The following is a 144,179-nucleotide window of genomic DNA, read 5'->3' on the forward strand; positions in this document are numbered from 1 at the left end:
CATTCCCTGTCCCCTTACCTTTGCTTTATATTTCCGCGCGTGAATAAACCCAGTGTTCTTCGGCTGGCACGACTGTCTCGTTCACTACGGGAGGGGCGTTGCCTCCGCCCGTCAACCATCGTAACGATTTGACTGCTTGTGGTGATCGTGCCTATTGCTGCAAGACTATATTCTGACCTTGATTGGGTGTTTGTGCCACCTGAGAGGCTGAATTTGTCGAGCAAGCACCAGAGGGGTCTCAAATGCATAATTTTCGAAATTAATCTGTAAGGTCCAATTATCATTTCAATTTCGCAACAGCATTATCACGAGCCAATGAAACACTTCCTATACACGGCTCATAGCTGCGTCGACGCTGAGAACTTGCGGTACATACTGTGATACAGCTCTAGGCAGTATCTGTGGTTTCTGCTTACTAAATGCAGCCTACATTATCCTTACCTTGTCAGATAAAGTATGTTCTGTACCGCAAAATAGAGCAGTACAGTGGGACATGCCAGTGCTGAGCGACGGCATCCAACTATTGGCTCAACGCCTGGCGGCACACGTATAAAACAGTCGTCTTGATGTCATGCTTTCCACACTTATTCAAACTCTGTAATTTGTGATTGACGAATGTTGAATTGAAAAAAAAAACTGCCTTTTAGTCAATATTCGCGACCTCTACACAGAAATCTAAAGGCCCTTTGCCGATAAAAAATTTCAGCGGCATTACCGAGTAGTAATCGCTTTGTGTTCACATCGGCTCAGCACAGAGAGACCGTAACACGAACATGTACCTTGCGTTTCCGGCACTCCAGAAATCATGGAATTCTCCAAAACACTCACTGCTAGGTTGGCATTCACACACGCAAATCGGCCTGCGTGATCCAGTATTTCGACTCGTCCGAGCGCACAAACACATGCAATCCTCGTGCGAAATACCGGAAGAAAAACAAACGCATGGAATGCTGCGATGATCCGCATGAATGGATGGATGCTATAAGCATCTCCTTTGAAATGGGGTGGTGGGTTGTGCCTCCAAGCGCTTGTTCAACTCTCTATTGGATGGATGGATGGATGGATGGATGTTATGAGCGTCCTCTTTGGAACGGGGCGGGGGGTTGCGCCACCAAGCTCTTGATTTTATACTGCCTAATGTCGTACCTAGATTAAACAATAAAAAAAAGAAAAAAAAAAACACTATGAACTACCCCACCCAAATTCTCTGATCCCCTATTTCGAATTGTGCTTTTGTACGTCTCTGTTTTTTGTCGTTTCCCTACTTTTCTTCCACGAATCCTCTAATCGCCTCTTACTAATCTAATCGCCTATTGCGGATATGTTAACTTTTCCACTGCTCTCGCTGAACCCAAGTGCTTCAAGGAGGCCAGTGGCGCCTAAATCGACCGCTGGGTAGACGTCTTCACATTCTAATAAAACATGCTCCATAATCTCCCTAGCTTTACCGCAGCAAGCACATGCTTCTTCTTCCATCTTATATCTCGCTTTATAGGTGCGTGGAGGAGGAGGAGGAGGAGGAAGAGGAGGAGGAAAAAACTTTATTCTTGTCCTGTACAAGGTGTTGCCACCCGCCTGGCTAGTCCCATGTTGGGACCGGGAGGTCAAGCCTCCTAGCCCTATCACGGGCGTACTGGACAGCCAGGACTTGAGGGATATGATCTGGAGATCTGATCATTCCTAAAAACCGATTCCGGGAAATGCCAGGGCCGAGCGACCCACACTCCCAGAGCATATGTTCAAGCGTGCATATCTCCTTTTTTCATGCTTTGCATATAATATTCATGTCTGCAATGTCGTACCATTCCTTTATTTGTGCAGGTGAATAATAAGACTGTTTGTAATTGCCTAAGTGTAACTGCTTGTGCTCTGTTTAGTCTATAGTGAGGGGGTGGAAACTCCCTCCTTCCCATGTAGTAATGTTTTGTAATTTCGTTGTATGTAATGAGGGTATCTCTCTGTAAGTTCTCCAATCCAGCAGAATCAAAACCATATGTAGAAGCGGCCCGGTCTGTAAGGTTGCGGGCGACGCTGTTGGCCGATTCATTTGGATTGACAGGAATACCATCAAGTGAACCAAGGTGCGCCGGGAACCAATAAATGAAACGCGTAACATTTGTTTACCTTTTGTTAATTATTTTCGCAGCCTGTGGGGCAATTTTTCCTCTATTGAAAGCTCTAATAGCTGTTTTCGAGTCGCTATAAATTTCTGTAAATCTATCGTCTGTTAGTGCCAATGCAATGGCTACTTGTTCAGCGACTTCAGGTTTGCTAGTGTAGACCGTGGCGCAGTTGGTGCAATTGCCCTGATGATCCACTACTGCCGCCGCGAACTTAGTTCGATCGTTGTAAGCAGCCGAATCAACAAAGCAGGCTCCTCTGCCCCCTTTATCAATTTTCTTGATTAACGCCCTGGCTCGCGCAACTCTCCTGTTGATGTTATGTTTTGGGTGCATATTCCTGGGTAGCGGTGCGACAATTATGTTGTCTGCGAATTCTTGATTAACTGTAGTGTACTGTGCTGGATCCGTAATCGGGTTGATCATAATCTTGTCCAGGATTGATCTTCCCGTACTGGTTGTAGATAGTCTCGCTATTTGTGATGTTTCTTGAGCCTCCGCGATCTCCATGGTCGTGTTGTGTATTCCTAACTTGAGCAATTTTGCAGTGCTGGTTCGAATTGGGAGCCCCAATGCGCTTTTAACAACTTTCTTGATCGCTGAGTCAAGCTTCTTGAGTTGAACCTGCGTCCAGTTGTACATGGCAGCGGCGTATGAAATATGACAGAGCACGAAAGAGTTGATTAACCTGATGAGGTTATCTTCTTTCATGCCCTTGTGTCTTCCTGCCAGGCGTCTGATCATCCTGCACGCGTTATCCGTTTTAAGGGTGATTTTCTTGACCTCCGTATGGTTTCCACCGTTTGCGTCAATGAAAAAGCCTAGTACCCTGATCACGTTGACTCTGGGTATATTTGCACCATTTTCTGTATGTAGGTGTATATTGCTTTCCGATAGAGGTTTCCAGCCCTTAGGCCTGCCCCCTTTTTCACGTCTATAAAGTAGCAACTCCGATTTATGTGGGGAGCGAGCACGTGAGTCCAGTGGGTCTCAGGTATTCTTCCACCGTCTTGATCGCTTCAGTCAGTGCGTCCTGTATCTGCCCTTCACTGCCACCAGCACACCATACAGTCAGATCATCAGCATAAATGGTATGGTCAATGCCCTTAATGTTGCCCAGCTTTCTGGACAGACCAATCATGCACAGGTTGAAAAGGACGGGAGAGATCACCGATCCTTGGGGGGTTCCTCGATCTCCGAGCTGAACCACTTCCGAGTTTGTGTCTCCGACCTTTATCATCGCCGTGCGTGCTTCAAGAAAGGATTTGATGTATTTAAACATCCTCAACCCGAGTCCAATGTCTTCTATTGTTTTGAGGATGTACTCATGCTTGATGCTGTCAAACGCTTTTTCCAAGTCTAATCCCAGTATGGCCTTAGTATTTCTGGAATATCCGTCGAGTATGTGGTGTTTAATTTTCTTCATGGCATCCTGCGTGGAAAGTGCGGACCTAAAACCCAGCATGTTGTGGATGTATATATTATTATCCTCTAAGTGGTCCTTTAGCCTGTTAAGGATTGCGTGTTCAGCGACCTTCCCCACGCATGATGTAAGTGATATTGGCCTTACGTTGTCCAAGCTTGGAGGTTTACCCGGTTTCGGTATTAGTATAACTTGTGAGGTTTTCCATTCTTCTGGCACTTCGCCTGAGATCCATGCTTCATTGATGAAGTCTGTCAGCGATTCAATTGACGGCTCATCGAGATTGCTAAGTGATCTTTTTGTTACTCCATCAGGACCAGGGGCTGACTTTCGATTTAGTTCACTTAACACCCTCCGGATTTCGGATTTGCTGAAGGGTTGGTCGAGTTCAGGTTGAGCGGCTTCCCTGTATTCTGATTGAAGTGGCTGGTCCTGCTCATTTCTAACTGGTAGGTATTTGTCAATTAGTTGTTTGGTTACTGTTTCGATGGGCTGATCCTTAAGGGCTATGTGTATAGCTCGGGCAAGGCTGTGTCTCTGTTTGGATTTAGTGCCTTTTTCATCCAGCAGATGCTTGATCAAGTTCCACGCCTTGCCGTTCCTTATTTGACTCACAAAACTCGTCCCACTGTTGCTGGCAGAGGGTGTTACAGTATTGTTCGATTTGTTTATTAAGTTCTGCGATTCTTTTTCTCAGTCCACGATTTAGTCCTTGGGCCCGCCACCTTCGGGTTATGGCTTCCTTGGCTTCTATTAAGTGGGCAAGTTTCGAGTCCATTGCCTCTACATTAGTGTCTGCAACAATTCTTTTAGACGCTGTTTTAATGTCCCTTCTGATGCCCTCACACCAGCCTCTGAGATTGAGTTTGGTGGTTTCTTTTCCGCTTTGGGCTCTTAACTTACGAAAAAGGTCCCAATCTACGACCTCGAATTCTCGAGTTCGGCCTTTCTCTACTTCCAGTTTGACTTCTATTACGTAATGATCGCTGCCAAAATTCATATTTGTGTTAGTCCATGAAACATGCTCTGTGTTCTTAATGAACGTAAGGTCAGGTGTGGTGTCTCTGCAGGCAGAATTGCCAACCCTTGTAGGATGTGCCTTATCCGTGATTAAGACCAGGTCTAGCTCATCCGCGTGGTTCCACAGATTCCTGCCCTTGGCATTCGTCGTAACGTAGCCCCATAGCTCGTGGGCTGCATTGAAGTCTCCTAATATAATCAGAGGTCTACTTCCAGCTAGATTAGTAGCCTTTTCGAATAATCTCTTGAAGTGTTGTTTCTGGTGTTTCGGATTGCTGTAGATGTTGAGTACGAATAAGCTATTGTTCCTTTGATTTTTGTGTGAAGTTGGTACTACAACCTCAACCATGAGGTACTCTAGGTTTTTGTCTACGATGCCTAATTCATGTGGGATGTGTGTAAGCTGCTTATTTACAAGCATGTACAGGCCCCTACCGAAGGTTTGACACTCTATGGCTCTGTATCCAGTGAGTGTGACATATCCATATCCTGTCTCTTGAAGTGCGATTATATCCGGTTTAGACTGAAGTGACCTAAGGTATTGCTGGATGATGTTACGTTTGTTATTGTACCCCCCGCAATTCCACTGCCATATTCGAAATTCCTTCTTATTATGAGCCATATTGTATATTCATCTCCCCCACCTGGGGAGTTAGTGTAGCTCTGAGGAATGACGACCCGCATTGTTCCCTTACGTCCATTGACATAGTCATCATTTCCAGGGTTTTGATTCTTTCGCCAAAAGCCTTCAGTCCCTCCTTAGGGTCATTCAGTGCCGTCTGTATTTGGCCTACATTCATTGTTAACTGTGAGACACTGTCCATAAGCATCTGCATGTTGTCTTTGAAAGACGCCAGCGCTTGTTTGACTTCCTCCATCTGTGTTTCAGTGTTCTTGAGCTTACTTTCAACAGCCCTACGCTTGGCTGACATGGGTCCCTCACCAGCAGGCGCGGGGACTGGGGCTTCCTTGCGTGTATTAGTGCTATCTTTGTTTTCTGCTTGTTTAGCCTCGCTTAAGAGTTTCCTTATTGCCGTCATCTCTCTAATCATGTTCTGATTCATTCCCTTTAGTTCTGCATTCTCTTTCTTGAGTCTTTCTATTTCACGATCCTTACTTTGCTCTGGGGGTGGGTCACAAAGCATGGCACTTACCGGATCGGTACGCGCGTCGTCGGCCCAGATAAGTCTTGTCTTATTGGTGTCCCGGTGAGGAGGCGTCTTGTCCGCTATGGCTGTTCCCTTGACTTTGTCGGCCCACGTGGATCCGTTGCTTCCTTCCCCGGGTTTCGATGCAGCCTGTTGACTCCGATCTCTTGATCTGGATGGCGCCCTGGAATGGGATCTGGATCTGGGTCGGGATCTGGACACGCTTCTTCCCTGGAGCGCGAGCGACTGCGGGACCTGGACCTGCCACGGGACCTTGATCTTGGCTGCGGGTCGTTATTGTCCTTGTTGATGTTGGTTGCTAGTGCTCTTTCGTTTCTCCGTTTTCTGACCACGTATGGAGTTGTATAGCGCTGCTTACACATTTTGTCCGCCGTTGGGTGTGGGCCACCGCACAGTTCACACCTGGGTTGGCACTGATGTTTGTCAGACGGATTCACTGCACCACAGCCTCGGCATATTCTCTCTTGCGGAGACGGGCACACGTCAGCTCTGTGACCGAGCCGACCGCAAGCGTAGCATACGTCGACTTGTTTCCTGTATAGTGAGCACCTTACAAGGACCGGGCCGTATCTGACGAAATTCGGAACCTTGTGTCCATCAAAGGCGATGATCCCCGTACCGGTATTCTTGATTCTTTTAACGGCGAGAGCCAAAGGGTTTCTTGAGTTTACTATGTCCTTCTCCAGCTCCGTCGGGCCATCTGCTAAGTCAACGTTCCTTATCACTCCCTTGCACGTGTTGTGAGGTGCAGCCTCATATGCATTGATCTCGAAGCTGCATCCATCCAGGTTAATTGACCTTATTCTCACATATTTCTCAGCATTCTCTCGTTGAGGCGTACTGGCCACAATTATGTTTTGGTTGACGTTCGGACATATGATGTCTGATGCAATGTGGTCCGAGCTTAGACCAGCTGCTTCAACGATGGTTTTACCTATCTTGGTGGAGCCAATCTTGCTTATATTGAGGCCGCCGCGTGGTCGGAGTATGATTTTAAAGTGATCTTTCGGCAAGTATGGCATTCGGGACGCCCTGGCGACCCTGTTCTTGACTCGACTGCCGTTCTCGTATGTTCTAGGCGACGTAGCCATATGAGGCCTAGCTCCAGTTGAATTGCCGCTAACAGCGGATCTGGTCGAAATTCGCCTAGAAACTATTGCCTGCCATCCGTACTCTTCGGTGCACTCGTCGGGAGGTAGTTCCTTCCCTTCCATCATGACTTGCATGTCTGACTCGCCTCCAATTGCGACACTCAGGCAGCACCTGGCCTAGCGCGGCGGCGATGGTGCCGGCTCAAAAAGTCTCTTAAGATGCGAATAGTTGACCCACCGTAGAAATCCTGGTGTTGCCGTGATCCTCTCGATGCTAAGCGTCGATTGATGTAACCGAACCAGGGATACACTCTGATTAACGGGTCAAAATCGATGTTGAAAGCGGGAGTCGATCTTTTTCCATGTTCTTCGATGCTTCTTCTTCTTCCTCTCTCTATAGGTGCGTGTTCTAACGCATCCCGATCTCGCTTCGAAAAGTATTGAGCTTCCCTTTGAGTTATCATAAATTGTTTCTTTCCTGATTTCGTTTTTTTCCCTCCATAGTACTTACTCATGGCAGGTTTCTTTTCCTTTGTCGCCACCCATGAGATTATTTCAGCCTCTCTGACTTTCCGCTTGACCTTGTTTGTTGCTGTGTTGCCCTCCCTACAGGCCGCACACTTGCTGCTAAGCTTCCTAGTTCTTTTCCTGCACTGTGAATAAATGTTTTTCCTCCAAAGATATCAGAACACTCACCCAGCCCATTCACTTTCTTCCATATTCCTCAGCCTTTCTTCATACTCAATTTTACTGCGAGCTTCCCTCACTTCAAAACTAGTCCAGCCCATATCACCCTGCACAGCTTCATTTGTAGTCTTCCCGTGAGCGCCCAATGCGAGGCAACCCACTGACCTTTGGTCTCGTCGAGTCCTGATTGTACCACTGATTTAAAGCAAATAACCGCATTTCCAAAAGTAAGTCCGTGAACCATTACACAATACCACATACCTCGGAGGATACCCGCCGTGGTTGCTCAGTGGCTATGGTGTTGGACTGCTGAGCACGAGGTCGCGGGATCGAATCCCGGCCACGGCGGCCGCATTTCGATGGGGGCGAAATGCGAAAACACCCGTGTACTTAGATTCAGGTGCACGTTAAAGAACCCCAGGTGGTCCAAATTTCCGGAGTCCTCCACTACGGCGTGCCTCATAATCAGAAAGTGGTTTTGGCACGTAAAACCCCATAATTTAATTTTTTTACCTCGGAGGACCTCGTACCTATTGTATCCTCATAGCGCTATGTGCTTCATTATGGCTGCATTTCTCTTCCCCTTCACTGCTATTGTTTTTTCCCGTGTTTCTATATATCTATTGCCTTCGTTTATTCATATACCAAGATATTTATATTCTGTTACCCGAGGTATTTCCTGGCCCTGTATCTCCACTTTCTGTTCACTGTTTTCATTGAATACCACAACACCTGATTTTCTAACACTAAATTTCAAACCTAAACTGTTGCCTTCCTGCCCACAGATATTAGCCAGATGTTGCAAATCACTTTGCTTATTGGCTAGCAACACAATGTCGTCCGCATAAGATAAACCTGGGAGCTGCTGCTCTATTACTCTACCCGCCTGTTTGTATGAGAGATTAAACCCGATATTACTTCTTTCTAGTGCCCTCTCCATCCTCACCATGTAGATCATAAACAGCAGCGGGGATAAAGAGCAAGCACCCCTGCCTCAGTCTCTCGTTGATATGAACTTTCTCTTCGCTCCTCATCCCTTCCCTTTCAACGCAAACGGTATTTTCTAGGTAAATCTCTCTCAAAAGCTGTAGACAATCGTCACCTGAGCCTTCCACTTCCAGAATATCCCACAAAATGTTGCGGTCTACGTTGTCATAGGCTCCTGTAATGTCTCAAAAGGCCACATATAAAAGTCTGCTTTGACCTCTATTCTAGCGCCCTCTCACTTGATTTCCCTGTACTAAGTGCCCCCGCAGGAGCGCACGCATTCCATTCGCAGATACATGGTGCGAGCAGATGAAAGTGACCTCAGTCGGAGTGACGCGCTCCGTTCTTGATCCGGTCGAGCGCTCGCGATCTGCCATTGGAATTCAACATTACACACACGTTCAGCTGAGGCGCAGAGAACGACTCGAGTGATGGTGTGCCCGCAGTCCACCGTTGTCGCTTGCATTCGATGTCTCGAGTTTGCTCGGTGGCCTGGTTAGCAGCATGCGCCCGGCATTGCCGATTAAGATTCTTCAAAATTAAATTACTTCAAAATAAAATCTGTCCGTCACGTAAGACAATGACCGCCGTAAACGCGGAGTCCTCATTACGACGACAGAAAAGAAATTCTATGCTGCAATGACGAGCAGCAACGGAGCCAGCTGTGGAAGAAGACGACGACGAACGCGGGATCAATGGCACGAGCGCGTTCGCGCGCCAGCACTGTGGAAGGAGACGACGCTCGGGCTATTGCTGGTGATGACAGTTTTAGCAAACGCCAACAACGACGGCACGGGGTCTGCATAAACAGCTTTCTTGTAATATAACAGTGCATGTGCCTTGCCCCTCCCCATGTTCTCTCTAAAGCTTGCGCGTGTTATTCTACGCAGCAATGAGTAAATCAGGATTTATCACTACGTGTATTTCTCCTCTACTTTTTTCGTTATAAAACTAATAACGGCGCCTCACCAGCATACTGCGCGTGCAAGTGAGCGGCAACGTAATCTCGGGATGCATCGCTCACGCTGGGTAATTGAAGAGGAGGAATTGAAGCTTAAAGTTAACGTTGGAATAAAGCTGCGGAGCAAGTGTTCGAAGATGTAAGAAGTGGAGTGTACGATGGAAGCGCTAAGTTCGTGCGTGGTTTATTCAGATTTGTTTTACCTTGCTGCTTTTTCTTTTCGTTTGCTGCATGCTCATTGAGGTTGAGGTTAGAAGGGACGTCATGCATGCTGGAAGTGTATCTTTCATTCCACCAGCTCCTGAATTTTTTTTTTATTTCAGAGCACCCACGCGTGCAGAGGTTCCTCGCACAAGTGATTGAAACACCACCACCAGTACTTCGGGCGTAGAATCACGTAGCTATTATAACATTCCGAAGGCAAACTTGAATGTGATGGCACAGAGGCTGTGCTCTTTGTTAGAATGCACTAAAATACTGATTACATCGCTTTACGTTGACTCAAACAGCGCTCATCTCTGGGATCTTCGTTATGCCGGATCTCTCTACATTCACTGAGCACTGTTCGTAAATATGAAATATATCTCTTATGTTTCACTTTTCTTGTGCGGATATGCAGAACGATTTGCGAAACAAGGCTCTGGCCAGTTATATGTAAAAGGCCAGTATTCATGGGCTGGCTCTTTCTATTCAGCAAACGCTTTGAACGGCGCGGCAGAAAAGACGTGAACACAAACATAGACGTGCACACAAAGTGCATACTCACAACTGGGTTTATTTCGTGAAGGGAGGGAATTTGTAAGGTTTTCCAAAATAGCAAAACAAGGAACAATCACGAAGAAATCGTGCGCTCGGTTGTTCTCTTTTGCTGTTTTGAAGAACCTTAAAAAACTAGGGAGTGCGCGCATTTTGTGTTCACGTCTATGTTCCTATTGACGTCTTTTCTTCGGGCAATAAAAAAAATGCTCAATCTATTAACCGACTAGCCCAACAACATGCCTTATTGCTCATTGTGTGCATGTACGTGTGCGTGGGGGAAATACGCAATTAAACGGCACATTCAGCTTTATTTTGCGGGAAATTGTGCACGTCTAGTTCTATTAATTACGAAAAGCTCCTGAGCTACATGACCAAAAGTAAAATTAGAACTTAAGTAAAAAAAAAAAGTACTCGTACGTTTCCAATTTACAGGGTATTTCAGCGGCCACTTCCAAAGTTTTTTAAAAGTTGCCTGTGGCAGACAGCAGAATTCTAGTTGATGAGCTAGTTGTTGCGGCGCTGGCTTATGTTTTAAACCCGGCTCTATACAGTAGCGTCGCGGAGGCTTTGGGTTGATGAAATCGGAAGCTAGGAATTTGGGAAAACGAAAACCGACAGGTTTACTGGCACTTGAACAAAACTTATTTCATCATTATTATCATCAGCCTGTTTTATGTCCACTGCAGGATGAAGGTCTCCCTCTGCGCATCATCACCTTCATCAACCCACCTATTGTTCTGTCATCCTCGTCTGCGCTTTCCTTCTCTTGGCACACATTCTGTAACTCTAATGGTCCAGCGGTCATCTAACTTTCGCCTTACGTGACCTGCCCAGCTACACTTTTTTCTCTTGTAGTCAATTAGAATGTCGGCTATCCCCGTTTGCCCTCTGATCCAAACTACTTTCTGTCTCTTAACGTGACGCCTAACATTCTTCGTTTTATCGCTCTTTGCGCGGCCCTGAACTTGTTCTAGAGCTTCTTTTTCAGTCTCCAAGTTTCTGCACTTACGTTAGCACCGGTAAAATGCACTGATTGTGCACCTTCCTTTTCATTGATAATGGTAAACTTCCAGTCAGGAGCTGACAATGTCTGCTGTTTGCTCTCCAAACCATCTTTTTTCTTCTGCAAATTTCCATCGCATGATCAGGGTCCCCTGCGAGTAATTGACCTAGGCAAACGTACTCCTTCACAGGCTCTGGAGTCTGACTGTCCATCCTGAACTCTTGTTCCCTTGCCCGGGTATTGATCATTGTCTATATCTTCTGAATATTAATCAACCCCACTCTTACATTCTCTTTGTTAAGGTCCTCAATCATTTGTTGTAACTCATGCCCATTGTTGCTGAACAGGACAAGATCATATGCAAACCGATGGTTGCTGAGATATTTGCCGTTGAACCCTCCTCCTAAGCCTTCCCAGTTTAATAGCTCGAATACTTCTTCGAAACACGCAGTGAGTAGGACAGGAGAAATTGCGTCTCTTTGCCTGAACCCTTCCTTTATAGGTATCTTCCTACTTTTCCTGTGAAGAAGTAATGTAGCTGTGGAATCTCTGTATATATTTTCTAAGATATTTACGTTAGCGTCCTGCACTCCTTGATGGCGTAATACCTCTATGACTGATGGTATCTATACTGAATCAAATGCTTTTTGCAATCCATGAAAGCTGTATAAAGAGGTTTCTTGTACTCTGCGGATTCCTAGATTACCTGATTGATGCCGAGGCTGTGATACATTGTAGAGTATCCCTTCCTGAAACCAGCCTGTGCTCTTGGTTGACTGAAGTTAAGTATAGCCCTTATTTTATTGGAAATTAGGTTGATGAATATTTCATAGAATACTGGAAATAAGCTAGAGGGTCTATAATTTTTCAATTCTTTTACGTCTCTCTTCTTGTACATTAGTATAATGTTGGCCTTCTTCCCAGTTTGGAGTAGTGAGACATTTCGTATAAAAAGCCGCAAGCTTTTCAAGCATGATGTCTCTTCCATCTATGAATAAATCCACTGTTTGATCTTCTCTTGTCGCTTCTCCCCATTTCATGTATTACAAGGCCCTTCTAACTTCATCGCTAGTTATAGAAGGAGTCCCTGTAACGTGTTCTTTACTACTTCTAATCGAGGTATCGTGGCAGCTCGTGGTACCCTACAGGTCAGCATAGAATTCTTCCGCTGCTTTTACTATATCTTCGAAATTGATGATGATATCACCCTGCTTAACTTTCAGTGCATACATCTTGGCTTGTCCTATGCCAAGTTTTTCTCACTGATTTCATGCTGCGTCTATTTTTTAGTGCTTCTTCAGCCTTCCTTACGCTATAATTTCGAATCTCCCTTACTTTTCCTTGTTTATCAGTTCTGACAGTTCTGCGAATTCTATCTGATCTCTTGAGTTGGACGCTTTCATTCTTTGCCATTTCTTTACTAGGTCTTTGGTTACTCGGGAGAGCTTACTTAAAGGTTGCCTTTGTGCCTTGCCCCCTATTTCAGCTGCTGCTTCGGAAGCCACTCTTATTACGGTTTCGTTCATTACCTCTAAGTCATCTTCATCCCTCTGTTCTAAGGCTGAATATTTGTTTGTAGGCACCAGCCGAATATTTGTTTGTAGGCACCACACAGTTCCAGTGGGCGCAAAGGTGGAGAGGTCGTGGGAATGGGAGACGAGATCTCTTACTCCCAACTGGCCTTCTCCGCTGCTTCTCAGTATAGGGGAAGCACCAGTTCGAAGCGCGTTCTTCCGGGAAACGTCCATGAGTCCTTTGCATCGTCCCGGCCTCCCCCGGAGTGGCAACTATTTGTTCCCATTGTAGCCTTCTTCTCTGACGAAGGGAGCTAGTCATGGGAAAATTAGTAGCGCCAGGCATCGCCTGGGGACTGTCCTCCGACTATCTTCCCAGCGTAGCTCTCGCATGCTTCGCTTGCGCATGACACGCAGCATGTTATATACTCCACCTATAACATGGGCTACTCGAAAAGGCGGTCATTACTTTCACAGAGAATTGAACTGTCAATTTGACTAAACGGCAAAAATCCATTACCTAATGTTAACTAATTATGGCAAATATTGCAATTGAGAAATTCTAGCCGTGGAGTTGGCAAGGCATATCCACGGCTAGGTCCTTAACAAAAGGCCGTTTCATGCATTGAAGCACAAAAAAACGAACGTCTAGGCATTTCTCTGTAAAGTTCTGGAATTAATACTTCGAAACTGGTGGCATCCTGAGAAATTATTCCAAGTGGATCAACCTTGTTAACACCACGGCTAGAATTGGTCCATTGCAATGTTTGCCATATGGTAGGTAATTCGTTAAAAACGTAATTCGTGACTTTTTATTAATTAGTTGAATATGCAGTTCAATATATTGTGCAAGTAATGTCCACCTCTTCGTGTAGACCAGCTCATGAACTAGAATTGTGCCTTGTGAGATAGGCAACCTTTAACTATTTTTGAAGTTGTTCGCTGAAACACCCCGCACAGAACAGAGTGCCTGCCACATCGAAAATTTTGCAAGGGGAACGTACGTTTCATAATGAACACAAAAAGCAAAACTCCCCTTCCCAGATTTGCGTTGTCACGGTGTCCACGAGCCTCATGACCATTCGTGTTATGCTTCAACTTGTTAGGAGCCATGACCGAGGTATTACGCGGAATACCGGAAGATGCCAGTCAGCCTGCACTTTATTAATAAGTGACAGTCACTTAAGTATCCTTACGTGATTTGAATGCGAAAGCATGATGGCTTGTCGAAGTGATCACCTTAAATTAAAACGTCACATTCATCCACATTATACGACTTTATTTTACCTTAATTCACTTTAATCGCCCTTAATCAAATTTCAATAGGGGTCCAGGTCCAACGCCATGGCTGTTCATCGTGAACGTTTGCAGTCCGAGCCACAACAGGTCCAGCGCTGGGAACGTTATGTTGTCACTTCGTCACGTGGGTTTTGGTACCATCGGATTATAAAAACGGACGCCGGATTTTCCAATTCATGGGGCATATAACGCTTTCGCAGCAATAATATTACAATTTTACGATACGAATGCACACTCCCGGTGCGAGATGTGCTTTGAGCCGTGCACGATAGCGTGGTTTGCGAAATCTGTTAGCTCTTACGCCTCATCTTCCCGACTGTTGATGCCTCCCTGTTCTCGCTTCTCGAGAATCCACTGGACGAGCTGACGCCTCACAAGCTTTCCTCTGTTGCTGCGTGGAATCTTGTCGACAAATGTGACACCGCCTTCCAACTGGCAACCCTTCGGTGTGTTAGCTGTACAGGAAAAGAAACAATGAAATAATAAATCAGAGGAAAAGCATTCACGTTGCCTAAGACAATGCTAAGAGTATCGTGGTTAAACGCTGTCTACTGACATAGTTTTAACGCCGCTTTTCCTCGAACGAAATAAGTCTACAGCACAATTTGCTGCTTTCCAGCAAATGATAACACACTATATATATATATATATATATATATATATATATATATATATATATATATATATATATATATATATATATATATATATATATATATATGTATATATATATACAGATTGAAGTTAGAATAGAACGGAACGTACGCGCTTGCCAGCCATAAAAAATCAGCCGTCTTGCCCAAAGCTATAGCAAGGTTTGGTGTTCCACTAAAGATGTATCGGAAAGCTTGCTTGATGGGGAATGCCGTCCGCAGCGTTTCCCATCAACCAACCAGAGAACTTTCTATTTGATGAGGAGGTCTCGCGTAGTGAGATTAAAGAAAGGAACGACAAAAAAAATGCTAACCTTCCAGAAACTGCGTGACGTGATCGGCGCTCAGCGATCTTGCTTCTGGCTCGGGCACAACCAAAGCGTGCGCCACTTCTCCAGCTTCGGGATGTGGTATTCCTACGACGGCGCAGTCACGAACCCCTGGACACTTGAGCAGCACGGCCTCGACTTCAACCGGCCGATACTTGCTTCCACGGACGCAGAAGTAGTCGCTCAGCCGCGCAACTAGGTACAGCCAGCCGTCTTTGTCGTAGTAGCACAGGTCCCCTGCGTGCCCCCCGAAGTAAAGCGCATTATAACCGGCTGCTCCCAACCTTAGGGCGGTTGTGCAGTCAGAAGCTTTCCGAAGTTGCAATACTGTAGGTCTGTGATGGGTGAGACTAGTCGACAGTTTTCCGTCCCACTCAGGTTACAACGCGAAAGCAGAACACATGAAAATATTAGAACCTGCGAGGACCACGCTTGTCCTCGAAGCCTTAAATTACGTACCGTATCCGAATTTGCACTGTGAATCTATTGCCATAAATACTTACCCGGGGCTCGTGGCCAGGACAACCATTTCCTCACTAAGAAATTAGCCGCTATGTGGACTTTGCCATGAATTGGGGTTTAGGTGAACGGCTGTAATGAGAGCGTGCATTGAACTTATGCTCGAACGCGTGTATAGCATTGGCCCCATCTTCGAATTTCAGAATCCTGCCCCTTTATTTCTCTTCACCAACGCCAATGGTAGGATAGCACGGGATGTTTCAGGCAACCTCACAGGTATTCGCTTTTGGCAATACGTGATCTTATCGCTTTAAACCACAGTCGTGATCGTGTACACCTGGTTGTGTGCTCTACCAGCTTAATTTCGCAAGCCTAACCACAGGCGCCTTGCATGAGCACGGACTAGCACACAGACGCTGCATCAGCAGAGCGAAGGCTGTACGAAACCTGTTCACGCTAACACAAAAGGAGTACTTCTGAAGGCATTCAGTGTGTTCATTTGCGCTACATGTATTCTCGAAAAAAAAAGGGTTTACAAAAAATTTCGAGATTCTTACGTTGTTTTGTAGGACGTCTCGTATTGTTTTTGAACAAACGGGTGAAAATTTGTTGTTAAATAAAAATACATAGAGATAACGATGCAGTTGTCTACCCCGCTTTGCGTGTGAAGTATTATTTAATTCCTAAGTATAACTACTTATTTCACTGGGTGCGCGTCTGACAATTGATTTTCGCCTAACAGTTTATCGAAGCACGTTGTACGGGCGCGATCCACATACACTCCTACCTGTGCTGTACCAGCCTTCTTCATCGGTGATAGGCTCGTGCAGACTCCCCCAGTATCCACGCATCAAGTTTGGACTTCGTACCACGAGCTCTCCGCGTTGCCATGGTCCCAGAGGCTTTTTCGTTTCTGTGTCCCTCACCTGTGTGAAAGCCACGACAGATGGAGTCATGAATAGGTTTTATTCGTAAGACGGGTGGAATGGTGGACGGAAGAGCGAGTTTGTGGTTCTCTACGAGCCGTTAGAAAAAGTGGATAAGAAGAGGCAGCAAAAAAAAAAAAAGAAGATTAGAGGTGGTAACGCGATACTATTATTAGCCTCGGCATTTCAACCTGTATCCTATATAGTATACATAGATTTCATGTAGCTTCAGAACACCTGGACACATGCAGAAGCAGGTGGCGAACAGAAAGGTTACACTGAAACGTTGTGCAGCCTACACATTGTACCGTATTTCACTGCGATGAGAGATGCACACGTGGGCTTTCCCACTATATAGCTGAGCCTTATGTCAACGTAAATAAATAAACTGGAAAACCAAAACAGAGGACGTGTTTTAGCCAGGTAAGACAAACCGTCTGCTATAAGAAACTTCGCATATGGTTACTCCTTTGAAGAAACAAACCATAATTATTACAGCGAAGCTATTACCCTCTAGTTCGTCGGGAGGTTTCCTGCTGTGCTCACGAAAAAAAAAAAAAATGAAGGCAGCTGGAAAGGGGCCCTGTGTCTGATTTTCCGCGTAGCAGAATTAGGTTTTCTTGTATGGTCGAATTATAATTTCATGCTATCATATCTGCAGGTTATGCGTAAGTCGTACTTTGTAAATTTCCTCCCCATATTTACTGTTAAACATTAATTTAGTTTTATAAGGCACTTGCACTTCACGTAGGGCCTAGAAGAATGAGCATATATGGTACACTTGCACATACATGCGTTCGCGCTCGATGTACGCTGCTGGCGGTGGTGGTGCCTGTGTAACGCTGTGTAATGTCCGCACCATCTTCGTTGGACATCCATTTTCACAGGGTGGAGTGGAGGCGCCTTTTCTATTTTCACACGGTCTCATTATTTAATAAACAACAACATCAACAAACCATCAATTTGAGCAAAGGCAAATGCGGACTTGGTTATGACACTGATTGAATATAGTCCTGTTATATAATCAATAACTTAATATTGGGCGTCCTCGTAGTAGTCCCGATGTGACTGTAGCGCAATGCTTTTGCACGCCGCTCTACACCCAGTATTTTAAGATGCAGTTTGTTGTGGCGTGAGAGAACCAAGCATATACGGACGGCACGAATGAGGCACCTACTATTCCTGCTGGATTACGCTGTCACGTGTACCTTGCGTTGTTTTAAGGAAACAGAACGATTGCCATTCTTACCACTGCTTCTGCGCCGACTGCCAAACAACCGATGGACTTGTAATTGGTGGGCGAGTTGTAGAGACCCACTGAGATGAACGGTATCTCCGTCTGGCCGTACTCTGCTCAAAAGAAAATACAAGAGCAAAAAAAAAACGTTTTGTTGTCTTCCCACTGTCAACCTTCAGGAAAAATGGCTACTTTCGCGAATCACTCGTAGCACCAGTCTACTACGTTCGTGTAGACTGCGGTGCCAATTAGGGAACTAAGGTGCTGCATTTAATTCGTATCATAGACAGCGAAAACGCAGATGCATTTTTAGAGTTGTTTAAGCACTCTCTTTGTAACGTGGTCATCAATCTAACGTTAACTGATTACAAAAGGAAAATGAAGGCTTTTTTTCATCGAGAGGTCGGTTAAATGTGTTCAGAATTTCAACACATGACACTTACTTTGTGTAAAAGACTTGAGATTAAATTCTTTGACCAGAGTCTTCGCAACCTCTTCATCAATATTCGTAGTCGATGTAGTCACGTATTGAAGACTATGGAGGTCATAACCGTGGCGCCGTTTGTTGTCCAACAGGCACCTCACAGTGTAAGGTGTTGTGCTTAGCGCTGTGACCTGTTGACAACATAGACATTGAGCCTGCAGTCGTCGCTAGCGTACCAAGAATAGCACAGCAGAATATATCATATGCAGGGTGTCCCAGCTGTGATGCACCAAGATCAGAAAAAAGAGCAATTGTGTTACTCGAAAGAAACCTAGCACATATTGTTTCCAGTACAGTGGAGGAGCAGCCGGTAAATTTTTGTAACTGAGATTCAATTAGGTAAATGCAATTAATTGTCCAGCTAGAGAAGTACTGTCCTAATTATCGAAGTGTCAGTTAGGCATTTGTTGCCACAGCCAAAGGACATCTAACTGTAGTATATTCACACGTGTACTTATCTTTATCGGGCGACCACGTTTCGCCGCCTAACTAATGTTATCGCACAGCGCGGGACGCGCCTGCATGTATCCGAAGTTTCTGGAAAGTTATCGATGCTTCTATCCGGCTGTCTGTTGTCGCCGAACCTTGTGTTATCAGATTTCATCGCGTGACGCGAATGTGTAGAACTTTGTGGAAGGCACGCGGGTCCCAACGATTAGTCTGGAACATTCGACGACGGCTGTATAAAAGCCGACGCGCTTAACCCGCTGATCAGATTTTCGACGATCGCCGACCGTGTTCGCCGCTATCGTTGTGCTATTACTGTAGCCTGTCTTTGTGGGCACAGATTCGCCCAATAAACGTTCGTTTTGTCTTTCACAGTATTGCTACTGCGTTCTTGAACGTCACCACCACGTGACAATATTCAGTAGCGTACTTGTTGCGTACAAATTGTTTCCCCCTGATAATTAGTAAAATGAAATATGTAATATGAAAAATAAGAGATATGAAAACTACCGTGTGACTGCGTTCCTACGCAAATCAGAAAGCAGTGCCCTCTAATAAGGAATTGAAAGCAATCGCATTGCCTGTCGCAAACCCGAAGAAATAGCCCATCACCTTGATATAATGGTATGGAAGGAGCACCAACAGCAGGTTTCGCCGCACCGCAACGATCACTTCTCATTTCTGGGTGACACCTTTTATCCGTCTCTCAATACTGACTGATCACATTTATGAAAAAAGTCACTTGATAACGCGACCGAAGTGGTGTTCTGAACAGACGAAACGCGAAAGGAATGGCAAAGTCATAGAATGTTTTAAAATCCCGGCTCTGCTCACACAGCATCGAAATAGTGCACGCACAGCTACATTTCGTGCCAGAAACTTGCTTCGGACCAGGGCTAAATAAAAGTGACACCATTAGTTTTCATCAGAGTGTATACGTGCTGCAAAAGCAGGTTTGTTGGGAAAAAAGAAAGAAATGGAACCATTCGCGCACATTTTGTACGCTAAGACAGCTATAACAGCTTGTTTCAAGCTAACATCAATCGCGACATGCTGCTTAGGCCGGGCGCGGCAGATGAGGCAGTACCTCGATCATGATGTTTTTCTTTATTTCCTTTACTTCGTTCTGGCTAACTCAGAGAGAGCCTGTTTGAGGGCACCGCTTTATGGTGCGGGTGGTAGTGCTGTCATGCCGTATATTTTTATATTTCGCGGAGCTTATTTGTCAGTAGAAAAAATATAGTAGCAATTTATTTATTCATACCTCAAATATCCCGTGTGGGGTTTTACATGAGGGGTGGGCATATCTATGTTTTATTTTCAATTAATGCTTTGAACAATTATTGACTGGAGGGGTACACCGGTTCAGCGGGTAGATGATTCTAGTCTTTTGCTGTTTGAACGAAGAAACAGTTAAGATGAGCGGCGGTGCGAGCCGGAGGGGGATGACCAGCCTTTGAATGGCTATAACGGGATGAAGTGCGGTACGCAGGCATGATGTCGTCCTCGTTAAGCAAGGAGCGATAGAACTTGTAAAATACACACGGACTTGCTGTTTTGCGGCGCTGCTCAATGGTCGGAAGGTTCAGGTATGACTTACGTTTAGTGACGCTAATATGGTGAGAGTAGTCGGAGTGAATGAACATTGCTGCACAATTCCATATGGATTCCAGTGCTGTTGCCAGGTTAGATTAGTATGGGTCCCACACTGAGCATAGGTATTCCAGTTTGGGTCGAAAATTTGTTAAATATGGTTGTAGCTTTACTGAAGCGGGAACAAGATGTAGATCAAGGCGCAGGTAGCATAGAACATGATTGAAATCATTGCTAATGCTGCAAATGTGTGAGGACCAACCGAGGTTACTGGATAAGGTAATACCTAAGTGCTCATAAGAAGTCGCAGTATATATTTCAGAACCAGCGATAACGTAATCAGCTGACATGAATGATTGACGATGCTAGAAAATAAAAGTAGCGACGGTTTCTTTTTTTGACGTTACGAGACATTAGGCAATTACTGCACCAGCTTTCAATACTGTTAAGGTCGGCCTGGAGAGCACAAGAATCAGCGTCGTTAGTAATAGGACGACAGATAACGCACTCATCAGCAAATAAATGAATTTTTGAAGAACAACCTAATGGTAAGTCGTTAATGTATATTATGAAAAGTAGTGGTTCCAGGACGGTGCCTTGCTGCACGCCGGAGATACGGGTGACAAATTAGACCAACATTGGTTAACGTAAGCGAACTGTTAATGGTTAGTCAGAGAGTTGCGTAACCATTGAAGAACACAAGGGTTATGATTAAGACGCGATAGCTTTAGGAAGAGGGGTTCATGAGGAATAGTTTCGAAAGCCTTTTGGAAATCTAGGAAGCGTGCATCTATAGGTACGTTTTGATCAAGATGTGAGCTGATATAATTAACGAAGAGAGCTAGCCGAGTCTCGCAGGACATTCCTTTTTGAAAACCATGTTGTCTGGGACTGAAAAAATGTGCTGACATTAGGTATTTTACAATATGAGTATACAATATATGCTCCACCAGTTTCGAACAAACACTGATGAGGGAAATTGGACGGTAAAGGTGGCCCGATGACAGTGATCCTTTTTTCTTTGGCCCAGGAATTATCTTACCTATTTTCCTATCTTGCGCCACCACTCCAGATGACAATGATTGCTGAAATATTTGACAAAAAATACACTTGAGAGGTGCGTAGTGTTCTTAAGCATTTCGGAATTGATTCTATCGATGCCGGCAGAGGATGGTAGCTTGAGGGATCATATTAGTGTGGTGATACCGTATGCCTCAAGCGTTATGTCTGGAATAGTTGGGTGGTTAAGGTAAGGGCAGTCAGTGAGGTCAGTGTTAGGTTCAGAAGTGAACACGGAAGACAGAGTACAGTACTTCACGTTCTCTATGGTCAGGAACACAGTTATTGTCGCTATCATATAATAATAATGGTTTATGTTTTTTGGGGTTAATATATTTCCAGGATTAATTGGGATTGTTTTGTAGTATGCTACAGAGTGTTGTTGAGTAAAAGGCTCGTTTAGCTGCTGCGGCCAAAGATTCAAACGCCTTTTCGCTGGCGTGATATTTTTCCCAAGCAGGAGCGATATCGGAATGTTTGGCGTTGCTAAATAATCTTTTCGTTTTTATTGTTTAGCCGTTTTAATGGCTTGTTCAACGATGGGGACGAAGGTCGCTTGGTTAAGGTGATAGTTAGTATGCAAGTCTCAGCGAGTTCAATCATTTAATTATTAAAAGGCGTCTATTTGGTTTCTATTGCACGCTTCGGGAAATCTCTAATATATACCAGTTGTAAAACTCAGTTAGTGCATTGTTAATACTGATGTAAACACCTTTATTTTAATGTGTTAATTTTTTTTTTTTTTTTGCTCCGAGGCTGTTGCCAGGATAATTCTGCATGTAGAACTGTGTGATCACTTAGTTCTGGTAGATGTGTTACAGTAGAAACAATGTCGGGGTGGGATATTAAGATAACGTCGAGTGTGCTAGAGTACTCTTCGTTTTTTCGCGTTGGGCTAGATACTAGCTGCGTCAAGCCAAAGATGAGGCATGTGTTCAGAAAATTACTTTCTATATTATTGTTAGACAGCATTATGGCTAGTTCAGGCCATGTTATACCAGGAAGAGAGAGACAAAAGGGAAGGAAAAACAGGGAGGTTAGCCAGTGTAAATACCGGCTGGCTACCCTGTGCTGGGGAAAGGGGTAAAGGGAATAAAAGGAGAAGGAAGAGAGAAGAAAAAAAAAACAAGAAAAATGCACACAGTAACGCGATGTTACGCGCAACAATAGTCAAAGTCGTTCGCACAATTCACATGTCCTTAAGAACTTGAGCAAGGCCCTTAAGGCCTTGAGTGCCGAAACCCGTCTGGACCAGTGTCCTAGAACTTTCTCTTCTGTGAAGGGGCGATTGTCCAGTTTTTCGAGCATGGTCACGAGCATTTTTCTTTGCACATTGTAACGTGGACAGTCACAGAGGAGGTGCGCGGTCGTCTCTTCGCAGCCGCAGGTGTCGCAAGCAGGGCTGTCTGCCATTCCAATACGGAAGGAATAGGAGTTCGTGAATGTCACGCCGAGTCATAGGCGGCACAGAAGTGTTGCTTCCGCTCGTGGCAACCCTGGTGGAAGACGGAGTTGCAAACTTGGATCCAATCTGTGAAGACGTGTGTTCGTGAATTCGCTGGTGTTCCACAGAGTTAGTGTTGTGTGCGCGCGAAACCAAGCACGCGTGTTATCGCGTGCTGTCTGCGCATGCTCTCTGCCCGGCTATCTCTTATCGGGTAGCCCGTGCTGGTTTTAAAAGACCGCTCGCACGGGCCCACCGCGCGCAGTATGTAACCTGTTGGCTGCCTGTCAAGTAACAGGAATAAACGTTCTTTCGACGCTACGTCTACGCCGCCCAGTTCTTGGATGCCAGACATGACATATTGGCGACGAAGATGGGATTACCGCTGTACGGAATTCGCAGTGTGAAGAACCTGGCCTCTGTGTAAAAGCTTCCCGCCACGAAGATTTCCCTGCGGTGAAATTCCTGAAACTGGCATCACGGCAGCCGAAACTTCCAAGTGAGTCATGAGTCACATCGGCCACATTGAACCTTTCGACGAGACCACGAGTGACTGGCGCTCGTACGAGGAAAGGTTGAAAGCCTATCTTTTGGTCAACGATGTTCCAGCAGCAAAGAAGGTTCCTGCGTTCCTGAGTCTCATCGGCGCGAAGACCTACGCGCTGCTCAAGTCGCTGACGGCACCGGACGCACCGTCGTCACGAGAGTTTGACAATCTTCTGAAACTCCTGAGCGATCACCTGGCACCGCAGTCGTCTGTCATCGCAGAGCGTGCTAAATTTTACAAGCGGTCACAGCGAAGCGGTGAGTCCATTACCGAATTTGTCGCGGAACTTCGAAGGCTGGTGCAGAGTTGCGAATTTGGAAGTTTCTTGGATGAAGCGCTCCGGGACTGTTTCGTTTGCGGCCTGCTCCGCGAGGACATTCAGCGTGTGTTGTTCACGGAAGACAAAAAGCTAACCTTCCAAAAGGCCGTAGATAGAGCTCTTGCCATGGAAACTGCAACGATTAGCGCGGCGTTCACGCATAACAGCGCATCCCCGGCGTACGAAGTGAATAAGGTTCGAGGCGAAAAGCAGTCTGTGATGTCGGCAAGCTGCTTCCGTTGCGGGTCACCCAATCACTCTAGCGAAGCATGCCCTCATATCGGCGATACATGTTACAATTGTAACCGAAAAGGGCATATTCAACGCGCCTGCAGGAAAGGAAAGAAAGCTAGGGAGGCAAAGCTCCGGAAACGTGTGAAGATGCTCACGTCCGTCCGAGACGAGTCGTCTGTCTCACTTAAATCATTCAACGCAGACCCATTTACTGTACCCGTGAACGTTGACGGTGTCCTACTGACGATGGAGCTTGACACCGGCGCAGCCGTATCCGTCATATCATGGCGCGAATTCCAGAGGTTGTTTCCACGTAAGCGACTTCAGCCAGCATCGTTAAAGCTGCGCACGTATACTGGGGCCATAGTAAAACCGAAGGGTCTGGCGAAAGTCGTCGTGCGCCACAACGACCAGTGCGTGGAGCTTCCCCTGTACGTCGTGGACTCTACAGGACCGGCACTCCTCGGCAGAGAATGGTTGCAAGATATTCGTTTGGATTGGAAGAACCTAGTTTTTTTTAATCACCTTGGTCTCTCTCGAGAAATATCAAAGCACTGGCAAGAAAAGCTGGAAGCCATGCTAGAAAGCCATTCCGAACTTTTCAAGGATGAGCTAGGTACCATCACGGAAGAGCAGGCCGAGCTTGTCCTTCGCGAAGGGTCACAGCCGAAGTTTGTAAAGGCAAGAAGCGTTCCCTTTGCTCTGCAACGTGCAGTAGAAGCGGAACTTGTGAAAATGGAGAAGCTTGGCATCATAACGCCTGTTGCTACAAGCGAATACGCAACGCCCTTGGTACCGGTAATGAAGAGGGATGGAAGCCTCCGACTGTGTGGCGATTATAAAACCACCGTCAATCCCTGTCTAGAAGTAGACCGCTACCCGCTACCTCGGATAGATGACCTTCTCGCAGCGCTTGCAGGAGGGGAGGAATTTTCGAAGATTGACCTGAGTAGGGCCTACCAGCAGGTAGTTATGGCGGAAGGCTCCCGGAAACTACTGACGATAAACACGCATAAGGGCTTGTATACTATGAACCGTCTGGCTTTCGGCATTTCGTCCGCCCCAAGCATATTTCAAAGAATTATGGACAACATGCTGAAAGGGTTGGAAGGAGTCAGTTGCTACCTTGACGACATCCTGGTCACAGGCAAGACCAAGCGAGAGCACTTCCGTAACTTGGAAGCCGTCTTGTCAAGATTGCAGGAACGCGGTGTGCGCATCCGGCGCGATAAGTGCTCGTTCTTTCAACGAGAGCTCCGTTATCTGGGCCACGTCATCAACGCCGAGGGTGTTTGCGCATCGCCTGAAAAGGTACTGGCACTACTAAATGCGCCTGCTCCAAAAGACAAGCAGCAACTGCAGTCATTCCTTGGGATGGTCAATTATTACGGCAAGTTTGTTCAGCGTCTCTCGACTTTGGCACAGCCGTTGTACAGGCTGCTAAAGCAAACAACGGAGTGGACGTGGGATGCGTCATGCCAGCTTGCTTTCACGGAGATAAAAGCAGCTATGGCTTCCCCTCCAGTTCTTGCCCATTATGATCCGAAGCGACCGCTTCAACTTGCCTGCGACGCATCTCAGTACGGTATAGGCGCAGTTCTTTCGCAGAAAATGATAAATGGATCAGTTCGACCGGTTGCCTACGCATCCCGCACCTTGTCAAGTGCCGAAAAGAACTACAGTCAGATCGAGAAAGAAGCCCTTGCCCTCGTATTCGGCGTAAAGAAGTTTCACTTCTACGTCTACGGTAGGTTCTTCACGCTTGTGACTGACCATAAACCACTGCAAACAATTCTCGGCCCGAAAACAGGCATTCCCGCGATGGCAGCTGCCCGCATGCAGCGTTGGGCGCTGACGCTGTCAGCCTACAACTATGCTCTTGAATTCAAGAAATCTTCCGATAATGCGGAAGCAGACTGTTTATCGCGCTTGCCGCTCGACAGCAGCGAAAAGCAATCAGAAGAAGAAAGCGAAATTTTTTATTCGCTTCGTTTGGAAACGCTGCCTGTCACAGGCCAAGACATCGCTCGTGAAACGAGGCGTGATCCATTACTAAGCAAGGTACTGAACTTCACAAGTGCTGGCTGGCCGTCGCATGTCGCTGAGAAGGAGTTGAAACATTTCTTCGACAAGCGTTTGGAGCTCACAGTTCATCAAGGGTGTTTAATGTACGGCATGAGAGTAGTTGTGCCTTCAAAACACCGAGCCTTCTTGCTTGAGGAACTTCATCAGGGTCATCCCGGTATCGTAAGATGCAAAGAACTCGCGAGGAGCTACGTCTGGTGGCCTGGTATCGACGCGGACCTAGAGCAACACGTGAAGAAATGTGCAGAGTGTCAACAGCAACGGAACGAACCAGCACCGGCTCCGCTTCATCCATGGTCATGGCCGACTTCGCCGTGGCAAAGAGTTCACTTGGATTTTGCTGGACCCATGAAAGACAAAATGTTCCTTGTTGCTGTGGACGCACACTCAAAATGGCCGGAAGTTTATGTCATGCAGAGGACTACGGCGTACCACACAATTCAGTGTCTCCAAGACCTGTTCTCGCGTTTTGGCGTACCCGAGACCATCGTGATCGACAACGGACCACAGTTCGTTTCCGAAGAATTCAAGAGCTTCGTCAAAGGCTTCGGTGGTCGTCATATCGTGAGTGCAGCGTACCATCCAAGCACGAATGGCCTTGCGGAGAGATTTGTAGAGACAATGAAATCTGCGTTGCGGAAAGGACGACCCCAAGACTCCTTGCAGGCAACCTTACAGACGTTCCTGGTGACGTACCGCAACACGCCGCATGCGACTACAAGAGAAACTCCAGCAAACCTTTTCATAGGTAGCCGACTGCGCACGAGACTCGACGCAGTCAAGCCTTCTGTCGGGGGAAGAGTGGCTCAGCAACAGCTCTCCGATATGGTGCGACGCAAGGCACGTGAGCGACTTTTCAACATCAATGATGAGGTCCTCGTGAGGAATTACAGAGGTCCTGAGAAATGGGTCCCTGGCACTATCATTCAGCAGTCTGGCCCCGTTTCATACAAGGTTCGCGTTAGAACGAATCATGGGGTGCTCATTTGGCGTCGTCATCAAGACCAGCTACTGCTCAGCATCGACAGCTCAAAGCAGAGCATTACGGAAGATTTTATTCCAGACTTCAGGGATCCTGAGAGCGCCAACGAGCCATTTCCAGCTGCGGCCCCTGCGACAACGACCGACCCTCCAGGGGAGCGACGCTATCCACTGAGGGACCGGCGACCTCCTGACAGATATCAGCCATAGCATTAGTTGCATTGTATAATGTGGCAAAAGGACTTTGTGCTCATTAGGAGGAAGGAGATGTTGTGTGCGCGCGAAACCAAGCACGCGTGTTATCGCGTGCTGTCTGCGCATGCTCTCTGCCCGGCTATCTCTTATCGGGTAGCCCGTGCTGGTTTTAAAAGACCGCTCGCACGGGCCCACCGCGCGCAGTATGTAACCTGTTGGCTGCCTGTCAAGTAACAGGAATAAACGTTCTTTCGACGCTACGTCTACGCCGCCCAGTTCTTGGATGCCAGACATGACAGTTAGCGTAAGCTCGCGTGCGAGGGAGCAAAGACTTGTGGCTGCATCTGTTCTTGACAGCGGTATGGGTACAATCTGGGCACCATCATGGGCCGACCGGGCAGCGTCATCCGCACTGTCATTCCCCGAAATTCCGCAGTGACCCGGTATCCACTGGTAGATAATGTTGTGTCCCTTGTCGATTGCGTAATGGTGGAGTAGTCGGATGACTGCGACTAATTGTACATTTGGTCCGTGGTTGAAAGGGGACAGCAGACACTGGAGAGCTGCCTTTGAATCACAAAAGATGGACCATGAATGTGGTGAATTGGGACCTATAAACTCCAGAGCAGCACGGATAGCTGCGAGTTCTGCAGCCGTCGATGATGTAACGTGAGACGTCGTGAATTTGATAGTGACAGATTGAGCGGGAAGTACCACTGCTCCATCTGAACTATTACAGGAGACAGAACCGTCCGTGTAAACGTGAGTGCGTTCGTTGTGTTTTTCATGTAAGAATGAAAGGACGGTTTGTTTGAGGGCGATAGATGACATTTCCGTTTTCTTTTTGATGCCGGGAATAACAAGAAGGGCCTGGAGTGGATGCAGGCAGCACAGCGGTAGAGATGGCCGTGCTGCATGTGTGAAGTTTGACGGCAAACTTCCGTGGTTGGCGGCAATAATTCTGCTAAACGCTGAACGAGGTCGAGCGGCAGGAAGGGAGGCGAGATGATGCGATGGAAGTCGGGCAATGTGCCTGATGTGCAACCGTAAGGAGTCGATATGAATATACGTATTGATAGGGTGGTCATGCGCGATGGCTATTGTTGCTGCCGTTGATGCACACCTCGGAAGGCCAAGACAAATTCTGAGAGCTTGAGCTTGTACAGATTGGAGGGCTCGGAGGTTGGTCTTACCGGTCCCACCTAGTACAGGTAAGCTGTAGCGTAGGAGACCCAAGAACAGTGCATTATAGAGTTGGAGCATTGCACTCACAGACGCACCCCATGACTTTCCTGCAAGAAATCTGAGCACGTCTGTTATCATCACTAGTTTCCTTTTTAGGTAAGAGACGTGAGGACTCCAGGAGAGGTTTCGATCTATTATTACTCCTAGAAAACGGTGCGTCTTCTCGTAGGCAATTGGCTGTACATTAATTCTAACAACGTATGGTCTCATTGCTTTGCGCGTGAAAGCGACCATAGAGCACTTCTGGGAGGACACCTCCAAACCTCGTGCTCGAAGATAGCTGGATGTTAGTGTGGCCGCTTTTTGCAGTCTGGCGTGCACCTGCGGACGCGTCACTCCTGATGACCAAATGCATATATCGTCTGCATAAATCGACACATGGATGGATTGTGGAACGGTGTGAACCAGGTCGATGAGCACGAGGTTAAATAGAGTGGGACTTAAGACTCCGCCTTGTGGTACTCCGCGGTAGGTGTTGTGTTGTGATGATGCACCATCCTCTGTTTGCACAAAGAATGACCTGTCTGTCAAGTAGCTGAATATCCATCGAAACACAAGTCCCCCTAGGCGGACATCGCCCAAGGCGTCCAGGATGGCTCGATGTGTTACGTTGTCATAAGCGCCTTTAACGTCCAGAAACATCGCCGCTGACAGTCTCCTTAGGCTTTTTTCGTGTTGAACAGACGAGAAAAGATCTATGACGTTGTCTACTGAAGAGCGTCCGCGTCGGAAGCCTGCCATAGCGTCAGGGGATATCTTGTAGTGTTCTAGATACCACTCTAGACGTGTCAGCACCATCCTCTCCATCATTTTTCCTAGACAACTGGCCAGAGCAATGGGACGGTAAGACGCCCCATCTAGGGGTGATTTACCTGGTTTGAGCAGAGGCACGAGGCGGCTGGACTTCCATGCAGCTGAAACCGCTCCTTCCCGCCATGAATTGTTGTACACCTCTAGAAGAGCATGCCGGGCTGTTTGACCGAGGTTGCCAAGAGCTGCGTAGGTCACCCCGTCAGGCCCAGGGGATGAGGAACGTCTACACGCTGCCAACGCCGCTTGTAACTCTTCGATGGAAAACAAATTGTCCATACGAGAATCCCGCGAGATCGGAACGTCAAGTGGGTCATGTACGGGAAACGAGGATGGTAGACCCGCTACCCTTGAACAGAAATCCTCCGCTACGTCGATCTCTCGGCGACCTTGACTGAGAGCCAGGCATTTGAAAGGGTGGCGTTGTTGTGGTGATGTTCGAAGACCGCACACCGTTCTCCATATATGTGATAGGGGTTTATGTGGATCAAGGGAATCACAAAAAGTGTTCCATCTTAAAGACTGCAGGGAGTTGATCCGACGTTGAATCTTCTTCTGTATGCGTCTCGCCTCCCTTAGGTCGTAGGTGGACTTGGTGCGCCTGTACGTCCGTTCCGCGCGACGGCGAATTGCTCGAAGCCGCTCCAATTCTGCTTCGAATTCAGAAAATTTAAGATTAGGCCTAAAAACTCTTGTGGCTTCTCGAGCAGCGTCGTTAATGAGCTCCTCGATGTTGCCAGGCGGACATTGTTGGATATTTTGGCAATTCTTCTCCATGAGTAACTTGTATTTAGGCCAGTTGATGCGTTGAAGAACTGTGGTAGATTGTGACTTGCGTATGCCATCGATTTTAACGTACGTTGGAACGTGGTCCGGAAACCATTTCACACTGGCACTGAGGCATCTTGAAACAAAAGTTAAGTCCAGGCAGCTACTGTATGTCAATCCCCGCAGGAAAGTGGGACTGCCATCATTTCGGCAGCAGAGTTCATGGTCCGACGCGAAGGATAGTACACGTCTTCCTCGACAATCCATCTTCAAGTTTCCCCATAGCGGGTGCTGCGCATTGAAATCGCCGGTAAGAATCCATGGTCCAGGTGTTGCTGCTATAATTGTACTTAGTCTTGCGTTGTCAAATCGACTCGAAGGTGAAATGTAGGCACCTACCAGCGTGAGTGAAACGTTCTTGCATTTTATAGTCAAACATACGTACTGATTGTCGTCATCAGGTGCCACTGGGTGTAAAAGATAAGTGAAATCGCATCTGACGTAGACGATGACTTTGCTGCGGTTGGTATAGGTGGCAGACATGAAAGCTTCATATCCTGATAGGCGGAAGGCGCTCTCAATGTTTGGCTCAAAAATTACAATGATTGGAAATTTGTGCTTGAAAACAAACGGACGAAAGTCCGAAATGCGGGATTTAAGGCCTCTGGCATTCCACTCGAAGAGGAACGCTTCCTTGACTTCTTTAAGGAAGTAGTGCTGAGGAGCAGCCATGGTGCTTCTCAGGACCGGACAGTACCGGATTCAGAGCATTCAGTATTTCAAGTGCACCTCGAGCCGCCGGAGTGTGTATGGCAGTCAGTAGTACTCGTAGCGTGTTCACGAGGACCCGTATCATGGTGACGACTTGTTTGTCGTCTTCTGCGCTGCTGCCAGAAGCTGAAGGATAATTCGGCGAGCGTGCTACATCTTGCTGCTCCGCTGGTTCGTCTAGCCTTGGCAACGGCGGCCACTCCTCGTATGAGGCAATGTTATTCGGGACTTTCTGTTTAGGAACCTCGTTGCTAGTATTCCTAGTTTTTTGTGGAAGTTTGTGGACTGTCAGTGGACGCGGTGAATCCTTAGCAATAGCAGTGGGTTTACTAGACCTCTGGCGATGTGCACGCCGACGTCGCACTTTAGCGGCAGCCTCCCTGTGTGACGAACCTTCTCTGACCATTTGCCTCAAGACTTTAAGCTCATTTTTCACACGTGGGCAAATCTTTGAAGATGCATCATGAGAGCCTTGACAATTGGCGCACTTTTGGTTTTCTGTACGACATGCATCAGAGCTGTGCGAGCCAGAGCATCGTGAGCACACGGCACCATTTGTGCAAACAGCACTAACGTGCCCTATCTTTTGACACTTCCGGCACTGAAGCGGCCTTGGAACAAGAGGCCGTACTACGTGTCTGAAGTGCCCGACCTTGACATGTGACGGTAGGCTGTCTCCTTTAAATGGTAGCTTCACACAGTGCGAACTCCCCAGGCGACGGGCTTGCAATATGGCAATTCCCTCTGTCACTGGCTTAATGAGTATATGCAGGTCAGCATCGCTAATGGAATTGTCGACATCATACACCACACCGGCCGTAGAATCACGATCGTCTTGTTTGTAGCAGCGTACGTTGACCCTATCCAGCACTTAACGTTACTCAGAACGTCTAGTGCGCTGCGGTTTGTGACATCTATAGCGAGAATGTTCTTTCGGGCGTTGATCCTTATATCTTTGATCTGACCCGGAACAAGCGCCTCGAGCGATAGAGATGTAGCTTGGTGGTTGAGCCGGTTTAGATTGTCGCTAGGAGCCACAGGCATGAATAAAATTGTGTGGTCCGATGACTTTCGCCTCGGGACCACAGTTGTCTTACTTGTGGAAGGAGATGTCCCGACGAGTCTTCTCTTTGCTTTGCGCTTTGCTACGTTCACGAAGTCACTGTCATCCGAGGTTTCATCACTGGTCGTTGAATAGATCACAGTGTCCTCGCTGTCGGTGTCACTCGGGCGACTAGACCGCTTTCTCGGAGGGGCTGCTGTTGACGTGGAAGGACCCGGCACCCCTCCAGGTGACTCCACGTCCATCGCCGTAGTAAAGGGAGCGGCGTCTCCCACAAAGTAGCTTGAAATTAGCAGAGACAGAAAAGCAGCGTTCCACACAACGCACTTCGTCGTCTTCCTCCTATACCAGGAAGGTTAGTCACCTAAGAATAGTAGTTGCGCATGACTGAATGACGTCTTAACAGAATGCAGTGTCTCGTGAAAGTGAGTAGTGAAGGAAACATATGCGTCGGGAGGTCAATAGCATGCACTGATAATTTGTATGTACGAAGAACTGTACAAAACGAATCGACTTTCTAGAGGTGAAGTGATATCGACAATAGGGCAACAAAGGCTGTGATGGGTAGCTATCAGGACACCACCTCCGCATTCTCCTTCACGATCCCGCCTAAAGATGTCCATATCAGTGAGGAATGAATGAAGCTCTGTGTTAGCAACCGTTGAATTCAGCAACGTTTGTGTTAGTACCAGAAGCTTACAATAAGAAGAAATAATGAGGCTACAGAGCGCTTCGCGTTTGGGCGGCAAGCTTCTTATGTTAGTGTAAACAAATGATACGGATGCTATTTGGTTTTGTGGTTCTGTGTGATAGCTATGAAGTTAGTATAAGTTTTTTTGTAGCGTTATCATATGTGTATGTTCTGTTCTCTGTGATTAGTTTATCAGGTGCAGCGGTGGCGTAGAGGTAGAACACCCGCCTCGCGTGCAAGAGGTCCGTGGTTCGAATCCCGGTGCCGCGCAATTTTCCACCGGATTAAAAAAAAAAAAAAATCCGCGTGTTGATAAAATTGCATAAACAGGCCTGGAGTGTGGCCTGATGCCGGTGACCAGAACCGGTAAAACACTCCCTCACCAGAGCAGGATTGGCCACCCTGGTGCAGTACTTGGCCACAACCTCCTATATGAACACAACAATCAGTTTATTGTACCTAAGTTTAAAAGGTTTCTGTTGGGATTTGCCGAATTCGGTTAGTTGTTTACGTGTGCGCCGAGTGTTAGATGAGTAGTCTTCTCATATGCTGTGGTTGGACCCCCTTAGTTGTTTAGCAGTTGAAAGAATCATCATCAGCAGCAGCAGCAGCCTGGTTACGCCCACTGCAGGGCAAAGCCTCTCCCATACTTCTCCAACAACCCCGGTCATGTGCGAATTGTGGCCCTGTCGTCCCTGCTAACTTCTTAATCTCATCCGCCCACCTAACTTTCTGCCTCCCCCTGCTACGCTTCCCTTCCCTTGGAATCCAGTCCGTAACCCTTAATGACTATCGGTTATCTTCCCTCCTCATTAAATGTCCTGCCCATGCCCATTTCTGTTTCTTCATTTCAACTAAGATGGCATTAATTCGCGTTTGTTCCCTCACCCAATCTGCTCTTTTCTTATCCCTTAACGTTACACCCATCATTCTTCTTTCCATAGCTCGTTGGGTCGTCCTCAATTTGATTAGAACCCTTTTCGTAAGCCTCCAAGTTTCTGCCCCGTAGGTGAGTACTGGTGAGATACAGCTATTATACACTTTTCTCTTGAGACATAATGGCAACCTGTTTTTCATGATCTGAGAATGCCTGCCAAACGCACCCCAGCCCATTCTTCACATTGAAAGAATACATTGTTTTAATTTGAATTGTGCTAATTTGACAATTATACGTCTGTTTCTATTAGTGCTGTATTTGCCAATTCTAAGAGCACGTTCGACATCTAAGTAGTATGACCTAATGTTAACCTTAGATGTGCAAAGTTCCGCAATATTGTTCTACGATTCTTGTCGCGTTTCCCACTCAATGTCAGCTACGCCAAAAAACACAAGGTTAGAACGACGAGCCCTACCTTCTGAATAAATAATTTAGCCGTGATGTTGTGTCGGAAATGGCTTTCGTGTTTTATCGACAACTGCCCTGATGCAACTTAGCTTCGGTCTTCAGTGCAGGTATGGAAAAAAAGCCGTCTTCAATTTCTGTCAGTCGAAACTTACCGTTGTCAAAACTTTTATCGTTCTGCGATAGTTTGGTTCGAATTGATTTCATTTGGCTTAGAAGAGACACCTCACCTGAGCTAGCTTATTTTTTACGATGTTGCAAATACGTCACAAGATGCCTGCGTAGAACTGGAATGGGTGTTGCGGCCGGGATTCGATTCCACGTCTCCAGAGAGTGCGAGAAGTTGTAGGATGACAGACTTGCAGTGGCGAACAATGGTAATGCAGCAGCCTTGACTTGGCAGCACTAGCAAAGCGGCGTAGCGGGAACGACACACATGAATAGTGTAATTGGTTGTTACCTGTAAGGCGAAAAGCGTCGGGCGTCAGTTAACCGCATTGTTAGAGTGCTGCCGAGCCCACTGATGAGTGCGAGGGGGTGACGGGTTTTTATGCGCGGAGGTTCATGTCTGTGCCGATGCGTCGGTTGAGGAAGGGTAGCACGAAGACGATAAATGCGGTGAATTTCCCTCAAAGAGGTGTGGCGCAGTAGTGCGCGGCTCTTGTTTCAATCTCGGGGCACTGGAGGGCAGACGAGGTTGGCCCGCGTCCGTAGTACTAGCGCGCTGAGGCTAGGACGAGCCTAGACATCGAGAGACGGCATGCAGCAGGCTGCAGATGTGAGGTGGTACATAGCGTTGGTCAGGACTGGTATTTCTTGGCGCATGATTGAGGAAGCTCTGCCAGGCAGGTGAATCCAGTAAGCCAACACACCGTAAGCCGGGCGGTCGCTGCAGACTTTGTGATGACTCGAGGAGAAGAGCAGGTGGCAACGTGGAAGCAGAAAACTGTGAGCACCTGTAAGGCGAAAAGGCGTCGGTGTCAATAAACCACATTGTCGGGTTGCTGGCAAGCCCACTGATAAGAGCGAGGGGATGACGTGTTGTATCCGTGAAGGTTGATGTCTGTGCCGATGGGTCGGCTGAGCCAGGGCAGCGTGAAGACGAGAAATTAGTGCTTCACTGAAAATACCGCACTTAGATGTCCTTTAGCTGCGCCTACAAATGTTTCATTGACACTTTGATATTTAGGGCAGTACTCCTCGACTTAGATAGTTAATTACAATTACCTAATGAATCTCCGTAGCGAGACATTTACTGGCGGCTAATCCACTGCGCTGAAACAAATGTGCATTAGGTTGTCTTCATGTAACTCAATTGCGCTTTTTTGTAAATTTTGGTCCATGATAGTTGGGACAACCTGTATAACCACAATGGGCGCGTCTCAGAAATTGGTAGTGTTCGTAATTTTATTGGCTTCTGAAACTTTTTCTATTTAATCTCATGGTACCAGTTATCTTCCGCCTCGTGGCATGATTCCCCGGTCAGTTGCCGAGCGACACCGCGTAGCTCAGTGGCAATGGGAACCAAAAATGAATAGCTCCGCAGCAATTACAGCAGTCCAGTCACTGTATCGCTTTAGTGTAGAGCACCCTTATCTGCTGATTGTGGCGTATTTTTACAGTTTTCATATAGGCTGCCACTATTAGCTTGCCAGTGCCATTATAATGCGCCGAATCGCCGCGGTAGCTCTGTGGCTACGACGTTTCGGTGTTGAGCGTGGTGAGGTGGAGGGTTCGATCCCGGCTGCGGAGACCGCATTTCAATGAGGTGGAATGGAAGAACACTCATGTACCGTGCATAGGCTGCACGTTAAAACCCAAGGCGGTCAAAATTGACCCGCAATCCTCCGATACGGCTTGTCTCATGATGAGATAGTGGTTCTCACACATGCAAGCCCAGCATTTAATCACAATGTCGCTTAATGGCACGGATGAGCAGCCACTCACATTTTGTGTTCAATTAACCCCTGATGGTTCTCGGGTACTGCTAAAAGGAAATGCTTCGGGTTTAAGAAAACTTAAGGTTTACATCTTGAAGACATTGCATAAATTTCATTTTTTTTTCACCTTTCTGGCAAAGAAGTGCCTAAATCTTTTCAACAGTTGCTTTGGGGGGTCTATGAATCTGCGTAAGGAAGTAAGGGCCACCACTGAAGTTTCTTTGTCTGCACAAATCAGGAAGAGAAAGGAATAAGTGGGAAATAACATAAAGATTCATGCGGCATGTGGCGGCTTTTCGGCTAATTAGAACGACATCTAACTTCTTAGATAAGGCATTCCATGTGTGATCTAAGAAAATATAATATGATCCGGAATTCAAGCCTCGATTTGCATGAAGCATTTGTCCTTTTCGTAGAGTTAATGCATCAGCTTGCCCTTGAATTGTATTCGCTTCTTCAGTTGTTTAAATATTGACCACAAGTGAATAGAGAACGCAATCGAATTCAAATTTCGTATTCCTTAAAACGATAACTTCTTCAGTATCTCTGCACGAAAAATAAGGTTCGAGCATGAGATATACGTGACGCAAAACGCAGTAATGAAAGCGAAACATTGTGATCCACTCGTGGGTATAGCATGAAGTTACAAAGGGAACAAATACAAGTTTCTCTAAAAGAAAGAAAGAATATTTGCATAGGGTTACTCTGTAACTTTGTTCCACTGTTGAGTAGATGACAGCATTTCCATTTCGTGAAACTTCGTCCACCTTTCAGTATTCTGCAGCAGGGATTTGCTGAAATGCAGCAATGCAGCACTGCAGCAATGCAAGTGAAGCATGCCAAACTAAACTATTGGATAAAATATAAACAACGTGAAAGTGGCAATAAAGTAACATAACTAGAAAAATAACGCCAATTTTCTTGATGTGATGTCAATATGATATGGAAAGTGTCCTTGACGGCTGTTCTTTCACACAATGAACATACTTCAGGTGCTTGGGACGCACCTGAGCTGCTGTTATATTTTGAGGGCGAGAGACAACGGGCTTCCTATCATCCAAATAATGGAATGTCGCAGCCGAGTATCAGATATATGTTAATTATTTGCATTGCCCTTTGTTCAGCAAGCAATTATACTTTGATTTTGACTAATAGCTTCAATGGCTGGGGAAAGATCCTCAGCCCAACATGTAGCCAGTAATGTAATAAGGTTGCTTTGAAGGTGTTGGCATCACTAACCTGATTCCAGGACTGACGAGACGAGCACGATCAATGCCACCTCTTGCATAATCTATACGTGTACAGAGTAGATTCTTTGAGAAGCATTAGGAGCTTTGCCAAAAATTAGCAACACGTGCTACGCTACGAGAACTTATTACGCCTTTACCAACATGACGAAGGTTATAAAACAGCTATTTGTCAATGAAAAAGCATAGGAAAGGATTCAATTTTATCTAAAGGATGGATAATTTCTTTATGTGACTGATCTATTGGACTCACGTCATTCATTGGGTATACATTGATAACCATTGACAACACGTGAAAACCTTATTGTAGTTGTTGGCGTAGTAGGTATTCATGCGGACGTTCATAATTTTTAAAATCTACGAGAATATCTTTGGTCAGAGCGAGGCACGACAGGGCAAGGTTAGATAACATGGAGTCCCGTATAGCCCTATCACTAAAATTATTGACCCCCGCTCTAAACTGCTAAAAAAAAAACTGACATGAGTGAATTGAGTTGGCACTTTTTGAGCATCGGTGCAAGCAACTTTACCTGTCGGCAGAAATTCTGGCTGAGCGGTATGGCCTATGGTGAATACTCTTTCCTGTTATTTGATACTGACGTGTTCTCTCTTTTCTCTATTTGTATTTTTCTGCCTTCCCGGCATTTCTCTCTTACAAAGTAGCAAACCGAAGAGGTTTTCCATTCGAGTTGTCCGCCTTGCCTTTATTCTTTTATTTCGTGCCTGTCCTCCTCACCCAGGGTTCTGACCTAATTATTTATGCTTACCCTGTGCTTGTGAATTGCCTCCAGTATAGCGCTGTCATCGGCGGTCTCCATAAAGACGGTCGACGCTCCCTGGGCGATAGGCTTGCAGGCACCCCAAAGAAGCGCATATGTGTGGACCAACGACGATGTGGAGAGGGAAAAGTCTTCTGGACCTAGACGCATGTGCCCAGGGTGGCTGGGAAACGGTCAAGACGAACAGAAAAGATTACTTTTTTTTCGGTTCGGTGGGCGTAACTGCACGACGCAACGAAAGCTATGGCTAGTGTCAAGTAAGCAAAACGAGCTACGTGTTTGAAAGACGAGTTAACGGCTCGCCCATTGCGTTCCACTGATCCACTCATGAAGCTTCCACTCAGTCGGTATCACAAAGGGGGCGGTCAGCGGCGGGCAATAGACGAATCCTTGCTCTGGTTCTCCGTTCTGACCGTTTCGTTTGGCGGAAACGACCACGCGACTCCTGCCTTTCATTGCAGTGCATGGATTTGGTTGAAATGAAGAGTAAGGACGCATACTGTTTTTTTTTAATAAAGGCAGGTGGTAGCCTTTATTATATGGTTTATCTTCGTATAGTTAGCATATAATGTATACTCGTATTGTTCATCCATTGTCTATATGTTAGCGCCTTTAAGCGGTACCTAGTGCTAATTTTCTACATTCAATGGAATGCCAAGTGAAAAGAGAAATACAGTAACTCATATAAAAGAATGGAACGCAATCTTAAACTTGATTCAAACATCACTTACAGCGCATACATTGACAAGGAACCAAAAGAACGACGAAGACATTTGTATGTATGCGCTGTAAGGGATGTTTAAAACAATGGAATACCAACTAGCCCCTACCCAAACTTTGCTTAAGCTTGCGCCAAATAGTTACACTGTAGTCAACTCGAAAGAGGTTTTACGCAAAAAAGAAACGCTAATACCTAAGGTCCAGTCTCCCAAATGCAATAAATATATGGCACATGGCTAAATACGGAGTAAAGAAACGGAAAGACACATGAAGTCAAGCACAGGATTAAACCAACATTTCTATTAGTCATCCTGTTCTTGTATGGGTTTAGCATGGTGAGCACTGACTAATTACGAAAACAAAAACGAAAAGGGGTGCTAGGGAATGAAAAAAACACAACGTCACTTTGAAAAGCAACGTTTAGAGCAAAATATTTAGTCGCACTTTGCACTGTCGTGCAGTAGTGAGTTTTCCCGGTTTCAAAGTACATGGCGAGTTGTCGTGGTCAAATACACCATTTAGCTTATTTCTCACTGCAATTTCCTTTGCGAACAAAACTTTAGCGGGCTTTAACGTATCTTTAGAGGAAGGTTTTTCAACGCTCGTCCTCGAAAGCAGCCTCGATAGGCTTACCTTGTAGGATGAAAATATGCCCGCGCAAATTAAAAGACAGGGACAAAGGCAGGAGCGGGTGAATCAAGGAACGCTCGCTCCAAATTGGTTTGTTTTGAAGTCTTGGCGTTTTTTTTCCACATCCGTCGACCGTTAACAAAACAGGAACGTTTTGATAAGGTAATTCACACACACTGAATCTATGTCGGACCAATCAGCCCTAGGAAATGAGCTTCATCAACCAAATATAGCAATATGCGAACAAACGAGTAACATAGTCTCGTCATGGCGCATTTTTCTATTCCGACGTGGTGTCCCGTTTTCTCTAACCTCAACCTGTTTCACTATCTTGTCGTTTCGCGTCTTGCTTTAAAACAGTATAATGCAGTTTTCATAAACCGCTGCGCACATGTGCCCTAGGTATTCGGTATTATTGCAAACAAGTCATGTTGCAAGCGCTCTGGCCGAGGTTGGATTTTTACGGCCACTTAACCACGCCGACAATGGAATGAAGGTCCATGAGCTGTTTGGTTTTGTACGGAAGCCGACCTGTTTGTTAGGAGTCGGTGCTCCTTTTACACCTCCCACAGAAACCTAATTTTTTGGGTATACTTGTATGTATACTTGTATACTTGCAATGCATGCTCACTGACCTGGAGAGACAAAGCCGAAGGGTGGGTCTAAAAATTAATCTGCAGAAAACTAAAGTAATGTTTAACAGTCTCGGAAGGGAACAGCAGTTTACAATAGGTAGTGATGCGCTGGAAGTGTTAAGGGAATACATCGACTTAGGACAGGTAGTGACTGCGGATCCGGATCATGAGACTGAAATAGTCAGAAGAATAAGAATGGGCTGGGGTGCGTTTGGCAGGCATTCTCAGATCATGAACAGCAGGTTGCCATTATCCCTCAAGAGAAAAGTTTATACCAGCTGTGTCTTACCAGTACACACGTACGGGGCAGAAACCTGGAGGCTTACGAAAAGGGGTCTACTTAAACTGAGGACGACGCAACGAGCTACGGAAAGAAGGATGATAGGTGTAACGTTAAGGGATAAGAAAAGAGCAGATTGGGTGAGGGAACAAACGCGAGGTAATGATATCTTAGTTGAAATCAAGAAAAAGAAATGGGTATGGGCAGGACACATAATGAGGAGGGAAGATAACCGATGGTCCTTAAGAGTTACGGAATGGATTCCAAGGGAAGGAAAGCGTAGCAGAGGGCGGCAAGAAGTTAGGTGGGCGGATGAGATTAAGAAATTGGCAGGGACAACATGGCCACAATTAGTACATGACCGGGGTAGTTGGAGAAGTATGGGAGAGGCCTTTGCCCTGCAGTGGGCATAACCAGGCTGATGATGATGATGACGATGATGATGATGATACGTGTATGTATACTATAATAGCCCCGAGAGTGTTAGCCAGTGCATCTGGTGGTCTTGTAGGACATGCATGTGCTTCAAGGCATGCAGGTTCAATGGTGCGACTCAACCGAGAAAGAGAGAGGGAGAGAATAACTTTACTGATAATCCAGGATGGTGTCAGGGGAGAGTAAAGTTGGGCGACCCTTTTTGGCTGGAAGGTTGTGAAAGATTATCGAGCATGCTGCTGCTTAATCAGCCAAAGGCATGTAAGGGCTTTGCTTTATTCGTGTCAAATGGAGTTCTAGTCGTTGGATGGAATGTGATGGCCCTTTTGTGTGGTACAGCTGAGAGCCATAAACGTATCACTTGGAAGATAAAAGAAAGATAAATCGTATTCAGATATGGAACTTGCTCTCTTTGTATGTTTCGCAAAAGCGGACAGTCCATACCCTTTTGAAAAAAGAATATGGAAGAGCCCATCTCGCGATGACTGTCGTGAGTAATATGCTTAGCATTGAATCAGTACAGCGAGACAACGCATTGCTACCTTCGAAACGAGTTATGTATGAGGCGTGTACTGTGGTGGGATTCCTTTTTCGATGGATGGATGTTATGAGCATCCCCTTTGGAACGCGGCGGTAGCTTGCTATTATACTGCCTAATGTCCTACCTAGGTCAACCAATGAAAAAATGAAGAGAAAAAAAAAACGCTATGAACTCCAACAACGAAATTTTGTGAACCCCTATTGCGAACTGTAATTTTGAACGTCTCCGTATTTGTCGTTTGGCTGCCAATCCAGGAATCCTCCAATCGCCTTTTACTAATCCCTATTGTGGACATGTTTACTTTTCCACTGCTCTCGCTGAACTCAAGGGCTTGAAAGAGGGCAGTAGTGCCTAAGTCGACCGCTGGGTAGACGTCTTGACATTCTAATAAAACATGCTCCATAGTTTCCCTAGCTTTACCGAAGCAAGCACATGGTTCTTCCTCCTTATATCTCCCTCTATAGGTGCGTGTTCTAAGGCTTCCCAATCTCGCTTCGAAAAGTAATGAGCTTACCTTTGAGTTATCATAAATTGTTTCTTTCCCGATTTCGCTTTTTTCTTGCGAGTAGTTACTCATGGTAGGTTTCTTTTCGATTGCCGCCAGCCATGAGATTATTTCGGCCTCTCTGACATGCCGCTTGACGTTCTCTTTTGCTGTGTTTCGCACCCTACAGGCCGCATACTTGCTGGTAAGCTACCTAGTTCTTTCCCTTCACCGTGAATCAATGTTTTTCCGGTACAGATACCTCAAAACTCTCCCAGCCCATTTACACTCTTTCATATTCCTCAGTCGTTCTTCATACTCAATTTTACTGTGAGCTTCCCTCACTTCAAAACTAGTCCAGCCCATATCACCTGGTCCAGTCTCATTTGTAGTCTTCCCGTGAGCTCCCAATGCGAGGCGACCCACTGACCTTTGGTTCACATCGAGTCCTGATTGTACCCCCGATTTGAGCCAAACAACGGCATTTCCAAAAGTAAGTCCTGGAATCATTACACCTTTCCACATACCTCGGAGCACCACATACCTATTGTATTCCCATAGCGCTCTGTGCTTCTTTATGGCTGCACTTCTCTTCTCCTTCACTGTTATTGTTCTTTCCCGTGTTCCCATGTACCTGTTGCCTTTGTTTATCCATATATACCAAAGTATTTATGTTCTATTACCCGAGGTATTTCCTAGCCCTGTATCGCCAATGTCTGTTTACTATTTTCATTGAATACCATAACACCTGATTTTCTAACACTAAATTCCAAGTCTAAATTGTTGGCTTCCTGTCCACAGATATTAGCCAGACGTTGCAAATCTGTTTGCTTGTTAGCTAACAACACAGTATCGTCCGCATAAAATAAACCTGGAAGCCACTGCTCCACTACTGTACCCGCCTGTTGGAGTGAGAGATTAAGGCCGATAATACTTCCTTCTGTCGCCCTCTCCAACCGCACCATGAACATCATAAACAGCAGTGGGGATAAAGGGCACCCCTGCCACATCCCTTTGTTGATATTAACTTTCTTCTCGCACCTCCTCTCTTCCCATTCAACGCAAACAGTATATTATAGGTAAATCTTTCTCAAAAACTGTAGACAATCGTCACCTAAGCCTTCCCCTTCATGAATATCCCACAAATGTGCGGAGCTCCGTGCCCTCGATGGGCAACGATCACTCCCGCCTGAGGTCAGAGGCAAGATCAAGGCGAACCCGACACCGAAGCACATGAGCCATGAACTCCATGAAGGACGACGCAAGGCTCGCGTCGACAGACAGCGCCGACAATTCAAGGGTGACCCGTACGTAACGTACGTGGACGTGGCGGCGTACCCTGTAGGGGGCCTCTTCGCGGTTGCCGCCGTGAACGGGAGAGACAACTCCTTGACCCTCGGGGCCTCCGTAAGGGCAGAGACCCCAGCTGCGGCTGAGACCATAGCCGCGGCGCTGGTAATAAAGCAAGAAGACAGGGTAGGCAGTGAAGTCCATGTCGTTACCGACTCGCAACAGGCCTGCCGTAACTTTACGAACGGAGGAACACCGCCGCTGCTGGCGGCTCAGATTCTAGGCCCGAGGCTGCAAGAATACCATCAAATCACGTGGACGCCGGGCCACGCATGTCTGGAGGGGAACGAAAGGGCGAACGCCCTAGCTCGAGCGCTTATCAACCGAGCGTGGCAAGACGAATCGTCTCATCAATCCCCACCCTTTACCTTCATGCCCCTGCCGTCCAATTACTGCGACCGACTCGAGATCCAGCGACTCAACCGCAGGATTTATCCTCCGCCTCACAGAAAGCTCAGCACTGAAGATGCCGTAGCTCTCCGACTTATTCAGACAAACACATTTGCAAACCTACACAGATACAGTAAAATGTTCCCACATACATATCGCGGCATCTGCCCCTGGTGCGGCGACACACGCCCTACACTCTTTCACATCTCGTGGGGGTGCGGGGGCAAACCTCAACACTTAAACCATCAAAAACCAGCGTGACCATATGGTCACGTTAGTCTGCACAGTGGATTTCAATTAATTAAGATTAACTAAATGGCACCAAAATCGCCTTTGACATGCCCTTTGACAGAGTAGAGTTCCCTTTGTGAATACCGAATGGCAGCAGCTGTGAGTCGTTTTGTGGGAGTCCCTCGCAAAGGCGGGAATAAGTGTTGCTGTGCGAGTAGCGTCGCCATGCATCACTCCAAGGGGTAATGTGTTTTTTTTCACTACTTGTTTAAGGAATAGTAGGATATCCTTGCCTCCATATTGCCCATCGAATATGTAACCTTCGATTACCATTTGGGAAAAATTTATGTTTGATTTAGCCATCAACGAGCGTGTTATCTTGCGCGTTTCCATATGGTCACGCTGGGCCTTTAGGCTACCTAACTTATTATTTTTTTTTAAAGTGCATTCTCATGTCTTGCACGGGTGCTGGCGCATTCCCGCAGTGGTTATTTCTTATTTTATTGTCTTAATAGGTTGATGTTGGAATAAATAGCGAAGATACTTGAAGAAGACGATGACGACGTGTCAGTGATATATATCGACCCACAAGAGGCTAGCACCTATTCGGATGAAGAGTCGGCCGATGAAGACTCAGGCGGGCTCATTGACAATCTAATCTGGCGGCAGCTATGATCCGGCACTGAAACTGTTTTCTCTGACGGACGCCGCATTGGTGGATCCCACTCGGACGATGACGACCCCAGGCGGGCAAGGTGACGGAACATGAGACGTTTCTTCTGCCGTAGTTGATGCTGCCATTCCTGCGAAATTATCCACTGCTTCTAAGTGGACGAACGGTGATCTCCAGAAAAGCCTTGGCATATTTCTCTACCCAAACATTGCTGCTTACAGGGGCTTTTCACCTGTTAAGTTGTTCGAAATATTTTTTGACGAAGCCGTCGTGGAGCTGCTAGTCGAACAGACAAGAAAGTTTGCGTTGTTTTTCAATATGCCCGATCCGGAGGTTACCAAAGAAGAATTAGGTTTTCTTGGAGTGCTCGTTTTGTCCGGCTATAACCGCTTGTCAGGGAAAAAAGTGCTATTGCGACAGCGGATTCGATATGCGCAACACGATGGCCTACAATGCTATGCGGAGAAAGCGCTTCGTACAGATAATGCGATTCCTGCAGTTGGCAAAGTTGCGTCCATTGATGGCGCTATTGAAAGCAAGGATTCTGGAGCACTTTCAACCTGTGCATCACCTGAGCTATGACGAAAGTATGATTGAGTATTGTGGTCATCATGGCTGTAAACAGTTTATACACGGAAAGCCTATCCGCTTCGGGTGTAAAGTATGCTGCCTAAATGCCAAGAACGGATACCTTATAAACTTCAAAGTGTACCAAGGCAAGCAGGGGATCCCGGAACATCTGAAAAATATGAAAAGGACTTCGGAAAAGCAGCGGCGCCACTTCTTTAATGGTGGATGAACTCGCAGTAGAGACGCACGACCATCCTTTCTAGTTCTATTTTCACAATTTATTCACAGGCATGCCGCTACTCAGGCATCTCAAGGCAAAGGGCTACGAAGGCACGGGCACAGCGAAGCAGAATCGTGTTACCAAAGAGTGCCCTATCGCTCGACCCGAATTCGTCAAGCGCCAAACTGCCTGTGCTGAGCGACAATGGGATAATTGTTGTCCGTTGGACGGACATTTCTGTAGTGACGATTATAAGCACCATTCACGGCGTAGAGCCAATGTCATCTGCAGACAGGTACTATCGTGTTCAGCAGAAGCAAATCGAGGTGGCCCGTAAAAAACACTGTTGCTCAGTACAAGTTTAATGAGAGGTACGGACCAGATTGATGCAAATGTATGCGCCCACAGGATTGGAATCCGTGGCAAAAAGTCGTGGTGGCCGATTTTCACTTGACTTTGTGAGGTATCTATCAGCAACGCTTGGACGCTAATTCGTAGCATAGGGTACAACGTCCCGCAAGTGGAATTCCGCAGGCAAATTGCACAAAGCTACCTGATGCGATGGGACAATAAGCATAGAGGACCTGGTCAACGCAGAATCCCAAAGACTGTTGATGTCCTGACTGGTACACGGTATGACCAAGTGGCCCACTTTGTTGCACCAATACCTAATGGCAAAAGGTGGAGGTATGCATGAGATAATTGCAACAGCGCAGTGCACACACAATGCACAAAGTATGACGACGGCATGTGCATTCCATGATTCAAACCATATCACACTAAATAAGTGCTCGACTATGCGCTGTGTAGGTGTTTTGTGATGTTTCATGGCTTGAAATAAATATTTTTCACTTCGCGTATTTTGCTGTAGCGTAAGGGCCCAGTGTGACCATAAGGCCACGGGCTATATTTCAAAAACTAATTAGGCAAGAGTAATAATTTTTTGTATGTGAATTATTAGTACAAGAGTAAGTTAATATATAAGAGTTATTTCAAAATAGCAAGAAAAGAAGAAAGCGGTCCCTAATGGGTTAAAGACGCCTAGCACGTCATTTGAGCGGTGGGTGGTACAGCTGACCGGCGATACCCTGGCGGGACAAGAAGCTCTCGTCCAGCAAGTACGTCGAGCAGCCATAACCAGTGGAGTCCTGGAATGAAGACACCACCCACTCGACCTCAAGCTCAACCACCTCAAGGTTCGAATAAATGTTTTTTCTCTCTCTCTCTCTTGCAGTCTACGTTGTCATAGGCTCCTGTAATGTCTAAAAAGGGCACACATAACGGTCTTCTTTCTACTTTTAATATTTCAGTACACTGAGTAAGAAAAAATAAGTTATAATTTAAACCCCTACCTATTCTCAAGCCATTCTGAAGTTCTCCCAAAATGCCATTATTAACTGCCCATGCTTGAAGCTTTAATTTGATTGCCTGCATTGCTAGCCTGTATATTACCGGTGTAATGGTCAGCGGTCTATACGAGTGAATTCTATCTTTCTCCTCTTAACTTTATAAATGAAATTCATTCTACTTTGTCGCGACTTGTCTGGTATTCGTCTATCTTTTAAAGTTTTTTTCCACTGCTTTCACCAGAGCGTCCTTACTTTTTGGTCCTAGTTCATTAATCAGCCTAACGGGAACGTCGTCTTGCCCTGTTGCTGTGCGCTTAGGAATTTTCTCTTCGGCTTTCTTCCAATTGAAATTTGTGAGTACCAACTCCTTTTCCACCCGGGTCTCTTTCATGCTCTTTTTTTCTTCAAATACAACCTTGTCATTGCCTTGGAAAGATTTGGCTGTTATTTTTCGGATGTAATTTTTTGCCGCTTCTCCTTCCAGTCTGTTTTCATCTTCGTCTAGGATATGTTGTATTGTTATTGACTTCCTGCCCAATAATTTTATGTGGTTCCAAAATGTTCTAGGTGTGGCCTTTTTCTCACGTATTTCTGACATCCAACGTTCACTTTCACTTTTTAATTTTGCTTGCACCAATATTTGTACCATAAACATTTCTCCCGGTATATTTCCCATTTACTGGTTACTTCATGCTGCCACAACAGTGCCTTCTTTTCCTGCCTGTGCTCTTGGGATGGTTTCTGTCGTTCAGCGATCGCTTTTCGTTTCTCCCTGTTCCACCAGGTTTTCGGCTTCTTTTTCTTTTTTCAACGAACTTGTTGTTTCTCTTTCCGTATTTATGTCGTTATTACACTTAGAAGCACACTTTATTCCCAATCTTTATTTGGACATTTGCCAAGTTCTTCCTCGACTCCAGTGACTATATTTGTAATTCGTTCAGCGTTAAAATTTGGACTGGCCATATTGCACTCCTTGCTTTTTTTCCTAACTACATATCCCATTTTATCGTCATTCCCTATGCTTATATACCCTTCCTTATAAATTACCATTTCTCTTAACTTATCATGAATTCCTTCAGCCATCAGACAGTAATTAATGGTTGATTGCAGGTTTCTCACTTCCCACGTGATTTGCCCTTGACACTTAGGCCATGTATTCAAAATAACGAGGTTATTTTGCTCGCAAACGTCTAGCATTGACTTGCCGTGGTTGTTGGTATAGCCATCTAAATCCTGTATGTGGGCATTCATGTCACCTAATAGGATAATTTCAGCACCATTCCCGAAACCTTAATATCAGCGCTTATGCATTCCACTAACTCTTCATTCTTCTCTGTGCAATTATTTCCCGTCCACAATTACGTAACACCCAGCCAGTTTTTTCCCACTCATTGTACCTGATGAACAAAGATGCTCTTGAAATTTTGAATTTACTTTTTTCCATTTGGCTCCCTGATGGATGAGCATTCCGACTCTCCCTCCTTTTCTTTCCGACTTAGTTCTGTGGTGCCATTCCCAAACATAATCCTCAATCACTGGCGGCTCTTCTGAGTCTGTAAGGTGCGTTACTGCCAGCGCATACACCCCTATTTGTTCTCTATTTATTGCTCCTCAATATCTGCCCACTTTTCCTTTCTTCTGTCACTCTGCATGTTTATGTAGCCTATTGCATGGCGAGCTCTATTTCTTGCTTTCCTCCTTTTTCTGTTACCGACGGCGATGCTCTTCTGAGGTTCCCCTAGGGGACTTTCTTCATTACTATCTACTCTGGCCTGCTGAGCGCCCGTGGGCCCCCTAAAAAAGCAACAGCGCGGCCACCAAGTCGCCCGCCCACATCTCGAGCCAGAATGTATTTGAAGTAGATCCCATCTCGTTTAAAACTACCAAACCTTCTCACTTCTCTCTTTACTTCGACAACGTATGAAAATATGAAAAGGACTACGACAAGCTCGAAGCCTTTCCCTCGGTTCATTTTCCATATCGCCTCATTAGCAGCCACTACGGCTCGTTGTACGTAACTGTCAAGTACAGGCAGCTTCACACTCTGCACACCACCATCTGCACTCGAGGGGATAGCTCGCGCAATTCGTCCACCCCTTCGCCGAGCGCTGGGCTAGTCCTGTCCCTTTCCTGCTTAGGACGTCATTTAGCCCACCAGCTACTATGACAAGGTTGCGCACGCGGGCATTTTCCGCGAACTTATCTTTTGCTCGATCCATCACAGACTCCAGTGTCCGACAGAATCCAATGTCCTTACTGCCACTCTATTGTCGCCTTTCACCCTCTTCACAATTGCTTCTGAGCACCTAGTCAGGTTTGAGTCACAGGCGATAATCAGCCTTTCGCTCTCTCCTCCCTCTCCCTGCTTCTCTTTGTCCTTTTCCGCGTAATTTGGACTCGACAAGGGGCATTGTCCCCTGAGCCCCTGATTTTTCCTCGTGGTGGCCTCAAGGTAGGTGCCGCGCCTTCCAACTAACCCTTCACCACGTTGCACCCATTCCACGTACTTTGCTAGCGCTGTCTCTCTCATCGGGTGACTGCGTTTCATTGTCACGCATATTCTCTTTCTCAATGGCGGCCCTGTTCAGCTTTTCCTCGGCTGAACAGGGCCTTTTTCAACTACCTTCCGTGAATCACGCTTCCTATTTAGCCCATTTTTTAGCTGTTCCACCTGTTTGACAAGCCCTTCCTAGAAAGCTCCATTTTCTGCAGCTTAGTATCGACATCACAGTGTGTGCCGGTTGACTAGATTCCTTCTCCATTCTCATCCATCTCCTCATCTGCCTTGAGGGACCCCCCGCGCACTGCCTGCTTTCCCGACTTTCTTGCCATGTATTGCACGGCTTTTTCTGATGCAAATACTATAATAATATAATAATGCATAGCACGTGCCTTTTAGCAAAAACCGATAAGCACATGATCCAAATCCTCGAAATGTCGCAAAGCAACTCTCACCACTATTTCAAAAGCAATCAATGACGCGCAGATACAAAATATGACACGCTCTCGCATGCACTCAACCACGCGGCCACGTTCTCACTTTCCCACCAAAAACACGCGCAGTAAAACCACTAATAGCTATTAGTCTTGCCACCTCCAAGCTACCATTTAAGGGCTACATACACTCAAAGTCCCACCCGTCTGCACGTGTTGAAGCCAGTTACTATTTAAAGGCAAAAAACAGCAAATCAAAAATAGAAGGAAGATCAAAGCATGCACAAAAACATATGATTCGTCGCCGCCACGGAGCACTAAAAAGCACGTCCATTCGCCACAAAATGTTTCGCGCTTGCTGGCGGCGCCATCCTGCGCCGCCGCCGCCAAGTCTGTCGCGTGGCCTCCGAAATGCATGGTGCACCGGTGCGCGTGAACTCTGAGAAACACGTCATGCAGCCACCGAGGTCCTTTCGCAGGCTTCATTCTGAACACCCTGCGTCATTTTGCCTCTTCCTCTTCACAACTACTCTCTCTTTCTCTCTGCGCCGTATAGTGGCAACCGAGAAAGTCCGTGCATGGTCTCCGAGACAAGAACTGTGGGGCGCCGGTGCCTGCGAACTTTGCGAATCCTTACCTCACTTGCCGCCAAGCAGTGTCACATACTCAATGACCCAAGTTGGCGAGAGTTTCATTGAACAGCGCCACATACCTAGTTCATTGGTGGCACCGCTCACTAAAGTGTTGGCATAAACGACGTTCATTGTAAAGCGGTATGTCAGTGCATTTGTGGCGCAGCCTACTAAAGCGTCGGGTTACTGTTTTGAGAAACCATTGCGACTTGTGAGTGAGGAAGTGAGTGAAGAAACATTATTGCAGGTCCGGCGAGGACGCGAACTCGTCGGCGCACCCGGCACCTACGTCGGGACTGGCAGGTCTAGCCTACCGGCTCGGTCGCGGCCACACCAGACAGCCAGGATTTGCTTTTCTAGAGCGGGGCTATGCAGTAGCGAGTCCCACTGCTCCTTGATGAACATGGGGTATGTCCACCCGCACTACCAGAGCATGTGCGCTAGAGTGGAGGTCTGCCCGCAGGACGGGCATGTGTAGTCGCGATACACGTCGGGTTAAACCTCGTGGAGAACGGACAGACACGGATATGTGCTGGTCTGTAGAAGTCCAGGTGAAAAGCTTGCGCCCTATTGAACTTGGGGTGAGGGGGTGGAAAGACCCTTCTAGACATGTAGAAGAATTTAATAACCTCGTTGTGGGTAGCGGGAGCGTCCCTGTGGCCGTAGGGAGGAGGGGAGTCGGCGCTCCTTACAGAGGAAGCACGGTCGGTGAGGTCACGCGCAGCCTCGTAAACCCCGTCACAAGTTTGAAGACTGATGCTGCTTTCGAAGACAGGCTTCCAATCTTTGGGTCTGACTCTCTTTTACGCGTCGAGAGTCAGACACGGAAGCCGATCACGTTGTACGTGTAAACCTCGTTGTCTTCCTGGTACCTGTTGAGCCTGTTGAAGACGATGCGTTCCATGACGTTACCAACGCAGGAGGTTAGAGAAATCGGCCTGAGGTTCTCGATGTTCGGTGCCTTGCCGGGCTTGAGAATGAGCACCGTGCAGGCCATCTTCCATTCTGCAGGAATAACGCCACTCTACCAGGATTCGTTGATCTCGTCGGTCACAAAGACGGCCGACGTGCCGTTGAGGTTGCTTAGCATTCCGTTGGTGACTACGTCCGGACCCGGCGCAGACTTGCGTTTAAGTGCGAAGATGGCCTGTCTGAAATCGGCAACGGAGAAGTCTTCGTCCAGCTCGGGGCGTGGAGGGTCTCGGTAGTCCGAGAGTTTGGTTGACGGATCTTCGTCGCGACGGACGGTCAGGTACTTCTGTATGAGTTTTGAGGCGAGTTCATCGACCGTGTGAGACTTGGTGGCTTCGTGAAGGGCCCCGGTTAACGTATGCCTCTGGCTTAACTTGCACCTTGCATTGGTCATCGATGACCTTGTTGAGCACCGAGATCTTCTTTCGGAGTCTGCGATTGAGCCTTTGACCCTTCCATCGGCGGAGCAGGGCGTTTTCGGCCTCGATCACGTGGGCGAGTCTGCTGTCCATCCGCTCGACGTCGAGATTGGTTACCACTTTCTTGGTGGCCGTGGAAGGGTCGTTCCTGACGCCTTCGCACCATTCTTCGAGAGTGGCGGGTGCCCTGGCTCTGCCAGGTTCTTCGCGAATCTTGCGAAAATGTTCGCAATCGATGAACGTGAACTCCATGGCCCTACTCCGAGACACCTTGAAGCTGATCTCGAGAATGTAGTCGTCGCTGCCGAACTCCCTGGCGGTGTTCTCTTAGCCCACGTCATCAACATTCCTGATGAAGGCGAGGTCGGGTGTCGAATCCCGGGTAACGGAGTTGCCGATGCGCGTATGAAAATCCTTGTCGGTGACCAGAGTGAGGTCCATCTCGTTGGCGTCTTGCCACAGGTGGCGCCCCTTGGTAGTGTCGTAGACGTAACCCCAGGTGCCATACGATGCGTTGAAGTCACCGACGACGACCAAGTGTCCAGGGCCGGCCAAGTCGGTCGCTTTCTTGAGGATGGTATTGAACTGCTGGCGCGAGTTCCTGTGGTTGCTGTAGATATTGAGGATGAACACGCTGTTTCTGCGCTGATTCCGCTGCGGTACGTCAAGCAGGATCTCAACCATGACCGAGGTGCAAATTCTACGCCCCCCGGGCCGGCCCGACACGGCCCTTTAGCCCTGGAGCGAAGCGGCGGAGACTAATGTTTCCTGGAGACAATTACCTGTGGTTTCACAGCGAAAGAGCTGAAAAACTGCTGCAGAGGGGCTTTTTTGTTAGAATACCCCCTGTAGTTCCATTGCCAAATGCGAAAACTCTCTTTGGCTCTATCCATTATGGCGGACCGGACGGATCACCACCTAACGGGGCAGTTACGGCTGCGCAAAGACTGGGACCTGCTGTCACCGTGCTGGTGCGATACTGAAGTCTAGCTTCCTTTAGCGCGGTGGGAACGGTTAGCGGTTATATGACGGAAGCGGATGAAGCCATTAGCACCTCAATGGCGTCGATGCGATCTGCGAGAGCCCCGAGGCCCCTGTTGGGGTTTCCGAGCGGAACCTCAATTTTGCGAACGTTATCAGGGAGGCAACTGACGCTAGCGCTGACCTGTTTGAGACTGTCTGCCAGCCCAATGAGAGTTTGCTTAATGTCGCTGACATCCGCGGACAACGCTCCCGATTCACCTGTTCGTTTGACTACTGCCCTGCGTTTGGAGGACGTCGCAGTACCGTTTACCGGAGTTGGGATTGGAGTCTCGGTGGCCCTGCCTGACGTGCCTTTACCCGACGCATTCGAAACGAGTTTTCTGATCTCTGCCATTGCGTTAACTAGCCTCTTGATCGTGTTCTTGAGGTCGTCGTTCTCTTTTCGCAAGCGATGACTTCCGCATCCCTAGCTCGCTCTGGGCGTGGGTGGTTACGAGGTGCCGGAGCAGCATCGGTATTGGCGCCTGGCTTGGGACGTGCCAGATCGTCCCAAACGAAGGTCGGCTGCTTCCCGCAACGTGTGAAGGCGGCCTGAGGTCCGGATGCTGGCTGGCTTCTGGAACCCACGCGGCCCCAGGAACCGGATCTGGACCTGAATCTGGATTGAACTCCGGATCTTGACCTCGACCTGGCCCTGGAGACGGAGCGGCTCCTGGTGCGACCCCTGGAGCGCCCACGAGAACTGGATCTCTCCCTGGACCAGGAGCGGCGGCGACCGTATCGGCGTTGAGGTGATGCTTGGCGGGCTTGATTCGCGCACTTCATGGGCGGGAATTGTTCGGTTTTAAGGGCGCGGGAGCGTTCCCCCCGTCCGCGCCTGACGAGATACGGCGTTTGAAATCTTCGCTTACACTCCTTGGCGGCGGTAAGGTGGTCGGCTCCACACAGCTTGCATTTGGGATCGCATCTATGCTGAGTGTCGACGTTTGCTTCTCCGCTTCCTCTGCAGATGGCGTCGTTGGGACAAGGGCAGACGTCGGAGCGGTGCCCGTGTTTGCCGCAGCTGTAACACACGTCCATTTGCTTGCGAAATAAAGTGCACCTGACGATAGTGCCGCCGCACGAGACAAAATTTGGCACCCGGTACCCCTCAAACAGGAGCCCCATGGTGCCGGTGTTCTTGATTCTTTTGGCGCCCAGCGCAGTGGGATTTCTCGGTTTCATGAGTTTTTTGTCGATCGACGCGGGGCCGTCGGTGACGGAGATGCTTCGGATGACACCTTTGCACGTGGAGTGGGGGGCGGCCTCGTAAGCGCTCACCTCAAAACATCGACCGGCGACGGAGATGCCCTCGATGCCCACGTAGCGTGCAGTGTTGTCCCTGTTGGGTGCGGTGATCACCATTCTATTTTGTTGAAAGTTGCGACACATCGCGTCCATGTAGCGCGACGCCGAATCGAGCCCGGCAGCCAGCCATATGGCGTCGGCGACTGCGGTAGGTCCTAACTTGCGGATACACAGGCCTCCCCTGGACCGCACGATGATCTTTGCCTCTTCCTTGGGCAGCGGAGGCATCCTGGCCCCTGGAATGATCTTACTTTTAATGAACGCGCGGTCGGCGCGGCTCCGAGCGTTGGAACCGGGGTTATGCTGAACGTCGATCGCACTGGCATTGGCTGCGTTTCTCATTCTCATTGAAGCACGTCTGGTTGCAACAAGCTGTCATCCGGACTCTTTAGTGAAGTCCTCGAGGGCTAAAAACTCCCTTTCCTACTCACACTCCTTCACAAAGTCCGTAGAAGAGCCTCCGACGAGAAGAGGCGGGCTAGCGATGCCTCGCCGCGCGAACCCTAACACGGTTAGGCTCAACACGCCGTCACGGCATAGCTGAACGAAAAACAGCAAGAAATGTCACAAAAGTCCACCCACCCATAAAATTCAGGTATCGGCGTGTTCCTCTTGACTTTACGAATCCGAAAATGTGGACAGTTTAAGGGTACACGCCAGAATAACCACTAAAAAAGCTGGCTAAAAGCAGCAGCCGAGTGAAGCACATCACATGAGGCTTAACTGTGACTTATGTTCTATTCCACTCAGCATCAAAGAAAATTAATTCGTCATTGGCACCACCCCTCTGGAACACGTCCAGTTACCCAAGTTTGCGTCAAAGATGTTCAATGAAGAGCGACACAGCTACTGGGTGGCACGTGCCCAGTGACCCATGTTCGCATCAAAGAAGTTCACTGAAGACCAGCCCAGAATGAATGGCACATACCTAGTGCACCAAGTCAGCGTCAAAGGGTTTCATCGAACAGCGATAAATATGTAGTCCCGCACCTACAGCGACCCATGTTAGTTGAAGAGGGGCAGATATGTACACAATTCTACATACTCAGTGACCCAAGGTGGCCAGATGGTTGGTTTCGAACCCCTTTTTCCTCAGCACAGCAGCCTGACGCGCTACCTATTCGACCATAGACTACCCGGTGACTCGAGTAGGCGAGAAAGCAGTTACATACATACATACATACATACATACATACATACATACATACATACATACATACATACATACATACATACATACATACATACATACATACATACATACATACATACATACGTACATACATACATACCTACATACATACATACATGCATAGCCGCATGAATGTGCGTGGTGTACCTAATAGAATGCTAAAGCATAAGAAAGCTAACCTGCTTGACTGAATGATAGCCAGCAAGGACTCGTGGCAATGCACAACCAGTTTCGGTTTGCCAGTCGTGCCACTTGTAGGTGCCATGTAGCAGATCTGGTTTTCTCGATACTCGGGAGGCGGTGGCATTGGGCCTCCTTCATCGTGGCCCTTCGTGAGCAGCTCATTCCATGTGATTACGGTGTTCGTTGCGCCGACCGTATTATGCGCCGTTTCGTCCAGTGCTATGATGTGCTGCAATTCAATCAACAGACGAATGTTGAGAATGCGTTTGTCACGAAGCATGGGTTGATAAATTTGTGCCTCGTAGCGCAGGAAATCTATTGAAAATTATAGGGATGTAACTTGCAGCTATAAGATGGGAAGGAGGGGGCAGGCAAGGAAAGCTTAACAAGGTCCGATATTACAGCTTCTTAACCATGTATTAAAACAGCTTGATAAGGCAACTTTGTAACAGCATCTCCTGAAGCCTTTAAACGTCCACTTTAAAATGTTGGCTTACAAGCAACGTGAGTTAGCACAATTTTGTGTCACCATTATGTTTTAGCAAGAATTTGCTAAAACTGGAGAGTTCTGTAACAAACAGGTTGGCTGTAAAATATTGATGTGTTCGTACTTCAAAACTATACGTGACATCTATTTTGATTGATTGATTTATTGGTTCATGAGGCTTAATGTTCCAAAGCGGCATCAATTTTTTCCGCTTTAGGCACCCTAAAGTGCTGATTCCAATAATATACTGGCCATGTGGCCTCTGACGACGAAATATTACGTTTGCTCAGAGCCTCGTTAGAAATCTAATGCAGACTTGGCTTATTACAGCTGCATGGAAATGAAAATACACGTGCTTCGCTGTCCGGCTGTAAAAAACTGTACCTTCGTTACCATTCGCGTCAACAGTATCATTTAACGTAGAGGAAACCCACGCTGGCCAGGAGGCGCTGCAGTATTTCTTTATTTAAATATTTATTTATCCATTCATTTATACCGCCACCTGATACCAGATCAAAGCAGGGTGGACATGCATAAATATATATACAACCATGTAAACACATACAAAATCATAAGTGCTTTACTCAAGTATGCTGACCTCATTCTATGAAGAAGCGACGAAAATGGCACGGTATCGTCAACTCTGAAATAGGCGCACTTGCATCTGTGCTTGGTAGCGCCCGACGCACCCAGCTCAAGCTCTTTTTGTGGCAACGCGCGTTCCGAGGAACGCATGATCTCTGGCGTTCAAGCACGCCGGCGCTTGAACCCTGCAAAATTACAGTTCTTTTACATATAGATAAGCTGCAGCTGCCGCTTCCCCGCCACTGCAGCTTATACAACTGCGATTGTTACCGAAAAACGCTTGAGGATGTGGATGCAGGGAGGCGAACGCCACCTGATGGGGCTGCAAGGAACCGAGCGGCGGACACGGCGTGTGCCTTCCGTTGTGATTGGTTGAGTTTCCGGTCGACGGAGACAAAGAAATCTCGAGATCCTAGTCACATACAGTTTGACTGTGAAAATCGGAATGCAAGACAGATAAAAGAACAGGAGGGGTGCTGTGTCAATCAGGCTGCAAACCCGCCTCAGTGTGACTAGTTAAGTTGCCGCAACCATCGCCTTTTACGAGCCGTCTAGTCTGAAGGACTTGCCAACAGCGGCTCCTTGCGCAAAAGGTGTAAACAGGCGGCAGCAAAAGCAACTTGTTTTGCGGTTGCAGCAACGTCGTTCCAGCACTATGGCTATCTTCGCAAGCTACAAAGTGGTTAATTCCGTAGTCAAAAGACTGTTTTATACTTAGGACGGCTTAACCCTTTGCGTTCTTGCATAAACTAGGAACTGCTAATGATCTCAACAGAGACTGCGGTTCGTTGTACGCTCGGCAAGCGCTTGTAAGTCAAGCGGAGAGGCTGGAGAGGACTGCGCACCACTGCCTATTGGACTTCCCTAATCGAAGTTATTACCCTGGCTGAATGAATTGGAAATTGGAGAAAAAAATACTGATCTCTTTCAAAGGAATTGGTCATAACGCGAACCTGAAACGTGTATTCTTAGAAGCAAATTTACAGATGCAACTTCATAAATTTGCAATGTTTTTATTACTGCGGCAGTCTTAGACGACTCATGGGTCGAAAAATCCGACTACCGTGCGGCGTTATGGCATCAGATTTCAAGTGACCAGTGAGCATGCACAAAACATTTCGGCACCATCATCAGACTGCACAGATATGTAGTGCCGAATGCCACAGGCTCCGGTGCTTACGGTCAAGACCAAGATAGTACGAGCTACCCGCTAGTACAATCTAGAAAAAAAATTCAAGTGACATCTTAAACACTAAATTGTATAAGTGATTAGCGGTGATACGCTTAAATGTGAATCTATGGTAAATTACGTGAATGATTAGGTAATTTAAGTGAAGTAATGCAGTAATGACATTAAAAGGTACTAGAGGTGATACATTTAAATATGTATTGAATGGTGTTAAATGTGAATCTAAGGTAAGTTATGTGGATGAGACGGCTAATTAGGTGAAGTAAAGTGAAATAATGTGGATCAAATGTAAGTTTATGCGAATCTAGGGCGAAAAAAGTGAATCAAATGCCAATTATGTGTCTTCCCATGTCTACCGCGACCTCTCACATGGTCTCTACGTGTACATTCCGTTAGGAGCGTCATGAAAAAAACTCAGAGCCAGTTCACTGCGTGAAGGTTTATGATCACCGGAGCTGTATATATAATCATAAATATGTTGATAATAGATATGTTGATTGAAAATAAAAGACACATAGCACAATCACTTTCGTTTTTTCACGTTTTTTTTTGTTTTAATAAAGTGGAAACTGAAAGTTTTTCTTAATTTTTAACCCTTTTTTGTTTGCTTTCTCGGAATTATTTTTTTGTCTCCAAGGTGACCATCGCTTTATGATCACTGTGATATACGGCCAGTGGCTCTGTGGCGCCACTGGAAATGTTCTTGGCCAATGTGACGTCTATACACGAATCATCATGCATCGCGGTCATACAAATGTTTGTGTAACATGAAATACCGAACCCTTCCAAGAGAAACGCCTCGAACCACTATCCGTCTGGCCGAGACGCATCTATGTTGAAGTCACACACAATTACGATGGATGTGGAGTCGGTAGGGGTTATCCAGCTCAATGTGCATATGGTTGGCGTTTGCGGCACGGTCTTCGTCCGTATTACGGGCCGCCCACCATTACCAGGCACATTCCCGCTCCTGTTCACGATGATTTCGTAGGCGCGCTGTTCTTCTGAAGACCTCACCGCACGCGGCCTACCCGTTGCACGAGTGGGAAGGAGCTTGAGGAGATCAGGTTACGTGGTTTGCCTATAGAGCTCGTAACGTCAAACTACAATCTATACTAAACGGTGTATATTCCGCTTCTACTTTTTTTTTTATTACGATATTTTTTATCACAACACGTTATCGTACTTCTCGCGATCAGATGCAGCTGGGGCATACCTGGTTATACGCTTTTGCTTTATGCTTTAGCTCCTTTAGCTCTGGGGTGGCCGCCGTCTTTTTTGCCTACGCAGACAAACCGCCAGAACCTAGGGTACACCAGCTCCGCTGTAAAAACCCGTGCGATGAAGTGGCGCCTCGTATAAAACGTGGCACGGAAGGTGTGCTCCAGTTTGTCTCATCCTACTGAACGAGCTGTGTCGCGTGATGGAAAGCACGTCCTCGGAGGACGAACTACTTAAACCTACAGGAAAAAAAGAGAAGTAATGAGATACCAAGTAACAGGAAGTGACATCGCAACTGAATGAGGAAGTCAAAGTAACTTAATAAATGTCTCGTAAGCGCGCAGGCTTTCACCTTCATTCTCGATCCTTAGCGTATGCTAAAATGTCTGTAAACTTTTAATTACAGTTTCCCTCGAGGTGCGAAGCAATGGCAGCGATAGTAAGCGCGCGAGGCCTGTGTTGCTTCGCCGCGTAAACAGCTCCCCGGAGGCTACCAGGCGTGTTACGTATATCCGAGGCGACAGTAATTGCGTATGCGGCGAAACTACGTCCTTAGAGCTCTGGGGGCCACGCACACGCGCGCCCCAATACTCGTCATCGAAAAGTAAGAATACGCGCATTCAGCGAGTGCGATTATCGAGTGGCATTTCTGGACTAAGAGCATGCGACCATGTAAATAAATATAAATAAGTGCGGCGAAAAAAAAGCGACCTTAGCGGTACAGGCGCACCGTCTCCCTCCGCCCTGCACTTTCCAACCACTCCTCCCAACCCCCCATCCTTCCGCGAGCAGTCCCTCCCTCCGCCATTAATGTCATCCTACCGTTATTTGACCGTCGCCGCTTTCAGCTCCCACCACCTGACAAAGTTGCGTCGTGACTCCTGAATGACAGACGGATGTAACTGTAGATGCAGCTCAGTAGTGCGTGTTGCTAGGACAATTAGTTCTAGTGAACTATTTCAGGCCATGGAGTCCTATGGCCAATAAGCTATATGGCCACATAAGTGGCTATAGGTTTTATAGTCTACCCGCCGCGGAGGCTTAGCGGCTGTACAGTTGCGCTGCTCTGCACAAGGGGGGGGGAGGCGGGGACCGCATTTCCCTGTGGGCGGAATTGAAAGGTGCCCGTGTCCCGTGCATTGGGGGCACGATAATGATGAACTGGTGGTCAGGACCAAGTCGTAGTCCCTCACTACGGCGTGCCTCATTATCCAATCGTAGTTTTCGCGCGCAAAGCCCCAGAATCAGTTTTATGCTTTTCCCGAGTACTACGGGTCGCACTTCTTGCACATATTTGCCTGTGGCATATTTTAGTGTATCATCGTTCTTTCAAGATGTATATTTCCTGTCCACAGTTCACCTCATTAGCCATTGCCGTAATTTTATTACATACTAGATTTACCGTTTCTTTAGGCCCCTTTACAGCCAAGTCACACCTACTTCTCGGAATTCATCGCGCCACTGCAAACGGATAATCACTGGTCTGGTGCTCTTTGGCTGTATTTCGTTTTTGTGCCATAACACAGTACATTCACCATCATCGTTGCAGAATACTGCGATTAGATCCTATCTTGCGTGAATTTCATTGTAAGACTCGTTCGCTTTGAGCAACATTAGCACGAGGTTCCCTAATAACTTCTTTAAAGCCAAAAATCTTATCTGCAAATCCACCTCTAAATTTAAAAGCGTTGAGAGAACATTTGTAAAAGAAGCACTGAGTTATATTTCAAATAAATTAAAATGGATTATAAGAGTCTTTTCGACGGCTAATTATCAGCCAGATAAACATAAACTTTATTTTCGAGCTCCAGGAATTTAACGTAATGATGATTGCGTGGAGTCGGCACATGGGACAGACTTTTCGCTGGAGTTCGGCAGAGCACACTTTCATGCTAAAAGATTCCTTTCAATTCGAAGCTCCAGGCACTCCATAATGACAATACCCTATCAAACTGAATTGAACAAGTAGCATACGAATAATAATTCAATAGGCATTTCAGGCTAGCATTTGAGAGGTATAATTTCACTTTCTTGCCATATTAGCACGATTTTGCTTACATCATGACTTTATGTTGCTTAAAAAAAGGGACGTACGAAAGCAAGAATGTTCGTTGTCAAAATTCGTAGCGACATAGTTGTTCCTATGACTGTTAATAAATCGTGTTCTTCGCAAATATATTTTTTGTTTGGCGAGGAAATGCACACAGGGTTTATAAATAATAATCAATCAGTGAAACGCACTTCGTGTTTCCCTTTAGCGCCTCTTTATTAAATTTTGACATTGTTTTCAAAAGTTCGACCAACCACCACCCATCTTCCTTAATGTTTATTGTGGGGATGACACAATTGATTTTACCTCTCTGCTTCGATATGGAGTTTTACCTTCTGTACAAAAACTTTTTTATGGAAGATCCAAGCAACAATTATAAGCAGAGATGGAAAAGATAGTTCAACGTGACCAGTATTTTTGGCGCATACCTTTATAGAAACGAGTCTTCGCTGCAGTTCGAGAGCCTCTTGGACCCTGTCTGGCTCACAGCAGACAGAAACCAGCGACAGGGTTTGCATTGCGTCAGCCAGGACATCTGCATTGGCGCATAATTCACTGTCGATGAGAACATTCGTTGTGGGCGTAGGCTGTTGGCGAACACCAGAATAACGGCGAAATATGCGCATGCATTTAGGATCTTAAGAAAAGAAAAAGCCACTCGAAACAATCTGTTGTTCGGAACTAAATCTTATCAGTCGTGCCAGGAAATCATTCTGAGCAATGATTCATCCCTGTTGAAGCGTGACATATCCAGCAAGAAATTTAAGCAGGAACGTTGTTCATTGACTTTACCAGAGTTCATCCTTGCCTCCAATTTTTGAAGTGAAAGCTTTGAAACAGGCAAGAGTGGCGTCCTATTATCAGCTTCAGTGGCGTCCTAACGCCACTGAAAGGGCATCACGTGCTCAGCGCCTTCGGTAATGAGTGCAGATATAAGGAAAAGAATTAGCGCGTAAAGGCTCATGTGACGAGCTTTGCGACAGCATGGCGCCGGTACTACACGCTTTGAAGAAGACTGTTTGCTGCGGCAAGCCACTGTGGAGCCATCTTAGATACACTCGGTGACGGCAGCTACCCCCGACATTTTGGTGTACACCTTTACGTCCTTTTTTTACTTCTTCTTTCTCATCCTGTTCTTTTTATCCTAATGCGAATAACACGCAATGTATGACTAAGACAATGTGACACGATAAACTGGAAGCGACAAGTATAACTTGTTATCGCTAGTAAAATTATGGGAGTTTACACTTTTTCAGGTACATATGACGTACGAGAGGCTTCAGACAAGAGGCTTTGCGAACCAGTGCAAAAACTGCGGAAACACTACTAGCGGAACTCAACACGCATCGAAAGAGCAAATAGCGCAGAATTTTTTGAAAGACACAGGATCATTCTACTATGATGTGTCTCAAAGCTCGTAAATAGCATTTCGGGTGGTACACTCAACTATCTCTCACTACATTCACTACCATCGGCCCCAACTATGGGGTTGGGGGTTGGGGCAAGTCCGGGGCCTGAGCCCCCTTCGACGTTTTCCGTAAGAGTGGCGATGCGGAATCCTCTAACCCCCCGCCCCCCCACTCCCAGGATGTGAGAACCACAGTTCTGTTACCCACATCATTTGAGGTTTCTTTTGAGTTGCCTCTGTCTTTTCAGTTACAATTTTATTGTGGCTAAACGCTTACTGCATCATTGTCGGTGCGACGTGCACAGCTTTTAACTGATACTTTCGCTTTTTTCTGCGAATCCTGACAGTAAGTTCACTAGCACATTAGAAGCACCAGCGGCGGCTATCTCCTCCGCATTTTCTCACTTCAAGTTTTTAATTTTCACCCTGAACATCAGGCGCCAACACAATATATTTACATATATACATAGGACAAAGTTTATTATATTTTTGCAGAGAAGGAGGTAGCCGCCTAACATTTATTTTTAATGGTATGGATAGCATTTGCCTAGAGAATGGATATGTTGTACGTATGTGTATAGGTGCTGTATGTGCACCTCGCTTCAAATTGCTTTGCGGGCCTTTTCAAATCCTGAATGAAGAAAGCCTGCAGACTTCAGTGACCTCTTCGTTAGAGTCGTTTATCAAAGGCGCGTGAAATGCACGTAAGTTATGTGTCACAGTATTGGTTCTGTACATTAGGCAGTGCATGCTAACCACTAATCACAAAAAAGACCTCTTATAAAAATTTGCAGCATTTATTAGGAATGGAAATATCGCTACTTGCATGCAGGGGTCATAAATATATATATAATTCCCTGAACAACCGAAATGAAGCCAAGCCGGATTTACTCAAAATCAGAATCAATAGCAGTCATGCGCAGCAGCGTTCTGCTAGGACTCACAGTAGAAGCAATATTAGCGAGAGTGAAGTATAAGACATTTACACGAATAATAATTCTTACCGTATAAATGCGTGCAAGTGCCGAACCCCCAACTTGACAGGAACATTAAACAGAGATCCAACCGAGAAGCAATCGCATTCGGTGCGCTAATTCTGATCACGCTAAACAGGGAATTTTCCCGCGCAGCGCACTTTTGCGTGTCGCTATTAGATGGCGAGAGGAGGCGATCGCTGAGGATTGCGGCGGATTTCGTACACGTAGCGGAATAAATTTTGGTCGAATGGCTCTGTTTCATGTAAGGCTCTTCAAAGTTTTGCCAGGAAGGTGCGGCCCTTACACGACTTTATACGTTAGTTATATCGGCCATATAAATTGTAGTAAACGTGCTCTTACTCATTAAAATAACAAGCATAGTGAAATGCACGGACCATGTAAACTTGTGTATATCTGATTGGATGACTACGAGCACTCGCTGTCACAATGCTGGCATTACGAAGAACGGCGCTTTGCAGAGCCGCGATATTCACCGCGATTCCGCAAATTGGGTTCTTCATCTGCCGTGCTCACTATAGTACGGGCTCTGTCAGGAATCTCCAATTACCACTCTCTCTGAACTTAGACTATGCTATCTGCAACACTAGGGGTACGAAAAGACAGCCCGGGAATGAAGACAGCGCGCATGAAGTTAGCAGTCATCCCTGCTCACCCTGTATCATTGCACCCGCCAATGATTACCAAGAACTAGATACGGCCCGCGGGCCGCGTAAGCGTCAGCCGTGCACAGGCATTCGCAGCTACGACAAGGATAGAGGAGAACACGCACACTCTCCTTCCCAAGAGCGCGTTTGATCACGTGACCTCCACTAATCAGTATACTGAGCGCGTGGGAAGATAAATCCCATCAAGCCTTCGATTTATGTATGCTCACTGTTACGTGCTTTTTCTCGCACCCACAATGTATCAGTCGCTCTTTCATATGGCATGAGGACTTTGTACGGAATATCACGGCGACGACGAGAAATAAAACGAGAAATTGAAAGCAGGCGTCGAGCTCGATCGCTTCTACTGTGGTTGCGGACGTCGCAATCTGCACCGGCTACAAACACACCCGGAGCACCCACGACAAAGCCAACAGTGGGAGTATCGCTTATGAGTACTTCGCCAGAACACGTCTGATGCTGAGAAGGAAACGTATTTTTCCACCGTATAAGCACTGGGGGAAACATAACACCAGGTGCGCGGGGACACAGTGCATGCGAAGGGTCCAGCCGTCTCGTATCGCAGGCTGGAACCCGGCGCGGATTACCTCTAAGATAAAGTGCGCTACCCGCGTGTGCAGTGCTCTTCATGGCTCAGGTACAGCCAAGCGCAGTCACACACAAACTTGGAGAAACCGCGCACTGAACTGTCTGATCCGGCGTAGCTATCTGAATGTGATTCCACGTAATTGACTTATTCGGAAAATTGTTCGCTCTCGTTCTGATGGAGGGGCGCACTTTCATGAAGGGTGCGTGGCAATAGGTCTTGCTAGAAGAAAGAATTTGGAAACTATCGCATAACTCTGACCCGTTTTGTACCAGGGCGCAAGTTTTGGAGGGTATATATGGTCTTTCTACAGTAAGACATACATGAGGTATTCAGTTGCCAAGAGTTATCACGCGCTAATGCGAGGCCAAGAGGCACTGAGGGATGCTTCAGGTAAGTGAGGCAAACTTCAAGCAAACCACCCGGCTTAGAAAACAATACGTTTGGCTGCGCTATTTTATAAAACTCACTAGTCAATGCTTTGCATTTTCCTTATTTATTTTGTTTCGTCATATGCTATATCAGCTGCTTAATAACGCAATACACGCTGTCTCTACTTGCTGTCGTGCCCTTTCACACTTTTGAATAGATCGAAGGAAGAGGAAGAAGTGCCCAGAGCTCACTGGGGCTCTGGGTCTCTTGCTGTTATGCAATTTTTTACGTTTTTGCCATTTTAGTGAGCGTCCCTTCATGAAAGATGAGCAAGAAGATGTTCCCACGACCACCTGAACAAGGTCAGTCGTCTGCTTCATCACTCACTTTTGGACGACGTGCCTATGGAAGCTCGGACCAGCTCGATTCTTGGGTGAGATCAACGGCAGAAGCCACGGACTCTGACGGCGAGTACACCGTAGTCATGGGCTGCAGTATGAAGAAGATGTGCCATATGTCGACTGAGACGACTTCATCGGATCAGAGTGAGCAGGAATCCTTCATGGTTTCTTACGTGCCACTATCGACGTCACATAGCATGAACTCCCTGAGCAGGCAGTTTCTAACCGAATATTTTGAAAGTGTGGCCCCTGGGCAAAACAGCGTGGTCAAGATCAACGCTTGCAAGAACATCCTGACAATATATGTGAAAAATTCCGCAATACTGGAGAAGTTTAAGACCATTCCACAGTTAACTGCAATCCCCGTCCACTCATTTATTACTTATGGGAAGGAGAGAACGACTGGTGAGATTTCCGTCGTGGAGCTTGACATCAAGCATGTGGACCTCAAAGGTCTTTGAGGTAATCGGTGCGTATTCTTGAGATTCACCGCTTGGGGAACTCCCGATGTATGTAGTTAATATTTTCTTCTTCGGCATTACCAGCATCTGTCAAAGCGGGCTACGTGATACACCGTGTACGACCATTCGTTCCGAGGCTCGTTCAGTGCCGGAAATGTCTAAAGATAGGACACATGAGCGCTGTTTGCAGAAGTGAAGCCACCTGCTCGCGTTGCGTTGGAAAGCATAATACCACCTTCTGGGATGCGTCTTCATTTAAATGTTCCAACTGTACTGGCTGTCACGAAGCGACTTCGAAGGAATGCCCAAAGATGAAACAAGAAGTGCGTATTCTTCGAATGATGGCAAGAGACCAATCCTCATGTAAAGAAGCTGCTCAATCTGTTCGCCAAAGTGACCAACGATCGCGAAAGAAGCGCCACCAACCCATTTCAGAAGAAGTGCATAGCGGGGCACGGGCGCCACGACCACCTCTGCCTGTACGCGCATCGAGGACGGTAACGGCGCCTACTGCTAATTCAAGATCGATGACACAACGCGGCAAACATTCACCTCCACCGGCTGACAAATACACGGAATGGGCTTTGCTGCCCTCTTGGTCCACGGCCACCCCAGCGGGCCCTAGTGGTCCTCTGCGCCATGAAGCCAAGAATGATACGGCCAATGAAACCCGTGGCACTACGGGCAAGCAAGGCGATGTACACAATGAGATGGAGAGTGTGCAGGAAATGCTGAAGCACCTGGTGGAGTCAATGCGTGTGATTCTCGTTGGTCTCCCGAATCCGGCCGCTAAACGTGCCTTGCAGGTGGTCGCCGTGCTGGAGCCGCTTATTGCAGCTCTTTACATGCTATAAAGCTTTTGTTTGGCGCTTGTGCTGCTCACGCAGGGGAGGCCCACACACCAGCTTCGTCCTAGCGCCTTTAAGTTTACTTGAATTGGTAACTACTGACTATATGCGGGACCAGATAGTGGATTCATGAATGAGCTTTCTGAATGTTTATTATCAAAATGTTGAACTTGCTTTCACTGTTGCACATCCCTCTTTCTATGTAATTATCATCCCTCGTCACACCTTTATGTCCCTGTTTCCCCTCCTCCTGTGAAGAGTAGCAGGCTAAAGCGCGTTAGCTCAGGCCGACCTCTCTGCCTTCATTCAAAGAAATTATCTCGCTCTCTTTCCCTTTTTTGAAATATCGCTGTCCTAAACCTTATTGATTAATTTGTTAATATGGTTGTTTATTTGTGCGCTTGATAATTTATTACCCTATAATCCTCTCGTAAGCACCGGAAAAAAAAAACAAGGGTATGATCCTTTATGCTAGTGCCGGGAAATTAATGAAATCAATGGCAAAGGACCTGCTTTGAGGCCTAATAAAACTATTGCGCGTTATGGAGTCACATTGCTTCGTACTAATAATTCTAGTCGGAAGTTGTGTCCAGAACATTTACTATTATGTAATTTTTTAAATACGTTGTGTCATCTTCTCAAATGACCTTTCGTGAGGAAAATATTTCTTGATTGTATCTATGAGCATTAAAGCTTTCAAAAGGCATACATGACTTTTATCACTGATGTGTATTTGTGTGACCTAATACTAACCAAACGCACTAGAACTACTGAGTGTTGGGCGTGTTGGTTCTCCACACTTGTGGAAGATTGGCGCAAACGAACAGGGTCGAGAAAGAAAACACGGACAAGCGCATAATGCGTTCGTGCACGTTTTCCTGTCTCGTCTCTCCGCTATGAAACAGACGCTGTGAAACTGACGAGCCTCCTACTATGAGGTCTTGTAACTGCTCTTATAAGGCCGTCACCTCAGTTAACAATTCTTGCGTAACGGCACTCCACAAGATCATCGCAAAGACGGACAACGCTTTCCGCCTCGTTCGCAGAAATGCAAACCGGCACCGAGGCATGAATGAAAACAATCTCCTCAGGCTGATCAATGCCTTCGTACTATGTCAGTTCACGTACACAATTTCTATGCACAAATGGTTCAGAGCGGAGTGCCACAAGCTCAATGCTCTCATCCGCAAAGTAGTCAAGAGGCCTGTCGGGCTACCCATCAGGACGCATACCAAGGATCTACTCAAGCTGGGGCTGCATATTACTGCCGACGAGATTGCCGCAGACCAAGAACGCGCGCAACTCAGTCGCCTGAGCACCACAGCGGAAGGTAAACGCATCCTGGAAGAGTTGGGTTACCGCCCTGCGGGATTTCCAATTGTCAGTATCCCGATCACTAGGTGCATTCGAGACAAATTCGAAGTCCATCCCACCCATCTGACCATCCCGTCCACAACGAGGGCCGACGGAAGGCCAGACCAGCAGCTATCCTCAAAGAGATCAAGCAACGAGACATTAGAACAAGCTTTGTCGAAGCCACGAAGTACAGCGGTGGGAAGACCTTGGCCGTCGTTGTGGTCGAGTCCATCGGCAAGATTTCCAATAGCGCCTCCATTCGCACTTCAGACCCCGGAGTCGCTGAGCAAGCCGCGTTCAGCCTCGCCCTGCTAGGTGGTCGTGGGTCCGAGATCCTTATCTATTTGATAACGGCAGCTAGGGCTTTTCAAGAGGGTTGCATCGCCAAGCAAACTGCTCGTCTTCTTAGCAGCTCCAGTCCATATGCTCTCACTCATCATTGGATCCACTGGCTTCCCGCTCATGTAGGGTCGGTCGACGGTGCTGCCCCGAACTTCAATGAGTCTGCTCACGAGGCTGCCCCTGACTTCACCGACCGCGCTTCCTCTGAAAGGATCGCCGACTCCCCTGCTCCCTACGGCCACAGGGACGCTCCCGCTACTCACAACGAGATTATTAAATTCTTCTACACGTCTAGAAGGGTCTTTCCACCCCCTCACCCCAAGTTGAATAGGGCGCAAGCTTTTCGCTTAGACTTCTACAGACCAGCACATATCCGTGTCTGTCCGTTCTCCACGAGGCTTACGCCGACCTGTATCGCGACGACGCATGCCCGTCCTGCGGGCAGACCTCCACTCTAGCGCACATGCTCTGGTAGTGCGGGTGGACATAACACATGTCGATCAAGGAAGACTGGAACTCGTTTCTGCATAGCCCCACTCTAGAAAATCAAATGCTGGCTGTCCGGCGTGGCCGCGACCGATCCGGTGGGCAAGACCTGCCAGTCGTGACGTGGGACTAGCCGGGTGCGCGACGATTTCGTAACGTAATGTTGTTACGCAGGTAGACGCAGACGAAAAGCTATATACAAGTATATTTATAAGGAATAACGCCGCAAGTGGTAGGGCTCTGTGTATCGTGAAAGGAGCTTCTCTGAAATTCCGACGTGACGAGAGGGCGACCACAGGAGCACGAGCGCACCAGGCGAAAACTTACGTCACGGTGGCGAGCGTTGTACTGAGGCGGCTGACTGGTTTGCGAGGCCTTCAGTTGAGCACGGGCAAGCTGGCGTGCATGGTGTGCGAGGGCGATGGCATCTTGCGCATACTCGCTAGTTGAGATCGCAGCAGCAGGAAGTGCCGTGTCAAGGGGCAAGGTCGGTTCGCGACCGCACAGAGGATAAAACCGAGAAAATCCAGCGGTGTCGTGCCGGTAAGAATTACACGCAAATATGACGTAAGGAAGGGCAATGGCCCAGTCGTGGTGGTCCTCGGAAACGTACATGGACAGCTTATCGGTAAGAATACCGTTTAAGCACTCTGTCAGGCCATTGTTTTTAGGATGGTATGAGGTATGTGTTGAGTGGAGCAGGAACGCACAATGTCGGCGATATCTTCTGAGAGGTACAACGATTTCCCCGTTTTACTTCTCCTTGCTCTTTTCTGAGGTCTTTTCCTCCACGTCTACTGGCTCCTGTCGTCTAATTTACGAACTCTTTTTGAATGGAAATGGTTTCCGCGGTCCATTTCGACTGTCCCGATTTCCGTCCTCGGCGTTCAGCTTTCTACGCGTTGCGTACTCTTCGGCTAATTCAGCAGCCCTTTCCACAGTGTTTACGTTTCCTGTCTTGCACCCACAGCTTAACAGATTGTGGGATGCTTTTGTAAAACTGCTCTAGACCCATGCATTCAATAATCATGCCTCTGCTCTCATATGCTTCCGCGCTTTTCAACCATTCGACAAGGTTTGCGTTTAAGCCATATGCAAACCCCGGATATCTCTCGCTATCCTTCATGCGCGTGCTTCTAAACCTTTGCCGAAAAGCTCAGGCTGAAAAGCGGTACTTCTTCAAAAGACTAGTTTTAACCTTTGCATAATCATATGCATCCTGCGCACTAAGTCTGGCGATTACTTCTGCAGCCTCACAGGGCATCATAAACAGCAACCGTTGTGACCATGTACTCGGAGAAGAAGTTCATCTTCTCGCAAGTCCTTTCAAAATTTCCCAGGAACAAGCCTATGTCGTTCCCGAACTCAAATTGCTTTAACAGCATGCCAATGCGGTATAATTATTAATCACATGATCGTCCCAGAGCCCCTTTACTTCTTTGAGACAGCCAGTGGCGTAGCTAGGTTGTCTGGCACCCGGGGCCCATAGGTCTTCTGTCACCCCCCCCCCCCCCCCCCCCGCCCGGCTGTAGTCGAGGAAGGCGAGGATATCGACAATTTCCGGGTTTCAGCACCAGTACAGCCGCCTTCGATACCGCGCAAGTCCCCTGGATCCCCCTTTCCTTCGCTTTCTTTCCCAGAGATCGCGAATGCAGCAGGTATTGGCGGCGAGGAGTTAGGCAGTCGCCATCTATCGGAAGCGCCTCGCTGGCATAGTATGAAGGATCACGCGGCGCGCTTCTTATAGGTTTTGCTTTCAGCGCTCACTGAAAACACCACGCGCGAGCTCTCCCGGACATTTCTGTAAGTACTTTCGAAGCGAGAGAAGGTTTTTACTGTCTAAATTATAATCTTGGGCTAACTGAAAGCACCGAATGGTTTACAGACGCTATCTCTTTACCGAATACGTACAGTGAACGCCACTGTGCGCGGTCGCCGCGATGGAGTCTCCCGAACCGGCTTCTTGCGTGAAAGGTAGGCAAACGCTGAGAGCGAACTATGTGAAATATGTTCTTAGTGTTTGTATTGAGAAGAGGTTTATTGTCGGCTCCTAAGGCAAAAGCGCAGCGACCGGGAACGGCGAGACAGCCCGAAGCACTGTCCAAAAAAAGGCGACAGTAATCAACAGCGCGAGCGGAGCCGAGCCGCGCGTTGGCGATGTGTCTGTGCCGCGAGGCGCGTCTTCTTCTTCACAATCTCCCCCCCGGACAAAAAGAGCCATCCTGGCGCCTTAAGAATCGAGAGGCAGAGGGTCGTGGTAGGGCTTCAGACGCGAGACGTGGACAATGTCACGTCCACGCCGGCGCAAGTCTTCAGGTGGTGACAGTGGCTCAACTAGAAAATTCACCGGAGATGTTTGCTCCAAGACTCGGTAAGGCCCCTCGAATTTTGGGACGAGTTTCGAGGAAAGCCCCGGAGTCTGGAAAGGCACAGACAACCACACAAGAACGCCTGGAGCGTAGGTGGTGTTCGGAAGCGTGTCGGTGCGGTTTTCTTTCTGGCGCTGCTGTTGCTCGGCCGTAAAGGAGCGCGCTAGCTGGCGGCATTCTTCGGCCTGTCGGGCGATGTCGGACACAGGTAGACACTCGGAGGCGTCAGAACGGTATGGAAGGAGCGTGTCGATGGTATGCGTAGGCTGGCGGCCATACAGGAGGAAGAAAGGTGAAAATCCCGTAGTGGCCTGGATCGCGGTGTTGTACGCGAAGGTGATGAATGGAAGGATGCGGTCCCAGTTACCATGATCAGATGCCACGTACATCGACAGCATGTCACCAAGTGTGCGGTTAAATCGCTCTGTGAGTCCGTTAGTCTGGGGGTGGTATGCCGTGCTTGTCCGATGAATAATGCGGCATTCCGAGGGCAAACTTTTGACGACTTCGGAGAGGAAGGCGCGACCTCGATCACTGAGGAGTTCTCGAGGTGCGCCGTGTCGAAGCACGAAGCGATGTAGAACGAAAAAGGCTACATCCCGTGCCGTAGCACTTGGTAAAGCAGCAGTTTCGGCGTAGCGTGTCAAGTGGTCGACAGCAACTACGATCCACCGATTGCCGTCTGGCGTCATAGGAAGCGGGCCGTATAGGTCGATGCCGACGCGATCGAAGGGTGTGGCAGGGCACGGGAGCGGCTGCAAGGCACCAGACGGGCGTAAAGGCGGCGATTTGCGGCGTTGACAGTCAAGACAGCACCGAACAAACTTCTGTACAAAATTGTACATGCCGCGCCAGTAGTAGCGGTGGCGAATTCGTTCGTACGTCTTGAAGACTCCGGCGTGGCCACACTGTGGATCGTTGTGGAAAGCGGCACATATTTGTGACCTTAAGCTGCGGGGAATCACCAGAAGCCACCGACGGCCTTCAGGAGAGTAATTGCGTCGGTGGAGCAGCTGGTCACGAATGGCGAAATGAACTGCTTGGCGTCGGAGGGTTCGGGATACAGGCATGGTCGATGATCCAGAAAGATAGTCGAAAAGAGAAGCGATCCACGGGTCACGACGTTGTGCGTTGGCAAAGGAGTCCATGTCGAGAGATGAGATGGAGTGTGCGGAAGTTGTTCCGCAGGCCGAGTCTGGAGGTAAAGGTGAACGAGACAGAGCGTCGGCGTCGGAGTGTGTTCGCCCACTGCGGTATACGACGCGAATATCGTACTCCTGGATGCGTAATGCCCAACGGGCTAGGCGGCCAGTGGGATCTTTCAAGTTGGCAAGCCAACAAAGCGCGTGGTGATCTGTGACCAAGTCGAATGGGCGCCCGTACAGGTATGGTCGGAACTTGCCAAGTGCCCATACTAAGGCCAAGCACTCTTTTTCGGTCACGCTGTAATTGGCCTCAGGCTTCGTCAGCGTGCGACTCGCATAGGCGACTACGTATTCGGGGTAGCCTGGCTTTCGTTGGGCGAGGACGGCGCCGAGACCGACCCCGCTGGCATCTGTGTGTACTTCAGTTGCAGCCGACGGGTCGAAATGGCGAAGAATAGGTGGGGAGGTGAGAAGACGACGCAGCGTAGCGAAGGCGGAGTCACATGCAGGGGACCAGGAGGAGAGGGTGGTGTCACCGCGCAGAAGCTGAGTCAATGGCGCCATGATCGATGCGAAATTCCGAACAAAGCGCCAGAAATATGAGCATAGGCCCACAAAGCTCCGAAGTTCTTTGATGGTCTGAGGCTTCGGAAACTCAGCGACTGCTCGAAGTTTTGCAGGATCGGGTAGAACGCCGTGCTTGGACACAACGTGGCCTAAAATGGTGAGCTCTCGCGCGGCGAAGCGGCACTTCTTGAGGTTGAGTTGGAGGCCAGCGTTCGTTAGACAGGTCAAAACAAGTCTGAGGCGGAGCAGGTGAGTCGGAAAATCAGGCGAGAAAACCACGACATCGTCGAGGTAACACAGACATATGGACCACTTGAGGCCACGCAGCGTGTTGTCCATGAGTCGTTCAAAGGTGGCAGGGGCGTTACAAAGCCCGAACGGCATTACGTTAAATTCATATAAGCCGTCAGGCGTAATGAATGCGGTTTTCTGGCGATCGGCTGCAGCCATCGGTACCTGCCAGTACTCCGAACGCAAGTCAAGGGACGAGAAGAATTCTGCTCCCTGAAGACTGTCGAGGGCGTCGTCGATGCGCGGCAAAGGATAGACGTCTTTGCGCGTTACCTTATTTAGCCGACGGTAGTCGACGCAAAAGCGAATAGACCCGTCCTTCTTGCGAACGAGAACGACAGGCGACGCCCAGGGACTGTGCGAAGGTTGAATAACGTCACGGCGCAGCATATCTTCGACTTGGGTGGTAATGACACGACGCTCTTCGGCCGAGACGCGGTAGGGTCGTTGACGTAACGGCTGATGTGAACCGGTGTCAATGTAGTGCTGTACTTCCGACGTGCGGCCCAGGTGAGGTTGTGAAACGTCGAATGAACTTCTAAAGTGGTGCAGGAGATCAAGAAGGTCGGCGCGTTCGGCAGGTGTGAGGGTATCGGCGATGGCACTCGAGAATGCATCCTTGGACGTCTCTTCAAGCGCGGAAATCGAAGACGACTGGCCGGAGTCGACATCAAAAGAGTCTCCGTGGACGTCAACCAAAGACGAAGAGTCGAGGAGTTCCACGACGCCAAGGCATTCACCAACGAGCAATGTAATCGGCGCACAGAGGGGATTGCAGAAGTATATATTGCTACAGCCGCCAGCCATGTCAAGTGTTGCGAAGGGTAGTCGGAGAGATTTACGGCTCATGAAGACGTCGGAAGGTGTGAAGAGGACCGTTGCATCAGTGATGGCATCGCAAGAGACGGGTACGAGAGCGAAGGAGCCAGGTGGAATATCTGTGTCCTCGCGCACGGTGAGTTTAGAAGGGCGGTCACAATCTTCGTGCGAGGGTGCGTCACAAGGAAAAAATTCAACTTCGGCGCGTGCGCAGTCGATCACGGCTTTATGACGGGATAAGAAGTCCCATCCGAGGATGACGTCATGCGAGCAGGTGGGAAGAACAATGCACTCGACTATGTAAACAATGCCGTGAATAAGCACACGTACAGTACAGGCTGCGTGCGGAGTGACGTGCTGAGCGCTTGCCGTACGAAGCGACAGTCCAGAAAGCGGCGTGGTCACCTTGCGCAGCGAACGGCACAGTTTGGCGGCTATCACAGAAACGGCTGCGCCGGTATCCACAAGAGCGAATGCAGGAACACCTTCTACACTAATTTCGACCACGTTAGCAGGACAGGCGCGAGGACTTGGACAGTTCGAATGGAGCGCAGTTCTTGCCTCGTGAACTGCGACGTTCAGTTTTCCTGGTCAGGTGGTGCGGGTCGCCGACGCATTGGGGAGAGCGAGCGTCGGCGAGGGGATGGCGAGCGACGCGAAGGAAATTCTGGAAGGTCAGCTCGAGCATACGGTTGGTGGGAAGGAGTGGCGTATTGGCGAAAGGGCTGGCTGCCGTACTGGAAGGGCCGAGAGGCGTCGCCGAACGCTTGAGGCCGACGTCGGCAATATCGGGCGACGTGTCCAGGAGTACAGCAAGAATAGCAGATGGGACGATTATCAGGCGTCCTCCAAGGATTAGCTCTCGGTGCGGTCCAAGATGCAGCATGGGCTTCCGGTGGCACCGGTTGGGAATGGGTCGCGAAAGACGCAGGCGGAGGCCTGCGTACTGCCTGCGCGTACGTAAGAGGCGCAGCCACAGGCAGGACTGGCTGCGCATAGGTGCGAGGAGTCGCGACAGGCTGCACTGCCAGAGCAGAGTTGAGATTCGTGGCTGCAGGCGGCTGATGGTGTGCGGAAGGGACAACTTGAGCGACCTCTTCGGAGATGAGAGTGCGGAGCGTGTTTGGAAGACTGGAGGTGGGCTCCTGAGTGAAGGGGACTAAAGAAAGTTGGCGGGCAACTTCCTCACGCACGAAGTCCTTGACCCGTTGAAGTAATGAGCATGGGTCGTACATGCTGTCAAGGCTTGCCACCAAGTCGTCGCTGCCCAGAGCACGCCCAGTCGAAGCGCGTTGCTTGCGTAACTCATCATAACTTTGGCATAGGCTGACGACTTCGGACACAGTGCGCGGATTCCTGGCTAGAAGCATCTGGAAAGCGCCGTCATCGATGCCCTTCAGCATATGGTGAATTCGCTCAGCTTCGGGCATTGCCGCGTTGACTCGTTTACACAGGTCCACGACGTCTTCAATGTAGCTCGTGAATGTTTCTGCCATCTGCTGTGCTCGGGCGCGCAAGCGTTGTTCAGCGCGCAGTTTGCGAACAGCGGGTCGGCCGAACACTTCTGTAAAGGTTGTCTTAAAGATTGACCATGTGGGTAAGTCACTTTCGTGGTTGTGAAACCAGAGTTGGGCAACACCAGCCAGATAAAAGATGACGTGGGTTAACTTCGCTGGATCATCCCACTTGTTGTGCGCGCTCACCCGTTCATATGACGCCAACCAGTCCTCTACGTCTTCGTCGTCTGCACCGCTGAAGATCTTGGGGTCGCGTTGTCGTGCAACGCCGGTGCAAGTGACGGACTGTGGCGTCGGCGCCGTTTGGGATGAGCTGTCGGTCATGGCGGGCGATAGCGTTCTTGATCGCAGCTCCAGGGTTACAAGCGACGGGGTTTGAGTACCCAGCACCTCCACCAATTGAGAAGAGGTTTATTGGCGGCTCCTAAGGCAAAAGCGCAGCGACCGGGAACGGCGAGACAGCCCGAAGCACTGTCCAAAAAAAGGCGACAGTAATCAACAGCGCGAGCGGAGCCGAGCCGCGCGTTGGCGATGTGTCTGTGCCGCGAGGCGCGTCTTCTTCTTCACAGTATAACTAAATTGAGCATAATAGAATGAAGCCTCAATGCAGCGATCGCACAGCTTCGCAGCGACCGACTGCGCGTCTGCATGCTTGTCCGCGCACTGTTTCGCTTTCTCCGCGTGAGCGTTTTCGCACCGTGCCATGAGCTTTAGGCCGCAGAATATGAGCATTTGACAGTATACAAGCAAGCATTGTTGCGTCGGCGCTATCAGAGCTGTTCAAAAATTATTTCATAGTAGAGACTTCGACGCCTACGGGGACTGTGATGTGCCGTCGCGACGATTCAATCTTTATTTTTTCTAAATTCTTGGACGTTTCAATATTATTTCTCGAGTTGCATCGCACTATATGTTTATCGGCGTTCTCAGCGTGCGATTTCCCGGTGCTGCTTTTTTTGTAATCCAGTGCATTATTTCATAACACAAACACGACCATATGCCATGCTTTATTTTATGTCGCTCCCTTTCCACTCCAGCAAACTTGCCAGTATCTATAGCATCCATAAGTTCATAGACCAAACCTTCATGACGTTAGTCGGGCAGCGGACTCGGGAAAGCGTCTCAGTGCGTGTTTTTCGAACATCGCAGACCCGGTGTGGTCCCAGAAATCTTCCTCGCGTCTGTACTTGCTGCATACCCGAGTTGTAGCCGATGACTGTTTGCCGGTTTTATGTTTCGCGAGCCAAGCTTTACGCAGCTTCTTGTCCTGCGGCTACGTATGAATAAGGCTGACACTGGGCTCCGTTGCGTACGTCCGGCACCGAGCAGTAGCCTACCATGTTGCACTCCTTCAAAGGCAACCCCTACATATTGTAGTGCTTTCTATCGTTGTAAAGGAGACACTCGAAGCGGGAAAATCTCGCCACTAAATGAGGGCTGCAGCGTACGAGGGAACTTAAGCTCTCGTTTCCGGCTCGCTTCGGCGCTCCCGAAGCAGCCGACGCGGCCGCTATGTCCACGTGATCCCTAATAGCACGTCACGCCGACGGTCGGGCCAGCTTTTCCAGTGGTGCAGCTCGAGGCCAGTGCACGCTGTTTTTTCTATGCCAAATAACACAGGGTGCTGCACTGATAACTTGTGATAAGCACATGTGCACATATTCTGTCAGACTGTAAGGCTTGGCAACCAATACAAATGCGGCATCGTGGCAAATACGGCTCACGTCACAAATAAAAAAATATTTTTATGAAGTTTTAATTACCAGTTTTAGCGGCAACATTGCATTTGCAAAATTGAAGGCCGACATTCATATCTTGCCCAGCAAAAACTTCACAAAAATCGTCGTAGGTACTATGGCCCGCAGTATTCTGGCTGTGGGAAGCCCTGAACGCAAACGAAAATTAAATTGTGTCTCAATGACGCTGATCTCCCCACCATATTACAAAAACGGAAAACGCCACCTGCCTCCCTGCTGCGCGGGCGCCAATGCTATGACAATTACGAGTTCTCTTTATTCTGATCAATAAAGCCTTGTTTTTATTTGCTGCTATGCGGACAAACGTTATTATCCGAGCTGCGGTACCACCAAAAGATTGGGAAACGAATAGAGCACGCTTCGCGTCGATTCTTGGCGTCACCATGAAGCCCGTGCCAGCGAAACCTGTTCGTCTGCACTCGCAATGGAGAGGGTTGAGGGACCAACGCCACTGGTCCACTATTTCATATTTCTTTCGCTACTGCCATACTGGGCGCCACCCGCTGTGCCAAAGTACTGTAGGTCGTAGCACCCAAAACGATATTGTTTAAGAAATTTTTGTTGAGGTAATAATATGACTTTGAGTCCTCAATTCTTGGAATTGAAGTGCTTCCTCTAAAAGTACTAATTAAGGAATTATTAAGGATATGGTTATTACCTATCTGCCATATTTTTCGCGCTACCGAGTTCCTAGTAATCACAAAGACACATATAACTTGATAGAGTATCGGGAAATATCCTTACAAAATTCACGTTTTTATTTTTGTAAAATTCTGTGCAGCTGACACAGACACTGTACTTGTGACATGAAGTCAAACAACAACAACAGTTTTCTGAAACTTTCGAGGGTAGGAAGGAAAGCGTGAAAGATAACGGCAGGTTTCGCAGCGGCTTCTCGGAGCGAGCGCGAGAGGGGAAGTAAAAGGCAAGTTGAACATCGCGGCGCCCGCGACTATATACGGCCTGTCGAGTCATACGCCGCCAAACTCTTCGGCCGCACCGAGTTTGAAGACGATGCAGAGAATCCCATTCGCGACTTTTGACGGCCGCACTTATGCAACGTCGCTCTCAACGAACGCTTCGCCGTAAACGCGAGAGCCGGGCGCGCTGGTTGAACGCCCTCTTTCTACTGCCCTTCTTCGTCTTCGCTGCGCGTTCTGAACGGAAGAGGGACCCAAGAGCCTCAACGCCTTATAACGCCTCACTGTATGTTTAGCGACGCCTGCTCCCAGCATGAACGCACGGCACGAGCGCACCCCACATGAGACGTTCCGCTAAGGCGAGTAGTTTAGCGACCATTTTGCGAATTAAATTTTTTAGCTCGCACATTCGTGCAATTATTTCGTGGGGTGTTGATAGAGCTGCAGCCGGCAATTCTGCGGCTCAACGCGTCGGGTACATGAGCTCGGGCTACTGGATACTGGAGCATTCTTTGCCATTTGTGCCCAGTCCAGCCGGCAGAAAGAGGGGTGTCTTCAGGCGTATGACACCCCCCCCCTCCCGACTGGCCCCGTGCACCCGGGGCCCACGGCCCCCCGGCCCCCCCTGTTGCTACGCCACTGGAGACAGCTCCAAAGGTTTGCTTTCAAGTTCAAGTTGCAGTTTTGTTAAGTCGCGATCTTCCTCGCGGTACTCTGTGTCCTCATCTTCTCTCTCTCTCTCTCTCTGTGCAGTTTCTCTGTTTCCCGTTTTTCTCTCTCTCTGTCCCGTTTCTATATTTTCGTAACAATTCTAACCCAATTTCAATGTCCTCCTCACTGGCCTGTTCGGAAATCATCTGCAATAATTCCGATTTTAGCATTTCCTTGCGTACCTCTAGGCCCAGTTCCTCAACAATCATCAACAATTCGATTCTAAGCAGTGCCCTTAACTCCATGGTTGCCGCTTTACTGCCTTTGTCCTGCTCGCTAAACATATCTAGGTAAAGAAAATCTAGCTAACAATCAACAATCCAACTTTCCCTCTGTTCTAAACTGAACAACCACAAAATGAAGCCTAGAGAGCCAAAGCAAGAACCAAACACCCACCGCAGACACAGCACCACGTCACAAAGTCCGTTTCCCCTCTGCCAGCCAGTTGTAAGAGTTGGGGTCGGGCATGAAATAAATGGTAGCTGGCCCATGCCGTCGTCCGGCTCATGCATGCTGGGGACGTTTTTGAAGGGAGGGACTCGTACTCATCGAGAACGAGGATTATGGGTTTTATTTACAATATCTACATGAAGGGTGGAGAACGTTACAGTTCATCAGTCTAGCATGACTGAAAGAGAAAGCACCCAAAGCAGCCGTAAACTGCTGCTTAAGAACACTCTGTCCTCCTTAGATCCCTAGGTGAGGGAAAACTGTCGTTCAACCTTCGACCAATGGGAGGGTCCAACGTCATCGCAGTCGATCCGCCTTTGATGGGGAGGGTTCACACACTCACTTCCGCACTTTGGTTTCACTGAACACACCGAGGTGAGAGGGTTCTCATAGACAGAGATCTTGACCCAAGCAGGCGCTTCTTGATCCCAGAGCTGACCCCGCAGTCAGTAGCTGCCGAGTCTGTCCATTGACTGTGACGACTTCTTGGACCCGTGAGAAAGCACCGCAAAACATCCTTTCCAGGAGTTCTCTTCTTCCAAGCAAACCGTGAAGGCGACAGCGAATCAACTAACAATACTCGGCCCACCGAGTGTGTCTAGACATGCCGGCGCCGTTGGGCTGTTGAAAAGGAGCATTGTTGTTCTTACAAAGTGACTCGTCCCAGCGGGCTGGGAAGGGTTCAGAGGTCACTTCTCTGAAGATCTCCAGCCCCCGCATGCCGATCGCAGCACCATGGACTGTTCGAAGTTCGCGTCACTTCGCATCGAAGCATGCCGTCTACTTGCTCGTCAATTACACGACGTTCTCCGGGAGACACGCGATACGGGCCTTGTCGCAGTGGCTGGTGGGAGCCAGTGTCGATGCACTGCGTAACAGTGGACGTCCGGCCCAGAGGAAATTTCCCGCGGGATTATATCCCGCCCACGGCGGCCGCATTTTGATAGGGGTGGAATGCGAAAACACCCGTGTATTTAGATTTAGGCAGAAGGTAAAGAGTCCCAGGTGGTTTAAGTTATTCCGGAGTCCGCCACTATGGGGTGCCTCATAATCACATTACGATTTTCACATGTAAGAACACCGTAATTATAAAGTATATTACCCATTCGAATCCAAGAGTAGCTGCAGCAAGAGGAAATGCTCGCTCGGCCACACACACATATACACACAAACAGACATTCACCACTCTCCTTCTCACGCATACAGACACACAGATAACAGGCACCTTGGCATCCATGAATATTTACACGCGCCCACGCATGTACACACGCAGAAGAATGTACGCAGCCTCGTACGCAAACGAAAATGCACGCATACACAAACGCGCGTATGCTCGCAGACGCATAAACGCGCTCGTGCGTACGCAGATCCAAGTACGAAGACGCAAGCACGCGCATGCACACTCAAGACGTGCACACGCATATACGCTCCCTCTCCCTCCCTGCTGCCTGTAAAGAAGCTACTGCGTGCAGAGGGAATCACACTTGCTCTGCAATTACAGTTCCAACGCCAACTCTAATTAATCGCCTTACAGTTTAAATTTGGTGCTTCTTGAAGTCAACAGGGCATTTTTTTCATCTACACTGGCTTCACGAGTGTAGTTAGTGTAGGAAGTCGCCATTTTTCACTTGGCGTAGAATAGTTTAGCTCCGCCTACCTACACGAAGTCATTTTTTATAGCTGTAATGTAGCATGAAAACTACGCTTTCTACACTGCGCTTTCGATGAATGCAGGCAGTGGACGTCAAACAGTATTAGTGATATAGCGACCGTAGTAAATACTCACTGCAAACACGATAGCGAAGCGCTTGCATGATCATGTGTCACAGAGGGAGGTGAGCAAATCTCATGATCATGTGTCACAGAGGGAGGTGAGCTAATCTTCCAAGAAGGTAAAATTATTTTACTCATGCATGGTGCAGGCTGTTTCAGACTGCGCGCTGACTTCGTGCAATGCGCATTCCCCACGTATTTAGCTGCAGTTTGTGCAAATTTGTTGACGAAAGAAAAATTGTACACTGGAGTTTAGTTTTAGGGTAGCGTGATGCGAGTAATGCTACGGTCGTCCGCGTCGTCATGAGTTCCCGATACCAGCTTGTGTGACGGCGATCCCTGCTCTTGCAAGGGGCGATGGCAAGCGGCTACGAGTAAAGCTCCATGCGAACCTCCCTTGGGTATTGTCGCCACTAACACAGGAATATGCAGCCGGTAAGTGCGAAGTCATGTGCTGTTCGTTTGCTGATGCGGAAGACGACGCGCAGTATGCTGCAATTGGCTACAGCCCAGCGAGACAAGTGCAGAACATGACGTCATAACCTATGCCCAGCACTATACACTCGTCTTCACGAGCCTGCGCGAAGTGAAGGTTAAAAAAGTAGCCCTAATTTTCCCTCTGCCGGGAGGGTGGAGAACAATTTGCTCCTGAAGTGAAATGTGACTTCACCGCCGATACCAGACCAAAACACTGCTTTAATGCACCACCAATGTCCCTACGAAGTTCCACAAGCACATATATTGTTAGAAGGGGTTGCAACGCCAACAGTCATCTCGTCGCAGTCCCACGACCCAGGGACGTTTTCCGGGTCATACAATCTGGATGCCGATGCAAGGGCATCAGCGTCCTCAACAGGTGGTACAAAAGTGTTATGCTGGCTCACATATTATTCTACCGGAAAGGAATGGCATGGCTCTGGTTTCGAAACCAAAAGGAAGAACTGACGAGCTGGGAGCAATGTAAGCAAAAGCTCCACGAGTTGTTGTGGCAACCTGTTGGGCGCCAGCGAGCTGCGCAAAAGGAACTTGTGTCCCGCGTAGAGGCATAGACCGCATCATGTGACATACATGCAGGACGTTCCCGTCCTTTGCCGCAAGGTTGACGCGAGCATGTCAGAATAAGACAAAGTGATCCACGTACTGAGGAGCATAGCAGACGACGTTTGTAATCTTTTAGCGCATAAGATTTTTTGCACCATAGCCGACATCATTAATGAATGTCGTCGGTTAGAACGAGAAAAAATCGTCGCATCGCACGCCAAGCGATGCGTCTTCGAAATACGGCTGCTACCTCTTCGTGTGAGGACGTTCTCTCTGCGCATCAGCCGTCAACCCCTTAGAGCCTCGTCGGTATCGTTCGCCAGAAGATCAGAGCCGCAGCACCGGGGGGCTTCCAGAGCTCTTCGAACTATTCTCGACCGACGATTTCCCTTGTGCAGTCTGTTGTGAGCGACGTGTTGGCGAACCTTGGAATTCAGTCTGTCTATTTCATCAACCGAGCGGACACCTACATTTTCCTACGATCTCTTCTTCGCGAGGCCAGTACCCCTGTCGGCCTTTTGGTAACCCAGCGGAATGGCGAACATCCGATGACCAGCCGGTATGTATGAAGTGCCGACGTGTTGGCCATATTTCTCGCCACTGCCGCAATACCTCGACGTCATGCCACTGTCTGTCCGTGCTCCAACCTTACCGCCACTCACCAGAAACTTGTCTATCACCGCAATATTCCACAGAGGGATACAACTCTGCGCAGGCGTCCTCATCTACACGGCAGAGTCGTTCACCCTCACCACGACGACCCCTGTCTCGCTCATCCCCTATTTGCCGTTCTCCGTCCTCCATGTACCTGCATTCAACAGGAAACCGATGGGTGCAGCTTCGAGAGATGAAGCTGCTAGAACGACCGGGATCGAAATTGCTCTACTGACCTTACCGACGGAAAGGAATTTACTTGATGGGACGTAGATGGTGTCCCTGTCACTGCTCTTCCTGATACAGACGCGTACATCTATCTGATGAGCTACCAGCTTTGTAGATGGCTCACTAAAGTCCCGACACAATCGGCGTCCTGTCTTGTGCGAGTCGTCAGCGGAAGAACACTGGCCACAATAGGAACCTGTGCCGCTCTCGTTAGTGTCTGTGGCCGCCAAAAAAATTTGTTGACTGTTCTTTGACAGTGTCCCCATGGCGCTATTCTAGGCCTTGATTTCCCATTTGCTCACTCCGCCCCTATCTACGACTCCGCTGGTCTTGTTCCACTTGATTTACTTTGTCCTGACCCTCTTGAGGAAGTTCCCAGCAGGCTCTGCTTCGCTGAGCACATTCGACTCACCCCAAAACCTATGAGCAGCGTCCTGTTTTAACAGCTCCCCCTGTGGCTAATGGTGACTGTGTTGTCTCTCCTCTCGTGGAAGTCCTCCGCGCTCATCACGTTGCTCTTTCACAAAGCGTCGTCGGTATCACCAGCAACTATATCAGCCTTCATCTCGTCAACTTCGTAATGAGTGACCACGTCCTACCACGTAACCACGTAAGCTGCCTTCCTTCCAAGTTTGCATGTCTTCAGCCTTGACCGCATATACTAAGTCGTCTTCCATTGACTCTTCTTTGCCGGCTGTCCTTTCTCAGTTCACAAACGTAATTGCTCCCGAACTTCCTCCTCACCACGCCAACTAGTTATGGCAATTGCTCTACGAGTCGAGGGACATTTTTGATCTAGGTCACCCTTCAGGCAAGACCTCTATCACGACACACCATATTGATACCGATTACGCACACACTATTCACAGGCTACCATACCGTCTGTCCTTGGACGAACGACAATGCCAGTGGAGGTCGAGAAGATTCTCTCTCGACGAATCGTTGAACGATCATCTCGTGTTTGGGCGTCCTCTGTCGTTCCACTTAGAAAGGACGCCAGCTGGATGTTATACGTAGAATATAGGCACCTCACTAAGATCACCAAGAAAGACGTTTGTCTTCTACCACACCTTGATGACGCCCTCGACTGCCTCCACTGTGCGAAGTATTTTTCTTCCATCGGCCATGGTTCCGGTTACTGGCAGACGGCCTTCGACAACATGGACAACGAGAAAACCGCCTTTGTAACACCCGATGGCTTATACCAGTTCAAATTTATGCCCTTCGGCTTATGTAATTCTACATCTACATCTACACTCCTTCATGACCTCAAGTGGTCCAACTGTATTTGTTGCTTAGATGACGCCTTCGGTGTTGCTCCTACATTTGCCACGCACCAGGAGTGACTCTTGCTCGTTCTTTCTCGTTTTCGCAATGCGGGCCTTCTACTTAATTTGTCTAAATGTCACTTCGGACGCCGCCAAATTACTATCGTCAGTCATTTTGTTGATTCATGTGTTGTCTGCCCAGACCCGGGCAAAGCTCGTGGCGTACAGACGTTTCCCGTGCCAACCTGTTCTAATTATGTCCAGAGCTTCGTGGGCATGTGCTCGTCCTTCCGCCGTCTCATGCACAATTTTGCGGAGGTCCCCCACCATCTGGTCTTCTGAAGGCAAACGTTTCATTTTCTTGGGAACCTGAACAAGCAACTGCCTTCTCGAAGTCTATCTCTCTCCTAATATCTCCATTCCTTCTTGCGCACTTCTACCACACTGCTCCAACAAAAGTCCGCACTGATGCCAGTGGTCATGGAATCGGTGCCATTTTTTGCCAACCTCAACGACGCCACGACCGCGTCATTGCCTACGCCAGCCGTCTGCTTTCGCCAGATGAGCGGAATTATTTCATTACTGAACGTGAGTGCCTTGTACTTCTCTAGGCAGTGGCGAAATCTCGCCCTTACCTTCACGATCGACCCTTTACATTCACTACAGACCACCATGCGCTCTGCTGGCTTTCGTCCCTCAAAAACCCTATCGGTCACCTAGGCCACTGGGCGCTACTCCTAGAGGAGTACTCGTACACAGTTGCTTGTATGAGTTTACACCAACATGCTAACTGCTTGTACTACCACACAGACGATGCTCCTGATGTTCGTGCGACCTATGCTTCTGCTTCTGCATTTTCGCTATGTGCTTCGCTGACCTCGCAACCGAACAATGTTGAGATGCAGTACACGTGGTATCATGGACAGGCTCCCATCTAGATCATGTGATGCTTCACGTGGCATGCTGCTATTCCAGGACGACATTTTATATCAGCGCAGCATTTACACTAGTAGATGTGGTATGGAGCTAGTCATTCCCAGGCATCTTCTCACCACTGTTCTGTCCAAGCTGTATGATCCACCAGCTTTCCGTCAACTCGGGGAATCAGTACGTACGACCGTGTCCGGCAACGATTCTTTCCACCTGGTCTGTACCGATCGGTCCGCCGCTACGTTGCTTCTTGTGAGTTATGTCAACTACAGAAGAAGCCATCTGAGCTCACTGTTGGCTTACTCCTACCTCTTGGCATTCCTGCCGAACCCTTCTATCGTGTTGGTGTAGACCTCTTGGCACCTTTCCGCACATCTGACTGATGCAACAAATAGATTGCCATCGCAACTGATTACACAACTCGGTTCGGGTTAAACAGAGAGCTTCCAACAGACGTAGCCTACTTCCTGTTGCACAACATTATTGTTCACCACGGCGCTTCTCGTCAACTAACCCACAGGAGTCGCTCCTTCCTCTCTACAGTTGTGGACTACTTGCTCCGCTCCTGTTCTACCAAACACAAACTTAGTACAGCATACCACCCTGATACGAACGATCTTACTGAGCAGCTTATTCGAACAATAATGGACAAGCTGTCCATGTGTGTTTCTGAAAACCATCGTGATTCGGATGCGGCTCTCACTTTTGTCACGTTCACGTACAATTCATCACGCTACGGCACTATAGGTTCCTCGCCATTTTATTACTTATACGACCGAGATACAGTATTGCCTTTTAATACAACACTTCCAACCGCTCAAGAGCCCTTGTTTCATTATACCCGCCATGCCATTGCTCGATACCAACAAACATGCCAAGTTGCTCACTGTCGCCTTTGTGCTTCTTAGAAAATTCAGAAAAGCATTTGTGACATTAGTCACCGGGATGGCGATTATGTTCCCAGGGATCTTGTCCTGCGATCTCCCACCCGCCGCTTCGGCTGCTCGGAAAAACTAATGTCCATTCCGGCCTTACCGGGTCCTTTGTCAGGTAACCAACATAACCTACAAGATCTCTTCGGTCGCACCTACTACTCGCTCCATCCAGACTTCCTATGACGTCGTTCTTGTCAGCCGCCTAAAACGATACTAGTCCGTTTCCGCATAAACATCAATGGCATGGCGCTTCTACGCCAGGAGGAAATACACTGCACAGCTCTGCACAATGCGGAGGTAGATAAGCACGAGCTTGGGAATGAAGACAGTGCTTCAAGGAGTAGCCTGCGGTAGAATTGTGTTTGACAATTACTGTGAATTACTGCAGATTCTGTAAAGCAAAAAAAAATTTTAGAGTTTTACCTGCCAAAACTACCTAATGATTACGAGGCATGCTATAGTGGAGGAGTCAGGAAAATTGCGACAACTTGGGGTTGTTTAACGTACACCTAAATCTAAGTACACGGGTGTTTTCGCATTTCGTCCCATCGAAGTGCGGCCACCATACTCTAAACACGCTACCCTTCTTCCTTCTTCTTTCAGCAACAGTATTCTAATTCGAACCTAACGGGAAGCTTTAGCTCCTACATTGGAAATTAGCAATCCTTTCTGCTGAGAACCACTGCACCGAAATTAATGAACTATGTTGAACTAAATGAAACAGTTAAAATGAGGTTTCAGAAAGCGAATTTTTATTTAACTTCCCCTTTTTCTAAAATTCCGAAAAAATGCGCAATTTCAAGAAACAATACCTGAAGTATACCAGCCTGCACCTCAGCAATTAAAAATGATATCGCAATTATCTAAGCTGCACCTAATATTTCATTTAATGTGGACGAGAATGCGACCCTGAAATACACCACTAACACCTGAATGTGGCATTCGCAAAACCTCTGCAAGTATTGTAACAACTTCGCATACGTAATAAACTCTTACGTCAAATTTGCCCGATTGAGATGCTCCAACGGATGCAGTTTATAGAGGTGTGATATTAGTTTTTGATGCTAGCTAGCGGATTTGTAAGCTTCGCACTTCTATTCTTTTTTCAGATTTACTGATTTCCGACAGGTCTTGTCAATACAGGCATGCACTAAATAAAAATTATTTTTGCTGCAATTAACGCATTTAACGTTCTCTCTTAAATGCAACACGTTCTCTCCTAAATGCAACAATGCTCATTCAGATCGTTGAGCAGTTTTCTCATAAACGCATGCCTTCTACATTTATTTGAGTGGCCGACATCGAAGATAAGCCCAAGCTAAAGCTTCCTCTTATTTCATTCCACCGGTTCTACCGGAAACCCAAGAAACATAAAGCTGACTATACGGAAGACCGCGGCCGCAGTGGTGCACAAATAATAGAAAAAAAAAACAATGAAGGAAACCAAAAGGAAGCTTTGCGGGAGCCATTATCTCGGCCTGACATCTCGCCTGGAATGCCGACGAGCTGTCTGGCAATGTGTCTAGCACAATCGTCGATTAATTGCCAGTCGAGCAAGTAGCAGGTTGTCTTCAAGATGAGGCTGATACATGAGCGCGCTCGTTTTCAAATACTGAGGTGAAGCAATAGTCTCAGAGTGCATGTGTGTTTGCTTCGTTTTATTCTGTTTTCTTTTGTTGTGCGTCGTGACATACGGCACGGCGCGAATTTCAAATTTTTAAGGTCGATACACCACGTGGTCGCGAAAAAGGAAACTAAACGCATGTCCAAAATTCCTAGGTATGAAGGAGCTTTGGGAGAAAGCCTTGGCCAGCTTTGACCTCGAGCATTAGCAACCTCTGATTGCGAGGGCCCAGGACGCGGCCAGAGCTCAAGGCATTCTGGAATGAGGACGCCTCTTCAAAGCTGCATTCACCCAATAAAAATAATTATTCCCTTCTCTCTTCTTTCACCGATGAGTAAGCGTAGGTCAAGGTCAAGAAGGGGATGGTTGTCCAATCTGTCGAGGGCAAAGATCAATGCCTATTTCTCTTCCGACCTCGATAAGTTGGGCAATGCAGCATAGATTTTTAAAGTGGATTGCGTTTTGCATGACTAAATAGTGCAAAAAGCTGGTCCACTTTCTTAACAGAATTATGGACGGTTAGTTTTGGGAAATGCTTCAACATCAGACATTTAAAGGCCTGCTCCGATGTTTAGTTAAACCTGCCGTGGTTGCTTAGTGGCTCTAGTGTTGGGCTGGTAATTACGAGGAAGCGGGTTCAAATCTCGGCCATGCTACCGCATTTAAACGGGGGAGGAATACGAAAACAAACGTGTACTTACATTTTTGTTCACATTAAACAACCCCAGCTGGTTCAAATTATTCTGGAGTCACCCCCTATGTCGTGCCTCATAATAAGATGGCGGCTTTGGCACGTAACACCCCATAATTTATTGTCATTTTTAGTGAAGGATGACTTGTGTGACTCACTCTGACCGCGTGCCGCTGTGACTCCCTTCTTCTCACACCCTTTAATTCTCATAACTCTCTTCATATGCATGTAGGGTAAATCATATAAGATGAGCTCCCTTATTGAACTTTGTATCTGTCATTTGGCTTCTTCTCTGGTCAACCTCCCTGCCATTCTGTCTCCCTCCATCTCTATCTATCTATCTATCTATCTATCTATCTATCTATCTATCTATCTATCTATCTATCTATCTATCTATCTATCTATCTATCTATCTATCTATCTATCTATCTATCTATCTATCTATCTATCTATCTATCTATCTATCTATCTATCTATCTATCTATCTATCTATCTAGCTAAGTTCTGTATTTACTTAATGCGGGACACAATCAGACAACTAGGCTGCTATTAAATTGCCTTCGCTGAGTCGTTTTTGCGTCCATTGGCCATGCTTTGTCGTAATGTTGGATCTTCCCTATCTCTTTGACTGTCTAAGCTCGCATGGTGAAGAACCTTTTGGCATACTCACCGACACTGAAGCCCGGGATTTCACAGACGGACGCCACGTTGGCGCATGCTGCACCCAGAAACATCGGCAGCAGTTGCGTCCGATTTGCGCTGAGGAGCAGGATCTTGTCTCCAGCTTCATGGCCCAATCGCCATAGCGCTGTCCTCACGGCATCCACCTGTTCTGCTACTTCGCCGTAGTTGTAGGCTTCGTCGGTTGTACCGTTGATCTGATTAGCGAAGAATGTGAGGGGTGAGGGAACAAACGCAATTTAATGACATCTTAGTGGAAATCAAGAAAAAGAAATGGCATGGGCAGAACATGTAATCAGGAGGGTAGATAACCGATGGTCATTAAAGGTTACAGACTGGACTCCAAGGGAAGCGAAGCGTAGCGGGGTACGGCAGAAAGTTTGGTGGGCGGATGAGATTACGAAGTTTGCAGGGACAACATGGCCACAATAAGTACGTGACCGGGGTACTTGAAGAAGTATGGGAGAGGCCTTTGCCCTGCAGTGGGCGTAACCAGGCTGATTATGATGATGATGAGGGGACAGAAACCTTATTTGGACATTGGCGAATGATGCTTTGTTTGCTTCTAAAGAGCAAAGTTTTTGGTTAGGTAATCCTTTCTGAAAAGGCATTTCAATGCTACTAGTGCTACGTTACATTGAATAAAAATGCACTATGTATAAACAAGGAAATGTGATGATTCGAGTGCGGTACATTCAGTGGATTCAGCACTGCGTGATGAGTGCATAGCGGAGCTAAGCTTGAATGAATCACAGCATAACATGTTAAAGCCTGACGATGCATTCCCTTTACTCCATTACAATTTTTATTTGGTGGGCTTACCACGTCAGATGCAGTAAAGCAACAACAAACTTCAAATAAAAGCGTTTGAGGCTGCGCTTTACAGGTGCTGCAAGAACCACATCGCGAATTTGTTGTCCATGAACTAACCAGGGCAAATGTCGCCTGGAACAAGGTGCAGTCCTAGAACTATTATTATTATTATTATTATTATTATTATTATTATTATTATTGTTATTTGATTTGAAAACATATCTACTATATACACATGGCAGAAAAGGGAGAGCAAGAAGGCTGCCACCGGAACGGGCACAACGCCACTTCTCAGTGGGTCACTGGCTGGCTACGGTGTTGTGCTCCATTCTCGCGCGATCGTTGCATCATATCTGAGATAACTTCTTAGTGTAGCTGATTGGTTGGAACAATCCAGTTCGAGGTCGGTAGTGATAACTAGGCTCCAACTGGAGAAGTCGGAAGCAGCATGCTCCTGGCTACGCCATGTATGTTTTTGAGAAAATATGAATTTGCTTGACGAAGAAATAACCGACATATATCTGCTTAGTTGTTTTGATGCTTTAAAATTTAGATTTAGGCGGCGGGATCCTGACACGTAACTTATAGCTTTTTTTTTTGGTACTGTGGACAGAGTTCTTGCCGCAGTCGTGGATGGCTAAGGAAACCAATTACGTGTAATAAATTACTGTATTTCCAATTATGGTATCACTAAAATAACTTCTAATAGTTTTTTGTACTAACGCTCTCTGCACGTGGGATATTATATTGAACAAATTCTATTTCCTTTTTCATGTGAAACTGGTGTGGGAGCATTACAGCGTTTAAGATCCTGCTCCATGACAGTGATTTAGCTAGCCGGAGAGCAAACAGACTTATGTTTTTCGTTGACCTGGATGAACGTCTGTATACGTGGAACGAATTTCCTTCAAATCTCTGGAACATTTGCGTAATGAGAGCATTGTGTTCGTACATTTGTGTTTGACTAGATGAAACCGAGTTGGTTCCGCACTAATGCTTCCTGTAAGGAAAGTCACCCTTTGGCGAAAACAAACACAGGCGCGTTGAAATAACGTATTAAATTGATACAGATGTAAAATTTATTCTTCGCATGGGTTGACACTGGGCATAAAATGCGATAAAAATTTTTGTACAATACCATGAAGAGGCCCCTTTACCGCAGTTACTGCAAGAGCGACTGATGAAGATTTCCAATTGGCATGACTAATATATTTCAGGTTGTTCAGTAATAGCCTAATAATAGCTATTTACTTCTTGAGGGACAGTGCATGTGCCACGGAATGTTCAATAATTTCTTGATAGCAATTTATAGACGGCAGTAACGCTTCCATGCGCATGTGTGAACTATTGTAAACTGAAACAGGAACGCATTCATAAAAAGTATAGCCCAGATCTGAAAAGCTAAAGCACGATAGTAGGACTTCGCACGGACATTTGTCCAGCGAACAAATTTGATGCAAGATTCAAACTAAGCCTAGATGACAAACTCACGCCGAAATGGCCTTCACTGTCTATAGTTGAAACAAATAACGCGTTCTAGTTAGGTCTAACCTGTTAGAATTTCCTTAGATCACAAAAGTACAATTGCATATGTCAACTTGGAGTCGTTCTGAGTGAGTTGTCCTAAAGAATTCGTGTTGTAGGTCCATATTGTAGTACTGAGGTATATTTCACCAAAGGGCTTTTATACATGTAAACGTTGACACTTTGTTTTCTCACCAGTTTTGAGCCTGCGTGACGCCTGAGATGCTGAACCATGTACTCCCCAAAGTTCCTTCGAGTGTCGAGTGGGTGTTCGGCCGGATCGATGCAGCTCTTGAGCGGGGAGGCCATCTTTGGAAGTATGTTGAGTTTAGGATGCGCTGTGACCACTGTAGTTGACTGACAATTGTATGAGCGCAACGCATCGGCGCGTTTGCGTCAATTGACAAAACACACACACACATACATAGTGACACACACCTCCCTTGATACAGGTCACGTACTTCCGTTTTGATCTGGAGGACTAAGCATATTATTCACCGTGCAATCACAAAACTAGTCTTACCTTAGTTGCCATTCTGCCCGCCATGGACTACTGCTGTTGGCATGTTTGGCGGCAGTTGTGGCGTAGTGAAACTCGTCGTGAAATCGGTTGATGGAGAGAGAGAGATAAAACTTTATTATGTCCTTGATGACGTGGGTTGGGAGACTAACACCCAATGCCCCGCTTCCTGGGTACTGGGTAGTTAACATAACTTAACCAACGTTTAAAAAATACGCAATCGGTGGATGTGGCCGACGGTATATTATTTGCAATTGTTCTCTGCGATTCAATGTACCTTTGCAGTGCCAATATTTAGCTAGTTATAGGTTAGTTTTATAACTCAAATTTGTAGGTGCTTGTTTTGTGGCATAAACGCTTTTTTTTGTAGCTGTTTATTGATCTACCACGGTGCATTAGCGACTGTGGTGTTGCGCTGCGTAAGCACCAGGACCCCGTATCTAATCCTTGCCATGTTAGCCGCATATTTTCTTTCTTTTTTTTGAGGGGGGGGGGGGCGAAATGCGAAAATGCCCGTGTCCTGTGCACGTTAAAGGTCTCCCGGTGGTCAAAATTATACTGGAGACCCCCACTACGGCATACCATATCATCAAATTCCGGAATTCAAAACGGCAGTTCAAAAGTTGCGAGCGTGTTCCCGAGCACCTAGCGAACTTTTTTTTTTTTTGCGCAATCATTGAAATTATTTTGAATGAAATATCTACGCTTCTACAGACTCCGAAGAGCATGCGTCAAATATGAAAACAGTGATACTACGGTGCGGTTGCAAACATAGATTTCACTGCTTTGTGCTGGGTTTGGAATAAGCGAAACCCGCATGCGTGTAGAAAACTTCGATGGCCCCGGCGTCAAGTGCAAGTCTTTGTCATGTCAGTGTCTTCATTGCAAAGATGGAAGGTCGCAAAGGTAAAAAATTATAAGCTATAGTTAGGCGCTAGTCACAGGATACATTTGTGATTGGTTTTACGATACGATAGCGATTATTTGATACCTCGCAGGCAAAATGTCGTTGTCTCGCTCAACGCTACTCTACTTTCTCACTAATCAACGAAGGAGTGCATGGAGTAGGAAAATAGAACGAGGGGCTTTACGTGCCGAAACCAAGATCTGTGTGTGAGGTACGCCGTAGTGGGGGACTCCGGAATAATTTGGTCCACCTGGGGTTTTTACCGAGCACCTAAATCTAAGTACACAGGCGTTTTCGCATTTCGCCCCTATCAAAATACGGCCGCCGTGGCCGGGATTCGATCCCGAGACCCCGAGGGCCATGTACATACCGAAAGCCCACGGTTTATTCTAAAGGGGCGACCACCCTGCAGGCGGTGCTTCACGCCCCATGTCTGCATGAAGCATAGATCGCTCGTTCGAAGCATGTTTGTAGGAAATAATGTCCTGGCGCACAATTGCTTAGCCACGTGGTACTTTTCACGTCTCTCGCACTTCCTATAGAGCTGAGAAAAATTTACAGCATTGTTCTTTCACTCACTCACTCACTCACTCACTCACTCACTCACTCACTCACTCACTCACTCACTCACTCACTCACTCACTCACTCACTCACAGTCACCTTCATGGAAGGCGCCCATGTCCGGCGCGTTGGGGGCACGTTAAAGATCTCTAGGTGTTCTAAACTTCTGGAGTCCCCCAGTACGGCGTTCCTCATAATCACAAACCCCAGAATTTCATTAACTTCAATTTAATCATCATGGAAGGAAATAATTTAGAGATTTCTCAATATACTCTACTTCTTTATGAAGGTATTACTTTTCATTCAATAATTTAGTCAGCTAATTAATTTTTTAAACAATGACGTAAGGTCAAAGTAAAAAAAGAAACATATCAGCCATTCCACTCTCTGAAGGACGAGCAGCGAAGCTGTAGTGTTTTTAAAAAACACCCAGTCGACGAATCTATGTATATATATTTATTAATATTATTATTATTATTATTCAAGGACACAAACTTTTTTTGACTGCGGAATGATTTTTATGTAGTCAGTTGTGCAAGTCCAGTGGCACGGCAGACGGAAATTTCACAACATTTACGACTTCACTGTGAACTATGTTATTATGAAAAGTTTATGAAACTCGGCGTAATGTTAGAGTCGTCTTAGCGGCTAATCGCCATACAACTTTTTTCGGGACAGTTTTGATAAAGAAAGAGTCACAACCGTTTTCTGTAACAATACTCCCTCCTTAGACGGCCAGGTATTGACCGCACACGGGAATTTTGTAACGTTTACAGCTTCACTGTGAAGTAACTAATACAGACAAGTAAATGAAACTCGGTGTAATGATAGAGCCCCCTTAGGGGCCGATTTCAGAATACTTTTTGAGAAGATGCCTAGCTTAAATTAAAAGTTACAAAGCATTCGCCAGATACTGGAGACGCAAACACAGATGAAAGCGCGGTGCCCTCGGCGTGGTGGTCGCACGCATGTTAAGTTGTCTCCGTCGGAAATCAATAAGTGTCGCGGAAATTCGTCCGACATTCACTCGAAACCGGTCTCAGCGTCTTCGTGAAGTCAGGACCCTCTGGATACGCTAATTGTCCAGCTGGGCTATCTGCATCTATTGGAATACATTACCGAGATTTGTGACGGCCAACTGCTCCCAATCGATTGGAAAGCAGTACTAGTCACCTTCATCCCCAAACCCGGCAAGCAAATTAGCACAGATAACCTCATATCAATATCACTCACTTCGTGCATAAGCAAACTCATGGAAACCATTCTTAGAGACTACCTTTCTCCGTACCTCGAAAGTAAGGGATACTTCGCGATTAACATGTCTGGCATTAGGACGCACATGTCTTCACAAGGCATCCTCCTTGAACTAAACTGCAAAATCATCCAACCCACCAATTCGACACACAATGACTGGGCAATTCTTGCTCTCGACCTTCAAGGTACGTTCGATAATGTTAAACATGACAGCATTCTGACTAACTTTAGGGACACTCATTCGGGTAGGAAAACCATTGCAAACATCAGAGACTTCCTCTCAAATAGGCTGGCGATCCTCCGCACAGACGATGAGGAACACGGACTATTTAAAATGGGTACGCGCGACTCCGCAAGGTGTAATACTCTCCCAGCTACTATTTAACATACATACATACATACATACATACATACATACATACATACATACATACATACATACATACATACATGCATGCATACATACACACAGACATAGACATACATACACACATACATACATACAGACATACACACACATACATACAGACATACACACATACATACATACATACATACATACATACATACATACATACATACATACATACATACATACATACATACATACATACATACGTACGTACATTGTTAGGAACGGCAGAGGTGCCGATATGAAAAGTTTTCTCAGCCAGCTGCAGCTGCGAGCGTGGCGAGCTTTGCCGAAGTGACCGCACTTGCCGCGGCGACTCGTTTTGTAGGGACGACGGTGTGCCGCACAACACCCCCTCTGCGCCGCTATGCCTATCCGAGGTCGACGAACCAGTCTTTGTTAGTGAACTCGCCACCACCGACCTGGTCTGTCGGGAGCGGGGGGGTTCCCGAGTGAACGTATTTAGCCGCAGCATCCCACGCGCCTTTCAAGTCGCAGTCCCCAGTTTGCGAAGAACCCCTCACCTCGGTGGGGGCAGTGAAATGCGTGCGTGAGTAAACCTGTGTGTGTAAGCCCTCCCACTCAAAGGCGGCTCGGCTGCGATGACTCTAGTCGAACATTTTCCCTCACCTAAGGATCTAAGGAGGACAGAGTGTATTTAAGGGGCTGCTGCGTGGCTCCTCAGTGTGCTTTCTCGCGCAGTCATGCTAGACTGATGAACTGCAACGTCCATATGTAGATACTGTAATAAAACCCATATTCCTCGTTCTCGATGAGAAGCAGTCCTTCACTTCAACAACGTCCTCAGCATGGATAAGTTTGACGACGGCATGGGCTAGCTACCATCTGTTTCATGCCCGACTCCAAACATTACTACTGGTTACCATCGGGGGGCTTGAACTCCCAAGCTTTACAACTGGCTGACAGCAGTGAGACGGACTTTGCGACGTGGTGCTGTGGCTGCAGTGAGTGCATGGTTCTTGCTTTGACTCTCTAGGCTTCATTCTGCGGTTGTTCTGTTTAGAACAGTAGGGAAGCTAGATTGTTGATTGTTACCTAGGTTGTGTTTCCCTAGGTAAGTTTAGCGAGCAGGACCAAGGCAGCAAAGCAGCAATCATGGAGTTAAGGACACTGCTGGGAGACGAATTGCTGATTGTTGGTGAGGAATTGGGCCTAGAGGTAAGCAAGGCTAATTTCTGAACAGGCTAGTGAGGAAGAAATTGAAATGGTGCTGCAACATCTCAAAAGAAGAGTGAAACGGGACGGAGTGAGAGAAGCACAGGACGGAGAAAGAGAGGAATGCTAGAAAGACCGCGAGTTGAGAAAAATGCAACTTGAACTTGAAAGCAAACGTGTGGAGCTGTCTCAAGAAAGTGAAGGGGCACTGAGACGACCAATTGAGGCAGAATCATACCGCATGGACAGCCTGTTAAAGCCATTTGAGGTCGGGAACGACATAGGCTTGTTCCTAGGAAATTTTGAAAGGACTCGCGAGAAGATGAATTTCGGTCCGAGTACATGACCACAGCGGTTGCTGTGTATGTTGCCGTGTGAAGCTGCAGAAGTAACCGCCAGACTCAGTGCGCAGGATGCATTTGATTAGGCAAAGGTAAAGGCTGCTCTTTTAAAGAAGGACGCCCTTTCAGCCGAAGGTTTTCGGCAGAGGTTTAGAAGCACAGGCAAGAAGGATAGCGAGGGATATCCGGAGTTTGCATATGACTTAAAGGCCAACCTAGTCGAGTGGCTGAAAAGCGCGGAAGCGTAGGAGAGCAGAGACATGATTATTTAATGTATGTGTTAGAGCGGTTTTACAGAAGCATTCACAGTCTGTGAAGCTGTGGGTGCAAGGCAGGAGGGAATGTAAACACGGTGGAAAGGGCGGCTGCATTAGCCGAAGAGTACTCAACGGGTAGAAAGCTGAACGCCAAGGACGGAAATTGGGACGGTCGAAATGGACCCCGGAAACCATTTCCGTTCAAAAAGAGTTCGCAGACTAAACGACCGGAGCCTGTCGACGTGGAGGAAAAGCCCTCAGAAAAGAGCGAGAAGTCTAACGGGGAAACCATACAAAAAGAGCAGAAAAGAAAATTCGAATCTCTTAGACCGATCTGTTGCTATAAGTGCCCCAAACTGGGACATATCGCTGTAAAGTGCGGGAAGCCTAGCGTAACTTTCTGCTACGTGGATGAAAAAAACGAGAATATGGAACTTTTAAGCCAATATCTGCACGACCCGAAAGTTAAAGGCAAACCATGCCGGGTGCTGCGAGACAGTGCCACCACTATGGACATTGTCCATCCGTCTTACGTAACGGTAGCTGACTTCACGGGAGAAGTAGCGTTGATCAAACAGGTCATAGAGGAACACAGCATGTGTATGCCCATGGCCAAAGTGAAAATCAGTGGACCGTTCAGGGAGCTATTGACCGAGGCTGCAGTTTCCAAATTTTTGTTGCATCAGTACCCTTACATTTTTTTCGAATCCTTCGAATCGGTTACTGCGTGACAAAGGCCTTAAACTGGGAGAGGGCGTAGTACACGCATTGACGCGAGGCCAAGCTCGTAAAATCGCGTTGCTTTCGGCTGAAAATGCACAACCTGCTCCAGCGGAGGTAGCAAAAAGGTAACTTCAGCAACCGAATCCGAGCTAGGCTCGAGGGACAAAAAAAACAACGGTTGCCATTCTGGGGTTTACTAAGTTCATGTAGTCGGATTAACGCTCAGGGGATATTACACGGCGGCGGTTATACATAGGGGAACTCGGGTGGATGAAGTCTGATTTAGAGCCGCGAATCCAAACCAATGCATACTTACATACTTACATACATGCATACTTACAGACTCCCGAAGGGGAGTCTGTAAGTATGCATTCCGATTTCGAATCTCCGCTCCGCTAGCCAACAAAATTATCAAACTCTGCATCAGGAACCGAGATCCCGCGCCAAAACGAATAATCTGGACAGCAGGCCATCAGGGCCTGCGAGGTAATGAAGCTGCACACCCAGCGGCCCGCGAACTCATTCCCCTGAAACCCCCTTGTTGCCCCCTAACAGCCCGAATGTCCTACCCTTCTACCACGGTTCAGCTCAATCCGAGATTACTTCTGCGAGCCACGGCGGGTGGATTCCCCTCCGGCGAAACGCCTATACCATACAGAATGACGCGTCCTACGGCGCCTCCAAACTAATCCGTTGCTCTGCCCAGTTATAGTTAAATATTTCGATCCAAATATTACTTCGAAATGCCAGCACTGTGGTGATTTGGCAGATATATGTCACCTAGAAGCCTAAAATAAGTGAAGAAGAAAGTAGAAAAAGGCAAGAATCAGATGCACGCATTAAGAGACAAAGCCGACCATTTCATTACTAATATGGATAAGATCGTTCAAGTGGCTGAGGAGTTCTATAGAGATTTATACAGTACCAGTATCACCCACGACGATAATCGAAGGTGGAATAGTCTCGAGGGATTGGACATCCCATAAGTAACGCCGGAAGAAGTAAAGAAAGCCTTGGTAGCTATACAAAGGGGGAAGGCAGCTGGTGAGGATCAGGTAACAGGATATTTATTGAAGGATAGTGGGCAGACTGTTCTAGAAAAACTGGCCACCATGTATGCGCGATGCCTCATGACCTCGAGCATACCGGAATCTTGGAAAAACGCTAATGTAATCCTAATCCATTAGACAGAGGATGCCAAAGACTTGAAAAATTATAGACCGATCAGCTTACTGTCCGTTGCCTACAAAGTATTTACTAAGGTAATCGAAAATAGAATCACGAACACCTTAGACTTTTGTCAACCATAGGACCAAGCTGGATTCCGTAAAGGCTACTGAACAATAGACCATATTCACACTATCAATCAGGTGATACAGAAATGTGCGGAATATAACCAACCCTTATATGTAGCTTTCATTGATTACGGGAAAGCGTTTGACTTCACTGAAACATCAGCAGTCATGGAGGCATTACTGAATTAGGGTGTAGACGAGCCGTGTGTAAAAATACTGAAATATATCTATAGCGGCTCCACCGCCCCCATATTCCTCCATAAAGAAAGCAACAAAATCCCAATAAAGAAAGGCGTCAGGCCAGGAGATACGATCTCTCCAACGCTATGCACATTGTGTTTACAGGAGGTATTCAGAGACCTGGATTGGGAAGAATTGGGGATAAGAGTTAATGGAGAATACCTTAGTAACTTGCGATTCGCTAATGATATTGCCTGGCTTAGTAACTAAGGAGACCAGTTGCAATGCATGTTCCGTGACCTGGAGAGGCAGAGAAGGAGGGTGGGTCTAAAAATTAATCTGCAGAAAACTAAAGTAATGTTTAACAGTCTCGGAAGAGAACAGCAGTATACGATAGGTAGCGAGGCACTGGAAGTAGTAATGGAATACATCTACTTAGGGCAGGTTGCGACCGCGGATCCGGGTCATGAGACTGAAATAATCAGAAGAATAAGAATGGTGTTTGGCAGGCATTCTCAGATCATGAACAGCAGGTTGCCATTATCCCTCAAGAGAAAAGTTTGTAACAGCTGTGTCTTACCAGTACTAACGTACGAGCAGAAACCTGGAGGCTTACGAAAAGGGCTCTGCTTAAATTGAGGACGACGCAACGAGCTATGGAAAGAAGAACGATGGGTGTAACGTTAAGGGATAAGAAAATGGCAGATTGGGTGAGGGAACAAGCGCGAGTTAATAACAGCTGAGTTCAAATTAAGAAAAAGAAATGGGCATGGGCACGACAGGTAATGAGGAGGGAAGATCATCGATGATCATTAAGGGCTACGGACTGGATTCCAAGGGAAGGGAAGCGTAGCAGGGAGCGGCAGAAAGTTAGTAGGGCGGATGAGATTAAGAAATTTGCAGGGACAACATGGCCACAATTAGTACATGACCGGGGTAGTTGCAGAAGTACGAGAGAGTCCTTTTCCCTGCAGTGGGCGTAACCAGGCTGATGATGATATCACATGGTCTGGGCGTGCCAACAGAATCCCAAGGTATCCCCTATTTCCCGCCCCCTTGAGAGGACTGGAAGGCGACCCTGCTCAATAGCTCCAGACTAGAGGAACAACGAGCTCCGGTCGAACGGGCTCGAGCGGCGGCTTCCAATGCGGCGACTAATGACGTCTTGGACTAAGGACGACACCTAGTCTAGTGGAGCGCACGAGCTTCACCCTCTCTGCTGAGTAAAAGTTTTCACCACCACCACCAACACAGATTGCGTCTTTCACGGACGTCAGAGGGGAAGGCTTGAGCTTTGTGTCAACACACGGACACGATCCTGAGGGAAGTAGCCTTAAAAAGTTTCGCTGTAAAAATGCTTGAAATTGGCCTAACCCAAACAATACTTAGTTGGTGGCCTTCCTGTTGTGCACACCTAATTAATTTGGTTATAAACCTAGTTAGCCAACACACCCGGTGTTCGAACTTCTATGAACTGCGCATATAAATTACGAACTTTTTGCGATATACCTTATGTACCCATGCGCTTTCTCAATTATTTCTTCCTCGGATGTCGCTCGAGGGAAACCACCTTCCCGTGAAAATCATTTCTGCAACTAACTGCTATTTCCGTGACGTCATAGCCAACAATCCTTAGAAGAGGGTAATTTTATTTACTGATACATCACATAGTGCTTTCTTTAGTAGTTATCCTTGAGGTACTCAATGAGAGAGGGAAACGAAGAAAGAAAGGAGACGATAGAAGTCGTACAATTTACTACCCTTTGCGTGCAGATGGTTAGTGAAATATGCAAAGAAGACAGTAGTTGCAGTCAATCACGTGCACACAGTCCGTACCTAAGTACCCAGTGTATATCTCACCTTTTATTCCTGATTAGTTTGTTCCCTTTCTTCTTGTAATCCTTCCTCTCCAGCACCTCAAAAGATGCCGAGTAAATAAATAAATAAATAAGTAAATAAACATTTCAATCAATTATTTAGGTTTATGTTGCACTGTATACCGGATGAACAGGCGTTTTTCGTACCGCGCAGTGACGAACACCAACATGATCGTTAAATGCATTCGCAAATTATACTCCTTTGCTAGACCAGGTCATCGAATTTGCAGATTGCATTGCTTCATTACTTTTTCTGCATCACTAACTTTCAAAGAGAAATGTAATAATAGGCGGAAGAACTGATTGTGATATTTGCAAACGTTAAATAAACACAAACAGCCAAATACAGAAGTGAATATCAACGACGAGGCACAAAATGATGGTTAACGTTTAAATATATGCCCTGCGCATTACTTTCATGTAATAGGAGGGTGGGGGAGGGGATGTTACGTCGGTCCATACTGTTACAGTTAGTCCGACAGGAATAAAATAATTTCAAATTTAATTGGCGCAATTTTCAGCCCTACGAAGGCCATCATGATGCAACGATGGGTGCAGTTGCTGGGAAGTGTTGACAATGACTACTATAATAATAATAATAATAATAATAATAATAATAAAGAAGGCAAAATGAGGGTAAATGTTAGCTCAATACCTCCATCTCCCCAAAAGAAAATAAATCTATAAAATTCACTCATAGTTAGGCCTGTCAATAAAACGAAAAAAAGAGAAACAATGCTAACATGGAACTTGGTGTTATTACATGCAAAGTGTTTGTTTGTCCAATCACCTTTGAGAAGGCTGAAAAATACTCACGAGGGCAAGTTATTTTTCTACGCTCGTGGAACAATACTCGTACAGCAGTAGAAACTGCAACTGACACAGAGCAAACGCTGCAGGGCAGCAACAGCTATATGGATCAACACGCCGTCGTGCCTCGTACAGATCACACCTGTGCTCGTAAGAACAACCTTGCGACAAACGATGCGCACGGATATAACAGCTGGTTTCTGACTGAAATTCGGAAAAAGGAAGAGCGCGGTATCCCAATCATATATCAAGCTAGCGATCCAGCTCAGATCAGCGCTGGCGGAAACATGAGGCCGTCTGACTACAGTTCGCAGAATCGTGATATCACGTGTGAAAGCGGAGCGAGTCCTTTAGTGCACCCGCCTTGCAAGTGGTGCAGAGCGTTGTATGTAGCAACTCCTATGTAGCTCGGCGCGCCATCATGCCCTATACAGAAGGCACTTGTGTTCATGGAATACCTTGCGACAAACGACGCATCTAGATGCAACACCTTGTTTGTGAATCCAATTAAAAATAATTTGGGCTCCAATCCAATCTGCGAAGGTGGTCGGCAAGCGAAGCCGCGGCATCACCTGATCCGACAGTCCAATATGACGTAGCTTGGTACGATTGAGCAATGCACTGTATAAAATGGTTGAACGCAAGACAATTGAATGCGCTTTACGTAATTAAAATGTACAGTGTAAAAGGCATAGTAACCGTAGGTGGCTTGCTTTGTGCAGGAACCGCTGCGTCCCGCTTAATCTGAGCACGACGCCGTTGTACATATTGACGTTGCTGTTCCCTTCGCCACTCATCATGTTCACGTTGCTTTTCGGGAGTCCTAGCTATGCATGCATCTTCCCATAACGTTGTCACAACACAAACAAAATCGGTTGCTAGGCTGGTTGTTCTTTTGCATATGAATGTGTAGTCACGCCGCTCCCTACTTCGTATGCCAGAGTGTCCGCTTCCCGGCAACTGCAGCTTATGCAAGCGTAATCGTCACCGGGAAAGGCTTGTGGCAAACGCTAAGTGCTTTGCATTGTTCGAACGCACCTTATCCTACATTTTGTGGTAATGACACTCGTTTTGTGCGTTTCTTTATTGAAACGGATACTGGGGTGTGTCTTGCATGCGTAATTGCAATGGAGACAGGAACTTTTCGATTCAATTCGTGGAATGGTTTTCTGTCAATTGCTCTGTCGACGGAGACGAAGAGATCCCAGGATCCGAGTCGAATGCAGCTTCACTGTAGAAAAGCACGGCATCTACATCGCTTATACAGCTATAGGGATCCTGCCCAGATCAGCGCTGGCGAGAAGGCAAATCCGTTTCAATACGATTCGCAGAATCGCGATATCGCGCGTGCAAGCATTGCGAGGTCTTTTCCTGCATGCTCCTTGCAAACGATCCAGGAGGCTGTCGAAAAGTAGCTGATGATAACATCTCTTAAAAAATTTTATATTCGTGGCACATCAACGCGTGACGTTCAATAAATAAAGCAGCCTGAGAATAAAGCAGCCTCTAATAGCAGTGATGTCTGAAATGCTATGCGCTTTATTGCAGAAGGCTTTGCCGAAATCAAGGCCGCTGTACTCGCTAACCTAAAATGCCCGCTAATACTGACCACGGCGGTGTATAGCTTTAGAAATGAGATTGGAATAAAGCAATATCAGGCGAAATTTACCCAATACGTGTCATTTCGACTTACCTGTAGTACGAGCGCCCGAAATCAATAAAAGCTTTATGCGAAATGTCATCGCTGTGCCTCCATGACACAAGTGTTTAGAGAATTGCTAAAAATTAGTTTATTACAAAGTAGCACCAAGCGCTCATATGGAGGTTTAACATTATCCACTCAAGTCAAGCAAAGCACGGAAACGGGTACGTTCTTTATCGACAAAATTTAGCAGCGAGACAAAAATGATCGCCTACATGCGCCGTTTCTAGATCAATATTAAAATACACCATGTTGTTGGATTCTCGCGGATTTCTTTATTAAATTGCTATTGGACATTACTGCCTGTTTATTTTTTCTGTCGGTAAAATTTTTCCGAATCTCAATGCAGACAGTCGCTGTAGAGATTTTGGAACGAGCGTTCTCTGCTGCATCCAGTCGCAGACATAGCTTCGCTGTAAAAAAGTCCTGTATTCCATCTCTTCCAGTTGCACAATTTCTCATGCAGTGTGCGACAAGCCCATATACATAGAACAAAAACACGATACCCAAAATGTCGGCGCATTTCGTCGTTTTTCTATGCTAATCAGTGTTTGTTTAGTACAGTTTTATTCATTCACAGCGTCTTAGCTTCTAAAGCTTAAGTGGAAAGAGAGATGCGAAAGGCGCGTGCTCCCAACCTCTCCAACTGATCCGCCAGCTAAATATATACCGTGTTAAGATTTCGGTACGTAGCTAGCCTGACAGAGTGATCTTTCGTGCGCGCCCGCAATCTACAGCTAATCTACCTGACCAAAGTGAATGGCTCCTCCAGTGGTGTGTCATGTACCTTCCTTTTCTTGTGCTCATGTCTATGGTTCTCAACGAAAGTAATTTTTGCACTTTGCACCGGCTTTGATGGCTACAGTTCGTAAATTGAAACTTCGAACGAGACTGATAAATGTTTCACCCAATGCATTAAGCTGATATCGATAGCTTGCGCAAATCAGGAGACAGGCGCTGTTAATCTTCCTCTTTGTTTTATTGTCTTCACATGCTGCTCCTCAGCAATTGTCATTATATAGCGGTTCTACCGGTAAAGACTATAGCTGTGCTTCAATACTCGCGGGAGATAGCTAACAGACTGCTAAGCGGACAGCGGTCACCTTATGTCTCGATCAAGTTCTTATAAACTGTCATAATTAAGACAGCTTCGCGAAGCGAGCATCTAAGCGAAAAAGCCATGCAGGCTACTTTGTTGTTCGGCCAATATGGCATCAGGGCAGGAGGCTTGAAAACGCGACGTGAAGGTCGTCTGCTCGAAAGAAAACTTAGTCACGATTCCCTACGAGGTTCATATAAGCTACGTTGTGTTTATCTTAGGTTCGCCTACGCAAAGCGGTAATACACAGTGATATTATAAGCTCTTTGCTTTTTTTTCTCAACGCGAGCTGGTGTCACGTCGCGGAGACGTCCTCAGATTACTCCAGATGCGTTAAGTTATTTGTGCTCAAAACTGTCCTCCTAGCTGTTAACGTAGGCTGTCTCCGATGCTGGCTAGAACTGGAACGCAGCCTATATATTGTGCAGCGTATAACGTTTTAAAAATACACCCCAGTAACTTGTAGAGAATGCATGTTGTACGATGTGGACTGTTAACCCAGGAGCACTTTCTCTCTTGTTACTATATATCTCTTTTTTAGGCTTTAACTCTTTTTACTCTTTTTTCTTCCATTAGGTGCAGAAGCTAATTTTTCTTTCACAAGTATATCTTTGTATCCGAACACGTAGCGACAGGACGTATAACTATGCGTGATCATACAGGTTTTGTGAGAAAATTGTGCAGGATTTTATTAGCCTGAGCGTTAAACTTCATTCGCATCAAATATCACTTTGCAAGATATTAGAGGACCAATAAAAAGAGCCACCACGAATGAGAGCGTCACCAAGCCGCGGGCAGCAATACACTGGCAGAGAGGTTGGGTGCAAAGAAAAGAAGAAAAAAAAAGGGAAGCGAGGATACAAGTTTGCCATTCTGCATTGTGTCATTGCACATAATCTGAGGATGAATATTGTAAACAACGAGTCCTTCATCAAAATTGGCTCACGCCAAAAACAGATAGCATAAATTAACGTATAAATGTAGGTAACACAAATCAATACCGCACACCAAAGAGCATATAAATGTAATGCAGGAATGTGATACACAAAAGGTAAGAAATGTAAAATAGGGACCCAAGTGCTACAAATAAGTATTACCCAGCAAACGGTATACGAGGGGGAAAAAGGACTACAAACAGTACAAACAAAGATAAGAAAACAAAAAAATGGCGCAGTATTTATCGACGGTATTAAAGGCAGACCATTCAAGGTACTTGACAAAATGTTACGCAGTTCTTGAAAAGTCAGACTTTCAATGTATATTTCTTCATAAGAACGCGGTTTAAGTCATCGATCAGGGACCACAAGGAGGTGCGACGTAATTCTAAAGACTTCTCTCGCATTTACCTCAACATCGCGACTGAATTTTTTAATGAGATAAAGTTTTATGCAAACGTGTCGATTAAAAAATAAAAAAAAAACACGCAGTCGCTCATACTAAGATGAAAGCTGTATTGTAGCGGTAAACAGGTCACTTAAATAACATAAGGTTGCTTCTTAAAATCCTTCGTGCCCGCACACTTTTCATGTGCTCATTAATTCAAGAATGTAGAACTCAATTTTTACGTCACGCACCTGCCAGTGTGAGACTAAGGGCAGATGAAGTAAACGAAATACCCTCTTAGCTGTTTGTTGTGAATTGAATCCACCACGAAAGAAGTTCATCCAAAGCGACCAGCGGCAAATGTATTCCTTTCTGTGGAGCATATAATCTGCCTATAAGTCAACCAATAACGAAAGTTCGCACCTCTGAGTGGGGCTCCAAGCTGTCTTACTGACTCTTGTTATGCCCAGAAAAACACACTCTCGTGTCTAACCTGCCCAGCAATTACCAGCGCTGCACTCGCTGGGCTTCATTTTTAAGCTAGCCTGGCGGTTAGTCCATTCATCGCAGATAATTTTAGCCTCCAACTGGCGCACTCCATAGGGAGGAAATTTCCCACCCATGACGCATAAAAGGCGCCTGCAAATGAACGGTTTTTATAATTTTCGCAAACAGAAATCGGAGGACTAGCCTTGATCCAGTGACCGCGAAGGTAGGTCGCATAAACAAGGTAAGGATAACAAGGACGCCAGCAACTCTAAAGGAGAAGAAAGAGATGATGGTTACACGTATATATATATATATATATATAAACCTGTTGAGATACACAAAAGTACGAAAGACATGCAGAAGGGCGTGTTGCAAATGCAAGGTTTGTCGATAGAAAACACGGTGTACTGAAACTGATATTGAGAGTCAGACAGCTTAAACATTCCTGTAACTTCCTCCCGCCTACTTCGGAGCACTCGGTAAATGAAAGTCTATACAGCTTGCTGCAGCGTATGGTTCTGAGCATGTGGTTACGATTTCAGCTCGCGAGTCAAACAAGAGGAAAGCGCCGCGGTAGATCACAATATTTCAAGCTGTTAAAAGAGTGACAGGTGAAGGCTGAGTTTGCGATTACCGCTTCGTTGTTTCAACGGGCAGTGGAAGCGAAAGCGAAAGAAAAAAAATTGTTAACTCACTGCCGGTGCGAGCCAAACCTACAACCTGAGCAAATGCATGTGTTGCTCTACTAGTTAGGCTAAATCAGCGACGGTCCCTCCATTCACTTTCTAGTGCATTTAGATATCAGTACTTATTCGTAACGTAGCTTTGGGGGTGTTAGCCAGCGCCACTTTCGGCTGTGGTGGTGGATATGGCAGATCAATTAAACCGCATGCATCATTTAGCACATGAAATTATAGCAACGGGAAACATGCCAATAAACACTCGTATGATACCTCAAAGCAGCAAGGATGCCGGAGTCGAGACACTCGCTGTAGAATGGACCAGACGAATTCGGTGAACAATGGACCTCAACCTTCAGTAGCGACCATGTAAAACCAACGTACTACGTGTAGTAGTTTATCCGCTGTTTTGTTTGCTTGGTGTCAGGGTGTGCTGGCTTGATGTGATTGTTACATGGCGAAAAAATGAGCCCTCTTGGTTTTAATTCATTGCTCCTAACATCCGTTGCCCTGTATAGGTCTACGAGCAGGCCACCCTTTTTTCTAATACAAGCTCTTTGTTCATATTTAAAATATGTTAACATTCAATAAAGTGGCCAATATTTCATTATTAGGTGACAGAATCGATCAGCGGATCATATCGCGACTTCAGAGTAGGGGAAATTTTTCGTCTAAAGCAAAGTTCTTGGGTCTTTTCCAACATGGGCATTCTTCCAGTGGGTAATGGGAAACTACTTTTTCCAATAGCGGTTGCAAATTTCCTCAAATCTCCTCAAATGCGCTTTACTCAGCCAGGAAGGTCGCAATATAGAGTTCAGCGAAAATTTTCGTAGATGTACGAAGAACACTTTCAGTCTCCTGTTATGCGTAGAAGATGAAGTTATTATTCGTAAGAACTGGCTAATATTCATAGGGAATAATAACTACGTTATTATTATGACTAATAAACATATGAGTAACTTGAACATCGCAGCAGACAAGTGGCCAGTAAAACCCTTTGCATTCGCGGCATCAAAGTTGCCTGGTGAAGACCTCCTAAAGAAAACTTTTCAGAACTCATCCATATAGAAAGACCGAAGGTTCACCTTGTCGTCGGGCATTGCATAATAATGGTGTAGGCTCTGTTATTCTCGATGTCTCGAGGTTAGCACACGCGAGTTCACTGGCCAGTTTCCTCATTCTAAAATAATATAATACGTGATGCCTATGGGGGTTTAATGGATGCCCCTAAAGGTCCCTGGTTTGTACCCTGCTTTCGGCACTACTTTGAAGAAACGAACGCATTCGGTGGTTAAATTAACAAGTTTGTTGCGGAAAAGAAGTCATGCTGATCTGCAGTTATAGGTGAAGCCGATGTTGATGATGATGATGAAGCCTCAATCAATGGCACAAACCCACCACGGGGGATATGCCACGAATCGGCTGGTAATGTGGTTGTATAAATAAAAGAATTTGGTTAATAAATAACTAACACAAAAACGTAAGATAAATATAAATCCAAGATAAAAATAAACTGTAAATACACGAGTAAAACTAGTGATCAGTACTATAGTAAGCCTTGCATTGATAGGAATACTAAAAGAAGAGAGAGAATAATAATAATAAAAAAACATGTATTTAAGCTTGAGTAAGCTACATTTTTTAATAATAATAGTAGAAGGATTTAAACTGTGCATTTGTGCTTTTACTTTCTGAATTTGCTAGACTGAAGTACAAGTAAATAAATTGTGGAAACTAAGAACTATTAACAAGGCATTCTTTTTGTGCCACATAGAAAATTATAAATGGCTTGGCAAACGTTCCTGTGGCTGTATCCCAATACTGTTGCTCCAAGGGAGAGAATAGCAGTGCTGTTTAAAGACAATCCTAAATTTTGAAGTGGGATTTCTAGACATAGTTTTCGATGTGCAGAAAATTGCCGACAGGATAATAAACGTGACCTGTAGATTCCGGTTCATTGCAGAGGTAGCATAGAGGGGATACCGCCAGACTACGCCTGTGCAAGTAAAAATTAATTGTTGGAATACGGCAACGCAGCCTGGTAAATGAAACTTCGAATTTCCGGTTAGGGCACCATTTCCGGTTCCGAGAATAATTTAGGTGCAAAAAATCTGTACATTTTGCTAATGACAGGGCTTTTTTGTCTTCGCTCAAAGAAAATTGTCTATATCTGGCTGCAGTAACGTGCGCCGTTGCTGGCAGCACAGATAGCACAGGACCAGGTAATGAAGTTCGGGCCAAGGAATCGTCTATTACATTAATAAGAGTGTCTCGGTTGCCTGGGACCCATACCATATCAACTAAACTTAAATGAGGCAAAGCTAATGAATAAAACGTGTTCAATGTTGTCAATTTTGTAGACGCAGTAAGTGCGCTGCCTAGAGATATAGAATCTGTGACGATAATAACTCTTGTAGTATCAATGGGTAATTTCCTCAAGGCAAGAACTATTGCCAGAAGTTCGGCATGAAAAATTGATGTGTAATCTGGTAGGTGAAGTGAAAAAGACCAATCGAGGGATGGTTAGTAGATACCCACGCCTGCCTTCTCTTCACACGAAGAAGCATCAGTCGCTATTACATTTATTTTGAAACGGGCCAAATATTCTCGTGGGATCGCACACGTCGTCGTCATCGTCGTCGTTGTTGTTGTTCTTGTTTTTCTTGTTGTTGCTGTTGTTGTCTCCTGTTGTCGTCTATTGTGACGAAGGGGGATTGGCCAAGGTTCGCAGCTTTGAGCGCCAGCTAGCGACCACTTCTTCTTCGTTGGAAATTGCAACATGTTCCACATTCGCAACCATGGCTGCGAGGGGCGCTGTCGAACACTCCCAGGCCGGGTGCCTACGTGTGCTTGCACGTAGGCTCCTTGCTCCCAGGGTACGCTGTGTGTACGTGGATATAAATGACACGTAAAGCGTACGCATGGACAGCCGTGATTTTAGCTGATTTGGGAAGGCAGTGATCTAGCGCGTCAGGAGGACGTTGTGGGTTCCGTAACCATCGGCAGTAGGACTCATTTCTTTCGCTTCAATTCATATTTTCATATATCAGCAATATAGTGTGTACCGCGAATTTATATCCGTATATGCTATATATCCGTAATTTAAATCCATAATTATAAGCTTAATAACAACAGCAACAACCCCAACAAAAGCTAATATCTTTTTGTTTCCTTGAATTCACTATCGGCACCTTTCGCACGGTTGTCACTTGAGGTCGAGTCCATTGGTTTCTTTTCTTCTTCTCACTAAGCTTTATTTAGTTGCTCTATGCGTCTGCGCATTATAATAGCTCGTTGTAGTTCCCGATTTAAGGTTTTTACTAATTTGGTAGTTGTACACCATTTAGCTGTACGCAAATGTTTTACATGCTGTTTGACATACCGCCGGCAACTTGACTATAGGGTTACCCTTCATCGTCGTTAGCTATGACACGGTCATAAGCGCCTAACGCAATAAAAATGAGGTGGACAGAGAAAGAGGACACAAGATAGATAACAATGCACGAGTCGACAATTCGCCCTCACCATCTGTCATTCTGGTTACTTCAATAAATTATTGCATTGTAAATATATATTTGCATGCAACGATACTTTCCTCGTTCTCTGTCGTGGTGGCAAATAGTCCAGCACGCCATTTTCTGACAAATGTTGGTGGGGCTGACGTTCATGGCGTCGCTTCAAGACCTTGCGTGTTAATTATTGCATCTTGGCATGCGTTTCCTGGTTACAAAGGTGTGTGATAACTTCTCCGTCGATTCTGTGTCTCGCAGAAAAACGGACAGCTAGCACAGTGCGCTAAGCCTATTTCGACACTTAACCTCGTATCTTTAGTTGCATTAGGGTGCATAGTTGTACCAGTTTAGGCAAAGCGTGTTTCTTGCACCAAGCGTCCGTGGAGGTCAAGCAGCGGACGGTTGCCCAGACTGTCGAAGGTAAAGGCCAGTGCCAGTTTCCTTTCAGTCCTTGATAAGCTGAGTAATTCTGTTTAACTTGATGAAGGGGATTGCTTTTGGATAGCTAAATACTTAAATGATATTACGCGACAAAAAACGACACGGACGTGAGAGACGACACACCAAGCGCAAACTTTCAACTAAGTTTATTGTGCCACTGCGTCGGTTTTATACATGGCAGGCAGCGTAGATCGCGCATACGCTTACAAGGAAATGAAGTGCGAATTCATGTAACATGGTTACGAGTCATGTGATGCCGCGTCTAAGAACCTTAATTCTTTTTCTGTGAGAGCCAGAGACGGTAAGCTAACACACGTGTCACCCAATTTCGCGATCATCTGCGCTTCAGATATTTCACGGATGAGCTGCGTGCTGCCACGTGAAACAATCGTGCATTGATCCTTAAGAGGCTTGCATCCATGATCGAGGGGCGCTGTCGAACACTCCGTTGACGACTTTTTAATCTTCATTGACTGCTCTTCTGATGCCTTCATTCTGGAAGCTAAGAAAGCGTTAGAAACGTTTCAGAAGTGCTTAGTTCCTCTTCAAACCACTCATGAGATGCCGGTAGATAGGTCTCTTCGTTTTCTTGATCTTCGCCTAAACTTTCAGGACAACCACACGTGTTGGCCGTATGAGCCGCGAGCCAACAAGCCACTTCTGCCGTATGCGTCCGCACATTCTAAGCTTGTTAAGCGGGCCATTATCAGTTTGTGCTTCAAGAATGCCCTTAGAAAGTCTTGCTGTCATGTTGTGGACGTAAGCTTTGAAACTCAAATACGTTTGTCCTTGGCTGGGTATCCTAGGGTGGTGCTAGTGTCTGTCGCGGAACGCATTTTAAGAAGCGCGATCCAGCACCCAGAAGTCAGTTGCCGATGCCCCTCCCGGCACACGCCCTAAAGTAAGTGTCATACCTTACATGCACAGGATATCCCACAACTTGAAAAAAGATTGCCCAAAGGGCGAATGAAAGAGTTGTTTTTTCTGCTCCCAAGAAGCTCGGCAGGCTTTGCAGGCTGACGGATCCAAACGCGGCCCTTCTGATAAGTGCAGAAAGCATCACCACAAAAAGTTTGTCGAGTGTGTCCACCGGGTGGTGTACAACCTCCCGCTTTCATGTGGGAAGAAATATATCGGACAAACTGGGCGTTGCCTCAATGATCGGCTCCGCGAACACAGCAACAATGTAAAAAACGGCTCTGGTGGGTTCTTGGCGATCCACTGATGCGATCATGGATGCAAGCCTCTTGAGGATCAATGCACGATTGTTTCACGTGGCAGCACGCAGCTCATCCGTGAAATATCTGAAGCGCAGATGATCGCGAAATTCGGTGACACGTGTGTTAGCTTCCCGTCTCTGGCTCTCACAGAAAAAGAATTAAGGTTCTTTGACGCGGCATCACATGACTCGTAACCATGTTACATGAATTCGCACTTCACTTCCTTGTAAGCGCATGCGCGATCTACGCTGCCTGTCATGTATAACACCGACGCAGTGGCACAATAAACTTAGTTGAAAGTTTGCGCTTGGTGTGTCGTCTCTCACGTCCGTGTCGGTTTTTGTCGCGCAATATCATTTAAGTAATGGATTACCAACTTGCCCGGAATGCTGCTCTCATAGCTAAATAGCTGCGGAAAGCTGGTCCGCTTTCTGAACAGAAATCTGGGAGGGTCGCTTTGCCGAATACTTGCACATCAGACTTTTAAAGGCCATGCTCCGACGTTTAGTGAAGAACGACTTATGTCACTGATTCTGACCTCGTGCAGCTGTAACCCCCCCACAGGTCACTACCTGCACAGCAGCAGCGATGTTTCCGACATCTACAAGTCAATACATTCCTCCACTCAACCAGAACTCGCCTCGTAGCCTCTACACAATTCTCATCGCAATGCCGCTTGTGCGCAGAACCCGGTTCGCTCAGGCACATGGCAGCGGGTTGTAAACCTTTACCAAATCAACGAGATTTGTGAGATGGCCTCGGCCAGCTTCGACCTCGAAGATCAACGATGGCTGAGTGCGAGATCCTAGAGCGTGGCCCGAGCTCTAGCCATTCTGGAATGAGGACGTCTTTCCAAAGCTTACATTATGTAATAAACATGTTTATTCTCTATCTTCCTTTTTCTCTGAACCTTTCATTCTCATAACCAGTTTCCTGTGCGTTTAGAGCAAAGCATATGAGCTTAGCTCCCTTTTACGCTCTGTGTCTTTCAGTTTGATCTTCTCTGGTCACTTTCCCTGCCATTACTTCTCCCTTGCTTTTTCTCTACGTTTTGCATTTACTCACGGTGTGACACATTAAGGCAACTAGTTTGGTATTTCGTTGCTTTCATTGAGCCGTTTTTTCGCTAATTGGCCAAGCTTTGTTGTGATGTTCGAGCTTCTGTCGCTCTTCGAATGTGATTTCTCGGATTGTTAAGACTTCACTGACGGACACCACTGTTGGCAGCTGCTGCACCCAGAAACATCGGCAGAAATTGCGTCTAATTAGCGTTGAGGAGCAGGATCCTGTCTCCTGCTTCATGACTCAGCCGTCAGAGCGCTGTCCGCACGGCAATCACCTGCTCTGCTACTTCACCATAGCTGAAGGCTTTGTCACTTGTGCCGTTGACCTGATAAGGGGCGAATATGAGTAGAGATAAAACTCATTCAGACATTGGGGAATGATGCAACCTGTTTTGTTCTAAAAGCTGTAATGTTTCCTGAAAACATTTTTCAGAGGAACTAGCGCTACTTTGCATTGAGTGAAAAGACACTATGGGTAAGCAGCAGAATATTGCGATGATTCGGGTGCATTACCTTCAGAGAATATATCAATGCATGGTGACGCCAAGCTAAGCTCGAATGAATGGCAGCTTAAAGTGATAAGGTCAGAGGATGCAGTCCCCTTACTCCATTGTTATTTTATTTTGGTGGACTTACCGAGTCGCACGCAGTAAAAAAACAAACAACGAACTTAAAAAAAAACATGAAACAAAAAGAACGCGTTCAGTCCTGCGTTGTACAGGTGCTGCAACAATCACATCGCGAATTTGTTGTTCAATGAACCAACCGGCGCGTATGTTCTCTTCAAAAGGTGTAGTCCTAGAAGTATCGGGTGTATTGAGATGACTCGATTTTTTTGAAAGGCAGCTAATTTCAAATTTCAGCTGTCGTGGCAGCTCTTTTTTTTTATTGAAATGAAAATAAAAGAAAGAGACGTAGTCACCTTATAAGGGTGGCGGCTACTCCTTTTCTCATAGCGGAAACAACAATATAATAGATATGTAGGAAAATAAAAAGAAATCACTTCATACGGTCAGAAATCCACCGCACAGTCATATATGCCCATGAACATAACAGTATAAAAGTGAAATGCAAGTTGCACCACAAAGAGTTCGTAAACAAAGTCACAAGCACATACAAACGGCCATGATGTAGACTTCGATTAACATATAAACAGATGAGGAATTACACAGGGTTAAAATAACTCACGCACAAACAAATGTATGACACAATATACAAGCACTAATAGATACAAACAATAGAAGAACGTTATAGTAACATCGTGTGATTATTCAGTGCAATACCTAGTATTTGTTAAGGATGCCTGTTTCTTCATAAAAATGTTCATGTGCGTTCAAAGCTTTTCGCTGTGCTACTTTAGATGGCCATGGGCCCAGCAATTTTGCGAGTCAGAAAGGCCGGTGAGGATCCATGGAGTGTAGCTCTTCTTCTAGCTGCCGTCTTTGCATCTCGTATACTGTTTATTAGAGGAGTAGGTGGCGAACATCCTCATCGTTGTGGCCACAGGAGCAAGCCAGTGAAGGAGTCCGTTTGATGCGATATAGGAAATGTTTGGTGTATGCTGTCCCAAGGCGCACTCGATGAATTAGTGTCTCGGTACTTTTAGAAAGTTGTAGATCCAGCTGGTACTTGAGTTCAGGGTGCACTCCGTAAAGGATTGATTCCTTAGTGTTTTCATTAAACCATGTTGACATACACAAGACTTTCTTTAGTACTCTCAATATCCGTTTTGTGTCCATTGGTGATAAAGGGATGAGGTGAATTTCTCCATCTTTATGGGCCGATTTTGCCAATCAGTGCGTCAGTTCGTTGCCTGCTATAACAGCATGGCCCGGGATCCCACTGTAGTATCACTTCATGTTTCCTTTCAATAGCCTGAGTTAAACTGTTCAGTACTGCGTATGTTATTCCTGCGCTGGTGTTCATGGTTAGTGTTCATGGTACCCAAAGGCAGGCGCGCAAATTCGTACACAAGAATAAAGCAAACGCCGCCATTATTGTAGTCCTCCTGACATGCGGTCGCCTTTACAGGCCTGAGTTTCCGTACAATAAATCACCTCATTTTTTTTTAGAATTGCTGACCAGACAATGTATTTCTGTTTAATACTAGCATCCAGGAGCACAAGTTGACAGGAACGCACACGCACGAAGACAGGTTTAAGACCATGCCATCAGCGGAAATTTTTACACCGAAGCTGTATAAGGCTAGCCGATTCGTCCGTCCGTCCGTCCATCCGTCTGTTGGTCGCCTGTAACGCCGAAAACGCATCCGGCGCAACCTCATGAGCATACACGAAAAAATAAAGAGAGGGAAAGAGAGGCGCGTGATTAGACAATACCAGCTTGTTAGGACAAGGCCTGTTTACTCCGATGCATGACACCAAGCTACCTGGCCCGAAATTTCTATTGACAAGGCTGGTGTGATGAAAGCAGTGACGTCAAAATCACTGCTGCCTACTAGGGAGCATTCCCCATACGATTCTATGGCGGTCGGGCCAGGTAAAATGACGTCATGGATTGGAGTGAAAAGGCCTTGTGTTATCTAGGTGGTGTTGTATTAGTTGCGTAAGTAGTGACGTCGTTGCTCTCCGTCGCAGCAGAGCACATGCGCAGCAGTGTCTGTCCGGCTCCGAAATGGATAGGCCACTCTTCGTGCGTATTACTGAGGAGCAGGCAGCCTTCGATTAGCAATGCAGCGAGTAGAGCCGGGAACAAGGTCGTCTATGCCGGGCCGACGCCGGAGTTCGGCACACGAAGGGGCTCGTGCAGCCGAGCGCAAGCAGCAACTGCGTACCGGCTATCCGGCACCCTACCAGGCCGTCGGGTAAATCAGCTGTTGGGATTAACCCAGTGATAAATACCGGGGCCGCACGTTTCAGCTTCGCTGGTTAACCATCTGTACGGAGTGCTTCGGTGGTGATTTCTCACAAAGTGTGCACGCAGTGCATGTAAACACACATGTATGTACTGTGAAATGTAAGTGTGTGCCGAACGCCTTCAGGAGCAAGTGCCTCGGTCAGGCCACACGACATTTAGCCCTTGCGCCTCCGTCTTGTATAAGAAAGATATGAACTGAATTGAATTGAATTAAATTTTTTATTTATTTAGCAGTTCCGTGCAACGTGAAAATGTCTGAATGCATCACATTGGTTGAACAGATGCATGCTGGCTGCAACACTTAATTTTAGCCAGCGTGCGTAGGCTGAAGCGAAAAAGAACAAACAAATAAAAGATAGCTGTATATGTGGTAAGCAAAATTTTGCAAGCGAGTGTGCACTCTTTGTCATAAGGTAAACGGCCGAAGTTGCCTGCGACCGCCATGCTGACTTCAGGCTGTTTAAAGGGGTTCATGTGATTAGTCAGAACTTCCAACAGCCAGGGAAGTGAAAGTACTCTCCAACATGAAATCTAGTGGTCTGGAGTGTCGGAGTGCCACGGGAACCGAGCCTCACAGCTGAACAGCATATCTGGTGAAGGCGTGAATTAATTCGCTTTATTTTTTGTTGCCAAAGGCTGCACATGCCCTGCGAAATAAGTCCTGGCCGTCCAATTGGTTCTACGTGCTTGAAGCAGATGTGCACGTCCATGAGGGTCTTATTAGGAGAACAGTTCAGAAAGTTTTGTGGCACAAGGATGGTGAATTGAACGAGCTGGATGTTATCAGCGCACGGGAAAATAAAGGCACAGAAAGAGATAGACGGTGTCGTTTTCTTGTTTCTATGACTTCGCTTACCTTACTCTACTATGATGGAAGGGGCTTATTGATTCTTGTGAGAACATTAAGTAACAATATGAGAAGGCAAAAAAAAAAGCCTCTGAAGTTATTACCGTTCTTGAAAACAACTCCTTAAATTACTCTTACTGTGTGGAGAGAAAGGGAGTACTTCTATTGTGTTGGAGCATGCAAACCTGTATTTCTGCACGAAAATGATAATTTATGTGTTCCATCCAAGTGCATACAATAATATTCGATGTCTTCATTGCAAGTTGACAGGACGGTTACAGGTCAGGGCAGACGTTTGTCATTTCTTCATATTTAAAGGCCCTGAGAGGACTGAATTTTTCGTTCTTTGAGGGCGCTGTTCTTGTGGTACCCGTGCCATCTATAGGGACTTTGTTTCTCTTGTCAGACATCACCATCACCGTACCTGGCCTTTGTGTTCGGTGTGCTTTTGCGCACGGGCATAGTTTACAAACAGGGTATTCAGCAGGCACGGTGAGATATACCTCATTCTCCGGACATCCGCCGAGCAACAACACATCCGTGCTTAATTGTACTGACTGCCACCCAAAGATACAAAAAAGAGGAGCAGTTGCTACCAGACCCACATGAATGTGAGAGAATACTCAAGGTGCGACTATCTGTTATATTGCTATAATATAGTGAAGAAAGAGCACGGACTGTATAACGAGTTGCACGCAGTGGATATATATGGTAGCGGGAGGCCAGCGGGTAACATCGTAGACGTGTTGTATTACAAGTGCGCGCCTTCTGCCTCCAAGATCACTGTACCTTAGAATGGTTCTCTTGCTTCTTCGTACTTTCTTTTCAAAAACGGAAATAATTACCGACAAGCACTCTTAACTGCTTACGAACAAAGCCACGTTGTGCGTGAAGACGTTGCCGCCACTTTAACTAGCTTTAAAACAGTGCATAATTGGTGGCATCTATAGGAGTTCATCTCAAATACACCTACGTACGTGCCCGTACTGGAGCTTTATGTTCTTGGTGTTCATCTTTCTTGGTCGCGCTTCATGTTATTCGCGTTTCATGTTCTTCGTGTTGCTTGTTCGAACTCCGCACAGCTGTTGATCTATCCCAACCCTCCTGCTCGAAATTTCAACTTTGTGACACTCTACCTTTTTTTCTGGCATGCATGACTTCCCGCTGGCGGAGTGCTCGAGAACAGGTGTTTGATGGAACGCGTACAAAATTTTATTATGTTGCTGTATTAGTTTGTTAATATGTGCGAATAATATTCAACGCCGAAACGCCTGTGCCTTGTCCGTCTCCATGTCCTGTCGTGTTATTGCACGAAGGAATGCATAGAGCATGATTTATCACCACGTGTATTTCCTCTCTACTTTTGGCATTATAAAGCTAATAACGGTGCCTCACCAGCGTACTGCGGGGGCGAGTGACCGGCAACGCAATCTGGGGACGCATCGCGAGCGCAGAGAGTTTTAGGATCGCGAAATACAAGATGAATTGAAGCTTCAAGCTATACGTTGGAATAAAGCTGCAGAGCAAGTGTTGGAAGATGTGCGCGGTGGAGCGTACGATGGAAGGGCTTAACTGCGTGCGTGGTTAATTCAGAATTGTTTCATCTTGCTGCTTTTTCTTTTCGTCTGATGCATCCTCATTGTGGGTGAGCTTAGAAGGTATGTTATGCTGAAGCTATAACTCTAATTCCACCGGCTCCTGAATTATTTTATTTCAAAAGGGCCAGCGTGCAGAGCTTCCTTGCACAAATCATTGAAACACCACCGTTAGTACTTCGAGCTTTGAATACGTAGCTATTTTAACTTTCCAAAAGCAAACTTGAACATAAAGACCCAGACACTCTTCTCTTTTTAGAACGCGCTATATCCTGGTTACATCGCGCTGTCTTCCTCCAAACTGCGCTTGTGTCCGGGTTGATTGTTATGCCACATCTGTATTCAGTGAGTACTGCTCATAGTAATGAAAGAAAACTCGTCTATTTGAACTTTATGTTCGGAGATGCGGAACGACTCGAGAAACAAGACTCTCTCTAGTAATATGTAAAATGCCAGTATTCACAGGCTGCTCATTGTACTCAGCGAAAATTATAAACTTCGTGAAGGCAGGAAATTTATAAGGTTCTTTGAATTAGCAAAACAAAACAAACGCACGATTTCTTTCTGATTGTTCCTTGTTTTGCTATTTTGGAGACCTTTATAGATTCCTTGCCTTCACGGAATATAGCCATTTGGAAGTATGCGCTTTGTGTGTGCGTCTAGGTTTGTGTTCAGGTCTTGCCTTCGCGCAGTTGAATGTTATTGCTGGGTTTATCAACCGACTAGTCCAACAACATGCCTTACTGCTCATTGTGTGTGCGTGTGTGCGTGTGTAAAACACACATTAAAACGCCACATTCAAATTTATTTTGCGAGGAATTGTGTACATGCTTCTAATAATTACAAAAAGCTCCTAAGCTGCACAACCAAAAGGAAAAGTAGAACTTAGGTAAAAATGCCGTACTCTTACGTTTCCAATATACAACACAGAACACCTGCTACATCGAAAGTTTTTCAAGGTGAACGTGCTATGCATAATGAACCCAAAAAGCAAAACCTCCTTTCTCAGGTTTACGTTGTCACGGTGTCCGCGAGCGTTATGACCATTCGTGTTGGGCTTCATCTTGTTAAGAGATATGAAATACCGGAACACGCCGTTCAACGTACACTTTATTAAGAAGTGACACTCACTTAAGTCTCCTTAGGTGATTTGAGTGCGAAAACATGATGACTTGTCTAAGTTATCACATTAAATTATAACTCCAAATTCATCCAGCCTAATCCACCTTGCTGTAATGTGTACCAAAGTTAATATACGTTCACCCACTTTAATCGACTTTAATCCATCTTAATCCAATTTTAGAAGGGGTCCAGGTTCGACGCCATGACTCTTCACCGTAGAATTTTGCAGTGCGAGCCGCAACAGTTCCAGCGCTGGGAACGTTACGTCATGATTTGGTCACGTGGGTTTTGGTACCATCGGAAGATAAAACGGATGCCGGATTTTTCACTTCATTGGCCATATAATGCTTTCGAATTAATAATACTAGAATTTTGCACCATCAATACGCACCCCAAGTGCGGGATGTGTTTTGCGCAGTTCGGGGAAGCGTTGCTTGGGCAATCTGCTAGATTTTACGCCTCATCTTCCCGACTGTTGATGCCTCCCTGCTCTCGCTTCCCGATAATCCACTGGACGAGCTGACGCCTGACAAGCTTTCCTCTATTGCTGCGTGAAGTCATGTCGACAAATATGACGCCTCCTTCCAACCAGCATGCCTTCAATGCGTTAGCTCGACAAAGAGGAAAAGAAATTATGAAATAAATGAGAGCAAAACATGAACGTTGCTTAAGATAATGCTAGGGATATCTTGGTTAAACACTGTCTGCTGGCATACGTTTACCACCGGTTTTAGTCGAACGAAATAAGTGTACAGAACAATTTATTGAGCGTCCTCCATCGCCGTCTCTTTCACTTCGCAGTCGACTGTCGCCAGAACCGCCGCCGTTGCTTCATGACGTCAGCGATGAAACACCTTTGTTTCTTTCTGCGCGCGCCGCACGTTCCCTCTCCACACGCCGCTCGCTGGGAGGAGGTCACGTGGGTTCTCGTACCATTTTTTGGTCCTGTCGTGTTTCGCTCAAGGTCACCGCGCAACGAGCCACTCACTGCTTCCGCCTTAAAATAGTTGTGTCGTACAGAGAAGAAAGGGGATTAATCGAGGGGCCCGATTTTTATTAGTCATATCATAAGCAGCCAACAAATACTGACACCAAGAACAACATACGGGAAATTACTTGTGCTTAATAAATGAAATAAACAAACGATAAATTAATCCACTTTAATTTCCTATAATTTACCGTTTCCTTATTTGATTTATTAAGCACAAGTAATTCCCTCTATGTAGTCCTTGGTGTCAGTGTTTGTTGACTTTTTATGATGTGTCATACAGAGCATTTCACGTGGGTCAGACCGGCAGGTGTCGGAAAGGCCGCCTACGAGAACGCGTGAATAATTTCCGCATTGGAAAATATGACTTTCTTGCACAACGCTGCAGTTTTCGAAAAAACGCAAATATTGTACCAACACTGGTATGATCGTGCACTCGCATCATCGTTGAAGCTGCTCAGATGACACGCCCGCGCGGCTTATCTGCAAGCTAGCAGTCTGTGTCTCTTTGTTGCAAAGAAATCAGCTTTCTGGGAAGTGCCAACGCATGCACCTTGCGATAGTGCCTCTTCTGCTGGTTTTTATTAGCGACATTCGTGGTCGATCACGTGTTTTTCGTTCGTCTTCTACTTATTTGCGTGTTCTGGCACCATGCATCCCAGATGGAAGTTAGGGCTTGTCGTCGTCTGCCACGTTGTGTACTCGTCCTTTCCCGTATTTCCTCTCTAATCTCGCCAATTATACATACCAACAAGCTCAAACCGCTAACTTTTAAAGCTGATGAGGCATTTACGCTGGCCTGTGAAGTTAAGGTAAGGCTGCCAGAAACCAACCAGAGAACTTTCTATATAATGAGGACGTCGCACGCAGTAAGCTTGAAAGAAGAACAAGAACTAAAATAGGAAATGCTAACCTTCCACAAATTGAGTGACGTGTTCAGCTCTCAGTGTTCTTGCTTGTGGCGCGGGCACAACCATAGCGTGCGCCACTTCTCCAGCTTCAAGATGTGGTATTCCAACGACGGCGCAGTAATGAACCCCTGGACACTTGAGCAGCATGGCATCGACTTCAGCTGGCCAATACTTGCACCCACGGATGCAGAAGTAGTCGTTCAGCCGCGCAACTAGGTACAGCCAGCTGTCTTTGTCGTAGTAGCACAGGTCATCTGCGTACCCCCCGAAGTAAAGCGCATTATAACCGGCTGCTCCCAAGCTTCGGGCGATTGTGCAGTCGGAAGCTTTACGAAGTCGCAATCGCAGGTGTGTGATGGGTTAGGCTAGTTGGCCATTTGCTGTGCTGCTAAGGTTACAGAACGAAAGCAGAACACAGGGCAATCATGTTGTTGTTGTTGTTGCCTGTGACACGTATTGCTCCTACCCAACATGGGGGATTGGCCAAGAATTGGGTGGATTATTCCAAATTAGGCATCATCATCATCATCAGCCTAGTTACGCCCACTGCAGGGCAAAGGCCTCTCCCATACTTCTCCAACTACCCCGGTCATGTACTAATTGTGGCCATGTTGTCCCTGCAAACGTCTTAATGTCATCTGCCCACCTAACTTTCTGCCGCCCCCTGCTACGCTTCCCTTCTCTTGGAATCCAGTCCGTAGCTCTTAGTGACCATCGGTTATCTTCCCTCCTCATTACATGTCCGGCCCATGCCCATTTCTTTTTCTTGATTTCAACTAAGATGTCGTTTACCCGCGTTTGTTGCCTCACCCAATCTGCTCTTTTCTTATCCCTTAACGTTACACCCATCATTCTTCTTTCCATAGCTCGTTGCGTCGTTCTCAATTTCAGCAGAACCCTTTTCGTAAGCCTCCAGGTTTCTGCCCCATATGTGAGTACTGGTAACACACAGCTGTTGTACACTTTCCTTTTGAGGGATAGTGGCAACCTACTGTTCATGATTTGAGAATGCCTGCCAAACGCACCCCAACCCATTCTTATTCTTCTGGTTATTTCAGTCTCATGATCCGGATCCGTGGTCACTACCTGCCCTAAGTAGATGTATTCCCTTACCACTTCCAGTGTTTCGCTACCTATCGTAAACTGCTGTTCTCTTCCGAGACTGTTAAACAGTACTTTAGTTTTCTGCAGATTAATTTTCAGACCCACCCTTCTGCTTTGCCTCTCCAGGTCAGTGAGCATGCATTGCAATTGGTCTCCTGAGTTACTAAGCAAGGCAATATCATCAGCGAATCGCAAGTTGCTAAGGTATTCTCCATCAACTTTTATCCCCAATTCTTCCCACTCCAGGCCTCTGAATACCTCCTGTAAACATGCTGTGAATAGCATTGGAGATATCGTATCTCCCTGTCTGACGCCTTTCTTTATAGGGATTTTTTTGCTTTCTTTGTGGAGGACTACGGTGGCTGTAGAGCCGCTATAGATATCTTCCAGTATTTTTACATATGGCTCATCTACACCCTGATTCCGCAATGCCTCCATGACTGCTGAGGTTTCGACTGAATCAAACGCTTTCTCGTAATCAATGAAAGCCATATATAAGGGTTGGTTATATTCTGCACATTTCTCTATCACCTGATTGATAGTGTGAATATGGTCCATTGTTGAGTAGCCCTTACGGAATCCTGCCTGGTCCTTTGGTTGACAGAAGTCTAAGGTGTTCCTGATTCTATTTGCGATTACCTTAGTAAATACTTTGTAGGCAACGGACAGTAAGCTGATCGGTCTATAATTTTTCAAGTCTTTGGCGTCCCCTTTCTTATGGATTAGGATTATGTTAGCGTTCTTCCAAGATTCCGGTACGCTCGAGGTTATGAGGCATTGCGTATACAGGGTGGCCAGTTTCTCTAGAACAATCTGACCACCATCCTTCAACAAATCTGCTGTTACCTGATCCTCCCCAGCTGCCTTCCCCCTTTGCATAGCTACTAAGGCTTTCTTTACTTCTTCTGGCGTTACCTGTGGGATTTCGAATTCCTCTAGGCTATTCTCTCTTCCACTATCGTCGTGGGTGCCACTGGTACTGTATAAATCTCTATAGAACTCCTCAGCCACTTGAACTATCTCGTCCATATTAGTAACGATATTGCCGGCTTTGTCTCTTAACGCACACATCTGATTCTTGCCTATTCCTAGTTTCTTCTTCACTGTTTTTAGGCTTCCTCCGTTCCTGAGAGCCTGTTCAATTCTATCCATATTATAGTTCCTGATGTCCGCTGTCTTACGCTTGTTGATTAACTTAGAAAGTTCTGCCAGTTCTATTCTAGCTGTAGGATTAGAGGCTTTCATACATTGGCGTTTCTTGATCAGATCTTTCGTCTCCTGCGATAGCTTAATGGTTTCCTGTCTAACGGCGTTACCACCGACTTCTATTGCGCACTCCTTAATGATGCCCATGAGATTGTCGTTCATTGCTTCAACACTAAGGTCCTCTTCCTGAGTTAAAGCCGAATACCTGTTCTGTAGTTTGATCCGGAATTCCTCTAGTTTCCCTCTTACCGCTAACTCATTGATTGGCTTCTTGTGTACCAGTTTCTTTCGTTCCCTCCTCAAGTCTAGGCTAATTCGAGTTCTTACCATCCTGTGGTCACTGCAGCGTACCTTGCCGAGCACGTCTACGTCTTGAATGATGCCAGGTTTCGCGCAGAGTATGAAGTCGATTTCATTTCTAGTCTCACCATTCGGGCTCCTCCACGTCCACTTTCGGCTAACCCGCTTGCGGAAAAAGGTATTCATTATACGCATATTATTCTGTTCTGCAAACTCTACTAATAATTCTCCTCTGCTATTCCTAGAGCCTATGCCATATTCCCCCACTGACTTGTCTCCAGCCTGCTTCTTGCCTACCCTGGCATTGAAGTCGCCCATCAGTATAGTGTATTTTGTTTTGACTTTACCTATCGCCGATTCTACGTCTTCATAAAAGCTTTCGACTTCCTGGTCATCATGACTAGATGTAGGAGCGTAGACCTGTACAACCTTCATTTTGTACCTCTTATTAAGTTTCACAACAAGACATGCCACCCTCTCGTTAATGCTATAGAATTCCTGTATGTTACCAGCTATTTCCTTATTAATCAGGAATCCGACTCCTAGTTCTCGTCTCTCCGCTAAGCCCCGGTAACACAGTACATGCCCGCTTTTTAGCACTGTATATGCTTCTTTTGTCCTCCTAACCTCACTGAGCCCTATTATATCCCATTTACTACCCTCTAATTCCTCCAATAACACTGCTAGACTCGCCTCACTAGATAGCGTTCTAACGTTAAACGTTGCCAGGTTCAGATTCCAATGGCGGCCTGTCCGGAGCCAGGTATTCTTAGCACCCTCTGCAGCGTCACAGATCTGACCGCCGCCGTGGTCAGTTGCTTCGCGGCTGCTGGGGACTGAGGGCCGGGGTTCGATTGTTGTATTCATATAGGAGGTTGTGGCCAAGTACTGCACCAGGGTGGCCAAGCCTGCTCTGGTGAGAGAGTGCGTTACCGGTTCTGGTCACCGGGATCAGGCCGCACTCCAGGCCTGTTTGTGCAATTTTCTCAACACACGGTTTTTTTTTGTATTTTCCGGTGGAGAATCGCGCGGCACCGGGATTTGAATCACGGTCCTCTTGCACTGGAGACGGATACTCTACCGTCCCCGTAGGAGTTAAATTAAAAATTAATTTATGGGGTTTTACGTGACAAAACCACTTTCTGATTATGCACGCCGTAGTGGAGGACTCCGAAAATTTCGACCACCTGGGGTTCTTTAACGTGCACCTAATTCTAAGTACACGGGTGTTTTCGCATTTCGCCCCCATCGAAATGCGGCCGCCGTGGTCGGGCTCCGATCCCGCGACCCCGTGCTCAGCAGTCTAACACCATAACCACTTAGCAACCACGGCGGGTCCCGCAGGAGTTGTACGCCTCATTTAACCTACAGTGGTGCCCTACTTGGTCAGTCAAGGTGGACCAATCTGAGCTCGGTTATACCGCATGGATGGCACTCGGCTAGAGAACCTGGTATTTATGACCTGCACATGTGAGTGTGAGGCCATACATATTTGCAGATATATATCTTTCTTTTTTTTTTAGGAGGGTTCCCGTACAGTGATAAAATAAAGGAAAAGACATTAAAAGAAAGAAAAGAAAAAGAAAGAAAAAGGGGCGGTAAAAAAAAAGGAACATAACAGGTGATTTGAACTCGTGACCCTTCGATGTTGCCCGGAAAGATAGCTCAGTCGGTTGGTTCGTCAGGCCCCTGGCTACTTTCAAGCGCCACAGCTCCTGCTCCGAGCCTCACACATCGCTCAAGGTTGCGCGGACAAAGCATAACTCTAGCGTCTAGGAAAAGCTTAACCAGGTGCGATGGCGGCACGCATAGCGTGGGAAGCTAGCCGCCAGAATAACTATACCAAGGACTGCTGCTGATGAGGGCGAAATACCTTCGTGTAATTATAATAACCCTAATAGGACTACTTTCGAAAAAAAAAAAGGGAACGGCCCAGAGGGCTATACTACGAGAGCTATGACTGATAGTTTTCTATATATATATATATATATATATATATTCATCTCATCTATGGGATGGCATGCGCGCGCTGTTTCTTTGTCTCTGCGTGTAGTACAGTTAAGAGAGCCAGTTTAAGGGCGGAGAAGAAGAAAGAAGAGAAAAGCAAAAAACTGCAGCGCCGTGGTTTTAAAGCGCACCCGTGGTAGAGAAACGGAATGCGATATAAGCGTGCGTAGCCATGATACGCACACGACAAACTGCCTTAAAATATTTAGACTTGAGGGAAAGCTTCGGTAACAAACGATAGCACAGCAATCAGCACTCGAATATAATTATAACCCTAATACTAATTGTAAATATTCATCTCATCTATGGGATCTAATGCGCGCGCTGTTGCTTTGTTCTGTGTGTAGTAGTTAAGAGAGCCAGTTTAAGGGTGGAGAAGAAGGGAGGGAAGGAAAGTCTCTGAAGCAAAATTACAGCGCCGTGGTTTTAAAGCGCATCACGAGGTAGAGAAACGGAAGGCGATATAAGCGTGCGTGGCCATGATACGCACACGACAAACTGCCTTAAAATATTTAGACTTGAGGGAAAGCTTCGTTAGCAAACGATAGCACGGCAATCAGCACTCGAATATAATTATAACCCTAATACTAATTGTAAATATTCATCTCATCTATGGGATCTAATGCGCGCGCTGTTGCTTTGTCTCTGCGTGTAGTAGTTGAGAGAGCCAGTTTAAGGGCGGAGTAGTTGTAAGGCATACTTTCTAGGAAAAATGGCCGCTCAAGGAGAAGAGCGAACTCGAGCGGCTTTAGAGGCTAGGAAAACTGCCTTAAAATATTTAGACTTGAGGGAAAGCTTCGTTAACAAACTATAACACGGCAATCAGCACTCGAATACGACGAGAGAAATTACTGAGACGTGGAAAATTCCCTTGAAAAATATCTGGTTTGCTAGACAAATGCTTGTATGTATTGAACCTCTTAAACGATGAGGGGTGAAATATGCGCTCACCGAGAGGGCATCTTCAGCACGAGACATCCACAAGGCACCTTACAGAGATGTGGAGAGCTTCGCGGCCGGAACGAAGCCTCCCTTCTCCGCCGGCCAAGAGGGGGAAACGCGCTTTCCGATCGCTCAAGGTTGCGCGGACAAAGCATAACTCTAGCGTCTAGGAAAAGCTTAACCAGGTGCGATGGCGGCACGCATAGCGTGGGAAGCTAGCCGCCAGAATAACTATACCAAGGACTGCTGCTGATGAGGGCGAAATACCTTCGTGTAATTATAATAACCCTAATAGGACTACTTTCGAAAAAAAAAAGGGAACGGCCCAGAGGGCTATACTACGAGAGCTATGACTGATAGTTTTCTATATATATATATATATATATATATATATATATATTCATCTCATCTATGGGATCGCATGCGCGCGCTGTTTCTTTGTCTCTGCGTGTAGTACAGTTAAGAGAGCCAGTTTGAGGGCGGAGTAGAAGAAAGAAGAGAAAAGCAAAAAACTGCAGCGCCGTGGTTTTAAAGCGCACCCGTGGTAGAGAAACGGAATGCGATATAAGCGTGCGTAGCCATGACACGCACATGACAAACTGCCTTAAAACATTTAGACTTGAGGGAAAGCTTCGGTAACAAACGATAGCACAGCAATCAGCACTCGAATATAATTATAACCCTAATACTAATTGTAAATATTCATCTCATCTATGGGATCTAATGCGCGCGCTGTTGCTTTGTTCTGTGTGTAGTAGTTAAGAGAGCCAGTTTAAGGGTGGAGAAGAAGGGAGGGAAGGAAAGTCTCTGAAGCAAAATTACAGCGCCGTGGTTTTAAAGCGCATCCCGTGGTAGAGAAACGGAAGGCGATATAAGCGTGCGTGGCCATGATACGCACACGACAAACTGCCTTAAAATATTTAGACTTGAGGGAAAGCTTCGTTAGCAAACGATAGCACGGCAATCAGCACTCGAATATAATTATAACCCTAATACTAATTGTAAATATTCATCTCATCGATGGGATCTAATGCGCGCGCTGTTGCTTTGTCTCTGCGTGTAGTAGTTGAGAGAGCCAGTTTAAGGGCGGAGTAGTTGGAAGGCATACTTTCTAGGAAAAATGGTCGCTCAAGGAGAAGAGCGAACTCGAGCGGCTTTAGAGGCTAGGAAAACTGCCTTAAAATATTTAGACTTGAGGGAAAGCTTCGTTAACAAACTATAACACGGCAATCAGCACTCGAATACGACGAGAGAAATTACTGAGACGTGGAAAATTCCCTTGAAAAAAATCTGGTTTGCTAGACAAATGCTTGTATGTATTGAACCTCTTAAAAGATGAGGGGTGAAATATGCGCTCACCGAGAGGGCATCTTCAGCACGAGACATCCACAAGGCCTGAAGGTATGAAGCATAAATTTCCTAATATCTATGAGAACAGCATTGAATAGTGCAGAATTAACTGTTAAAATAAAATCAGGAAGGTCATATTGAATGAGCAATAATTATTTTAAAAGTAAAAGCAAAAAAAGAATTTAGCAGGGCATTTCTTTAGATTCTGTAAGGAATGTTTGGACAGCGAAGCATGCATCCCTGTAGCTGAATCCCAAAGTGGACGCCCCGAACGAAAGAATTGCATGTTCTGTCAAGTCCAGGCCAATTCTTCGAAAAGGTATGTCCAACAATCTTTTTCTTAACACAGTAGAGCGGCAACAAGATAGAAGAAATTGCTGTGTCGTCTCCTCCTCATCACGAAAAGAACAGCTGGGGGAGGGAACCAAACCCGACTTGTGTAAATGTACATTTAGGGAGGGAATGCGGCAGCGTAATTTGGTGAGGCAGATGTCAAGCATCTTTGTGAAACAGGATTCGCCATGCCAGGGAAATGCCAGGTGCTTATACTCTGGAGAAGCAGTCAAATGTGCGCTTGATAAGGCTAATCTAATTGATCGCATCCGAAATCTTGCCGCCGTGATCTGGGCTGTCACTGGTAGAATAGGAAGAACAGGGCCGGATGTTGATGTATTTGCCAGTGAATCGGCAGTTTCATTAAAAAAGAAGCCTTTATAACCAGGCACCCAAATCAAATGAATACATTACACATGGGCAGGAACAAGTAAGTGGAAGAGTTTTCGCATGGGTGACTCATTAGTAGCGGTAAGGCAAGATCATACAGAAAGGGAGTCAGTAAGAATAGCAGCCGTTGTATTCATTTGGTCTAATTTACGTAAAGCTAGGATTACTCCTAGCAACTCGGCCAGAAAAATAGGCACAAAATCAGGCAATCTTACAGATAAAGACCAGTCGAGTGCAGGACAAGATATTCCAATGCCAGCTTTTTCAGCGCACTGTGAAGCATCTGTTGCACTGATAATATTTGTTTCTATGGTGCTTAGGTGGCCTTGCAACATGGCGTTTAAGATGCCGTATGGTAGTAGCTTCGCGTGGTTTGGAAAAATGTCATCCTACCTGATCTCTCGGTAATTTGAATGCCTATTATTAGGAAGCACATCGCCACTTTGCGCATTTACTGGTTCAAGTAATGTTTGCACATATATAATTTGTGGTCTATGAAACCTGGGCCAATGAACAGGAAAAAATGAACCGATGAGGACAAAGCTCTTCTTCTACGTCTTTAATTACGTACCGTATCCAAATTTGCGCTGTGACGCTAGTGCCATAAAAATGTATCCGGGGCTCATGGCCGGGACAACCATGTGCTCGCGACGAAATTAGCCGCTATGTGGAGATTTCCATGAATTGTGGTTCAGATGAACAACTTTAATGAAAGCTTGCATTGACCACGTGCTCGAAAGCGTCTGCTATCACGGTCATCATGGAATTCATCCTTCCTTTCCCTTTATTCCTCTTCTCGAAGGCCGTACAGCACGCGTTGTTTCAAACAGCCTCACAGGTCCTCCCTCATGACAATCCTTTATCTTTTCGCTTCAATCGCGCAGACGTGATTGTATACACCTGGTTGGGTGCTCAACCAGCTTAATTTTATAAGCCTCAACAAAGGCGCCTTGCACGGGCATGAACTAATACAGGCGTTGCATGACCAGAGAGAAGGCTATACAAAAGCTGTTCACGCTAATACAAGAGGAATACTAGTGAAGGCATTCAGTGGGCTCATTCACACTAATTGCATTTAGGAAAAAAAATGTTTGCAAAAAATTTCCAGATACTCGCGTTGTTTTGTACGAAGTCATAGATTGTTCCTGAACGAAGTGGTTAAATATATGTTGATGAATGAATAACGAAACGTACAGATAACGATACATTTGTCTTCCGTGTTTTACGTGTGAAGAAGTAACACTCAATTCGTAAGCATTACTGCTTATTTCACTGGGCATGCATCTGGCAAGTGCTATCGCTCAACTGTTTCTCAAAACACCTGGTAAGTGCACATTCCATATGCACTCCTACCTGTGCTGTACCAGCCTTTTTCGTCGGTGATGGGCTCGTGCAGTCTCCCCCAGTATCCACGCACCAGGCTTGGACTTCGCACCACGAGCTCTCGGCGTTGCCATGGTTCCAGAGGATTTTTCCTTCTGTGCCCCTTACCTGTGTGAAAGCCATCACGGAAGCTATGATAAACGTCAACGCAAGGAGCCAAGAAGAGATTTCATTCGTAAGACTAGAGGAAGGGTTGGATGGACGATCGTGTTTCCTGTTATCTACCACGCGCTAGAAAAGTTGGACAAGCAGACGCAAGAAAAACAAAACAAGATTACAGGTGGTGACGAAATACAACTATGAGTGTGGACATTTCGACAAGTATACTATATAATATACGTAGATTTCATGTACCTTCAGAACACCTGGACACATGCAGAAGCACGTGGCGAACAGAAACGTTACACTGAAAATTTGAGCAACCTACCCATTGGACGGCTTTCCACTGCAATGGTAGAGGCGCATGTGGCTCTTTCCGCTCCAGCTAAGCCCCGCTTCAACGTAAATAAAACAAAAGACAAAACGGAGGACTTTCTTTAAGCAGGAAAGACAAACCATCTGCTATACTAAACTTCGCACATTCTTACTTCTTTGAAGAAACAAACAACCATGCTTACAGCGAAGCTGTCACCCTCTAGTTGGTCGGGATTTCTTGAGGCGTGCTCACGGAAAAAACAGCAACTGGAAAAAGGGTTTGCGTTTCAGTTTCCACGTAACAGAAATATGTTTTCTTGTATAATCGAATTACAGTTCTATGTTATCATGTCTGCAGGCTGTGTGTAAGTCGTGCTTTACGAATTTCCCGACGCATTTTACTTTGAGAAATTTCATTACTTCAATAATGCTATGTGCTAGGCCTTCAAGAATGAGTGTGTTTGCTGTGATGACGGTACCGCCACCTAGAGGCCGAGGCCACTTAGACCTTAAATAGAGCTGGAAAAGGGCTTTGCCTATGAGGTTTATGTTTTCCCGTATATTCGAATAAAAAATCCGAAGCGATCATCTTTGCAGCTTGTGTGTAAGTCGTACTTTACGTATTGTTTTACCCAATTTACTTTTAAACAATAATTTCGTTTTATAAGGCACTTGCGCTTTGTGGACGGCCTAGAAGAATGAGCATATATGCTGCACCTGCGCACACGTGCGTGCGCGCTTGACGCACTTTGCTTGTGGTGGCGGTGGTTGTATAACGCCCACATCCGCTCCCCTGTACATCCACTTTCGCAGGCTGTAATGAGGCGGATTGTTTATTTTCACAGGGTCTCATTATTGAGTAAACAACTACAACAACAAACCATCAATTTGAGCAAGGGCGAAAACGGACTTGGTTACGACACTGATTGAATATACTCTCGTTAAGTGCTACTCAATAGCTTCATATTGGGCGTCCTCGCAGTAGTCCCTACGTAACTGTTTCGCAATTATTTTGCCCGCCGCTCGACAAACATAATTTTAAAGTTCATTGTGGCGCGAGAGAACCCAACATATACAGACGGCACCAATTCGGCTCCCACTATTCCTGCTGGATGACTCTGACAAGTGTAATTTGCGTTGTTTAAAGCAGACAAAAAGATTGGTATTCTTACCAGTGCTTCTAGGCCAACTGCAAAACATCCGATAGACTTGTAATTGGGGGGCGCGTTGTAGAGACCCACTGGGATGAAAGGTATCTACGTATGACCATACGCTGCTCAAATGAAAATACAAGAGCCGAAACAAAGTTTAGTTATCTTGCCACTGTCAACCTCCAGGAAAAGTGAGCACTTTCGCGAATCACTCGTAACACCAGTCTATTACGCCCATGTAAACCACGGTGACGATTAGGGTACTAAGGTGCTGGAGATAATCCGTATCATAGACGGCAAAACCGCAGAGGCGGATTTTTATTCCTTTAAGCAATCTCTTAGTAACGTTCCCGTAAATCTAACGTTAACTGATTACAAAAGGAAGATTAAGGCTTCTTTTTAACGAGTAGTTGGCCAATTCAGAATTTCGACCCATGACACTTACTCTGTGCAAAAGATTTGAGGTTAGATTCTTTGACGAGTGCCTTCGCAACGTCTTCCCCAATGGGCGTGCTCCACGTAGTGATGTATTGGAGGCTATGGAGGTCATAACCGTTGCGTAGTTCGTTGTCCTACAGGCACCTCACTGTGTAAGGCGTTGTGCTTAGCGCTGTGACCTGCTGAGAACATAAAACATTAAGCCTTCGGTCTTCGTTAACGTACCAAGAATAGCACAGCAGAAGATATTATGTACAGGGTGACCCATCTATCAAGCACCAAGGTGGGAAAAGATGAGCATTTGCGTTACTCGAAGAAAATCTAGCGCATATCGTTTACAGTACAGTGGAAACCTTTGTTACTGAGATTTAATGAGGTAATTAGTTAATGAGGTAGAGTGTCAACTGAGTAACTAGGTAAAATGTCAATTTGACATACGTAGGAACATCCAATGGACGTTTATCTGTGGTATTTTTAGTGACATACTAATTGCGTACTTACTTTTTCGACTGATAAGTAAACCCCGCGAAATATGAGGAACACCACGTGACTGCGTTCCCACCCGCATCATAAAGCAGCACCCTCAAATAAGCTGATTGAAAGCAACTGCTTTGCCTGTCACAAAGTCGAAGAGACAGCGCATCACCTTGATGTAATGGTACGGAAAGAACACCAAGAGCAGGTTTCGCGGCTTCGCAGCCATTCCTTCCTCTCATTTCCCCGTCAAACTTAAGAGTTGTAGTTCAGCGGGCACAGCGGGCCAGCGTAGACGCCCTTGCGCATGTGCGCTATGCTGAAGCGGCCAGCACTTTCATTACTTTTACGGAGCGCGTCGAGTGCTCGCTGATTTCCTCGCTTCAGCGGAGGGCGCGCAGCGGACCACCGCTTCTGCAAAGCAAATGGCCACCATGAGCACGAACAGCAGCGGCATCTTGTTGGCGTCGTCTTCAGACGCTGCGCCGGGTCGCCAGCAGGCGAAAAAGCTTCGGAAGGACGCCACAACAACACTAAATGCGACCTGCTACATAACCTTTACAACGTGCACAGAGTCTGTCCTTAGGGAAGCATTTGGAGCTTTGCCAAAAAGTTTGCGACATTTTCTACGCCATGAGACTTTGAGCACCGTTGCTGGATGAAAAAGAAGGTGCGGAGTGCCGCGGGCCGCGCTGCGCGTTTCTCCTGCTTTGGGGACTTAGGTCAAGTATCGGGTGGTATTTTCTTTCTTATGCTTGTTATTTTACGTTACTCATTCTTATTCTTTTTATTTTCTTATGTGTTTTTGTGTTAGCTGTACTTGATGTCTGTATGATCAGCTGACTACGGGGCTGCTTCGTGGCCAGCCTCGGTAGCTCCTCAGGAGCTGCCGCTAGAGTTTTTTCTTCGCAGTGAAGCCGGCAATGTTCCTGTGGCCATGGTGTCTACTGACGGTGGTTTGATCAATACGAAAAACCTAAAGGCGATTCAAGTAGAATTGCAGAATGCTTCAGCTCACTTCCGACTGATCATGGAGGTCCGCCAGTTTGGCAGAGGGGGTACACTATGCTGCTCGCCAGACCAGACCTGTGTCAAGGAACGGCTAAATTGTTCCAGATTCACTTCCCATCCGGTGAGCTTTTTCGTACTGTCACATCTCGCATGCTCTAGAGGCATTGTACGAGGGGTGCACGTCACTTTAACCCCTGAAAAGATTTTAGACATGTTCTCGGTAGCTGGAGTCATCTCCGTTTACTGGTGTAGTCGAGTGATTGACAATAAGAAGATCCCAACAGAGTCAGGCAAATGTTACATTGGCTGGGACGATGCGGCCAACAGAAATTAAGGTCTGGCTCCCAATTAACAAGGTAGAAGCTCTGGATCCACGCATTCTACAATGTAACAAATGTCGGCGATTTGTTCACAGCGTCAGTGGCTGCAGATTTGCACCCGGCTGCCGTGCTTGCGGAGACAGCAACAATTTTAGGGACTGTTCATCTAAAGAAGAGAAACGTCTCTGTAGTGGTGGTTACCCAGCCAAATACTCGAAATGTCCTGTAAGATCACAGGAAATTCAAATTATAGATGTAGTTGCAAGGAGACGTTGCTCACGCCGCCATGCTGTTGTTGAGGCCCAGAGGAGATCTAAGGGATATTGCGGAATGAGAGCCCGTCAGCAAATGGTTGCAGACTGAGCCCTTTCCGACTCTATTGTGACAGCGGTCGGAAAGGGGTTGTCAAAATCTATGGAACGACTAACATCAAGCCTGTCGGAGACTCTAACTCAAGTGTTGACATCACAAATGATTCAGCTGTTCAGTCTATTAGCAAGTTCTAATGCTAGCTCGCAGATTCTTAACTCATACCCTAACGTCGAATGCTGAAGAACTAATGGATCCTTTATCAGTTATGGTAGAAGGCGCAGAAAATGTGAGGCCATCAACTTCAACGCAGCAGACCAACAACGGATGCTTCTCTGAATCAGTGTCGGAATACAACGAGGATGTAGAAATGGACCTCCCGACGCTAAAACGAACAAGATCACCTAACGATAATTGCTCGATCTCTGTCGCGCACTCAAAAACCAAAAAGTTTGTCAAAGATAGCTTTTCCAAGTCCGATTCCAATCCTAATTCTTCCAGCTCTGTCCCTCAATCAAAACTCACAAAGTACGCTACAGACAGTCTTTCGAAGAAATATTTTTTCAACGACAGCATTTTAGAGCAAGTGGTTTCGAAAGTAGGCAATAATTCATCATAATTTATTTAAAGGTATTACAGTGGAACTTCCGTTCCATTATTTCTGCAGCTACCGGTTTAATATATATTTGTTCACAACTTTTTCCCGACATTATTGTTTTGCTGTAGACTTGGCTCTCAAGTGGCCAAGATTTTCACATAAGAAGTTATTGTTTATTTCGATTGGACCGTCCATCGAGGGTCGGAGGACTTGCTTTCTTGATAACAACTAAAATATGCCACAAAGTAAAATTTTCCTACCAGTATATGTCTACGGAGTGTGAAATACTAGCAATAGATGTAACTATTCCTGGTTGTTCCCCATTTTCCTTAGTTAATATATATTTTGCCACAGGTGCTCATGATATTTGTTTCCTTGATACCGTTGTCATATCTTGTAGTAAAAGAAATTGTGATAGCCGCAGACATTAATTCGCACCATGTGTCTTGGGGTTTCAAAAAGGACTCGTGTGTAAAGCGATTGTCGGACTGGGCAATTATACAAAATTTTTGTTGCGCAAATACGAATTCAGCTACGTTTATTCAGGGTCTTTCCAAATCGACATTGGATCTAACATTGGCCACTTCAGGAATTTCCGTAACTTCCTGGTTTACTGTCGACTCAGCCTCAAATAGTGGCCATCTACCCATTAGGTTTGATATTGTTCGCCCTGTTATTCCCCAAGTCTCCGACGCGGACTGTTGTCAATTACCATAAATTTCAGAGTGTCTTAAAACGGTCCTCAACTCCCAGATAACGGTACCCCCGGACATCAAAGCCATGAGGCTTTGCGCTGTCTTAAAATGTTCCCTTAAAAAGTCTTAATTTAATGTTAATATAAGTAAAAGAAATACGTCTCCTTGGTGTAATTCGGATTGGACGCGGGATTATAGAGGACAATAAGCCGCGTGGAATAAATCACTTCACAACCAGGGTACGAGTAAGTGGAATGATTATAAATTCGCAGCTGCTGTGTGCAAAAGAACAGCATCGAAAGCCAAATACGAGTATGACGAAAAACATCATGACTTCCTCTCTACGCCCAGCAACAAAAAAGCTCTCTTGAGATTCATTTGATATAGAAAATTCCTACCGACACCAGCGAATACTGAATCGATAATTCTTTAACCACGCGAGATATCTGATTCTTTGGAATTCCTAGGAAAGGGCATAACGCAACACTTGACATCACGTTTGCCGAATGGGCCACTAAGGCCTCCCATCGCCGATGATTTTGTGGAAGTCACAGTGCCAGAGCTCTCTAATGTCCTTAGATCTCTCCCGGCCTCAGCTCCAGGCCCTGACGGGATTTCCAATGCTATGCTACAAATGTTGTTTGAAATATCTGAAGGCATTTTAACACTGTGAATTATTCTCTAAAAATGTTTGGATTCCACCAGAATGGAGGAACGCCAAAATGATCCCAATGCTTAAATAACAAGGAGCTGGCTACAATCTTAACAACATTAGCCCTATTTCTCTTACGTCATATATGGTAATATAATTGAAAAATTTTATATGATCGTATGGTGGATTAGATATCTTAAAATTCGTTACTGAACCCATGTCAAATAGGTTTCCGGCTTGGTCTCTGCATTTGGTGCGCGCATGTAGAATTGGAAAGCCGCATCTAACTTGCTCAGCATAGAAAAGAAGTTAGTGCTTTAGTGACTCTTGACGTAGCAAAAGCTTATGACAGCGTTGAACACTCTCTACTGCTGTACAGGTTACAGTCTTACAATTTTCCGAGATATATAACGGCACGGATTTTTTAGTTTCTAAGAAACAGAAAATTTCATTGTTTTCAAAACGGCTTTTCTTCAAGAAAGTTCGATGAGACAAGAGGTGTGCCCCAGGGGGCTGTTCGCTCTCCTGCACTATTTAACTTATTGATGAGTTCTGTACCCCTGCACCAGGATGTGAATCTGTATGTCTATGCAGATGACATTGCATTTTTCGCAAAAGCAAGAGAGTTCAATTCCCTTCACCTGTTTTTGCAAACGTACCTCTGTACTCCAGAGACGTGGCTTCACAATCTGCATCTGCCACTAAACGTAAACAAAAGTGCAGTCCTTGTTTTTCTGCTTTCCGGGCCGTTACAGTTATCATTAGTATATGAACAGAGAACCATTTCTCAGGTAGAGTCGCTTAAGTACTTGGAAATCATATATGACGGAAAAGTTAATTGGCGTTCTCACATAGAAAGTATTGGAATGAAGGGGACACGAGCCAAGGTTTATTAAGTAGAATCAGCAACCGGCGTTCTGGTATGCGAAGGGACACACTAATTATGATTTATCGTAGGTATGTACGACCGATTCTAGAATTTGGCTGTGTTTTGTTCTCTGGAAGTGCAGAATATCAATTGAGACCCCTTGTTCTGTTAGAAAGAGAAGCTTTTCGACTATGTTTAGGTCTTCCTAAGTTCGTTGCTAATAATGTGCTATACGAGGAAACACACCTGCCTACTCTCCACACACGATTCCGCATACTTACGATTCAAACCTACTTAGAAGCTTATGAATCTTTTTTACGTCGTGGAAAATATGCATTTATTAGTGAACGACATTAATTTTTTTATAAGACGTGGTCACGGTTGCATAGCCCACAGGTTGTATTTGTGCACGCACAATTAGCACCTTTAAGTGTTCGCCTTAGAGAAATAATTCCACTTGAGTGGTTTTCAGGGTCGCTCGAAATTGAATTTGCAGACATTTTGCCAACGAACGCGAAATTTTTGCCCACAACATATTTGAATGACCGTCTACAAAAATGTTCGACCCGTTTCAAAGTAAATGTAATAGCGACTGATGCTTCTTCGTGTGAAGAAAAGGCAGGCATGGGTATCTACTCACCATCCCCCGATTGGTCTTTTCCACTTCGCCTACCAGATTACATAATAATTTTTCTGGCCGAACTTTTGACAATAATTCCTACCTTGCGGAAATCACTCCTTCATACTACAAAAGTTGTTATCGTCACAGATTCTCTACCTGTATGCAGCGCACTTACTGCGTCTACAAAGTCGACAGCAATGAACACGTTTTATATATTAGCTCCGCCTCACGTAAGTTTAGTTCATATGATATGGGTCCCAAGCCACCGAGACATTCATATTAGTCTTGAAAAAGCAGATTCCTTAGCACGAGCTTCTTTAACAGGTCCTGTGATATCTGTGCTGCCGGCAACTGCGCACATCACTGCGTCCAGATTTAGGCAATTTTCTTTGAGCGAAGACGAAAAAGTCCTGCCATTAGCAGAATCTACAGATATTTAGTACTTCAAATAATCTTGGAACAGGCAATGATGCCCTAACCGGAAATTTGAAGTTTCATTTGCTCGGGCTGCGTTGCCGTATTCGAACAGTTAATTTTTACTTGCACAGATGAGGTCTTGCGGTATGGCCTCTATGCTACATCTGCAATGAGTCGGAATCCATCGATCATTTTTTATTATCGTGTCTGCGGCTTTCTTCTAATCGAAAACGATGTCTAGAATTTCCGCTTCAATATCTAGGATTGCCTTTAGGCAGTACTGTTATACTCTCCCTTGTAGCAACAGTATTGGGATACAGCCACAAGAACGTTTGCCTAGCCATTTATAATTTTCTATGTGGCCCAAAAGAATGCCTTGTTTATATTTCGTAGTTCCCACAATTGATTTTCCTCCACTTTAATTTAGAAAATTAAAAAAATTAAAAGCACCAATTCATGGTTTAACTCTTACTAATATTATGCCAAATTTAAATTGCTCATGTTTAAATATATTCTTTATTTCATGTATTTCAGTAACAATATTTTTTCTTAGTATTCCAATCAACGCAAGGGTGACTATAGTATTGATCACTACTTTATTTCATGCATTCGCAGTTTATTTTTCATCTTGGGTTAATAATTTATCTTCCTTATTCATGCAAATTTTTTCAAACATATTAGCACCTGATTCGCGGCCTATCCCCCATATTGGGTTTGTGCCATTAATTGAGGCTTTATCATCGTTATCTTCATCATCAGCACCACCAGTCGGCGACTATTCTCTAGGGATCGGCATAGAAAACGCGCGAGGAAAGCGCTTCAAACGCCATCGTCCGTGGGAACCGACGCGTCCCGTCCCTGGAGCTAGCACTGTTCGGTCCAGCCATGCGGCCGTGGCAACTACGGATGAGACATTCGCTCCCAATGCAACCCGCCTGACATGGTAGGCCGCAAATTTTTTTTTTATCCAGTGGCCGTGGTGGCTATGAGACGCTTCTGCCAGCATGACGAAAGTTAGAACAAGGTTTTTGTCAATGAAAAAAGCATGGAATTGGCTTCAATTTCAGCTGAGAGAGAGAGGGAGAGAGAGAATGTGATTGTGAAGAGGAAGAGGCGCTATTTTCTGCAGCCCTTTAGGCAGCACCTCTCAGCGCCTTGGAAAAGGGGAGGACGACATAAAGAATACAGAAAAAAGAGAAGAGAGAGAAGGTCGAGGCGATTGCAGAGCCCGGTACCGTTAGGTACCGCTGTCGGCGGTGGCACTGCGGTGCATTCCCAATTTACACGACAGCCCTGTGTCCTCCAGGAACGCAACAAGGTGCCTGAAGGCGGAGGCCTGGTGCCGGCTGCGAAACAGCAGCTGGGATGCCGAGACCGCTGGGAGTCCGTGGTCTCGGGATGAGGCGTGCTAAGAAGCCCTCTCTTTGGAGAAGGCGGGACAGGAACAAAGTAGATGGTCGATTCTTTCGTCTTCGCCGCAAGCTGAGCAGACCGGGGATGAAGCCAGGCCTTTGCTGTACCTCCGGGATGCCGTCCAAGAGCAGCCGATAAGGAGCCGCAGTGGGAGAGACCACTCCTCCCTCGTGAGACCGCGTTCAGGAAGTGGACAGGGAGGGCTACCGCTGGCGACTTGCCGATCCAGGTGGAGCACCATCAGACTTGGCTGCAACGTGTGCCTTGCATAGTTGAAGACCCTTAAAGTGGTGCTGAGTGGTACAGTAGCATGGTGTACTGCCTTTACCAGGTCATCAGCCTCCTCGCTGCCCTCGACGCCGACGTGCGAGGAGAGCCACTTAAGCGACAGCTTCAAGACACCCGAAACAAGGGCGCGAAGCTTTTCCGCCAACTGGCTAGCTGAAGAATGGGTCATTTCTTAAAGCGAAGCTTTCTTTGCTTTTTACTTCGACTTTCCCGCTGCTGTTTGTTGCTAGTGTAGTATTGCACGCCGTTAACGCCGGCCACGTCAGCACGTAGTGATGTAGTTTAGACGCACGCCACTAACGTTGGCCGCATCAGAACGTGGTTCAGACGTGGCCATGTCACAAAAACATAAAAATCATGTGGTTTCGGTGTTTTGTTTGATTACGTTTGTTTATGAGGCGTCATTCTAAATATTCATAATAACTGTGTAAAGAATGCAAGAGAAGGTATACGTCACGTGGAGGGGCCTGCGCGGTTGTGGGTCAGAATGATTATTCGCCAAGCGACGCCCGCGGGATCCTTACGCTATCACGTTTGTACATGACAGGAGTGTGTGGCACGCAGGAAAAACGACCCAAGAAGCTCCTGTTAACATCTAGGCAGCGTCGCATGTGCACAATGCCCACCGGATGCCGTAACTAGGCGTTACCCCCCCCCCCCCCCCCCCAAATACAGTGCAGGAGCTGCCGCACTTGTCTCCGTGCTAACCCGCAACAGCAACGACAGCAGAGGGAGGGTGAGGGGACAATGTCTGGAGGGAATAGAGAGAGAGAGAGAGAGAGAGAGAGACAGTTTTGTGAGCTACAACTCTACAACCCAGCATGGAGCCGAAGCATGCACTTGGCGCCGAGGAGACGAAGGCTCGCATAAAGCGTTGAGCGGAGCAACGACAAGAAACACAAAAGGAACAGCTAAGGTAACATTTCATATCACGTCACAACTTCCATTTTTTTTGCCTTACCTGCATTTCCCTCTTTCAAAAGTAGCAAACTTAATATTCTTTTCCATTTACGTTGTCCGCCTTGCATTCATTCTTTTATTTCGTGCCTGTCCTCCTCTCTCCGAGTTTTGACCTATTTACGCTTACCCTGTGGTTGTGAATTGCCTCGACTATAGCATTGTCATCGGCAGTCTGCGTAAAGGCGGTCGACGCTCCCTGGGCGATAGCCTTGCAGACACCCCAAAAACGCGCGTACGTGTAGACCAACAACGATGTGGAGAGACAAGTCTTCAGGAGCTAGACGCATGTGCCCAAGGTGGTACCTTGGGCACATGCGTACCTTACAGAATAAGTACCTTACATAAGTACCTTACAGAATGCTAATGCCTCATCACAAAAAAATCTAACCTGCTAGACTTAACGGTAGACAGGAGGGACTCGTGACAATGCACAACCAGCTTCTCTTTGCCAGTCGTGCCACTTGTAGATGTCATGTAACAGATCTGGTTTTCTCGATACTCGGGAGGCGGTAGGATTGGGCCGCCTTCCTCGTGGCCCTTTTTCAGCAGCTCACTCCATGTGATTACGGTGTTCGTTGCGCCAACCATATTATACGTGGTTTCGTCCAGTGCTATGATGTGCTGCAATTCAGTGAACAGATGGATGTTCAGAATGCGCTTGTCAACAAACGTGGCTGAATGGATTTATGCGTTTTGTAGTGCAGGACATTAGTAGAAAAATACGGGGATGCACCTTTCAGCTATAGATGGTGGGTAAAAAAACTTAGCAAGGTTTGCGACTACAACTTCACAACCGCGGATTAAAACAGCTTGATATCGCACTTTTTTGTAAACGGCATCTTTTAGAGTCTTAAAACGTCCACATTTAATATGCTGGCTTACAAGTAACTTGAGTTACTATTTTGTTTGAGCTCTTACAAAGACTGCTGAAACTTCAGACTTATATAAGAAACAGGCTCGCTTGAAAGTATTGATGTACGAGGGCAAATCAGAAAGTATTTGCCCCTATCTGTTATTGGCCAAAATAGGGTACATACAGGGAATTACAAATGTACATACTATTCTACGTACATTACATTATTTTTCTACTTAGTCCCCACACCGGTTCAGACGTTTGTCCGATCACAGCACTAAATTTGAGATACACCTGTGGTAGAACTCGTTCGGCTTACTGTAGAACGACGCTCATTGTCATGCAAGGCTTCACGGCCTTCTGCGAACTCACAACACCACCACCTCACACTTTGGAAAGCGAGACATCTTTCCCCATACGTGGGCTGCATTTCCCTGTGGAATTCGATGGGCGTCCCTTGCTCCATAAAATACTAATCACACTTCGTTTCTCTTGCGCCATGGACGTGTGAAGCACAACCGCCATCTTCAACAACTGACAGCAGTGCCGTGTCATGCTGCTATCGGCAGATAATGCCGGGCCGGTCCAAAAAAGGTCCTCTTCGCATTTACAACCTTGATTTGGCTAAGAAAGAAAGGGTGCGGGTCGAAGACTTTCTGATTCGTCCTCGTACTTCAAAACTATGTGTGACATCTATTTGATTGATTGATTTATTGATTCATGGGGCTTAATGTTCCAAAGCGGCATAATTTTTTTTTTGCTTTAGGCGGCCTAGAGAGCTGACTTGGGCAACTATACTGGCTATGTGGCCTCTCACGACGAAGTGGTACGTTTGCTCAGAGCCTCCTAGGAAATCTAGTGAAGAGTTACAGTTTAGTACATCTGGATGGAACTCAATAGATACGCGCTTGGAGGTCCGACTGTAAAAGTACTGTACTTGTACTTCTTTAGCGTCAACAATATCTTTTAACGTAGATAAAACCTACGCTGGCGATGAGGCGCTGCGGTAGTTCTAGTGCTTTACAAAAATATGCTGACGGCATTCAATGAAGACGCGACGAAAATGGTGCGATGTCTTCAACGTTGAAAGACGTGCGCTTGTATCAATCCTTGATAGCGCCCAGTGCCCCAGCTCAAGCCCTTTTTGTGGCAAAGCACGTTGTGATGAGCGCACGAGTTCCTGCGTTCAAGCAAGCCGGCGCTTGAACCATGTAAAATTAAAGTTAGTTTACATATAGATAAGCTGCAGCTGCCACTTCCCGGCAATTGCAGCTTATAAAACCGTGATGGCTACCAAAAAACGCTTGAGGATGCGGATGCATGGAGACGAGCGCCATATGGTGGTGCTGCAAAGAACCCAGCGGCGCACGCGGTGTGTGCCTTTCGCTGTGATTGGTTGCGCTTCTAGGTCGACGGAGACGAAGGAATCCCGGTATCCTAGTCATCTATAGTTTGGCTGTGAAAATAATAAGGCAAGACACAGATAAAAGAACAGGAAGGGCGTTGGGAGAATCAGGGCTTGGGACACGCCTCGGTGTATCACGTGAAGCTCCCGCAACCATTGCCTTTTACGAGCCGCCTAATCTGAAGGACGTGTCAACTGTGGTTCCTTGCGCAAAAGGTTTAAAAAGGCTGCAGCAAAAGCAACTTGTTTTGCGATTACGCTAACGTCGTTCCAGCACTATGACTATCTTCGCAAGCTGCAAAGTGGTTAATATCGTAGTCACAAGATTATTTTACACTAAGGGCGGCTTACACCCTTTGCGTTTTTGCTTAAACTAGGAACTGCTACGGATATCACCAGAAACAACGGTTTGTCGTATACTGGGGACTGCGCGCTTGAGTATTCGTACCACTGCGTATCGGACGTCCCTTATCGACGTAGCTAAGCAGCGATATTACGCACGCGGAATCAAATAGAAATAAAAAAAAAACTCAGTGCCCTTGCACTCTGTGAAGAAAGATGACCCGCGAAGCTGTGTATCTGTGCCGCTTAATGGTGAAATGCACCTCCGCCGCGAGTTGTCCCGACATTGCACTTTTGTTTTAGCGGCTAGCTCGTATGGTCGTGGTCTTTATGAGCGTAAACATGGGAGCCCGTGGCATTCCGCACTATCAGTGCAGTCTGACGGTGGCGTCGAAATGTTTTCCACATGCTTAATTAGTGGAAACTTGAATTTTACTGCCGTAACGTCGGACGGTCGTTGGATTTTTTGACCCATGAGCCATTTAAGGATTTCGCCGGAATAAAAGACCGTGCGCATTAACGGACTAGCATTTGTAAATGTTCAGCAACGCTGCCACAAACGATCGCATTTTGGCGGCGACTTCGGTTAGTATAATTTGGTTGTGGTAATTGCGTGGTTTTCAAGAAAAAAAGTGCAAATTTTCCCGCGCTTATGGGGCTGCGAACTTCTACCGCGACGGCGCAAGCATCTACTTCTGTCACCGCCTGTCGTCACCAGGAGAAAGCAGCGTTTCA

General features: G+C 46.5%; 1 protein-coding gene across 2 annotated transcripts; it reads right to left on the reverse strand.

The window, feature by feature from the left end:
* Positions 1–13,904: 13,904 nt before the first annotated feature.
* LOC126530259 (uncharacterized) lies at positions 13,905–100,564 on the reverse strand. Of its 2 annotated transcripts, XM_072288182.1 has the most exons (11): positions 100,503–100,564; positions 91,211–91,324; positions 88,668–88,875; positions 60,813–60,919; positions 54,849–55,081; positions 37,670–37,844; positions 18,081–18,252; positions 17,650–17,750; positions 16,262–16,400; positions 15,001–15,252; positions 13,905–14,488 (listed from the first exon to the last, which is right to left on the reverse strand). In XM_072288182.1, the coding sequence occupies exons 2-11, from the start codon at positions 91,322–91,324 to the stop codon at positions 14,331–14,333; spliced, it is 1,659 nt and encodes a 552-aa protein (XP_072144283.1). In that variant the 5' UTR covers positions 100,503–100,564; the 3' UTR covers positions 13,905–14,330. The 2 variants fall into 2 exon arrangements, with proteins under 2 accessions (XP_072144283.1, XP_072144284.1); XM_072288183.1 differs by lacking the exon at positions 100,503–100,564 and having other exon boundaries at positions 91,211–91,550.
* Positions 100,565–144,179: the final 43,615 nt, after the last annotated feature.

This window comes from Dermacentor andersoni, chromosome 5, assembly GCF_023375885.2.
Source record: "Dermacentor andersoni chromosome 5, qqDerAnde1_hic_scaffold, whole genome shotgun sequence".
NCBI lineage: Eukaryota > Metazoa > Arthropoda > Arachnida > Ixodida > Ixodidae > Dermacentor > Dermacentor andersoni.

Coding starts and splice junctions, on each gene's coding strand:
- LOC126530259 (XM_072288182.1), bottom strand. CDS start 91,324: ATGGCCTCCCCGCTCAAGAGCTGCATCGATCCGGCCGAACACCCACTC. Junction 17,751..18,080: donor TCTCAAGTCTTTTACACAAA/GTAAGTGTCATG, acceptor TCTTTTGAGCAG/AGTACGGCCAGACGGAGATA. Junction 16,401..17,649: donor CAGTCGGCGCAGAAGCAGTG/GTAAGAATGGCA, acceptor GCTTTCACACAG/GTGAGGGACACAGAAACGAA.